The sequence below is a fragment of the Xyrauchen texanus genome, chromosome 48 (assembly GCF_025860055.1).
Source record: "Xyrauchen texanus isolate HMW12.3.18 chromosome 48, RBS_HiC_50CHRs, whole genome shotgun sequence".
Taxonomy (NCBI): Eukaryota; Metazoa; Chordata; class Actinopteri; order Cypriniformes; family Catostomidae; genus Xyrauchen; species Xyrauchen texanus.
Window position 1 is genome coordinate 6,184,663 of NC_068323.1, and position 124,329 is coordinate 6,308,991.

Sequence of the window (124,329 nt, forward strand, 5' to 3'; positions counted from 1 at the left end):
AATATTGACCTTAAGACATGCCAGACTATTGCATACTGTGGCAACTACAAAACAAACACAAAGACAATGTTAAGTTTCATTTAAGGAACCAAATAGCTTTCAGCTGTGTTTGATATAATGGCAAGTGATTTTCTAGTACCAAATTAGCAATTTAGCATGATCACTCATTCAGAATCAGAAGAATCAGCTTTATTGCCATGTATGCTTACACATACACAGTGTACAACAATACAAAAACAACAGCAAGACATAGATAATTAAAAACAAATCACCCCCCAAAAAAGATTAATTCAAATAAATAATTATACATATACGTACATACACTCACCTTCATACATACCCACATACACACACGTAGTGCAAATCTATTACAAATCTGTTATATAAAGAACAAAAATACAGTATGTACAGAGCAATGTAAGTAATGGCAGAAGAGGATATGTTGGATAATATAAATAGACTTAACTGTGTATTGCACATAATTATTGCTCATTGGGGCAGTTTTAACTGTTCATGAGATGAGATGGATCGCCTGAGGGAAAAAACTGTTCCTGTGTCTGATGGTTCTGGTGTTCAGAGCTCTGAAGCGCCGGCCAGAAGGCAACAGTTCAGAGAGGTAGTGGGCAGATTTTTACAGCCCTTTTCCTCACTCTGGAAGTTTATAGTTCTCGGGGGGGGCAGGGAGCATCTAATAATCTGCTCAGAAGTCTGAACTGTCCTCTGTAGTCTCTGATTTCATAGCTGCACCAAACCAGACAGTTGAAATGCAGAGGACAGATTCAGTGTCTGATGAGTAGAACTGTATCAGCAGCGCCTGTGGCAGCTTGAACTTCCTCAGCTGGCAAAGGAAGTACAACCTCTGCTGGGCCTTTTACACAATGCTGTGCGGTCAATGTCAATATTGCTGGATAAGCAAATTGAAGGGGATCTAGAAAGGGTCCAGTGATGATATTCAGGTGGGCCAACACCAGTCTCTCAAATGACTTCATGACCACAGACGTCAGAGCGACGGCCTGTAACCATTAAGTCCTGTGATTTTGGGTTTCATTGGGACAGGAATGATGATTGAGAGTTTGAATCAGCATTGGACTTCACACTGCTCCAGTGATCCATTGAAGATCAGTGTGAATATGGGGGCCAGCTGGTGAGCACTGGATTTTAGGCATGTTGGTGAAACACTGCTTGTCTTTAGTTTTCGGAAGACTTCACACAAACATCAACACCTCCTGCAAACCCCCCTCCTCCCCCTTCCTACAACTCTATCTGCTCTTAAGAGCTGTGAGGTGTGGATGTTTGTGTGAAGTGGAGGTCAGCGCGGGTGTAAGGTGTGAGATTCGGCCTTTCAAATCTACATCGAACACATTCAGGTTGTCAGCCAGTTGTTGATTTCCTATTGTGTTATGAGAGGTAGTCTTGTAGTTGGTACATTGTTTCAGACCACTCCAAACTAGCTTCTTTTAGCCACTCGATTCCCTTATTCAGTGTTTTCCTGGCCTGATTGTACAAGACTTTATCCCCACATCTATAAGCATCCTCTTTTGCATGACGAAGCTGCCTGAGTTTTACTGTAAACCATGGTTTATCATTGTTGTGTGTTAAATACGTCCTAGTAGGAATCCACAAGTTGCTCCCAATGGCAGGCTAGCACCTAGCATGGCAGCTCTGCCGCCATTGGTGTATGAATGTGTGTGAGTGTGTGTGTGAACGGGTGATTGGGACACAGCGTAAAGCGCTTTGGTAACCTCTAAGGTTCAAAAAAGCGCTATATAAGTGCAGACCATTTACCATTTACCATTCTAGGACAAAATGTGAGTCTCTCCAAGCAATTTTACCCACAGACACAGACTTATTTTACTCGTATATCTAAATCTGCCAATAGGGGACGCTGTCGCCAAAGTCAGCGATTTTGGCCTGGCGAAGGTCAGCTCTATGGCAAAAGACAAAATTACCCATCAAGTGGATGGCGCCTGAAGCTTTAAAGAACATATAAAAGCCCATTGGAAATTTGTGAGCTCAAAAATGCTAATTGTCTCCCAGGTTTTTGGACTACTACCTGAATAGCTCTGAATTAGCTCAATAGAAATATTGTCCTTTTGTATTTACACTCACCCCCCTAAACCTCACTCCCATCCGGGTCACGGCACCAATGTGACGCTCTTTTTCTACCCGCTCCGTACGGGACTTGAACCTAGGTCTCCGGTGTGGGAGGCGTGTGCTCTAACAAGGAGGCTAAAGGCTACAGCCTCTAGCGTCAGTCGCTAGAGCACCTCTTGAGGTCAGAGTGAGGTTTAAACACATTGCAAAGCTATCTACCAGCTGGCTCCCGTTACACTTACAACTAACCAAAACTTAATTCAATCAGAGCGGCACTTGCGTTTGTTACCGTACATGCATCGCAAAAGTTGTGAACGAATATCTTTCATGCTAATCGTGAATCATACCAGGAGTTCATATTGTACACCATACCTCAAGATTCGGGGGCTTTTCCGATAGTGGATTTTGCTGATACCGATAACTAAGGCGGTTGAAAAGGCAGATACAAAACAACTTGATTGGCAACTATCAGCATAGACTTTTGCACATAACCGTTAGTTCAAAAAAGCAACTATCGGCACCGATTAATTGGTAAAACCGATATATCGGTCTATAGTTTCACAGGTGTGCAGCCGAGTTCGCTACAACATTCACGCTAACCAAAAAAACTCTTCAAACAGATTCTCAATTTAACGTTCTAGTGTGAACGCCACCTTAATCATGTTCTGTCTAAATATCTAGTTGTTCTGTCTATGTTTTATTAGTTGTGAAAGCTGTATTCCTTGTTTTAGTTTTACAGCAAAAATAAAAGTGCCATCGCTACTATTCTACAAAAACCCAAAATGAAAGAGGGGACAAAATCTGCGGAGACTGAACTATTGAAATGTAAGTGTTTCCCAAAAGAGGTCATCAAGTACTTGATTGAAATGAGATTTGATCTGTCATTGAATATCTGACTTTTTCCACAGCCGGCTGGTTACTGGATCTCACGAAGTTGACTTTGGGAGAGGCCATTGGAGAGGGGGAGTTTGGTGGTACGCTTGCAATTACTCTGAATAGACAACAAACCAAATATGGAGTGCAGTTCTACCAGAGCACCACCAGATGGCAGTGTTTTAAGACACAAGAGCTATTTTCAGAATGGACTACCATTATATTGCTCACTGTGCTATTTTGAAAGAATAGTATGTGTGAAAAGAAGACGACTGTCCAGTTGAATGACATTGATGTGGTTTTGATGTTTCAGCGGTATTTGAGGGCGAGTATGCAGGCCAGAGGGTCGCCGTTAAAAACATTAAATGTGATGTCACTGCCCAAGCCTTCCTCGAAGAGACTTCTGTCATGACGTGAGCAGATGTGTTGTCTCTTAAACAGTGTATCTACAGTGTCTGTCTGTCTGTCTGTGGTGTTATAATCTCTCTTTGTCACTTTTCCAGAAATCTCCATCATAAAAACCTTGTACAGTTATTAGGGGTGATTCTTCACAATGGACTTTACATCATAACAGAACTCATGACAAAGGTACAGCCGCATTGCACTTATTGCACTTATTGCCAAATGTGTTTTGGTCAAATATAATCAATTCAATGAATCAGTGAAACAAATCTGTGTATTTTGTGAACATTTCATGTGTCACAGGGGAATCTGGTGAATTTTCTCCGCACACGTGGACGTTTTGCTGTGAGCTCGACTCAGCTGTTGCGCTTTGCACTGTAAGACTTTTCAGATGGACACAGATATTTTAAATGTATTTGTGCAATGTAAATGTGCATATATTTACCTCTCCATAACTGCAATTATTAATGAAGGAAGACCGATATATCGGTTTAACAGATACATCGGTACCGATAGTTGCTTTTTAGAGATATCGGTTAGCAAAAATCTATCCTGTTACTTAAATATGAAGCACTGTAACGGAGCCAAGTCTCTGTCATTTCAAAATAAGAGCCACTTGTGTATTTTGGGCTTGTTTATTGTTAAAAGTCCCACATCATGCACCAAATCTTACGCATTTGGTTGCACATTAAACTACATCTGGGATTTGAAAAATCTTGGACATTTTTATGTTTGTACCCCCGTAGTAAGAAAAGACTTAGATTTGATATATATATATATATATAATTTCTTTTTCAGTCCTATGAATCGATTGTAAAAACTATCGGCCGATTAATCGGTTTTATCAGTCCTATATATCGAACTTGGATATCGGTATCTGTAAAATCCACTATCGATTGACCTCTAATTACTATAAAATCAATACTAATGGTTTGTGTGATTGTAAAGTGTGTAATGGTTTGTATAGGTAGACCGTTTTGACCCCAATAACACTACATTTATTTATTTTTTAAAGTAAAGGTGATTTCGTTCATGGAGTTTTGTGTTTTCTGTGGCTTATCAGAGATGTTTGTGAAGGTATGGAACACCTGGAATCCAAAAAACTGCTCCACAGAGATCTTGCAGGACGAAATATTCTCGTGTCTGAGGACGCTGTCGCCAAAGTCAGCGATTTTGGCCTGGCGAAGGTCAGCTCTATGGCAAAAGACAACTCAAAATTACCCATCAAGTGGACGGCGCCTGAAGCTTTAAAGAACAAGGTGAGACGGTATCTAGTAATATACAATAACTATCAACAGTTTTACTATTTTAAGCATTTTTGAATATTGGTTAAGCCTTCGAAACAATGAAATAACACTAATGGCAATATGGATGTTATTTAGTGTCAAAATGTGAAAAAAAAGTCACTTGTTTGCATGGAAATGGCTGGAAACTTGTTCACGGATTTTCCTTCAATATCTCAACTCATCCTTTTAACATGTTTATTTCAAATTTTCGTGGTTTTTTTTACATTTTTTTTATTATTTTTTATTATGTAGGCACAATTTATATTTATTTATAAAAACTAATTTCAAGCATTTAAACCTTTGGATCAAAAGGTTTGTATGATCCTGAGAAACTTAAATTCAGTCCAGTATGGCTATTTTATTATTATTATTATTATTATCTGTAAGTATTAAGCCTTCATTTGTTCTCTTATCCATAGAAATTCTCCACTTACTCAGACGTTTGGAGTTATGGAGTTCTTCTGTGGGAAATCTTTTCATATGGCAGACAGCCGTATCCCAAGATGGTGAGTTTCTTTCCTGAAACTGATTACAGTTTAATTAATTACAATTATGACATCACAAGGAGATGTTAGGCAGAATGTTAGGGCAATATATGCAATGATAGTGAATGGTGACTGAGGCAATCAGTCCCTAACATTTACCCTAAAACCTCCTTTTGTGTTCTACGAAAGAAAAAATGAGTTTGGAACAACACAAGGGTAATGAAATGATGACACTTTTCTTTTTGGGGAATTATACCTTTAAATATAAATTATCACCATAATTGATGAGGGAGTTGATACTAATTACATCCATAAATTATATATTTTTGTAAATATGTTTTATTATTTTACATTGTTAAATGTTAATGTATTGTTAAAATTAATTTAAATGTATTTTTACATTCTTAAATAACATGTTGCATATTTTGGTTTGTATTTTTTTATCTATAAAATCATGTTTTTATTTTATTAAAAATAAAATCTTATTTTAAAAGTTTTATTTTTTGAGTGAATGTTCATAAAACATGTTTAGTATTGATATTAATATTTAAGCATGTCTAATGTTGCTTTGTATTGACCAGTTTTAAACCAAAATAAATTATTTAAATGCATTTTTAAATCTATAAAATAAAGTCTATTTTTTTGTGACATTTTCAATGTTAATAAAACACTTTAAAAATTGATATTAATATTTAAACATGTCTAATTATTGCTTTGCATTGGCCCGTTTGGACTGTAGAACTGATAAATATATTTAAAAAATAATTTCAATAATTGAAGTATCGTTTTTCGTGACTTTTTGAATAAAATATATTTTTTATAAAATACGTATCATATTTAATCATTTAATTATTAATATTTAAATAGTTAATTAATGATCATAATAATGATAAATAAATCAAAATAATTATGCAATATTAAAATAATTAATTTGATAATTTTTTTAATTGACATTTGAACATGCCTAATATTGTTTATTTCGGGGTTACTGTTTGTATGATGACATTTTGATTATTAATAAAACAAGTTTGGTGTGTTCAGCATCTATACGTTTATATGTTTTGTCTGTAAGTCTGGGCCCATTTACAAGAACCCCCTTTATTTAATAAAACCCCTTATAATTGTTAGGCTATTGTCACTAAGGGTTTTCTTCGTTTGGACCTGATCTCACAATGAGAATATTTTGATTGTTGTTGATCGTCCTTGTTCATTCTTGCAGTCGGTGAGTGAAGTGAGGGAGCATGTGGATCAGGGTTACCGTATGGAGCCGCCCGATGAATGTCCACCTGACGTCTACATCATCATGAGGTCCTGCTGGAACACAGAACCCAAGAAGAGACCGTCGTTCCACAAACTCCGAGACAGACTTGAGAAAGAGCACGCGAAATGTGACGTGTGATGCACAGCGCTTCGGTGCAAGTTCACCCTTCTCAGACGACAAAAGTTCACATTGAATTTGATGTCTTCATGTGCATAATGTAGTTTTATTTAATTTGAATCACACTGTATATTGATGTAGGCTTATTTACTTTGTTTCTATAATTGATGAAAAAAGATAAAAATCACAAAACCATTTTTCTAAATACTCTTACTTAGAAGACATCTGCATTAGTTTTAAGTATGTTTTCATTGCAAAGAAAACGCTCATGCTGTACATGCTTTAGGTTTTACCACGTTTCAGGGATTTTGAATATACTTATTTATTGTAGCAACTGTAATAAATACACTGGAGGCCAAAAGTTTGGAATAATGGACTGCTTTTGTTGTTTCGGATGGAAATTGGTGCTTTAACTCACTGAAGTGGCATTCAACTGATCACAAAGTATATTCAGGACATTACTGATGTAATACAGCACCATCACTGCACGGTACAACTCGCTTTTTGGGGTTTTCCACTGTGGATTGTACCTGATACTTTTTTTAGTACCACCTCGGTCGAGGTTCCAACCGAGCCGATACTAAATGTGACGTCAAAATCCTGCAGATCACTGATTGGTCAGAGAGAATCGTCACTACCAGCTAGACACGGGACATCAACCCGCTAGTTTTGAAGTTAGCAACAGCGATAACAGTATCATTTGTTCACACGACTTCAGAATTGTGAAAAAAGAAATGACTGTGCGCAAAACCACGCCGTGGTGCAGACGATCCTCTCGTTAGCGATGAGCCTTCAGTCTTCAAAGACAAAGCACAACTGTCTCTAACAAGGACAGAAAGAGATGTGGAAGACCAGATGTGCAACTAAACAAGAGGATAAGTACATCAGAGTCTCTAGTTTGAGAAATAGACACCTCACATGTCCTCCGCTGACAGCTTCATTGAATTCTACCCGCTCAACACCAGTTTCATGTACAACAGTAAAGAGAAGACTCAGGAGGCCTTATGGGAAGAATTGCAAAGAAAAAGCCACTTTTGAAACAGAAAAACAAAAAGAAAAGGTTCGAGTGGGCAAAGAAACACAGACATTGGACAACAGATAATTGGAAAAGAGTGTTACGGATCTGAACCCCATTGAGCTTTTGTGGGATCAGTTAGACTGTAAGGTGTGTGAGAAGTGCCCGACAAGACAGTCACATCTATGGCAAGTGCTACAGGAAGTGTGGGGTGAAAGGTCAAGTGCTACAGGAAGTTTGGGGTGAAAGGTCAAATGCTACAGGAAGTGTGGGGTGAAAGGTCAAATGCTACAGGAAGTGTGGGGTGAAAGGTCAAATGCTACAGGAAGTGTGGGGTGAAAGGTCAAGTGCTACAGGAAGTGTGGGGAGAAAGGTCCAATAGGGGCCAATAGGGGCTGGCTGCAGACTACGGGGCGAGTGGAGCTCCATTCAAAAGTGGAAAAACGTCACCTCCACTGCGCCGGAGCGCATATATACGTCACCTCTACTGCGGCCTTATACTGTCTATGACTGCGACCGAGCGCAGTGGAGGTGACGTATTTCCTGTTTGAGAGTGGAGCTCCAATCGCCCACAGTCTGCAGCCAGACCCTTCTCGAAAGGTCAAGTGCTACAGGAAGTGTGGGGTGAAAGGTCAAGTGCTACAGGAAGTGTGGGGTGAAAGGTCAAGTGCTACAGGAAGTGTGGGGTGAAAGGTCAAGTGCTACAGGAAGTGTGGGGTGAAAGGTCAAGTACTACAGGAAGTGTGGGGTGAAAGGTCAAGTGCTACAGGAAGTGTGGGGTGAAAGGTCAAGTGCTACAGGAAGTGTGGGGTGAAAGGTCACCTGAGTATCTGGACAAACTGACCGCTAGAATAACAAGGATCTGCAAAGCTGTCATCGCTGCACATGGAGGATTTTTTGATGAGAACTCTTTGAAGTAGTTTAAGAACTTTTTCAAATTGTAATAGTAATTATTCATGTTATTAATGTCCTGACTGATACATTGTGATCAGTTGAATGCCACTTAGATGAATAAAAGTACCAATTTCTTTCCATAAGAGTAAAATCCACAGGTGTACATCACCAGGAAATTGATTTTCTACAGGAAGTCTTAACCTTCATATTCTAACTTTCTTAAGAAGAGAAAGAATGGAAAGGGACAGAAAAAGGAAACATTACGTTTATCTGGGATTAGTGCTCGGATCTGCTTGTTTTGTGCCGTAATTGTCCAGCAATATGCCCAGAGACTCAAAGCTTAATACAGAAAATCTTGAACGTCATTGCTGAAATGAGGAAGGAATTAAAATAACCTCTGTGGAGAGGCTTTCGAGAATTACACTGAATTGGTAACATCCTCTGTTCTTCTGATTTAATCTGTTGGGGTTTTATTAGTCAAATGTCCAGGAAGGAATTTACAAAACATCATGACCCGACCATTTTCTAATTTGTGTTGTTGTTGTTATTGTTGTTGGACCAAACACTTCTGAACGTAGTGAGTATTGTTCCATTATGAGCACGGTTCATTACGGGACGATTAAAGAAACGTTTCCAGCCTGATTAGGTAACCGTACACGGGATGGAAAACCGTGCTGTTGGGACGACTTTAGTGACGTAGTGATCACACCTGGTCACTTGCCCCGTCAATCCATCTTAATCCTGATTTTGAAGCACCACTCTGGAAATCGATAACCGTAACTGTGCCAATAAGCCCGAATCGGTACTGAACAGCGAAGAATATATCTGCAGGCCGAGCTCCAAAAAGGGGCGGGAGCTCCAGTCCGCCATCAAAGATATACAGAAGACCCTTACCTAACCCTAAACATGTGGACACAACCTAACCCCAACCCCATTTGGAATTGGTCCAACCCCCTTCTGGTGTAACCCCGCCTCCTTCTGGAGTGACTCCGCCCTCTTGTGGATTATCGCCTTTTTTCATCAGTCGTCACTGTGCATGTCATTCGTTTTATGGCTCAGTAAACCTGGCACTTATCTTTGACCCAAGCGACCGTCCACAGATTGAATCTGGTGGATTTAAGCCTCAAATAGGATGATGCATTATTCTTAAAGAACTAATGAAAACTGGAGAATTCCTGAAATATTCAGTGCTTTGATTTGGCCGAGATAAAGACGTTGGGGTTTATTTGGTAAAGGATATTTCATGATTGTTAACAAGAAAAAAAATCTTTCCTATGCGTAACTTCTTGTTGGTGAGTCAGTTGCACATGGAAAAGTGATGAAATGGTTTTTACTCTGGAAACTAGAGTTAAAGGTTTGGGGAAATTACATAAAAAAGTGACGAAATTGCATCCATATAGTGTAGCATGAATCACAGGTTTGACCTCGTCAGCACCACTCACATTTTCTTCAGTAAATATCTATTTAATTTTATTGTCATAAAACAACCAATTGTTTTAAGTTAAATTGGTCATCTGAATTGTTAGTCTCATTCTGGTAAAACGGCAAAGGTTTCAGTATAAGTGGATTCATTTTGAGGTTTCGGGGTGAGAGTAGCATAATCCAGTGCAGAGCTATAATCGTTCAAAAGAAAACATTATTAAATTGATTTAATTTAATCCTATTAAAACTGCTGCCACATCAGAGACTTTCAACTGATGACTGTAATGTCTCCCTATGATGGCTGACACCGGGATTACTGCAAAATTACACTTAAAGGGGAAGTTCCTCAAAAATGTCTCATTACTCACTTTTATGCAGCTATAATCTTGCAGTCATGGAAATATTTTCCCAGGGATGTATCAGTGGGACCTTCTAGATTCAAGGGGGCGGAGAAGTCCCATTTAAATGACAGGTGAGGCATCTAATCAGCCGATTAAAGGCCGAAGTACGTCAGCGTTTGCAGACGAATATCTCCACTAAACTGTGGTTTGATCTTGAAGAGGGCATCAGGGTAAAGAACTAGGGACATAAAACTCACTCTCTGAAATCTTGTTAAAAATACGTTAATGAACAACATAAAAATCTTTTGTGTAAAGGTGCAGTTCTGAAAACACTAGGTAAAAACTGCCACCACAATGCTATCCTATTGTGAGGGATTTGTTTTAGCACATTGCTATGCGGTTGCTATGGTGTTGCTATGCATTTTAAGCACTTTATTATGAGGTTGCTAGGGCATTGAAAGGGTTTTCTGGATTGTCGCTAAGTGGTTGCTTACAGGCCCAAGCCAAAAGAGCCCAACCTTCCTTCTTAAAATTGGGTTCAATTTTTTAAATCTTAAGTCTGATTGCTTAAAAAAGAAAAAACAATGGCTAAGTGTGAGTAATATGATGCTTATCTTAAAAAGAGGTACTAATTATGAAACCATTCAGACACGTTTTAATGTGCCACATCTAACTAGACATTAAGCAGTTGATTGCTAGTAATTTCACTGGTTTAAGAAGCAAAAGATTAAACAGTTAATTTAATTAGATTAAATTAAACTGGCAAGCTTTTTTAAGTCTCCTCTCCTCAGGGGGCACATTCCACTCATGACCAACATGCACGTTTGCAGAGACAGGAAAGTGACGAGAATCTAGGGTTCATAACACGCTGACATAGATATGAAAAAAATATTTTCAACTCTAGATGGAATAATGTCAGGCTATATAATTAATGAAGAGTTAAAGAGTGTCTATATGGATGTTTGGAGATTGGTTAATAAGGTATGTAGTTGAATAGCACACAGTTGTACATGTTGACAGAGGGGTCTTATGCACTAATCCTCAGATTACTGAAAGGAACAACATCATGCAATGCAGCATAAACGCATGTCAGTCATTCTAAGGATGTCCTTCTGGCTCTGATCCAAAAGCTAGTCAGCTACCTACATAGGTAGCATTTTAAGGCACCATAGGCACCCTGAGAAGGCTTTGAAAGGCCAAATTGAAAAGGGCCATTCAGACAGAATGCTAGACGCATGCAACGAATGCAACAACGCAAGTGTCTTGAGACACGATTTTAAATGGTAAATGTTCTGCACTTATATAGCGCCTTTTTAACCTTAATGGTATTCAAAGCGCTTTACACTGTGACACATTCACCCATTCATACACACATGCATACACCTGCTAGGTGCTAGCTTGCCATTGGGAGCAACTTGGGGTTCAGTGTCTTGCCCAAGGACACTTCAAACCACCAATCCTGCGATTAGTGGCCGAACCGCTCTACCACCTGAGCCACAGCCGCCCCACAAAAGTTGAAGTTCTTTTAACTTGATGCTACATCTTAAAAACGCGGGACTCCCGTGACATTGAAAAAACAGCGTGATGCAGCGCAATGGATAAAGATGTCTCTCTAGTGCATATACATATTTATAAACACTGAGATGGATGCAAAAACACGTGTAAATGGCCCCAAATGCAGCATTGCATGTATCCTATGTGGTGAAGGCAATCTCAGAATTTGGTGCAATGAACTCAAAAAACAATGACAGACAAAGCTAGAGAAACGTATAACATAAATATACTTATTATATACCGAAAATTTTCGAAAAATACATAGTTCAATCTAAATGAAAACAGACTCAACTCTCAATTAATTTCAGTCGAGTTTGGTATGTTTAGTATGTTGCTAAACTAACAAAGAGATATTCTGATGAGCATAATCATCTCTTGCTTCGACAACCCTCTTGGATGAATTTCTTTACACTGAGCTCTTCACAATGCATTCTAAGATTACCTTTACCATGAATGCATGTGATACATACATCGCTGCCCTAAAATTTGTCCAAAACAAGGTATCTTGTCAAGGTGCATTTTGCAACCGCCTTCACATCGGAAGCACACATATGTAAGCAACTCATAAGGTTTTAGAACAGAGCTCTAGTGGTTGAGTTGGGGTCAGGGTTAGGGTGCAACACTTTACTAGTCAAACTGCATGAAATATTGTACAGTATCACATACAACACCTCCACTGTGGCCCGTTTCAACCTCTCCTGTCTTCCCCCGGGAAGCTGACACAGCTCCTCTGAATTAGCTGCTTTGGGTCTAATAGGATCAGAGGGCTTAACATTGTCATCTGATAAACCTAATCCTCTTGATAGCTGTACTGCAGCTTCTGAGCCAATTTGTACTCAATTAGCGTAATGAGGAAACAAGCGAGGAGCTCCCGGAAATGCATCAATATGATCAAATAATTGCACTGTCTCTCACCCAATCCCATGTAGCATCAAACCATGATCTTGATCCCTTCTTAAGCGGAGTTTCCTAAGGTGACTCTATGAAAAGGCAAGCCGACAGGTGTTGCTTTAGGATCCATATTTTACATTGGACATAAAGCAACCCAACAGAGAACTAAAACTATTTATTGTGTAAAATTTAATTTTGATGCTCTTGGCAGTACAAATGCCAAGGACAAACCACATTTGGTTGGCATCTGTCTAATCTGTCTTCTACCAAGTGATAGATGAATTTGCAATGTACCGTAGAGTTTAATTAGACACGTGGCCTTCTCTGACGGAGGGACGGACATCTAGATATATATATTAGATGGGAAGATAAAAGCCTTGGACTTTTATATCCAATAAGACACTACCAATGCTCAGAGTCATCAAAGGCTTTGCACGTGAGAAGCAGCTGTTTAGTCTCTACGGTGAAATGCCAAGCTTTCCAGGTATCTCTGGCCTTCTTTGCCAGCTCAGAGCAGCAAATTATCTTTTCAGGATTGACTTCCTCATGAGACTTGGATATCAGTCTGGCAACACGTATAAACAAACATATGGTTAAAGTCAGTCTTCTTTAGAAGCTTTGCGCTAAGTGGTTTGTGCCAATTGAGTTCACAGAAGCATATGCACTGGCTGTTACATTTGGCAGGACTGCAAAGCTGAGTCTTCGTAGATTTCGATATGATCTCATTGGTGGTGAGATTGTTTAATTTTGATGAGATCGCTGGCCCTCAGACCATTGTTATGTCAGTTCTCCGTCAGTCAGAAGTTTGCCGGCTCCAAATTCAGAAGAAACTGCACAGATTTCCACAGAACCCAAATGCCTCTTGCATGCTTGTTTTAGCTAATTTTATGGTATTAGCTAGTAATTAGAGAGTAGATCTGTCAGATTTCTTTAAAAAACATTTTAACTGACATTCGGATCACTTCAACAACTACAAAATTTTATTGAGTAATGCGTTTCTTTATAAAGCTTTAATGTGAAAACTGGAGGCCAATAACAGTGCTCAATACAGATAGCAAACTTTTAGACATCTTAATTTTAACGGTTCCTCGTAGATCTGCTCAGCTTTAGACTCACTAACACTGACCCAAAACAAATAAAGGAGCTTCTTAAACTTATCTTTAGATTTCATTGAGGTAAGAGGAAATCTTTAGTCTCTTTGGAGGTGTTGCTGTTGTCCGTGACAGTTTCCTGCATGAGCCATCATGGATTTGAACCTTTTCCAATTATGCCAACGCACTTAGATAAGATGCCAAAGGCTTGTGTTTATAAACCAGAGAAGGTTTTTCTGGATCCCCAAAACATTTCTGGACTTAATGACAATGACCAGCATTAACAGGAATGGTCACTTGTGGTCAAATCAACATTTTTACCAATTGTTTGTCTATTAGAACCAATTCTATATCTAAAAAGTCATCTAGGAGACAAGGAGATATCTTCCATATCTTCACTGTGAAAAACAATTTTCTTTTTTACTGTTCTTAGTTATAATCTGATTGGTGGAAAGGAATAAGAGAGTGTTTACATGGATTCATTTGAACATGAACTAATTAATCTTGTTACAGGGTTATTTCTCTTAATAATTGCTGATCAGTCATAAGTTTGCCTGGGTTAACTCTTTAATGGGCTTTAATGAGTCTGCGCTCATACATTAGCTTTAATTACTCAACTAAACCTTCTGCAGGTCATGGTAAAGAGTGTTTACTGTAATGCATGCCGTCTGTGCAGTTTGTGAAGACGCAATCAGTATAAACATTTGAAAGTCAGTGCTATATATTGACTTAAAATGTTTGCTTTTAGAAAATAAGTCCAGTGAGGAACAATAAACATGCATTAGATATTAAGTGTTTTGAATAATTGTAGTCATTGAAACTGTGGAATAACACAAACGGTAGTATGGGAATTACATACTGACCAAAATATGCTTAAAAAATGAAACCACATTAAAGGAATTTCCATTTACGTTGGACACTTGTTGGCTGCTTTTACTTCACTATTTGTGGCAACTCATCCATTTAAAAAACAACAAAACAAGTCATGCAACTTTTTGTTTTGTGAAGAAATAAAAAACATACAAAACACAATGTTTTTATATGTCTACAAAGATAATTTCATGCATTTTAAGCATACGCCTTTAAATCAAAAGGTCTCTACAATCACGAAAAATGTGTGTCTAAAGTTTGACTGCAAATGTATTTACACACGTCATTTTTAGTAATACCTTGCAGGGTGCAACTCTTATAACTTCACTTATTTATGTTCAATAACAGCTTTCCATTAAAAGGTCTCACTTCAATTAAAAAGGCATCAGCGAAAACTTTCTGTTCATACTTTTTATGAGAAAATTCAATTGTTTAAAAGACAAAAGACGAAACTGCTTCATTAGTTGCGCCCTCCTCCTGTGACTGAATTCAAGCTCCATTTAGAACAATTACTTGAGCAGAAACCGTCTGTCAATCATTCTTAAGGGAGAAGAGTCCCAATTAATGAGCTTGTGTAATCCCCTGCTATTATTTCCCTTCTATAGAGGAAAACACACACAGGGCAGCTCTCTATTTAGCAGAATCCACAAGAGAGGACTTTTGCATGTGAATATATGAATGTACGTTTAAACAGGTCTAAAGTGAGCGAGTTTGAGGTTGGTTGGTTGGGTTCTGTTGCATTGCGCAGTAGCATAGGGGGGCGTGCTCATTACCCGAAAGTGACCTGGTGTTGGGAGAAACAGGTGGATGCGGGTCAGTCTGGAGACGGAGAGTGCACAGAGCATCTCGCCTTATAGAGGTATGATTATTGGGGGAAACTGTTAACTTGTAGAACTTTTAATTTAAAAATCAATTAGTATATGTAGAAATTAACATTAAAGAATATTAATAAGTGCTGATAAAGGGATTGTTCATTGTTAGTTTATGTTAACTATTGTCTACACTAATGGTAACAAACACAACCCAATTGTAAAGTGTTTCTGAGATGGGTAGATTGATGGATTTTTGTCATTTGATACTTTAATATTTTAGTAATTTTATTCTGAATCATGTCATGGGCTTTATTGGAGAATGTATTATTTTTTATTTGGCATATGTGAGAGTTGCAACATATTTGACATAAAACATATCAGTTTCATATAACTCTCTGTTTGTCATCCCTAGATATTATTACAAAATGTATATATTTTCTGCGAATGCAGACGTTATATTTTTGTTATTATATGCTGGAGTATCATCGGATTATCTACATTAGTTTTTAAATATTTTAAAACCTATATGAAGAATAGTAGTCCTTTGAATTTGTACATTATTTTGTCTTCTGATGCACCAGGGACTTTTCAACTCCTGCAAACTACAAGAACCGATTTGATTTTGCGTTCACATAGTCAAAGAGTTGTAAGATGGAAGTATACTTCATGCATAGACCAATTCAACATACCGTACATAAATATTTATAGCCCCAAGACCTTGTTAATGAACACTAAAAAACCTTTTTAAAAGAAGAACTTGGCCCCAAATGCACAATTTATTACATTTGTTGATTTTAGTTTCTCTTTCAATGTCTGATCAGGTAAAACTGCTCAGTTTTGGGTTCCTCCATCAGAGCAACTGCTTTTCTTCATTGGACGTTTCAACCCCAACATTCGAATGCATTTGTCACTGGACACTATGAATATGGTGGATGACAGCTGTCTTTCGCCCAGTAACTTCCACGAGATGGTGAAAGTAGGGGGTGCGGCGGTGGGCACCCGTGTCCACAGCATAGATGTCATCTTGGGCTTCAACAAGAACCAGGATGCTTTACTAAACCCTGGAGGTAATGTTGTATCTCATAATGTTGGAGGGGAGAGTCTTGGAGATCCACGGGACCAGGACCCGCAGACACAAACATACGGACACCTGCAAACCCTGAGGGACACCTCAGAACAACCTGCGTTTCACGGTGAGTCCTTTGTGGGTGAAATTTCAACCCCAGTTGTTTCTGACCAATACGTTTAACCGGGACACTAAAACCAAGAGACTGGCATGAACCACAAGTTCAAGTTGTGTTGCCATTGCCCCCATTGATTTTAACGCGCTATTGGCAGCTCACCAGGGAATTAGCGTAAACTGTCACCTTAAGAGACCTGGATGAAAGTTTGACGTGACTTAAATAGTGACGTGCACGGTTACCTAATGTCTTCTGTTACCATGGTTTCCATTGATGGTGAAGATTGTGGATGTATTGACACTCAATGGTTTAAAATCGATCAAATTAATGTGTCTAGTATAGCTCCGATAATTTGCTCTTGGAAGAATTTTATGATAATCTTAGAATTTTATCTTGGCCAATCAGAGCACAGTTTGAGACATTGTTGAGGTCTCTTCTGAAACTCTAGAGGAGATACATGTGAGGTTACTGGAGGGGGAATATATCTGAGGACCAGAAGACTTAATTTGGCCTCTATTGCAAACTCATTGCTGTCTAGGCCAAACGATTGAGATACTGATCTCATTCGTGATTTTTCTTTTTCTATCGGATGTTATTTGACCATGGTAATATGCTAGGTTAAATGAAGTCTAAATAAGAAGAGGCGATCATATTTTCATGTCTTTACAAGGCCTGATCAAACCTGTAAATCATTTGGCAAAGGGGGCTCATCCCTGGTTCTCATCCCCTTGTGGAATTCCGATAATCTTCTCCGATCTCAAACAAGATTGCCCAACTGTGCATGCCGACATAATCATTTTTCCATTCTGCTCCAATGTTTTCATAATCCATCGTGCTTCTTAGTTGAGAGAGTCTCTTGAATGACCCAGAGTTGACATGTCTGTTATTGTGACGAGATCCTTTTGAAATTGATTGTCCTCATTTGATGAGAGTTGCCAACAAGTCTGAGCATTGTTATTGGGCTGTCTTATATCTGACTGGCGGTGTAGTGATCCTTGAACTGGGACTGACCTCCACTATTGTGTGAGTTCAGTCTATTGCTTGTTAATAAAGGTGGCTCTGTTAACCCCGAACGCTTGTTCCTGCCTGATCACTAAACCGTCTCCAAACTGGGCTATTTCTTCTTGATTTATATTCTTATGACCAATGCTGTCAAGTAGTAGTTCACCCAAAAAGAAAATTCTGCCATTTTACTCATCATCATCACATTGTTGCAAATATGCATGGTTTCTTTCTTCTGTAGAGCACATAAGGAGATGTAAAGTAGTATGTTACAAAGACTACAGCAAACTTTGCAGAGTTAGATTGTCATTAGCAGACACTAAAGTCCCAAAGTGCAAACTTAGTGTGCTGACAGTATCCCAAGAACCTTAAACCTGTGGTTAAGTGGTTCGCCAAGGACAAAACACTGATCAAACATATCTGTCAGTGTCCAGTTCATTGATCAATTCTATTAGGGATTGAACCTGCAGCCTTTGAGTAACTTGCCAAGCTATTACTTTAATTTAACGATAACTGCTTACTCAATTCGGCCACATACACCTGTTTGATCCCTTCAATTATGTTGTACAATTCAGAAGCAACACATAATACTCCCTCTTATTGTAAATTACATCTTGTGAGGCAGTGCAGTACACAAACCCACCTGCCCTGATGATCAGCATTTTGTTGGTAATTATTGAATTAGCGTTCCAACTGGCATCGTGTCTCTCCAGTTTACCTGGGTAAAGCTTTTCGTAGAAGTGTTGACCTTATATTGAGGACATGGGGTAGAATCAAACGAAGCCTATAGGTAGATTACAGCCAAGTCTACACTGAAACTATCAGGGGAATTAACATGCTACATCTGTTTCTGCTTGGATTATGGGGTGGGGAACCTTCAGTGAAAGCCATGCCCTACCAACAGTGACGTGCGCTAGTCCAAATGTTACAAGAGCATATGGCCATGAGTATTATAGGATTAGAATCTCAGTTTTGGAAATACAATGTCAATAATCGTGTTGTCACCATGTGTAAATAATAGAGATCATTCTAGAAAGTTCTAGTAAGTCACCACATCATTTTATTGCAATGCAAAATAATTGGTGGGGTGGTGTAGTGGTCAGGGACCATTGCTTGTAGCCAGAAGGTAGCTGGTTCAATTTTAGCAAGGAGCGAACCACGAGACCCTACCAAGTTGCTCCAAATTGATAGCAGCATTCTGTTGTAGCATCACGTGAAAGTCGCGTAAACATATTCCGGGCACCTGTGTGGTGATAAATAACGATTTTATTCAATTCCAAATGGAATTGATATTTCCAGAATTAGGCCATGTCCACACTTACGTTTTAAAGTTTTCTCTTTCCAAGTGTCACTAGTTTCCAAAGTATGTGGCACTACAGAGCATTTTCAAAATTTCTCGGTTTCTGGTGGAGGAAAACGCCATTTTAATGTGTATGAGAGGTGTTAACGCAGTACATTTTCAAACGAAAACGTATTAAAGTTGGCGTGGTCTTAGAGTTGTTCATAAGGTGTGTACCAATGCCGACTCTCAAGTCCAGTCTAAGTTCTGGTTTTGTGTGTGACCTGTGACTTTAGATGCTGATATGTTCTCCAACAAAAGTGACGGGGAGTTGGGCGCCCTGCAGAAGTCAATTGAGAGTGACTGCAAGTCTCCCGTCTCCGATGGTGATCAGCCCAAGAAAAAGCACAGGCGTAACCGTACTACCTTCACCACCTACCAGCTGCATGAGCTGGAGCGAGCCTTCGAGAAGTCCCACTACCCCGATGTCTACAGTAGAGAAGAGCTGGCCATGAAAGTTAACCTCCCTGAAGTTCGAGTACAGGTGTGTTTAGATCTCCTTGGAAGTCTTTCTGTCAAGTGCTTAGAAATATTTTACTTTGTGTTTTGAAGTAAAAGTATCAGCATCAGAGGAGTCAATGCACTGTTGAAAAGATCTGTCACTATTGTATGTTTTGGAAGCTGGTCACCAGAATGTGCTAGTTCAGGGTTCCCCAATTTATTATCACCAAGGGCCAAATTCTGTCATCAACACAAAGCCGAGGGCCACCACTCTCAATTTTATGACAAAGATGCGTTGTTAGAAAAACCGGGCTGCACACGCTCAGTGCTCGCGCACTCTGCTGATGACAAAATTTGCACGGGCCCTGTATGCGGACACTCAGCATTGGACCAAAGTATACTTTGGGTTTTAGCGCAGGCCAAACATTTGTCTCTCACGGGCAGGATATTGCCCCCAGGCCGCCTATTGAGGAACCCTGTGCTAGTTTGTCCTCACCTCAAGTGGCTGCTTAAACTTCTTGACCAGCAAGACTTTAGATGACTAATCTTAACCAACAAGAACCTGGTGCTTCACTGGTTTATCCAGGCCAAACGCGGTCAACCAGCTACACCAGAAAGATCATGCCAGTTTACCAGCTAAGAGGTCTTTTACACAGAATGCATTTTTGTATTTGTATAGACTGAAAATGCAAAGCTTAATTATTTTTCTATGTAAACATGCACTAGAGTAATGCTTTTGGATGTTGTGCCACGTCTCACTGGCGAGCACGAGCGATTGACGGTACAGAATTATAATTTGAAGTCTATGTGTTTGTACAGGTGTGGTTCCAGAATCGCAGAGCCAAATGGAGGCGACAGGAGAAAATGGACATGAGCACCATGAAGCTCCACGACTCCCCTATGCTGTCCTTCAACCGGCCGCCCATGCACCACACTGTGGGCCCCATGAACAACACACTGCCCCTTGACCCTTGGCTGACCTCCCCTCTGTCCAGTGCAACTCCAGTGCACAGCATCCCAGGGTTCATGGGTCCCACACAAGGCCTGCAGATGGGCTACCCCAGTCACAGCTTCCTCAACTCGCCCCAACCCATGACCCAGAGCATGCAGCCCATGGCGCCACCACCATACCAGTGTCCCTCTCCCTTCACTGACAAATACCCACTGGAGGACATAGATCAGCGCAGTTCAAGCATCGCCACTCTCAGGATGAAAGCCAAGGAACACATCCAGTTCATGGACAAAACTTGGCAACCAATGTGCTAAGACAGAGTAGAACTCCAGTTCGTTGACTGAGGGCCTTCAAGTTTCTTGGTGACTTAAAGGCTAACGAAGAACCATTTCGCTTGTCTTGGATGACTTGCTCTCCTGGTCAGGAACATTGTGTGTAGCGTCATGTCCCATTTTATTCCACGATTATTGACATTTTTGCAACCGTATGTTAACACTTCTCCAAGAAAACCAGCATTCCTTGGGCCTGGATGAAGGAAACAAGCATACACATTTAAACGTAGGACCTCTATGCTAGGACTTGTGAAACTTTGTAAGACATTTCACTCAGCAATTTTGTCCTGAGAAGTCTCACACTTTACTTGTTGTGAGGCACACATTGGCACGGTTATAAACAAGTTTGGTTTCAGTTCGTTGTCTTTACAGTTCTTTACAGATCTAGGACTGTCCTATCATGATTAGTCAGTTACAGAGTTTCTGGACGAAGAGTTACTGAAATGTTAATTCAAAGGGCATGCTTTGTATCACATGACCTCTGTCTGCAAATTCACACTTTCCTCTAATGGACTGCTATAGATGTTTTGGGTTGACAGAAGATCTTTCAGGGTGAGATGAGCCATAAATACAATCCATGTTTCGAAAAGTCTTCTTCAAGTATTTCAACAGGCAGCTAAGCAATTAGCAAACTCTCATTTCGATCAAAAAAAGTGCATCTAAGAAAAATGAGACAGGGCAGAAATGATTAGCTTGTGGTGCTTAATCTGTAGGCATAATCATTTCCTGGACATGCAGTACCTCACCCCACCATTACTCCCTCTGGGCCCGTTGACCCAAGTCCGATCTTTTTGTTTGAATTTATTTAGAGGGAAAGACAGTCACCAATGATCATTTAAAAGGGGATTTTGAAGAAGATGTCAAAAGTGGTCAAATGAAATGCATCTTCAGCTATTTTATGCCCCACAATTAACCTGCAAGTGGGACTTGCTAATTATTTTCTTACGGAAACTCACTCAGTTCATGTTGCCAGACATTTTGTAGCAAAAGAATTGTATTTGTGTTTGCCACTAAATGTTTAGGGATTTAGCGGATGATTGAATTATTTCCTTGAAGGATCTATGCTTAGTAATAGTTTTAAAAGCCCCCCCCATACAAACAATTTAGTTACAGGACCAATCAGTCCAAACATTAGTTTACAAACCGAATCCATCATGTTTACATGACTTGCACAGTTTAAATAAATGTAAAAGCCAAAGTTAAATAGCAATATGGCAATAATGAGTAAATTAATACGTGTGTATGTGTGTGCGATGGTATATTTGTCCAAAAATATGTATGTGGTTCCTTTGTAACGTGTCCTAGACGTTTTTACGGAACAACTGATGTCAACAAATGTTCTTTAAATAAAATAATCTAGTTTGATAGAACTTTGGCCTTTTTCGACTCATTTGACCTTGTATGCTAGTCATCAAGTTTGGTACCTGTATGTAAAAATGACTAGTTTTCTACCATAATGACTAGCTACTACCATAACTATATTTTTCAGTAGTGTGGCAGTAGCTCAGTTGCTTTCGAAATAATGTAGCTTTTCCAATATTTATTTCCCCCCGCAAAAAGTAGGGTATAGCGAAACAACATGAAGTGTTTCTACTAGTGCATTGTAATGTATTGACTTACTTTTTCAAAAGGGTAGCTTGAATAGTTTAAGGTTAAAAGTAGTTTCAACAACACTGATAAGACAGTCCATTCCCTGCCCTCCCTTCTCTGTGTTTTTCCTGACCGGTGGCATCGAGCCAGCCCGTTAGTCAGATAAAGTTCCAGTCAATCAGGTCGGCCGGGGAGGGGGTACTGGCCCTAGCGTCCGCGGTTTCTCTAATTGCCTCCTGATGCTGCTGCTCGGGCACATGTTCATGGTGCCTGGTGTTCGGCTGCATTTATCAAGTGTGTGCAATGCTCTCGGACAGATGGGTTACTACAGGGGCCATATGGGTCCCAAAAACACAGATGTGTAGAAATTAGCAAAGGGGTCTGCATATGTACTGTGTTAACCTCGGTGCAGAGCCACTGGACTTTAGTTGCTCTGGTACAGATATTAGATTGTAAACTTTTGTATACTTTTTGGCATACCTTGTAAAAGGCAAGTGTCACTCTTATTATTGCTCATCCTTAGGGTTAGGGACTTCAACAAACCTCTAACCCTATTAAACTTATTAGTATTATATTTAAGTATTAAACTTTTGTAAGAGACCCCTTACGTTTTCTTCAAAAGTTAAATCTCTAAGGGGCCTGGATAGCTCAGCGTGAGTATTGACGCTGACCACCACCCCTGGAGTCGCAACTAGCGTGTGCTGAGTGACTCTAGTCAGGTCTCCTAAGCAACCAAATTGGCCCGGTTGCTAGGGAGGGTAGAGTCACATGGGGTAACCTCCTCGTGGTGGTGATTAGTGGTTCTCGCTCTCAATGGGGCGTGTGGTGAGTTGTGTGTGGATCGTGGAGAGTAGCATGAGCCTCCACATGCTGCGATTCTCCGCGGTGTCATGCACAACGAGTCACGTGATAAGATGCGCGGATTGACGGTCTCAGAAGCGGAGGCAACTGAGACTTATCCTCCACCACCTGGATTGAGGTGAGTAACCACACCAGCATGAGGACCTAGTAAGTAGTGTGAATTGGGCATGCCGAATTGGGGAGAAAAGGGGATTAAAAAAAAAGTACATTATTAAGTAAGTTATTTACAATTTTCCATGCAGTGTTGTTTTTTTCCTTCATGTATATAACAGTATTTTCGTTAAAGATAGGTTTAGTTATATGACTTAAAATTTGGGACTATGGCAGTTTTTTGTTCTTTAAACTTATGTGAGCAGTATTGTGGCTGAACTGTTCCCTGCTCAAGGTAGGAAGTATTAACAGTTGCACAGGTGGGAGCAAAGGGTGGGAAGGCTGCTCATCGAAGTTAATGATGGAGAAAATCCCCCAATTAGAGCTTTATCCAGCTGGCCAGGATGAGTTCAGCGTGAGGATTAGTGCCCGTGCCGAGACCGAACTGCCACTGACCACTGCACATCTTGGCACAGGGGCTGCCGGGTTGAGGGTAGGCATGCGTTTAGCTGGACTGTCACAAAGGAATCATGGGAAAGTAGCAGTTCATCCACTGCGAAAAGCTTTGTTTGTCAAGCTGAGGGAATTGTGCTGGTTTTCCACTCTCATGCTCAGAATGTGGGTCAGTCTGTTGTGCTAGGTTCGATTTTATTATCTCACGTTTGGTTCACACGTTTATTACGCCAGAAATTCAAATTCAGAAATGTTAACTTTAACAAAACATAACTTTCCTGCTCTCTTACAACGAGGAGATATTAGTTGTTGCATGCTAAAAAATGCCTTGTCATCGCACAAATTCCTTCAGCCACACTAATGCATCTGGTAGCAAGATAAATAAACCGAGGGTTAATCCGAGAGCGCAGTTACTAAGGCGATTTCCTCTAAAGCGTACAGCATGGCTTTATCATTTTTAGTGGCAGAATACTGCTGTATATTATCATATTTACCTTATAATCGGTAATAGATTCTGTAAGAGTGTGACTGTTGACATGAGGACATAAATACACAAAGTTTGGGATTAGGAATGTGCAATATATCGGTCTCAATATCGGTATCTGCCGATATAAGAGTTTTTAAATTAGTGGTATCTACTGTATGTAATTTGGCAGGTAGCAAAAGAGTTATCCATCTATTTGATTGTTTATTGCTCAATGTTTCTCTAACTATATTTTAATCACACAAAACCTATCAAGAACATGCCATTGGTGTATTTTAAGCTTTAAAACCATTAAGATTATTTTCATGAAAATGAAGCACCCCACACCCCCACCACCCTCAAAAATGCTCATTACCAAAAAGTGGAGGAAAACAAACATTCTCAAACAGAAGAGATGTATCATTTATCCATCATATCGGTTATATCGGCAATAAAAAGATTGCATTTCGGTATCGGCCAAAATCTTTTTCTAGATGGTTCCATCCCTAGTTCTGATCCCTATGAGTCATGCATTAAATAAACAATATTAAACTATGTGAAAATGATTTTGCTGAGTGATCATAAAGTTAGTCGAGTAAGAATGGGATGGAAATTCTGACGCTCTGAATCACTGAATCCCCCACAGAGTTACTGTATTCATTAAGAACAACTAAGTCTCCAACGACTAATTAATTGCATAATCTATTATTTTGTTCCCTCGACACGGCAGAGGTTGAAGTTAACAGGCTGATTGGGTTGACGCGTTCCTCGAAGAGGATAATACGGGAATGGAGCGGAATTAATTGGGTTTGATTAAGAGAGGTTTTCAATGGGCCACGGCTCTGTTCGCATGACATTATTAGAGGTCACAGAGAAAGGCCGCGAGGTGGGGGGGATTTGTGAGCTGGCGCCAGCGTTCTTCCCTTCAGTTGAAGTGCAAAGAGTTTGTTGTCATCCTTTGTAAACATTGGGAGCTGATGATTAGTAAGACAGCTGGAAATAAATGTAGCCTATATTATCCTACATATTATCCTCTACAGCAGTCATAAACATACTAAAGGAATGTTCCGGGTTCAATACAAGTTAAGCTCAATCATCAGCATTGGCTGCGTTATGCTGATTACCGCAAAAATACATTTCGACTTTTCGACATATCCCGCACTTACAATGGAAGTGAATGGGGCCAATTCGGAAACGTTAAAATACTCAGTTTCAAAAGTATAGACACAATCTTCTGTTTTGGGGTCTGGGTATCTCAGCGAGTATTGACGCTGACTATCACCACTGGAGTCGCGAGTTTGAATCCAGGGCGTGCTGAGAGACTCCAGCCAGGTCTCTTATGCAAACAAATTGGCCCGGTTGCTAGGGAGGGTAGAGTCACATGGGGTAACATCCTCGTGGTCACGATTAGTGGTTCTCGCTCTCAATGGGGCGTGTGGTGAGTTGTGTGTGGATCGTGGAGAGTAGCATGAGTCTCCACATGCTGTGAGTCTCCGAGTGTCATGCACAACAAGTCACGTGATCAGATGCGCGGATAGACGGTCTCAGAAGCGGACGCAACTGAGACTCGTCCTCCGACACCCGGATTGAGGTGAGTAACATCTGTTCAATGAACTGTATCTTTTTTCCTGGCCTAACACTTTTAGGACTTTTAGGTATGTGTCCATACAGAAATAGATTTTCAAAAATAAACCTCACCCTGAAAAATATTCACTGGAGTAAAAAAGTGTGACAACATGCCCCGGCACATTGCCCAAACAGAGCTGTTCACTATCAACTGGCTCCCTGATTTGATGTCTAGATGAAAGACATTTATAGCTCACCGAAACACATCTGGCCGAATCAATCCACGCCTGAGTGTTTGTAATCTAGTTACAGTATAATCTCAGAGGAGGGCTCGTCCTCCGACCCCGACACCACTGAAATCACTCGCATCTAAAAATAAAAATACAATTGTCACCTTTTTTCAGATGTCATCATATATAACAAGATTACAAGCTAATTAATCACAAAAGTGAAGGGACAGTTTGTTTACAGGTTTACCTAGCCGGACAGAACATAATAAAATAAAACAATAGCTTTTATTATGTTTACTTTTGTGCTTGCATTGTGTCTGTTTTATTTGCACAATGTTCTGTCAACCTGTGGTGCAATCTGAGCCGCCTCGTAAGAATTTCGATGTCCAGTGATCCGGAACCTGTAAGTGGCAAATATAACCAACTTGATGTACGTTAAATAATGCCTTCTTAACCCAGATAGCACATCTCTGAGATGTCTGTTTAAGAGCGTTTCATCTGGAAAGCATCACAATCACAAAAGAGTTTCATTATCTTCCCTGAGGTCCACTGATGATGGTATTAAAGTTTTTTTTCCAACAAAACAGTCATAATTTTGTAATATATGATAATTGTCGACTATGTCTCTGCCCATCTTTCTTAAAAGCTCGATTTTTGCCTCAGCCCCTCTTTTAAACTACACTGTAAATGCCCTCTGTTCTGATTGGCTGACAGTGTGCATCCCCTCAAATTCAGCCATTTTTGAAACTCAGTTGGAAGAGAATAAACAAGCACCAAAATATTAGAAATGTACATTTCACGGTTTACACATAAAGCACGTCCAACACATTGCATCCAAATATTTTGCACTATTCATCTCAAGGACAACAGTTAACACACCGGGTCTACATGGGACGCTTTAATCAATGATGCTGTCTACCATGGAAGCGTCCGTCTCGGCGCAAATTTATCTTGCAGAGTTGTAACTTGACACTGCATCTTTTAAACACATGCCGGAGAGATGACAACAATTGAAGATGTCTGTGTAGTACATGTTAGGAGTAGTCACTGTTTACGAGCCAAGTGAGCACCAGTGGGCGGGGCCATGGGTGCGATGATTTTAAAATAGGCATTGATGTGGTTGCTGTAGCGGCCATCTTGAATGAATGAGGGCCCCAAGTGACGTAGGGTTGTCGCTGAAGTAGAGAACGGGCGTTTTGGCAGCTTGGTTTCAATAAATGCTTTTACTGCATTGGGGATTAAGTTTTGTTTGTAAAGTAGAATGACCGCTTATATGTTAAAATATCAAAATATCAATTTCTCATGACATGACCCCTTTAACTTCTGCTAAACATCTTAAATGGATCAGATTTTCAAACAGTCTAAATCATAGAGGTCTCAAAGACATCTGCTGAACGTCAGTCTTAAATCCGTCTAAAGACCTAAACAATACGTCTTCCAGATGTAAACACATATCAAATTGTCACATTGCCCCCCCTGGTGCCCATATGTTAGAACAAATGCTGCAAAGTGCCCTCTTGGATGCCCTTATGGTAGATAGAACATGATAAAGTGCCCTCTACGGTGGCCCAGTGTGCAAGAAAACGTGATGCAGTACCCTAATGGGTGCCCTTCCAATGGAAGAATTGTGATGCAGTGCCCTCTAAGGTGCCCCATGTGTGAGAAAATGTGGTAAAGTGCCCTCCAAGGTGCTCCTGTGTGCAAAAGAACGTGATGAAGTGCCCTCTGGGTGCCATTCCAGTGGAAAAAAACATGTTGAAGTGCCCTCCTGGTGCCTTTACAGTGGATGCCCCTATATGTGAGGAAATGGGATTAAGTGCCCTAGTGGGTGCCCTTCCAGTGGAGATAATGTGATGCAGTGCCATATAGGCTGCCAACATTGTCTAAAACTATTTTAATCTTAACCAGGGTTTGGAACTGTTTCCCAATAAATGCATCACACATTTCTGCACGCTGGTGCCCCACCACATGCACCTGGTGCCCACTTTATTATTATCGCCCCTGCCTCACAGACAGCCTGAGTCCACCTCTGATTGAGAGTATCTCAGAGCAAATGAATCAGTGACACAGTGTTGACAACTGTGTTCGGAATTGCATACTACCACACTACTCATACTGTTTCTGCCATAGAGACACATTTGACAGAAGTTGTAATAGTATGGGTGGTGTGCCATTACCATCTTCAGAATGAAAACACATCACGACTCTGAATAGAGACCGCTAAGACATGTGGCCAACAGGCGGCGTGGTGACGTTACAGCTCTACTAAAGTGGTCAACACAGCGCATGCGCGCGTCCCTCTCGCCGCCGGATGTCATCAGGAGTGTGTTTCCGGTAGCTCCATCTTCGAAACTGAAATAAACAAAAAAACAAACAAACATGTTTTTCATTTTTCTGTTCTTCTAATGCCATTCAAGTGTGCTATAAATTAATTTCAGTGTTTTATTAACGAGTAATCTCGAAATAATGGATGTTTCGACACCGCCAGAAGGTGAGAATCGGCTCGCGTGAGGCTGCTGTGTGTTGCGCAATTTCATTCAATAACAATAAAAACAAAAACAGTAAACACACAGTTAACACCTAAAAGAACATTTTACACACTCTTAACGTTATAATGGCCGTTTCATTTGAATAAAGTGTCCAATGTTGCATCTACATAAGCTATGTGTTGTGCTTAGCATATAGACTATGCTTATAAACAGTATAAACAGACTGATATCTATGTAATAAAGGTGTTTGTCCAAATAAAGTACATTAATTCATTTTAAACTGATATTTGTTAAATGTTCGGGTGCTGATGAAAGATTTGAACTATGTTTATAATTGGTCACTGATTAATTGTGCATGTTTGGGCAAGTTATGTAGTATTTTGAGAGACATTTAAACAGTTTTTGGTAAAAGATAATAAGGAAATAGCTTTGTTTTCTATATTAACTGAGATTCCTCAGACATTATATATTGTAAGTGAAGATTTAGGGTCACTTCTTAGATGTTCAGTGTTGCAGAATGTAATACACAAATTCACTTTTGTTATTTTCTTTGTGCCATCTGTTGTTTTCCATCAGATCATGAGCTGCGTAATGTCATCGATAAGCTCGCACAGTTTGTCGCTCGAAATGGACCCGAGTTTGAGAAGATGACCATGGACAAGCAGAAGGACAACCCCAAGTTCTCGTTCCTCTTCGGAGGGGAATATTTCAGCTATTACAAGTACAAGTTGGCAAATGAAAAGCAACAACGTACGAGAATCAACAAGCAAAACACATGAACCGTAATGAGTACATTCAGTGACAGGTCACCCAAAAAACTCCGCTATCCTTTTAACATTTTCTACTTAGGGCTTTTTTAATATGCGATGGAAATGTGTATGACGACATTTGCAACCATCCAGTTATGCCAAATTGACAGCTACATGCCCAGAAATGTTACTTGTATTATAAGGTATGCTTCTCTTCCTTATAGATTCTTCAAGTCACGATGATGAATATAAAATGGAAGGTATTTATTTTTATCAGACCGATGATCAGAAGCATTTTCAAAGAGTAACCCTGTTATTTTGCCTGGTATTCTTGGAGTTGTTCTGCGTCATCATTGCTTGAAACTTTATTTAAATTTAAAGGGACAGTTCACCCTAAAATGAGAATTCTCTCATAATTTACTCACCCTCATGCCAGCCCAGATGTGATTGACTTTCTTTCTTCTGCAGAACATGAATGAAGATATTTAGGAGAATGTTTCATGTTTCAAGTGAATAGGTGCCAACATTTTGAAGTGCCACAATAATAAATGTACTCCAGATGAATCTGGTGGTTAAATCAATATCTTCAGAAGTGATATGATAGGTGTGGGTGAGTATCGGATCAATAGTTAAGTCTGTTTTTACTATAATTTCTCCTCACTGCTCAGTCAATCTCCACTTTAGTTTTATATTCTTCTTCTGTTTTTGGTGACTCACATTATTCGTTCATATGGTCAAGGAGGAGAATTTAAGATAAAAAAAAATATCTTAAAATGTATCTGTTTCTCACCCACATCTATCATATAGTGCCTGAAGAGATGGATTAAACCGCTGGAGTCGTATGGATTACTTTTATCCTCCCTATATGTGGATTTTGGAGCTTCAAAATTTTGGCACCCATTCACTTGCATTGTGAGGACCAACAGAGCTGAAATATACTTCTAAAAATCTTCATTAGAGTTCTGGAGAAGAAAGAAAGTCATGCACATATGGGATGCCATGAGGGTGAGTAAATCTTGAGAGAATTTAAATTTTTGGGTGAACTAACCCTTTAATTTCGGTCTGAGCGACATTTGCATATGTCTTTTCAGTCATAGAAATGGACATACTTAAGCCTGTGATTGGTTGAAACATTAAAACCCTTTTGCAAAACACTTGGCAGTTTTCTTTTACTGGTGTTCGCTAAAGCCAGCATGAATTGTTCAAGCTTATGATTAGGGAATTCTGCACATTTTTGGTTCATTTTTAGAGATGGACCGATAATCGGTTTGACCGATATTTGTAACCCATATTTGCACTTTTCCACTAAATTGTTTATCGGTTTACTGATAAAGTTGGACGCATAAGACCAAACATTTTAAATATTAATTAGACTAAATGAGGGGCTTTGCCTATTCAAATTCATTATTTGTAGAAAAAGCTTTTATGCATATCGGTTATCGGATACCTATACGCAAAAATAGCCAGTATTATATCGGTCATTAAAAAAGAATATCGGTCAAGCTCTTTTTTTATGCAAATGCAAAGCTGCTGGATTAATCATTATTTTTTAAGTTTTAAAGTATTACAATGCAGGAAACAATTGTTCTTTCCCCTTTGGGTTCTTTGCTTGGTTCCTTTATTTCAAGTTTGTATGTTGTATCCCCTTTTAAAATGTGTTTTTTCCACTTTTGTTCTAGTTTTTCGTTAGACTCTTTGCAAACAAGGAAAAACAGGGAGATCAAGCCAGCATGCATGATTTATGATGAATGCATTTGCTCTAAAAATGTCCATTTAAAAGAGTCCCATGCTCCAGATTTGACAAACACTTGTTCATACCGACAGGCAGACCTTTGTTATTTTACATAGAAGTCATGTTTATTTCATGCTTGTAGTCTTGGCTCATCGTCTACATGTGTTTGTTGTCGTCTCTAGCAGTGCTCTGCGGGTCATCAGCAGCTACAGATGTTCCAGAAGTTCCCCCAGCAATGTCGAATATTCCTCCTCCACCGATCCCTCCTAGCACCCCTTCCATGGAGGAACTGATCCAGCAGAGCCGGTGGAACCTGCAGCAGCAGGAACAACATCTGCTGAGCCGTAGACAGGTACTTTCACCTCATACAGCCAGTAACATCTGTTGCAACATCAAAGGAAGCATTTACACCTGGTATTTTGATGCGTGTACAGATGAGACACATCCCTGTTTACACCTTATTATTTACAGGCCACTTGTGTTTAGATTTCAAAAAGAGGGTGTGGCAGGGCGGAGGGCGGGGCCGGGTCGTGTTCCTACACACCCGGTCCCGTATTAGGCTAATTATGCCTCCGTGAGGTTTAAAGGTCGACTGCAGAGGGCTGTGCGGGAGAGAGAGATCGATTAGCGGACATGTCCGGTCATGTGTGTTTGTGTTGTCTTTTAAGTTTTCCATTAAACTATGATTTATATCGCCAAGCCGGTTCTCGCCTCCTCCTTTCCCATCCTTTAACTGTTTTACATTGGTGCTGAAACCCGGAAGGAGGAGGGATACCGTGAGTAGAGTTCTCGCCACTACCATCCACCCCAACGGAGCAGCCGCTGCCATCTGCCGCCGACCAGCATGGCGAGGGGAGGAGGGGCTCCTAGCCGACCGCCTGGAGCTAGAGAACCGCTGCCAGGGGCGGAGGAGTCGCCTACCGGCCGCTGAAACGCCGGCAGGGTTTAAGACCGCCGACCGTGAGCGGGAGGGGCTCACTGCCGACCGCCTGAGCGAGAGAACCGCTGCCAGGAGCGGGGAGACCCTTCTAGTCCCCGAGAATGCGCCGGGGCTGGAGGACTGCCTCGGATCCGCCCGAGAGGCGCTGCTGTCGTCCGACAAAGGGTGGAGGAGTGGCCGAGGAACAAGCTGCGGCGTATCTGAGAACTGGCGAGTAAGTTTTTTTTTTTTTTTTGCATCTCTCTCTCCTCTCTCTCTCACTGTCGCCTCATGCTGGCCTTTATCCTCTTTTAAATTGTATAGTTTTTTGGGGGTACTACACTGTTACAGGAGTACCCTCCTATTTTAATCATTTCTGTTTCCTCCTTGTCCCTCCCTCGTCCCTCCCTCGCCCAGGTAGATGGGGATGACCTGCCGGCAGTCAGCTGAAGGCGCCCTCCCCAGGGAAAGGGGAGGGGGAAGGGGAGGATGCACGCCAGGCCGGGGCTCCCCAGCCTGAGAGAACGAGGGAGGAATGTGGGGAGGGCGGGCCGGGTCGTGATCCTACACACCCGGTCCCGTATTAGGCTAATTATGCCTCCGTGAGGTTTAAAGGTCGACTGCAGAGGGCTGTGCGGAGAGAGAGATCGCTAGCGGACATGTCCGGCTATGTGTGTTTGTGTTGTCTTTTAAGTTTTCCATTAAACTATGATTTATATCGTCAAGCCGGTTCTCGCCTCCTCCTTTCCCATCCTTTAACTGTTTTACAGAGGGTCTCTGATTTCATGGCTGAAAAATCGTAACTTTTTGCACCCCTGTGCATCTGTCACGTTGTCTCGTTTCATGTGGATCGTCTAAAACGTAATTGTGATGAAGAGGATGGCTAGGCTGTGACTTGCAGCTGCAGTGTGTGCGTTTGTGTTGTTTCTTTTTGTTTACGTTTTCATTAAACCATTATTTTGACGGTTCAGCCGGTTGTCGATTTATTGCCATCAAGGTCTACACATTGTATTTGGGCTTGTTTTTATTTAGGAGCATTTTTCATATACTTTGCATTTGTTTCTTAAAGTTAATACAGAATATGACTAGGCAAAAATATGGATTTTTCAATGCATCGTGGCCTTGATTGGAAGGATCTCAGCATCAATTCTTAAATCTCAAGATCAGTCTTTGACTCTATGGGCAACACTCTACTACAATGAGAGGAAATCAGTCGCATTTGCAACAATTTTGTGCTATGAGACTAAAATGTCTATGATACGCCACTAGTTGGTAATCTGAATAGATTTCAGCAGTGTTTGTCTAGTATTGTGGTGAAGAAATTTTGAGCATTGTGTTGTAATTAAACGTTTTTCTGTCTCGTTCCGTGTGTCCAAAGAAGAGATCCACGCAATCCATTTGTCTCTCTGAATATCCTTTCTGTTCTTTATAGCCAGTTGATCAAAAATAAACATTACATTATAACCACAGACAACATGGATGAGATAAATCCATTCAAGTCAGTTACAGACACTCTTTATAGAACTGCCAGTTTTCTTAAAGAGACAGTACCTGTTTTTTAGCATGTGTTCAACAAATCAATGTAAATACTTGTAAATAGTACAAGTTATGCAGTTAAACAATAACAATGTAACAGAATATATTATGTGCAATATAATATTTATTGATGGAATACATGCATTTAGCCATTTTTAAAGTGAGAGAAGTCTGTTTGCAGCACTGTGAACGAGTTTCTCTCATAGCGACCATCAACGCGTAAAGAAAGTTACAGGTGTTTGTAATGACATGAGGGTGAGTAAATTAGAGAATCTTCTTTTTTGGGTGGACTATCACTTTAATTCTAACACTATTCTGTTAATGAAATATGTTTTGTGGTTTTAGGAGCAGGTGGCAGCTGCGATCTCTCTGGCGATGGAGCAACAGATGCAAAAACTGTTGGTAGAAACACAACTGGACACAAATGAATTTGACAACCTGCTTCAGCCGATCATAGACACCTGCACGAAAGATGCCATCTCGGTACTAGACAAAACATTTAAATGATGTGTTAGATAGGTGTACATTTAGAAATTTAGCAGAAAGGATATTTTCTTTGTAAAGTTGATAAGTTTTTCTGTTGTAGGCCGGAAAGAACTGGATGTTTAATAACGCTAAGACACCACAGCACTGTGAGCTGTTGGCATCTCACCTCAGAAACCGCATCATTGCAGATGACGCACACTTTGAGCTCCGCCTACATCTAATTTATCTAACCAATGACGTCCTGCATCACTGGTGAGACACAATCTGACAGTATGTCTGTCGACCAATTTCAGATGGTGGGAGTATTCAGGAAAGCAGTTCGAAAACAGTCATTTTCTCAATTCTGTTTGCTGCCCCTAGTGGCTAAAAATTGTATTAGAAAAGAGAAAAGGGTTACACAAGGTCTGTTTTAGTTTTATGTGGCAGGGTGTCTCTGGTGTAATTTGTGGTGGTATTTAAAAACCAATCATTCGGTTTTTTTATCCATAGTCAGAGGAAGAATCAGAAAGATCTTTTGGCGGCTCTACAGAAGGTCGTGGTTCCCATTTACTGCACCAGTTTTCTGGCTGTGGAAGAGGACAAACAGCAGAAAATCACACGGGTGTGTTCATCCATCACTGTTGGTTGATATTTGACCAATGTACTTGTGCTCTTTTTTATCAATTATAAGTTAGTGCAATTGTCCTGCTGCTTCAAAACTGTGTACAAACTTTATTTTTTTTTGGCTGATGTGATAAGGATGATGGATATAGAAGAAATGAAAGGGATATGGATGGATGGATGGGTGGGTGGATAAGAAAAGATAGATAGACAGATATATTATTTGAAAAAATCTTAAACAAGAGAATCTGTTAAATGAACATCAATTTGGTTTCATAAGCAAACATATTCACTGAATTTATTCGTACAACTCTCAGTTAAAATGACCGGTGCAATATTTATAGATTTCTGTAAAGCTTCTGATAGTTAATCACACACTTCTTGTAACAAAACTACACAATTCCTATTTATCAGTAAGTAGTATTGCTATAAAATCATAATCATCTAAGAAATTGTACACAATCAGTTAAAACAGGTGAAACAATCTCTCAGAGAATACCTTGTACATTCGGAGTTCCACAAGGCTCAATGCTCGGGCCACTTCAGGCCATGCATTCTGTCTCCTTGAGATGAACGTAGTTTGATGCGAAAAGTGCAAATCAGTACTAGAATAACAGCAAAGGACCTTGTGAAGATGCTGGAGGAAACAGGTAGATGAGTATCTATATCCACAGTAAAACGAGTCCTCTATCGACATAACCTGAAAGGCTGCTCAGCAAGGAAGAAGCCACTGCTCAAAAACCACCATAAAAAAGCCAAACTACAGTTTGCAAGTGCACATGGGGACAAAGATCTTACTTTTTGGAGAAATGTCCTCTGGTCTGATGAAACAAACATTTTAATTTTGGCCATAATGACCATCGTGAAGTTTGGAGGAAAAAGGGTGAGGCTTGCAAGCCGAAGAACACCATCCCAACCGTGAAGCATGGGGGTGGCGGCATCATGTTGTGGGGGTGCTTTGCTGCAGGAGGGACTGGTGCACTTCACAAAATAGATGGCATCATGAGGAATGACACTTATGTGGATATATTGAAGCAACATCTCAAGACATTAGGCAGGAAGTTAAAGCTTGGTCGCAAATGGGTCTTCCAAATGGACAATGACCCCAAGCATACCTCCAAAGTTGTGGCAAAATGGCTTAAGGACAACAAAGTCAAGGTATTGGAGTGGCCATCACAAAGCCCTGATCTCAATCTGATGATTTTGTGGGCAGAACTGAAAAAGCGTGTGCGAGCAAAGAGGCCTACAAACCTGAATCAGTTACACCAGTTCTGTTTGGAGGAATGGGACAAAATTACAGCAACATATTGTGATAAGATTGTGGAAGGATACCCAAAACATTTGACCCAAGTTACACAATTTAAAGGCAATGCTACCAAATACTAACAAAGTGTATGTAAACTTCTGACCCACTGGGAATGTGATGAAAGAAATAAAAGCTGAAATAAATCATTCTATCTACTATTATTCTGAAATTTCACAATATTAAAATAAAGCAAGTGATCCCAACTGAAAAGACAGGGAATGTTTTCTACGATTAAATGTCAGGAATTGTGAAAAACTGAGTTTAAATGTATTTGGATAAAGTGTATGTAAACTTCTGATTTCAGCTGTAGACAGACAGACAGACAGACAGACAGACAGACAGATAGACAGATAGATAGATAGATAGATAGATAGATAGATAGATAGAAAAGAAAGTGTGATAGATCAAAACCACAAAAGAGAGCAATTTACTGGATCTGATAAAAGGCCTTGTGAGGGTTTGTTTACACAGTTGACATTTGGCTGATTTGATGGTATTTCTCGTGTATGTGTTGCTCTACAATACCTTCAACTGTTCTGGTACATTGACATTTTCAGTTACTGCAGTTGTGGGAGAGGAACAGCTACTTCGATGACATCACCATTCAGCAGCTTCAAAGTCCAGCTCTGGGTCTCGGACAGTATCAGGTACATCTGATACAGCAATGTTTTTACCATGTTAATAAATCTCTCAGCCGAACACATAAGTATTTTGCATGTATTGTTGTAACGTCTTTGGTTTTCCACCAGGCGTCGCTAATTACAGAGTATGCTCCAGTAGTGCATCCCGTCCAGATGGCATTCCAGCAGCAGATTCAGGCACTGAAGACGCAGCATGTGGAGTTTGTAGCCAATCTGAAGCAACAGCAGAATGTGACGTCTGTAGCAGCCGTGGCTGCGGTTGGACAGTTAGCTCCTCCAGACACTGAAGTGAAGTCCCAAATGCCCATGACCTCTCAGACGGGTAAACGCCTGTTAGATTCTACACACAAACATGGTCACTTATGAATCATGTTAACAAATTGTCAAAATGTTTAAATGTAAACATACACCCTTAAAGGAATATTCCGGGTTTAACGTAGCGCGTTAAACCCCATAATCACGCAAAATGATGATTTAAACTACCTTTACTCAAATTATACATTACGTTAAAACAGAAGAATTAATGTAAGTGCTTTTCTAAAATCATAAGCTTCAGATTTCTGTCTTTAAACCCTCCAAAAATGGACCCCATTCACTACCTTTGTAAGGGCATCAGTAACAAACTTTAATAATCTAGTTCTTGCGATGTCATTCTTGGCTGTGATGTCATACTTCTTGCCATTTTTGACTTATGATGTCATCAGGAGACTTGAATCATCCAATGGCTGGTCCTCCTGGTGAATATGATAGTGCTCAGAACAAACCACTAGACTCAAGCCCTTCAGCCCCCTCTGAAATTGAGGGACCCACTAAACTGGGTTGGTTCGACCCGCAGCACAACATTCCATGGAACCCACAACAGCCCGTGAGTGGGACAGTGATTTTTGGAAATACTGCAAATCAATAGAGACCCATTATTATATATGAACACATATTGACTGCATTGTTTGTCCGCTTCTAGCCGCCATTTGACCCCACTCAAGCCCCACCACCCCCGTGTCCACCCTGGAACAACCATGAGGGCATGTGGAACGAGCAGAGGGACCCAGGCTGGAGAAGCCCTCGTGACGGTGGCCCCGGAGGCCCCTGGAGCGCCCAGATCGAGCGTCCACCCTCCTGGAGCAGCCAGTTTGATCAACCACCATGGAGCAACCAGCCAGATCAACCCCCGCCATGGGGCCAGAGGGAACCTCCGTTCCACATGCAGCATCCGCCACACTTCCGCGGGCCATTTCCTCCTCATCAACAGCCACCGTTTAACCAGCACCCGCCCCCTCATAATTTCGGCCGCTTCCCGCCGCGATTCATGCAGGACGAGTTTCCGCCCCGACATTACTTTGACCATCCCCCGTATCCTCCACACCAATTTGACTACCCACAAGGAGACTTCCCAGCAGGTGAGGACTTTGAAAAAATTTGTATGAAAAATTTCGTGAAATTCTACAGTTTTCATGAGCAGCCACTGGGTGGCGCCATGATGATTCGAATTGCCTGTTTTCTGTTTCTACTCTTGAAAAGCAACTCTTTACAAAGGTGGATAGCTTTACGAACAGTTTAAACCAAAATTCGTTCCCCTCATGTTTCGTGACTGAGGACTGTTCACATGAAGTCTGACGCAATTAAACGACACAAAAGTTGTAATTGTTTGCAAACAGTTTGTTTTAAACATTGTTTTACCAAAGATGGGTCAGGTGAAATATTTGCTGTTTTCATGTTATATAATATAACGTTACTCTTCTGTCAGAGCTCGGTCCACCTCCTCATCATCACCCCCCCAATCAAAGGATTCCTCCTCCAGGATTGTCTGAACCTCCTCCATGGGGCGTTAACCAGCACCCTGATTTCGGCCCCCCTCCTCATGGGTTTAACGGTCAGGCTCCTCACATGAGACGACAGAACCCGGCTCATGTCAATCAGGATGACCCCAGTCTCGTCCCAAACGTTCCCTATTTCGATCTTCCCGCAGGACTCATGGCACCACTGGTGAAGGTTATTTTTCATTTCGTGTTACAAAAGATCAAAAGGAAGTTGATATATAAATGATTCGGGAAATTAAGTGTAGGATATTATACGAACATTAGCATAACGAACATTATTGACAACTAATGGCTTCCCAGACAAGCATTGTCTTCAGGTTTTTGGCAGTCTTGTCCAAATGTTGACGTTTCGTTTTTGATAACAGCTTGAAGATCATGACTACAAGCCTCTGGACCCCAAAGACATTCGTCTGCCTCCCCCAATGCCGCCTAGTGACCGTCTTCTGGCTGCTGTAAAGGCGTTTTACAGCCCTCCATCTCACGACAGACCCAGAAACAGGTGACACAAACACTATTGCTCTTTTGTTGTAATTTTAGGGGGATTTCTCTCAAATTTCTTCTTTAAGTTCTTTCATTAATTATATTTTTCCTCTTTTTTTCCAGTGAGGGTTGGGAACAGAACGGACTGTACGAGTTCTTCAGAGCCAAAATGAGAGCGAGGCGAAAAAAAGAACAAGACAAACGCAACAGGTGGGGAACATAAAATCGGTTAATAAATTAAACGTTCATGTAAAATGCTCTCTAGATATCATTATTATTAATGGCCACATCTGTTTGTAATCAAACCAGATTATCATCGTTTTCCCATTGTTGTTACATTTATTGTTTTGATTACCATTTTATCCGGCAGCACTCGAGGGAGTCACTCTCACAGTCGGTCGCACAGTCAAGGGCGATCCTCATCACGCTCCAGTTCCAGATCTTCAAAATCCTCCCGCTCCAGGTCCCACTCCAGATCCCGCTCTCGATCCCGCTCTTACTCCAGATCTCGCTCAAGGTAAACGACTTCGAACATCATGAAATAGGAATTTACTCCATCTTAATACACAATGCATGTGTTATTGTGAACATCTGTGCATGTCATTAACGGTGTTAATAAAAATAAATAAAAAAAAGGGGTATGTAATGGAATGACTGTTTACCATCTGACCAATTCCTGACCAATAATGTGAAGACCCATCCTAAATTAAGGCTGTAAAATGGGGTAGCAGCATTTCACGTTGACCGTAACATTTAAACCCAACCAGTAGGGCTGGGCGATAAAACGTTATCGATATATATCACGATAAAGAAACTCCACGATAAGCTTTTGGGGAATTTGCGATATTTACTGCGTGTCGCTAAAACACAAGCAGTTTGCTTTCTCAGGCTGCGTTTCCACTGTTGCGGACAAAATCCGCTAAAAGGCGCTCACAGCGCTAGGAGAGATCTCGCTCCGCACAGCTACCAATCCTACGATCCACCTTGCGATCATGTCGCTCGGCTTTCATAGGAATTAATTGGAAACTCTCTCAGCTACGCTCACAACGCACCAGTGGTAAAGCACGGTCAGACTGGATGAACTTGATAATGCTAGCTGCCTTGCTAACAATTAGGTTACGTCGGACACCGGATTGATTCCATTTGCACCGCAAGACTTCACGACAACGGTTGCGTCCTCTCATCGTCTCTAGTGAAGAGCGCAACAGAACAACATTGATGTGGGCAACAGCTCTGAGCTTTCTGCGCTGTAATCTTGAATATTGTTCTCTAGCACCAAACATGCATCATTTCTGCCCTGTCCCGCTCCGCATGCATCGCCTCTTTTCCCTGCATGTGTGTAGACGAAGCGCCGCACGAGTTAACATGGTTTCAAAGCAACTTTTAGATCAAAACGTTTTTCCCTTCTAAATGTATCTTTATTAATCAGCATGTTACGAGTCTTTAATAATAAACAAATCGATTTCTGTTCTAATTAGATGTCTGGAATGGATAAGGAAAGACTAAAAGTACTAGTTGGTAGACGAGTCTCTCACTTTAATGAAAATGTACAAATGTTTGTTTACATTTAAAAAAAAAAAAAAAAACGTTTTCTAAATTTTCTCTCGGGACACCCCTGAACCCCCATTCAGCATCATTCCACAGTCACAAGGGCTTCTATGCCCCATACTTGAGTATCTGAATCTAAAGAAATATAAAAATTATTTCATTTTAATGTAAAAATATTCCAACAAATACTGGACTGCTGTCACTCTGAACAAACAGATGATCTTTAACATTCATTTAAATTGATAAACTTGGTAAAACTGGTAAAAGATCCCGCAGACCACACTGCTTTGGCCATCTCTGGACCCCCTGTGCAGTTTTGTAGAGACTATTTTGACTGTTTAGAATTAATTTTTTCTTCTTCCCGTAAACTTTGAAATAAAAAAGAAAGTGCAATGTGTAAATGTATATTGTGATAAATATCGAACAATATGAAAAAGATTATCGTGATAACAATTTTGGCCATATCGCCCAGCCCTACCTACCAGTTGGGTCTTAGTATTTTGCTTTCTCCTATAGGACCCACAGTCACTCCCGCTCCAGATCCCGAAGCCGTTCCCGCTCCAGATCACACTCTCCAGAAAAGAAGTGCCAAGCCACAAAATCCCGCAGTCCTACATCACCGTAAGTGTCTTCTGCCGCCTCTCAAGTCCAGTCCAACTTTGAGAAGCATTTAAAAAAAACAATTTAACATGCCCTTGACATAAGAAACTGTCTGTCTGCAGCTCCACATCTGGTTTGGGTTCAGGCCTGGTGACGGTACCTGTTGACCTCAGGTTGGGAGAGGAGAACAAGGGTCATCAGATGCTCATGAAAATGGGTAGGTGATCTGGTATCCTTCTGTAGTTTGTGAATTTTTTCTCTATACTTTTTCAAAAAGAAGCTATAGCATCAAGCACAAATCGGTTTCCTACACTGCTTTCGAACTAATTTTTTTCTGTTTGTGAGCAAATCAGTGTTTTGAATGTATTCCTTTAAAATAAACAAATCATTCTTGTGCAGTTGCATTTGTTTTTGGTGGTAAATGACTCAGTGTTTTATAAAGAATCAGTTACTAGATGAATCATACCGGATTCACTCTTTACATAAAATGTGCTAGTTTGTCGCCACCTACTGGCATAAACTGTAATCTCCAGAAATGGTAATTAAAGGAAAGAAAGATCATTGAAACGAGTGATGAATTAAAATCCCCACCACTAAAACAAGAATGGAGAAGCAAAGTGATACACATCTATATGTGCTACTGCTATTTTTATAACACTCCTTGGCCAATCAGATTTGAGAGCTGGAACTGTTGGTTTGTGCTTTTTATAGGAGCTTTTATCCATATCAGTTCTGACAAGGCAGTGGAAGTCAAGTGTTTAAGGAAAACGGTCTTCTCTGTTATTCCTGTAGGCTGGAGTGGTTCAGGAGGGCTTGGGGCTAAAGAACAGGGCATTCAAGACCCCATCAAAGGAGGAGACATTCGGGATAAGTGGGACCAGTACAAAGGAGTGGGAGTGGCGCTGGATGACCCATATGTTAATTATAGACGAAACAAAAGCTACAATTTTGTCGCAAGAATGAAAGCGCGAGAGAAAGGTATTTGTAGTATTGGGATACATGGATGCCTATAGGGTATTGCCTATATTACGTTTCTAAGGCGAACGTCACAATTAATATTGCTCATGCTGAAAGTAGAAAGAGAATAATAATCATTCATTTTTTAGTGAGCTATTCTTTGATGTTAATAATTCTAATTTCCTGGCATTTCTTTCTCTATTTCGTCCCCAGTTGGCAACGACCCGCAGGAGCCGCCAAGCACAGAATGATTGGCATCAATCAAACAGCTCTATTTTTACTGTAGATGACATTAAGCGGTTTTATTTAAAATTTTTTCATAGTAAAATTATCACAGATCACATTGTAGATCAATGAAAATGTCAGAATAACCACAACAGTTGAGGTGCATTTGACTTGCCCTCAATCTGAGACTCCGTACAAGGAAAATAAAGACATTTTAACAACTGGAACTGTGCTTATGTAATTGTTTCTTGTCTTGTGTAAGGACTGCATCAACGAACAGTTAAAGAAAAATACTATTTTAATTTGGCACGTTATGGCATGAACATTACTTCAGTACGTTTTGGCTGAACGAGGTCTCTGGACAGTTCATTTATAACACTCATAGACCGTTCGTTCAAATTTAATGATAGTCCCTCATTTCCTGTAGAACTTCCTCTAGGGCGTCTTCAATGCTCAGTTTAGGTGGTCTGTGAGCACGGATGAACTAGAGAAAGAGACAAAGAGATCCTGTTAGCAAAGCATGAAAGAAATTGATGAAGAACGAAAGCGTGAATGCACGACTATGAAAATGAATGAGCATACTTCACTGATTATCTGGAAAGAATTCAGGCAAGTATCCATCACATTTTGGCATTTAGTCATTTATCTGTGCAGTAAAATCAGTACTTACCTCTTTAGTGTCATCTAGTGTGGTGTATTTGTAGTCTGCAGGGCCCAATGAGTCCAGCACTGACGTATAATGATGCCTGGTGGACTCGATGAACGCTCTGGTGAGCGCTAACTGCTGCCGTAACATGTCATTGAGTGCAACCACAGCAGGACTGTACGACGTCAAACCTGACCACATGAAAGATAATGAGCCATTTCACTTCTGAGAGAAATCTTGTCCAAAGAGATATTTTTCAGGTGTGTTGTGATGATAGATTTAGCACGTGTTGTTAACATAGCATAATCGATGACGTGCAAGTCGAATAACATTGCATTGTGTGTACTTCATATACTTACTCTCAATGGCTTCAGCACTGACTGTGTGAGTGGCTATTGGTGCGGGATCCACATATGTCATCCCCACTGATGGACCAACAGCGGCCATACCTACGAAATATCAGACATAATTGGGTGGATTTCATGTGTTCATCTAACCCAGGGGTGGGGAACCCTGCTCCTGTAGGGACACTGTCCTGCAGAGTTTAGCTCCAACCCTAATCAAACACACCTGCCCTTAAATTTAGTATAATAAGTAATCAAGACCATGATTAGTTTCCTCAGGTTGGTCTGATTAGGGTTGGAGCTAAACTCTGCAGGACAGTGGCCCTCCAGGAGCACGGTTCCCCACCCTTGATCTAACCAAACGTCTCTCGGAACAAAAAAAGGTCCTAAACTATAGCCTTGCGGGATACCCCCTTCAAAATTGAACTTAGCAGTGCTTCACTAACAAATAACGAAAACCTACCTGAGGACCATGTGTACGTCAGTCCATCTGGTTGTGTTTGTACCGCAGCCTCCTTCACGCAACGGTCAGGACTGCGACTGTGTGTGATTGTTGCATTGGAAAAACTGGATCTTGTAGAAGTATCGGAGTAAGAATCCTTGGATGACCGTGATGTTTCTGATAAACTGTGGTCCACATCCTCTTCCTTGGATTTGTACAAGCTGTACTTGGCCTCACTGACCAATGAGGCATCTTTGTCATCATCTGTGAGATTTTCGGAGATCTCACTGGCGCTTTTTGCTGTCTCGGATGGGATCTCGCTTTCAAAATCACTTTCATAGTCTGCTGATGGCTCCTTTGGTGTGGCTGGTGAATAGACCCGAGCGATGTCTGTAGAGGACTTCCTATTCCTGACTTCCTGTCTGGCTTCTGTTTCTTTCTGTGGGAAAATACCTTAATATTAGCTTAATCAAATAAAAAGAATATACACATCTGCCATTGGTTAAACGCACCTTTTCAGCTGTTTTTAACGGTATAGGAGCAAGATCGCCCAGTGTCATTACGTTAAGTTTGAAATCTGTGGAGAAAATGTAAAGAAACAAGTATTTATTCAGAGAAACTCTTCAAAATTATCTTTTGTAAGCCAATGCGTTTCTTTTTAGGGAATCATTTGCCTAATGAACCAATATTTTGCACAGTATTTGCCAAATTGCATCATTAATTTACATTATTGTCTGCTAGATGGATCCTCAACTCAACCCCATTGTAAAGGTGGGGGAATAAAATTGATACTCTAATGGCAAGAACGAATATTTTTGGTTACATGTTTCACATTTGCAAACTTGATTTAGCTTAGAATATAAGTCTTGAACTTAATGTTTACATTTGAGTTTCATTTGTAAAGAAGGCTCTTTGTACACATACTACACATTGATAAACAAGCTGGAACCAAGGTAAGCTATTCCCTTTTTCAGTTTTCTATTTATACAGTGTAAAGAAGTCAATGGAAAGGAGGTGAGAACCGGCTTGTCAATAAATAATATTTTAATAATAAACTGAAAAAGAAGACTCAAACACACATGACGGACAATCCTCTGCAGTCGGCCTTTACCCCTCTCGGAGGCTTGATTACTCGCCAGTTCTCCGATACGCCGTAGCTTGGCTCTCAGCCACTCCTCCACCCTCTAACGGACGTCAGCCGCACCTCTCAGGGCGGATTGGAGGCAGACCTCCAGCCCCTGGTGGACGGAAAACCCTGCCGCGTTCTTGGGGAACAGAAGGGGTCTCCCCCGCCCCTGGCAGCGGTTCTCTGGTCGGCAGCGGTTCTCCCGCTCCAGGCGGTTGGCAGCCTCAGACCCCACCGCGTTTCACTGGCTGGTAGGGGACTCCTCCGCCCCTGGCAGCGGCCCTGACCACTCCAGGCGGTCGGTTAGGAGCCCCTTCTCCCCTCGTGGTCGGCACCATCGTCCGCTTCCAGGTGGCCGGGCTCCTCCTCCCCCGGCAGATGGCCGCGGCTGCTCCGTTGGGGTGGACGGTAGTGGCGAGAACTCTACTACGGCGTAGCCCTCCTCCTTCCTGGATTTCGGAACCAGTGTAAAGAAGTCAATGGAAAGGAGGAGGCGAGAACCGGCTTGACAATATCAATAATATTTTAATAATAAACTAAAACGTTTATTATCGTGATTCCTGACAGGTAATGTACCATCAGATGCTGAACTCCTCTCGCTCAGAGTGTCATCAGCGTCAGACACGGCAGGAACAGGGAAAAGATCGTCCAGCGACCGGATCTCACTGTGACTCGATTCAGATGATACCGATCGTTCGGTGAATCTGACCCTGTGGGAGTCGGGTCTGCTGGGGGATGGAGGTTTAGGTGAAGTTGGCGGGGATGGAGAGAGTCTGCGAAGTACTTGATGCTGCTGTTTATGTCTTTCAGGAGCTGGTGAAGGTAGAGTAGATTGTTCACTAGTCTTCCTGTATGACTAGAGAGAGACGAAGAGGAGATTTTTTCATGCGACATGATTTCAAGGGATGGTTCCCTCCAAAATGAAAATGCTGTAATTATTTACTCACCCTCTGCCTTGCAGTATTTTGCTGTGAACTCTCTGATAAACTCAAAGAATCTCCTAAAAGTCTCTTCATGTCCTGCTCATCGCTGTCTAGACTTACTCTCCTTCCTTTACGTTCAATCAGACCTGGTATATTGTCCAATGTTGCTCTCTCAGGAAACTTCTGCTCTTGAGGAACGGACACTGTCGTCATCTTCAGGAAACGGCTTCCCGTCATGATCAGATCGCTGTTGGACTGGACAGATACAGGCGTCTCTAGAGGTTCTGAGAAATCTGTTTCGATTCCAGGGGCATCGCCTTTGCTTTTTTGATTCTTAATGCGGTTCTCGATGAGCGCGAGTCTGCTCAAAGCCGTGCTCTGAGAATTGCGTTGAGGTATTAACTTAAATTCGTCATTTTTAGCAGGAGTTTCACTAGGAGTGGACAACAATTTATCTCCTGTGGCGTCTTTCGAGGTCTTCTTCAGAAATCGGCTCCCGCCACCCATGCTGAAACTCTCCAAAGTCGTCTTTGTAGGATCAAGCAGGTTTTGGCTTGTCGAGGGTGAGGAGACATTGCTCAGTTCCAGGAATTGGGTCTGTCTGGCCTGTGGTATGAATTTTCCGGAGTTTCCCTGGATAAACGAGAGCATTCCTTATGAGAACAGCGTTCACGTCTTCAACACACCATACGCATGTGAACTAGACAAGCAAATTCTGTCAAGATAAACATTGCCGTTGAAAGTTTAAAAACGTTTTTAAAAACCTTGTAAGATGGATAGACAGATAGATGTTTGCAATTATTGGCACATCTTCTAATTTTAAATTACTGCATTAACTCACCAATATTTTAGAAAGGGGACATTACATACAACGGTAGCCTAAAATAATGACTAAATAGCTATTTTACGTTATTCACAGCAGCTTTGATTTTTTACGGGCATGACAATGAAAAAAATATATTTACAAGAAATTTCAGAAGACCTAAAACTCGAGACAACACGTGGAAAATCAGATGTGATCTTGGAGCTTTATACCATTCGTGCCATTAAAGAGATGGTAAGTCTACCCCTCTCAGCCTCATTTTAATTCCCAGTGGATTGGTGGTGGTGGTGTAGTGGTCTAAACCACATAACTGGTAAACTGGTAATCAGAAGGTCACTGGTTCGATCCCCACAGCCACCACCATTGTGTCCGTGAGCAAGACACTTAACTCCAGGTTGCTCCGGGGGAATTGTCCCTGTAATAAGTGCTCTGTAAGTCGCTTTGGATAAAAGCTTCTGCCAAATGCATAAATGTCAATGTAAAATTCAAGATGGCGCGCCTTACACGAACCAAGTGGGCTAGTTGACATCAGCAGAACTGTCGTTTTATAGCCGGAGCAAGTCTTTTGCCTGTTTATGAAAGACTGTGAAGGCAACACATGCATTTTCTTTGGAATAACATGCACTAATCTATCGTTCACATTAAGAACGGGAAAGTTTAACATTTGTGCGACCTTCGAGACATTTTGTTTTTTTAGATCATTTTGGCTGTGTTAATGCCAATGGCATACATTCTGCCAAAGGTGTGTACCTTTGGGGGAATTTTGATATTTCAACCTCAGTTCCTATAATACATCTATAAAACACTGTGTACACAAAATAGTCACACTCAGGACATTCAGGCCAAAAATGTCCCTATTGAAACCCATTAAATCTGTGATATTTGAACCCAGTGCCATTAAAGCATAAAATCATGAATTCTATGATATTCTGCTTTCGTTCTGGAGCTCCGCCTACACAATTTACATGTTTAATATGTTCCACCAGATGGCGCCATTTTTATCCTATGGAGCAAATACAAGCTTTTCCCCTATTCTCTGTTGGCTGTATTATAGAGACCTGCAGGACAACTGAATAAATTAAGTAGATAAAATAGTGTGCGTGTGTTGATATGGATGTCAGAGTGTGTTTATTATGTGTGTATTGAGAAATGTGTGTGTAAAAACAACAGTGGCATTATATAAACAAACTGGCATTTAAAGGGTTAAAATCCTGAAAATGAAAGCATATTTGGTAGTTGTGATCAGGGCTGATGTTGGTTAAAAAAATGTACTCACTGAAAGTGGAAAATAATATCATTATGGCAGTTTTTGACTCTGACATCTTTGTCCTCTAAGGACCTCTGAGTAAATGTTTTAAATTGAAGCACAAGGTTTATGTAAAAGCATTATTTCAGGTTGATTTATATAAGAAAACCCCACCACGTCTGTTTTGTCCTTCGAGATCCCAGTGTTTGAAATTCTCTGTCCGGACAGCAGAGCATTTGCCCGGTCCAGAACGGAACTCCTCGGTCCTCCACGAGTCCACATCTGGAAGAGACAGTCAACACAACCTCTTTGTTAAACTAGAGACACAGTCAAATATAGCTGAGACTCTTTGCATTTACAGTATGCGTCAAATAATTAACATTAATGTCGTAGAACGATCTCAATGCTTGCCTTTTCACATGCATAGCAAACTCATACGATATAGCTCACAAACAGCATTATTCACTAGGAACCAAAGAGGCTACACCTTTGTAACAGCATTATACAGAAAGTGTCAACACTCACTTCGCAATGTTTACCTGCTGCAGACGCCACGCGCGAGCTTGCTGTTCACCCTGGCAACGTCGCGAGCGTTATGACGTCAGCGGAAGTAATCGGATAAAGAAAAGCTCGTATTTTAACTCTTGTGCGTCCTTTTAAAATATTTACTCTGAGGTCCTTAGAGGACAAAAATGTCCAAATAATTTCCCACTTTCACTGATTATTTTTAACCAACATCAATCCTGATCATAACTACCAAATATTCATTCAGTTTCAGGATTTTAACCCTTTAAATGCCAGTTGTTTTTATAATCAGAATCAGCTTTATTGCCAAGTATGCTTACACATACAAGGAATTTGTCTTGTGACAGGAGCTTCAAGTGTACAACAATACAAACAATACCAAAAACAGCTGTAAGACATAGGTAATTAAAACAAAAAATAATAAAAAATAAATAATTATACATATACGTACATACACTCACCTTCATACACACCCACATACACACAGTGGTGCAAATCTAATACAATCTGTTATATAAAGAACAAAAATACAGTATATTATGTACAGAGCAATGGCAGAAGTGGATATGTTGGATAATATAAATAGACATAAACTGTGTATTGCACATCATTATTGCTCAATTGTTCATTAGATGGATAGCCTGAGCGAAAAAACTGTTCCTGTGTCTGACAGTTCTGGTGTTCAGAGCTCTGAAGCGCCGGCCAGAAGGCAACAGTTCAAAAAGGTAGTGGGCTGGGTGAGTGGGGTGCAGAGTGATTTTACCAGCCTTTTTCCTCACTCTGGAAGTGTATAGTTCTTGAAGGGGGGGCAGGGGGCAACCAATAATCCTCTCAGCAGACCGAACTGTCCTTTGTAGTCTTCTGATGTCTGATTTCATAGCTGCACCAAACCAGACAGTTATTGAAGTGCAGAGGACAGACTCAATGACTGCTGAGTAGACCTGTATCAAAGTGCCTGTGGCAGGTTGAACTTCCTCAGCTGGCAAAGGAAGTACATCAACTCATGGGCCTTTTTCACAATGGAGTGATGTGTATCTCCCACTTCAGGTCCTGTGAGATGGTAGTGCCCAGGAACCTGAATGACTCCACTGCTGCCACATGGCTGTTTAGAATGGTGAGGGGGGACAATGATGGGGTGTTCCTCCTAAAGTCCACAATCATCTCCACTGTTTTGAGCGTGTTCAGCTACAGGTTGTTTTGACTGCACCAGACAGCCAGCTGTTCAACCTCCCTTCTATATGCAGACTCATCATCATCTCGGATGAGGCCGATGACAGTGGTGTCGTCTGCAAACTTCAGGAGCCTGACAGAGTGGTCCTTGGTGGTGCAGTCATTGGTGTAGAGCGAGAAGAGTAGTGGGGAGAGCACACATCCCTGGGGGCACCAGTGCTGATGGTACAGGTGGTGGAAGTGAATTTTCCCTGCCTCACAAGCTGCTGCCTGTCCGTCAGAAAGCTGGTAATCCACTGACAGATAGACGGGGGAACAGAGAGTTGGTGTAATTTAGTCCGGAGAATAGCTGGGATGATTGTGTTGAAAGCCGAGCTGAAGTCCACAAAAAGGATCCTTACGTATGTCCCTGGTCTGTCCAGATGTTGCAGGATATGATGCAATCCCATGTTGACTGCATCATCCACAGACCTGTTTGCACGATAAGCAAATTGAAGGGGGTCCAGAAAGGGTCCAGTGATGTCCTTCAGGTGGGCCAACACCAGTCTCTCAAATTACTTCATGACCACAGACGTCAGGGCGACAGGTCTGTAGTCATTAAGTCCTGTGATTTTGGGTTTCTTAGGGACGGGGATAATAACTGAGCGTTTGAAGCAGCATGGGACTTCACACTGCTCCAGTGCTCTATTGAAGATCTGAGTGAAGATGGGGGCCAGTTGGTTAGCACAGGAACGAAGGCACGCTGGTGAGATGCCATCTGGGCCTGGAGCCTTCCTTGACCTTTGCTTCTGAAAGACACGGCACACATCGTCCTCACAGATCTTGAGTGCAGGTAGTGTAGCAGGAGGGGGTGGGGGGGGGGGGTTGCAGGAGGTGTTGATGTTTGTGTGTGATGAAGGTCAGAGTGGGTGTGGGGTGTGAAATTGGGCCTTTCGAATCTGCAGTAGAACACATTCAGGTCATCAGCCAGTCGTTGGTCCACCACAGGGTTGGGGATAAGAGTCCTGTAATTAGTAAGTTGTTTTAGGCCACTCCACACTGATGCAGGGTCGTTAGCTGAAAACTTGCTTTCCAGCTTCTCAGAGTAACTTCTATTAGCAACTCTGATTTCCTTATTCAGTGTGTTCCTGGCCTGATTATACAAGACTCTATCCCCACCCCTGTAAGCATCCTCTTTGGCATGATGAAGCTGACTGAGTTTTCCTGTGAACCATGGTTTATCATTGTTGAATGATAAAAATGTCCTAGTAGGGATGCACATGTCCTCACAGAAACTGATGTATGATGTAACAGTATCTGTGAGCTCATCCAGGTCTCTAGCTGCAGCTTCAAAAATGCCACTTGTTTTACACACAAATTTCTCAATACACACATATACTGATGGCCAAAAGTTGGGAATAATGTACAGATTTAGCTGTTTTGGAGGGAATTTGGTACTTTAATTCACCAAAGTGGCATTCATCTGATCACAAAGTATAATCAGGACATTACTGATGTAAAATGCAGCACCATCACTATTTGAAAAAAGTCATTTTTGATCAAATCTTGACAGGCCCCATTTCCAGCAGCCATCACTCCAATGCCTTATCCTTGAGTAATCACGCTAAAGTGATAATTTGGTACTAGAAAATCAGTTGTCATTATATCAAACACAGTTGAAATCTATTTAGTTCGTTAAATGAAGCTTAACATTGTCTTTTTGTTTGTTTTTAGTTGCCACAGTGTGTAATAGACTGGCATGTCTTAAGGTCAATATTAGGCCAAAAATGGCAAAAAAGAAACTGCTTTCTCTAGAAATGGAAAACTGTCTCAAACAAGGACAGAAAGAGATGTGGAAGACCAGATGTGCAACTAAAAAAGAGGATAAGTACATCAGAGTCTCTAGTTTGAGAAATAGACGCCTCACATGTCCTCCGCTGACAGCTTCATTGAATTCTACCTGCTCAACACCAGTTTCATGTACAACAGTAAAGAGAAGACTCAGGAGGCCTTATGGGAAGAACTGCAAAGAAAAAGACACTTTTGAAACAGAAAAACCAAAAGAAAAGGTTCGAGTGGGCAAAGAAACACAGACATTGGACAACAGATAATTGGAAAAGAGTGTTACGGATCTAAACCCCATTGAGCTTTTGTGGGATCAGCTAGACTGTAAGGTGTGTGAGAGGTGACAAACAAGACTCTGACATCCATACCAACACACATACAATTTTAGCCACATCATTTATTCAATTGGCCTGCAGTGCTCTATAAAGCTGCGTTCACACTGCCAGCTACTTTGTCGCTGCATGTTGCCAGTGACTGGTGGTTAGGTCGCTAGTGGTGTGTATGGAGAGTCTAAAGTGTTTCTATACAATTAATATAATTATTAAAATATTAGGATCACGTGAGCTTTACCATCGTCTCTCGTATTGGCTGTCGCTCCCGAAAGTCACTCTTCATTTGAATAAAGTTAAACATTTCTCAACTCTGCTGAACACGCCCACATCCTGTCGCCAATGGTCGCCATCGCTCATTTTGATGGAAGTCGCCAGCTTTCATTTAAAATGAATGAGATAAGGTCGTTTTGTCACTGCGTGTCGCTGGCAGTGTGAATGCAGCTTAATACAGCGAACAGAGAATAGGGGAAAAGCTTGTAATTGCTCCATAGGATAAACATGAGAAAAATGGCGCCATCTGGTGGAAAATATAAAAACAAATTATATTTTGAAGCCAGGGCTCAAGAATAAAAGTTCAGAGACCACTATCTAATATTCACGTAAATTATGCGCCAATAAACTAATTTACAGCAGACATACAACATTTTAATTTCTCAAAAGCTGAATATATTTACATGTATATGATATGTTCTTATTAATATTCACTGATTAACTTAAGTGATATATTAGCAGTCAAATATAATTGGTCATTCCTCTGAACAGCATACTGAGAGCAGTTCAGTGAGTCATAGTGAAACCTGCTGTGGTCTGATTCTTTGACATCTACAGAAATAGTTTGATGAAGGCTTTTCTATTACTGGATGAATGCATTTAGTTTATCTGTTAGTAGTTAGAGGGTGAAGAGTTTCTTATTGTCTTGTGTGACTTTCCCTCTACACAACACATCTTTCCAGTGATATAAAGCAGTGAATCCATCAACAAGAGGGGGAGAGATGTGACAATACAACTGGCTGCCATTTTTTAATCAGTGAGCAGTCTGTGGTTGCCAAGAAATATGGGGGATGAGTGTTTTATCGTCCGACGGGGTGTGGATACAGTGGCACCCGGGATGGAGAGGTGCAGCTGTGATTGGGGTGGTTAGGCTTCTGTCTGTGGAGAACGGCCCCCCTGGACCCCTCTAGCTCCGCCCCTGCTCGAGAGACCATTTCCAGTCAGGAAGTATTAATAAGGGCAAGAAGAAGGGCAGCTACAGAAGTGTGTGCAGTCGATGAAAGACTCGCACTATAATCTCACACTTCTGTGAGTCTGTCAAGAGTGTTTTAAGACATTTCCAATGATAGTTTCAAAGACGGCTCGAAGAGTTGTTGAAGAAAATGTTGCTCTCGTTTGTTTTACACTTGTTGTGCTTGTGGCATCTGATTGGTAAGTTTATGTAAATATATTTGTAATCAGTTTATTGTGTTTTATTGTAAGTTACTGCGGGGATTACATTAGCTGTTACTTACAGATAAAGATGCTCTCAAATCTTTAAAATATTTACCTTCATATCTAGTTTGAATTCATGTTATAGATTATGATCAATTTAGCAAATGTATTTTGGTGTAGATGAGAAGATGAACTGAACATCAACTTAACATTTTATTTGACTACTTCTTGTGAAAGCTCTTAATTTCTCAATTTATGTGGTTAAAAATTAATTTTAGTTTATGCTTTAGTAGACCCGCATAAAATAGACAAACCCTCTTCATGTTTGTTCTGCAGGTGTGTTTGGTGAAATGAAGTCCGTGTCTGTGATGGAGGAAGATTCTGTCACTCTACACACTGAGATGACTGATATTAGTGATTATGATCTGATTGAGTGGATGTTTGTAACTGAAAACACTTCAATAGTTAAAATCGATGTACTGGACGGCAGCATCACTGTATATGATGGTGCTGATGAGAGATTCAGAAACACACTGAAGGTGAATCATCAGACTGGAGATCTCACCATCACACACACCACAATCACACACTCTGGACTTTATCAACTAGAGACTACTGGTGTGAGCAAGAACTTCAATCTTACTGTCTATGGTGAGTTCAATAATATTCAACTGTTTTAGCTTTAAGAAGATCTTAACACTTAAAACTTAAACATGTTTTTTATTGACATCACAATAAGCTCTTTTACAGCAAGATGATTTATCATGTTTTCCAGCTCGTCTGCCTGTTCCTGTGATCATCAGAGACTCTTCTCAATGTTCTTCAAGCTCTAAATGTGTGTTGGTGTGTTCAGTGGTGAATGTGACACATGCGACTCTCTCCTGGTACAAAGGAAACAGTTTATTGTCCTCCATCAGTGTGTCTGATCTCAACAGTCTCTCTCTACCTCTGGAGGTGGAATATCAGGAGAACAACATCTACAGCTGTGTGATCAACAATCCCATCAGAAACCAGACTAAATATCTCAACATTACTGAAGTCTGTCAGACGTGTTCAGGTGTGTCAGCGCTGATATTAGTGTTTATTTATCTGTTGTTGTTTTATACTGAAGTTTACATCATAAAATATGTATAAAGTATAAAACAATTAGTTGAAAATCCCAATTTTGTTTCAGTTCCTCGTCACTCAGACGTGATCCGCTCTTGTGATTCTACTGAAGCTGTGATCCGATTGGTCGTCTCTGCTCTGATGGGCGTGGCTGCTGTTGCTGCTATTGTAGTTTTGGGTTATGACATCAGATCCAGAAGACTTGAACAGAAGAGATCACAGACTTCACATGTTCTCACATCTGGGCACTAGGTGGAGATATACTGAACAGATGGACACACTCATGTGCAGGAACTCATGACAGCAATTTGACATTCACAATAACAATCACCAAAATAACATTTAACTATTAAAATGACTGCAGGTCTAGTCAGTCACTTCTGCTTCTGTTAAAAAAAAAACCTGCCATCAAAAATCTCAAGAGACGTTGTAGAAAACATGAACTCAAAGTGTCCATTAAAGTTCAGATCGTGTGAAATAAGCAGCACCGAACACAGAATAAATGTGAGAGCATTAGTTCTTCTTTGTACGTCATTGCAGCACTTTGTTTAGTTTTAGTTTAATGTAATTACAACAAATGTTCACAGTCTTTCGCTCATTTCTCAGTAGTATTACAACGCCTTTCTGTGTCCCAGATTGTTGCTTTTTTTCATATAAAGAAGGGACGAGTCAGACTAAATGTGTTGCAATCAACGTTATGTCATAAATCCTGTCAATTGAGCTTACACAGAATATTATTTTAACAACATAGAAAATATCTACATTAGTTACCATGAGTGTTATTTTTATTAAAGTAGATCCCCTAATTACTATTGAGAAGAACTCTTTAGAGGTTTATATACTCTTCATATTCTTGATTTCACTTGCATTAAATGGACCTACAGAGCTGAGATATTCTTCTTAAAATGTTCATTTGTGTTCACCAGAAGAAAGAAAGTCAAACACATCTGGGATGGCATGAGGGTGAGTAAATGATGAGAGTATTTTCATTTTGGGGTGAACTGTCCCTTTAACTGTGGTGCTGTGGTGCTTTGAAAACATTGCTGCCCTTCCAGCCTGACAACGCTACATCGGCTCAAGAAGTGTTGTTAGTTTGGGATATGACTATCTGTTAGGGTCCCCTCATAGGGAGAATCATCTGATACCAATAACCACCCTCTGTTATTGTACACTGTGGGGATGGGGGCGTGGTCATGTGTCTGTTTACAGGAGAGAGTGGTGTGGCTCATCAAGCTGTTGGCATCATTTCTAACAGCAGTTTCTCATTACAGTGATGGTGGAGAGAGTCCATAAAAACAGCCAAACACACCAGAGAAGGGAGAGAGAGAACGACACGAGTGTGCAGAGTTGGAGTTTGTTTAATCTATCAAGTATTTTTTTTGTCCTAAGTGGCCAGCCATCGCATTATGGTGAGATGCCTGGAAAAGCATTTCCTGATGGCTCTTCGGTACCAATAACTGGGTTGCAATCACGACGTTCGGGCAGAGCTGTTGACCGTCGATTACTCTCACTTGGTCAAACGAGTGTTTGAGGGCCTCGTAGACTTTGTCAGTTCGAACCAGTCTGGCCATTCTCTGTTGACCTCTCTCATCAACACGACATTTCCATCCACAGAACTGTCGCTCACTGGATGTCTTTTGTTTTTGCCACCATATGGAGTAAATTCTAGAGACTGTTGTGTGTGAAAATCCCAGGAGATCAGCATATTCCCCTTAATAAATCCTTAAAATCAGGCCAATTCGTCCCTAGACTCAGTGGATGGGTGAAGCAGGAATTAACAACAGCCTCTCCTATATGCTTTCTTCCCTTGCATAGTATCTCAATGGTAACAATGGATGAGTGTGAATATTCCCGTGCACACACCACACTTTCACCCGATTATTTGTGCCCAGTGCCCCATCTTATACCAATCATTGGTGGATAGTGGTTTGGGAACAGTCAGAATCCACCAAAGCTTGTTATGTATCCCCCTGAGTACTCACTTGTATTCTTTATGCCCCAGCTTGATTGGGGTGGCCTGTGGAGCGTCTGGTATATGGACAAGAGTGCCCACCTCCATTACTTGACATCTTGGCTCCTCGCAGCTCCAACAGACCGGCCCAGTCTCCGCTACCACACCCGTGGGACTGGGCTCACCAACCTGGTAGGTATAGAGGAGAGAGACAGGTTTAACAGGAGACACAGGAAGGGGGGTGGAAACCCCCCTATCTGGGGAAGAAATTTGGGCATAGGACCATCCTGTTTCCAATGGGCAGGGATGGGATGGAAAGAGGACATGTGGATGTGGGAGTAGGAGAGAGAGAGAGAGAGAGAGAGAGAGAGAGAAGAAAGAGAGAGACCGTTTCACTGCTTCACGGAAACACCGTCATGAAACCTTCGGCCAGCTGGACAGCATCCTCCAGTGATACCGGACGGTGGCACTGGACCCACTTGGCCAAACCACGGGGAAGCTGGGAGATTAACTGTTTCAGTACCACCTGGTCCACAATGTCCTGGGCGCCACAGGGTTCTCCCACAAGCAACCACTTCCAGCAGGAGTCCCGGAGCTGCTGTGAGAAAGCAAACAGGTGACCGTATTTTCCCAGCTTCAGAGAGTGCAAATGCTGACAGCTCTGTTCGGGGCTCTGGCTGACCTGCTGCATGATGGCTTATTTCAGGTCGGCATAGACGAGGAGATTGGCTGCAGGAAGCTTTTGGGCAGCAAGCTCCCTGGAGAGTAGTGGCAACAGTTGGGCCACCCACTCCTCAGCTGTCTTCTCGAAGAGGCGAGGTAGGCTTCGGGATCGTCGACCGGACCGATTTTGACTAGGGTTTACTGGTGGGACAGGCAAGGCAGGCTCTGGGGCCGCGGCAGCAACCCCCTCGTGTCAGATCAGGCTCCGGAATGCCTGTCAGTCCTCCTCTTGGGCTTGGAGCAGAAGTTGGAAATGCAGTTCCTGCTCCAGCCACAGCTCAATGAAGGCTTGGTGCTGGTTCTGCTGGATTCCAGCGAAGGTTTTGACCACTTCGCCCAGCCGTGATGACTCCATGATGATGTATCCTCAATCTTCAGTCAATGTTCGGTGATGAAAAGGAGGAGACAGGGAGCTGTGACATAGTCAAGTAAGGCTCTTTAATTATCTGCCTCTCTGTACAGCTAATGCAGTCTTCTCTTGTTGTCTTTTTGTTTGCTCAGTTCAGTTCAAGCCACTTCAAAAATAAACAAACTTCTCAATAACACTCTGGAAATCAAAACACTCAATAGATAAAACAGATGCCAATGCTGCACACTCTTGGCTTTCTCTCTCCCTTCTCTGGCGTGTTTGGCTGTTTTTACGGAGTCTCTCCGCCATCACTGTAATGAGAAACAGTTGTTAGAAATTATGCCAACCAGCTTGACAAGCCACACCACTCTCTCTCTCCCGCAAACAGCCACACAACCACGCCCCCATCCCCACAGTGTACACTTTAACTCAGTTGATCATGGCTGACTGTAAATAGTGAATTTCTACAATGGCTTCTGGTAACTAAATAGTATTGATTATGAATTATGCTGTATCCACGCCGCTAGGTGTTACTGTGAGTCCAAGATAACACAAAACAAAAAGTTAATGAGTACACCTTTAATGCAAAAATGCTAAATACATTTACATCTGTTCACTTGAAGTCTGGGTTGCTCAGTGAGTAAAGACCCTGACTACCACACCTGGAGTCATGAGTTTGAATCCAGGGCATACTGAGTGACTCCAGCCAGGTCTCCTAAGCAACCACATGGGATAACCTCCTTGTAGTCATGATTAGGGGATGCGTGGTAAGTCGTGCGTGGATCGCGGAGGGTAGCATGAGCCGTGGTTTCATGCACAGGGAGCCATGTGATAAGATGCGTAGACTGACGGCCTCAAAAGCGGAGGCAACTGAACAGCACCATCACTATATAAAAAAAGTCTAGATCAAATCTATACAGGCCCCATTTCTAGCAGGCATCACTCCAACACCTTATCTTTGAGTAATCATGATAAATTGCTAATTTGGTTCTAGAAAAATCTCTTGCCATTTTATCAAACACAGTTGAAATCTATTTGGTTCGTTAAATGAAGCTGAACGTTGTCTTTGTGTTTGTTTTTGAGTTGCCACAGTATGCAATAGACTGGCATGTCTTAAGGTCAATATTAGATAAAAAGTGGCAAAAAAGAAACAGATTTCTCTAGAAACTCGTCAGTCAATCATTGTTTTGAGGAATAAAGGCTAAACAATGGAAAGGTGTAACTTCAGTCTTCAAACACAAAGCACAACTGTCTCTAACAAGGACAGAAAGAGACGTGGAAGACCAGATGTGCAACTAAACAAGAGGATAAGTACATCAGAGTCTCTAGTTTGAGAAATAGACGCCTCACATGTCCTCCGCTGACAGCTTCATTGAATTCTACCCGCTCAACACCAGTTTCATGTACAACAGGAAAGAGAAGACTCAGGCCTGGTTTTCAATGGGGACATTTTTGTCCTGAATGTCCTGAGTGTAACTATTTTGTGTAGGCGGTTGTGGCAGGGCGGAGGGCGGGGCCGGGTCGTGATTCTACACACCCGGTCCATTATCAGGCTAATCAAGCCTCCGAGATGGACAAAGGCCAACTGCGGAGGATTGTGCGAGAGAGAGAGATCGTTTACGGACATGTCCGTCGTGTGTGTTTGTCTTTTATCCGCTCTCCCCATCCTCACTGGAATTAGAGACAGGTGTTAGACATAATTTAGCTCAGGTGTAAGTGCCCTTATCGCTTCCCTCCAGCGAGGGTGGAAGAATCACGACCCGGCCCGCCGATATATTAGCAGACAAATATAATTGGTCATTTCCCTGAACAGCATACTGAGAGCAGTTCAGTGAGTCATAGTGAAACCTGCTGTGGTCTGATTCTTTGACATCTACAGAAATAGTTTGATGAAGGCTTTTCTATTACTGGATGAATGCATTGAGTTTATCTGTTAGTAGTTAGAGGGTGAAGAGTTTCTTATTGTCTTGTGTGACTTTCCCTCTACACAACACATCTTTCCAGTGATATAAAGCAGTGAATCCATCAACAAGAGGGGGAGAGATGTGACAATACAACTGGCTGCCATTTTTTAATCAGTGAGCAGTCTGTGGTGGGCAAAAACACGTCCGACAGGGTGTGGATACAGTGGCACCTGGGACTGAGAGGTGCGGCTGTGATTGGGGTGGTCAGGCTTCTGTCTGTGGAGAACGGCCCCCCTGGACCCCTCTAGCTCCGCCCCTGCTCGAGAGACCATTTCCAGTCAGGAAGTATTAATAAGGGCAAGAAGAAGGGCAGCTACAGAAGTGTGTGCAGTCGATGAAAGACTCACATTATAATCTCACACTTCTGTGAGTCTGTCAAGAGTGTTTTAAGACATTTCCAACGATAGTTTCAAAGACGGCTCGAAGAGTTGTTGAAGAAAATGTTGCTCTCGTTTGTTTTACACTTGTTGTGCTTGTGGCATCTGATTGGTAAGTTTATGTAAATTACTTGTAATCAGTTTATTGTGTTTTATTGTAAGTTACTGTGGGGATTACATTAGCTGTTACTTACAGATAAAGATGCTCTCGAATCTTTAAAATATTTACCTTGATATCTAGTTTGAATTCATGTTATAGATTATGATCAATTTAGCAAATGTATTTTGGTGTAGATGAGATTATTTACTACTTCTTGTGAAAGCTCTTAATTTCTCCATTTATGTGGTTAAAAACTAATTTTAGTTTATGCTTTAGTAGACCCGCATAAAATAGACAAACCCTCTTCATGTTTGTTCTGCAGGTGTGTTTGGTGAAATGAAGTCCGTGTCTGTGATGGAGGAAGATTCTGTCACTCTACACACTGAGATGACTGATATTAGTGATCATGATGTGATTGAGTGGACGTTTGTAACTGAAAGCACTTCATTAGTTAAAATCAAAGTAATGGCCGGCAGCATCACTCTATATGATGGTGCTGATGAGAGATTCAGAAACACACTGAAGGTGAATCATCAGACTGGAGATCTCACCATCACACACACCACAATCACACACTCTGGACTTTATCAACTAAAGACTATCACCGGTGTGAGCAAGAACTTCAATCTTAATGTCTATGGTGAGTTCAATAATATTCAACTGTTTTGGCTTTAAGAAGATCTTAACACTTAAAACTTAAACATGTTTTTTATTGACATCACAATAAGCTCTTTTACAGCAAGATGATTTATCATGTTTTCCAGCTCGTCTGCCGGTTCCTGTGATCATCAGAGACTCTTCTCAATGTTCTTCAAGCTCTAAATGTGTGTTGGTGTGTTCAGTGGTGAATGTGACACATGTGACTCTCTCCTGGTACAAAGGAAACAGTTTATTGTCCTCCATCAGTGTGTCTGATCTCAACAGTCTCTCTCTACCTCTGGAGGTGGAATATCAGGAGAACAACACCTACAGCTGTGTGATCAACAATCCCATCAGAAACCAGACTAAACATCTCAACATTACTGAAGTCTGTCAGATGTGTTCAGGTGTGTCAGCGCTGATATTAGTGATTATTTATCTGTTGTTGTTTTATACTGAAGTTTACATCATAAAATATGTATAAAGTATAAAAACAATTAGTTGAAAATCCCAATTTTGTTTCAGTTCCTCGTCACTCAGACGTGATCCGCTCTTGTGATTCTACTGAAGCTGTGATCCGATTGGTCGTCTCTGCTCTGATGGGCGTGGCTGCTGTTGCTGCTATTGTAGTTTTGGGTTATGACATCAGATCCAGAAGACTTGAACAGAAGAGGTCACAGACTTCACATGTTCTCACATCTGGGCACTAGGTGGAGATATACTGAACAGATGGACACACTCATGTGCAGGAACTCATGACAGCAATTTGACATTCACAATAACAATAACCAAAATAACATTTAACTATTAAAATGACTGCAGGTCTAGTCGGTCACTTCTGCTTCTGTTAAAAAAAAACCTGCCATCAAAAATCTCAAGAGACGTTGTAGAAAACATGAACTCAAAGTGTCCATTAAAGTTCAGATCGTGTGAAATAAGCAGCACCGAACACAGAATAAATGTGAGAGCATTAGTTCTTCTTTGTACTTCATTGCAGCACTTTGTTTAGTTTTAGTTTAATGTAATTACAACAAATGTTCACAGTCTTTCGCTCATTTCTCAGATTGTTGCTTTTTTTCATATAAAGAGGGGACTAGTCCATGAGTCTTATTTTTATTAAAGTGTGCAGCGTTGGTGTCTGTTAAATCGATCAAGTATTTCTTTTTTGTCCCAAGTGGCCAGCCATCGCATTATGGTGAGATGCCTGGAAAAGCATTTCCTGATGGCTCTTCGGTACTAATAACTGGGTTGCGATCACGAAGTTAGGGCAGAGCTGTTGACCGTCGATTACTCTCACTTGGTCAAACGAGTGTTTGAGGGCCTCGTAGACTTTGTCAGTTCGAACCAGTCTGGCCATTCTCTGTTGACCTCTCTCATCAACACGGCATTTCCATCCACAGAACTGCCGCTCACTGGATGTCTTTTGTTTTTGCCACCATACGGAGTAAATTCTAGAGACTGTTGTATGTGAAAATCCCAGGAGATCAGCATATTCCCCTTAATAAATCCTTAAAATCAGGCCAATTCGTCCCTAGACTCAGTGGATGGGTGAAGCAGGAATTAACAACAGCCTCTCCTATATGCTTTCTTCCCTTGCATAGTATCTCAATGGTAACAATGGATGAGTGTGAATATTCCCGTGCACACACCACACTTTCACCCGATTATTTGTGCCCAGTGCCCCATCTTATACCAATCATTGGTGGATAGTGGTTTGGGAACAGTCAGAATCCACCAAAGCTTGTTATGTATCCCCCTGAGTACTCACTTGTATTCTTTACGCCCCAGCTTGATTGGGGTGGCCTGTGGAGCGTCTGGTATATGGACAAGAGTGCCCACCTCCATTACTTGACATCTTGGCTCCTCGCAGCTCCAACAGACCGGCCCAGTCTCCGCTACCACACCCGTGGGACTGGGCTCACCAACCTGGTAGGTATAGAGGAGAGAGACAGGTTTAACAGGAGACACAGGAAGGGGGGTGGAAACCCCCCTATCTGGGGAAGAAATTTGGGCATAGGACCATCCTGTTTCCAATGGGCAGGGATGGGATGGAAAGAGGACATGTGGATGTGGGAGTAGGAGAGAGAGAGAGAGAGAGAGAGAGAGAGAGAGAAGAAAGAGAGAGACCGTTTCACTGCTTCACGGAAACACCGTCATGAAACCTTCGGCCAGCTGGACAGCATCCTCCAGTGATACCGGACGGTGGCACTGGACCCACTTGGCCAAACCACGGGGAAGCTGGGAGATTAACTGTTTCAGTACCACCTGGTCCACAATGTCCTGGGCGCCACAGGGTTCTCCCACAAGCAACCACTTCCAGCAGGAGTCCCGGAGCTGCTGTGAGAACGCAAACAGGTGACCGTATTTTCCCAGCTTCAGAGAGTGGAAATGCTGACAGCTCTGTTCGGGGCTCTGGCTGACCCGCTGCATGATGGCTTATTTCAGGTCGGCATAGACGAGGAGATTGGCTGCAGGAAGCTTTTGGGCAGCAAGCTACATTTCCCTGGAGAGTAGTGGCAACAGTTGGGCCACCCACTCCTCAGCTGTCTTCTCGAAGAGGCGAGGTAGGCTTCGGGATCGTCGACCGGACCGATTTTGACTAGGGTTTACTGGTGGGACAGGCAAGGCAGGCTCTGGGGCCGCGGCAGCAACCCCCTCGTGTCAGATCAGGCTCCGGAATGCCTGTCAGTCCTCCTCTTGGGCTTGGAGCAGAAGTTGGAAATGCAGTTCCTGCTCCAGCCACAGCTCAATGAAGGCTTGGTGCTGGTTCTGCTGGATTCCAGCGAAGGTTTTGACCACTTCGCCCAGCCGTGATGACTCCATGATGATGTATCCTCAATCTTCAGTCAATGTTCGGTGATGAAAAGGAGGAGACAGGGAGCTGTGACATAGTCAAGTAAGGCTCTTTAATTATCTGCCTCTCTGTACAGCTAATGCAGTCTTCTCTTGTTGTCTTTTTGTTTGCTCAGTTCAGTTCAAGCCACTTCAAAAATAAACAAACTTCTCAATAACACTCTGGAAATCAAAACACTCAATAGATAAAACAGATGCCAATGCTGCACACTCTTGGCTTTCTCTCTCCCTTCTCTGGCGTGTTTGGCTGTTTTTACGGAGTCTCTCCGCCATCACTGTAATGAGAAACAGTTGTTAGAAATTATGCCAACCAGCTTGACAAGCCACACCACTCTCTCTCTCCCGCAAACAGCCACACAACCACGCCCCCATCCCCACAGTGTACACTTTAACTCAGTTGATCATGGCTGACTGTAAATAGTGAATTTCTACAATGGCTTCTGGTAACTAAATAGTATTGATTATGAATTATGCTGTATCCACGCGCTAGGTGTTACTGTGAGTCCAAGATAACACAAAACAAAAAGTTAATGAGTACACCTTTAATGCAAAAATGCTAAATACATTTACATCTGTTCACTTGAAGTCTGGGTTGCTCAGTGAGTAAAGACCCTGACTACCACACCTGGAGTCATGAGTTCGAATCCAGGGCATACTGAGTGACTCCAGCCAGGTCTCCTAAGCAACCACATGGGATAACCTCCTTGTAGTCATGATTAGGGGATGCGTGGTAAGTCGTGCGTGGATCGCGGAGGGTAGCATGAGCCGTGGTTTCATGCACAGGGAGCCATGTGATAAGATGCGTAGACTGACGGCCTCAAAAGCGGAGGCAACTGAACAGCACCATCACTATATAAAAAAGTCTAGATCAAATCTATACAGGCCCCATTTCCAGCAGGCATCACTCCAACACCTTATCTTTGAGTAATCATGATAAATTGCTAATTTGGTTCTAGAAAAATCTCTTGCCATTTTATCAAACACAGTTGAAATCTATTTGGTTCGTTAAATGAAGCTGAACGTTGTCTTTGTGTTTGTTTTTGAGTTGCCACAGTATGCAATAGACTGGCATGTCTTAAGGTCAATATTAGATAAAAAGTGGCAAAAAAGAAACAGATTTCTCTAGAAACTCGTCAGTCAATCGTTGTTTTGAGGAATAAAGGCTAAACAATGGAAAGGTGTAACTTCAGTCTTCAAACACAAAGCACAACTGTCTCTAACAAGGACAGAAAGAGACGTGGAAGACCAGATGTGCAACTAAACAAGAGGATAAGTACATCAGAGTCTCTAGTTTGAGAAATAGACGCCTCACATGTCCTCCGCTGACAGCTTCATTGAATTCTACCCGCTCAACACCAGTTTCATGTACAACAGGAAAGAGAAGACTCAGGCCTGGTTTTCAATGGGGACATTTTTGTCCTGAATGTCCTGAGTGTAACTATTTTGTGTAGGCGGTTGTGGCAGGGCGGAGGGCGGGGCCGGGTCGTGATTCTACACACCCAGTCCCTTATCAGGCTAATCAAGCCTCCGAGATGGATAAAGGCCAACTGCGGAGGATTGTGCGAGAGAGAGAGATCGTTTACGGACATGTCCGTCGTGTGTGTTTGTCTTTTATCCGCTCTCCCCATCCTCACTGGAATTAGAGACAGGTGTTAGACATAATTTAGCTCAGGTGTAAGTGCCCTTATCGCTTCCCTCCAGCGAGGGTGGAAGAATCACGACCCGGCCCGCCGATATATTAGCAGACAAATATATTTGGTCATTCCCCTGAACAGCATACTGAGAGCAGTTCAGTGAGTCATAGTGAAACCTGCTGTGGTCTGATTCTTTGACATCTACAGAAATAGTTTGATGAAGGCTTTTCTATTACTGGATGAATGCATTGAGTTTATCTGTTAGTAGTTAGAGGGTGAAGAGTTTCTTATTGTCTTGTGTGACTTTCCCTCTACACAACACATCTTTCCAGCGATATAAAGCAGTGAATCCATCAACAAGAGGGGGAGAGATGTGACAATACAACTGGCTGCCATTTTTTAATCAGTGAGCAGTCTGTGGTGGGCAAAAACACGTCCGACAGGGTGTGGATACAGTGGCACCTGGGACTGAGAGGTGCGGCTGTGATTGGGGTGGTCAGGCTTCTGTCTGTGGAGAATGGCCCCCTGGACCCCTCTAGCTCCGCCCCTGCTCGAGAGACCATTTCCAGTCAGGAAGTATTAATAAGGGCAAGAAGAACATACTATAACTCTGAACATGCGTGTAAACAGCTACAGAAGTGCGTGTCACTGTGAAAGTGTTTGAGACGTGTCGATGAAAGACTCACACTATAATCTCACACTTCTGTGAGTCTGTCAAGAGTGTTTTAAGACATTTCCAACGATAGTTTCAAAGACGGCTCGAAGAGTTGTTGAAGAAAATGTTGCTCTCGTTTGTTTTACACTTGTTGTGCTTGTGGCATCTGATTGGTAAGTTTATGTAAATATATTTGTAATCAGTTTATTGTGTTTTAGTTACTGCAGGGATTACATTAGCTGTTACTTACAGATAAAGATGCTCTCAAATCTTTAAAATATTTACCTTGATATCTAGTTTGAATTCATGTTATATAGATTATGTACAATTTAGCAAATGTATTTTGGTGTAGATGAGAAGATGAACTGAACATCAACTTAACATTTTATTTACTACTTTTGTGAAAGCTCTTAATTTCTCCATTTATGTGGTTAAAAACTAATTTTAGTTTATGCTTTAGTAGACCCGCATAAAATAGACAAACCCTCTTCATGTTTGTTCTGCAGGTGTGTTTGGTGAAATGAAGTCTGTGTCTGTGATGGAGGAAGATTCTGTCACTCTACACACTGAGATGACTGATATTAGTGATCATGATCTGATTGAGTGGACGTTTGTAACTGAAAGCACTTCATTAGTTAAAATCAATGTAATGTTCAGCAGCATCACTGTATATGATGGTGCTGATGAGAGATTCAGAAACACACTGAAGGTGAATCATCAGACTGGAGATCTCACCATCACACACACCACAATCACACACTCTGGACTTTATCAACTAGAGACTACCACCGGTGTGAGCAAGAACTTCACTCTTACTGTCTATGGTGAGTTCAATAATATTCAACTGTTTTGGCTTTAAGAAGATCTTAACACTTAAAACTTAAACATGTTTTTTATTGACATCACAATAAGCTCTTTTACAGCAAGATGATTTATCATGTTTTCCAGCTCATCTTCTGGTTCCTGTGATCATCAGAGACTCTTCTCAATGTTCTTCAAGCTCTAAATGTGTGTTGGTGTGTTCAGTGGTGAATGTGACACAGGCGACTCTCTCCTGGTACAAAGGAAACAGTTTATTGTCCTCCATCAGTGTGTCTGATCTCAACAGTCTCTCTCTACCTCTGGAGGTGGAATATCAGGAGAACAACATCTACAGCTGTGTGATCAACAATCCCATCAGAAACCAGACTAAACATCTCAACATTACTGAAGTCTGTCAGCCGTGTTCAGGTGTGTCAGCGCTGATATTAGTGATTATTTATCTGTTGTTGTTTTATACTGAAGTTTACATCATAAAATATGTATAAAGTATAAAAACAATTAGTTGAAAATCCCAATTTTGTTTCAGTTCCTCGTCACTCAGACGTGATCCGCTCTTGTGATTCTACTGAAGCTGTGATCCGATTGGTCGTCTCTGCTCTGATGGGCGTGGCTGCTGTTGCTGCTATTGTAGTTTTGGGTTATGACATCAGATCCAGAAGACTTGAACAGAAGAGGTCACAGACTTCACATGTTCTCACATCTGGGCACTAGGTGGAGATATACTGAACAGATGGACACACTCATGTGCAGGAACTCATGACAGCAATTTGACATTCACAATAACAATCACCAAAATAACATTTAACTATTAAAATGACTGCAGGTCTAGTCGGTCACTTCTGCTTCTGTTAAAAAAACCTGCCATCAAAAATCTCAAGAGACGTTGTAGAAAACATGAACTCAAAGTGTCCATTAAAGTTCAGATCGTGTGAAATAAGCAGCACCGAACACAGAATAAATGTGAGAGCATTAGTTCTTCTTTGTACTTCATTGCAGCACTTTGTTTAGTTTTAGTTTAATGTAATTACAACAAATGTTCACAGTCTTTCGCTCATTTCTCAGACTGTTGCTTTTTTTCATATAAAGAAGGGACTAGTCCATGAGTCTTATTTTTATTAAAGTGTGAAGCGTTGGTGTCTGTTAAATCGATCAAGTATTTCTTTTTTGTCCTAAGTGGCCAGCCATCGCATTATGGTGAGATGCCTGGAAAAGCATTTCCTGATGGCTCTTCGGTACTAATAACTGGGTTGCGATCACGAAGTTAGGGCAGAGCTGTTGACCGTTGATTACTCTCACTTGGTCAAACGAGTGTTTGAGGGCCTCGTAGACTTTGTCAGTTTGAACCAGTCTGGCCATTCTCTGTTGACCGCTCTCATCAACACGGCATTTCCATCCACAGAACTGTCGCTCACTGGATGTCTTTTGTTTTTGCCACCATACGGAGTAAATTCTAGAGACTGTTGTGTGTGAAAATCCCAGGAGATCAGCATATTCCCCTTAATAAATCCTTAAAATCAGGCCAATTCGTCCCTAGACTCAGTGGATGGGTGAAGCAGGAATTAACAACAGCCTCTCCTATATGCTTTCTTCCCTTGCATAGTATCTCAATGTTAACAATGGATGAGTGTGAATATTCCCGTGCACACACCACACTTTCACCCGATTATTTGTGCCCAGTGCCCCATCTTATACCAATCATTGGTGGATAGTGGTTTGGGAACAGTCAGAATCCACCAAAGCTTGTTATGTATCCCCCTGAGTACTCACTTGTATTCTTTACGCCCCAGCTTGATTGGGGTGGCCTGTGGAGCGTCTGGTATATGGACAAGAGTGTCCACCTCCATTACTTGACATCTTGGCTCCTCGCAGCTCCAACAGACCGGCCCAGTCTCCGCTACCACACCCGTGGGACTGGGCTCACCAACCTGGTAGGTATAGAGGAGAGAGACAGGTTTAACAGGAGACACAGGAAGGGGGGTGGAAACCCCCCTATCCGGGGAAGAAATTTGGGCATAGGACCATCCTGTTTCCAATGGGCAGGGATGGGATGGAAAGAGGACATGTGGATGTGGGAGTAGGAGAGAGAGAGAGAGAAGAAAGAGAGATACCATTTCACTGCTTCACGGAAACACCGTCATGAAACCTTCGGCCAGCTGGACAGCATCCTCCTGTGATCCCGGACGGTGGCACTGGACCCACTTGGCCAAACCACGGGGCAGCTGGGAGATGAACTGTTTCAGTACCACCTGGTCCACAATGTCCTGGGCGCCATGGGGTTCCCCCACCAGCAACCACTTCCAGCGAGCTGCTGCGAGAACGCAAACAGGTGGCCGTATTTTCCCAGCTTCAGAGAGTGGAAATACTGACAGCTCTGTTCGGGGCTCTGGCTGACCCGCTGCATGATGGCTTATTTCAGGTCGGCATAAACGAGGAGATTGGCTGCAGGAAGCTGTTGGGCCGCAAGCTACACTTCCCCGGAGAGTAGTGGCAACAGTTGGCCACCCACTGGTCAGACGGCCATTTCCACTCCTCAGCTGTCTTCTCGAAGAGGCGAGGTAGGCTTCGGGATCGTCGACCGGACCGATTTTGACAAGACACACCACTCTCTCTCTCCCGCAAACAGCCACACAACCACGCCCCCATCCCCACATACACTTTAACTCAATTGATCATGGCTGAGTGTAAATAGTGAATTTCTACAATGGCTTCTGTAACTAAATCGTATTGATTATGAATTATGCTGTATCCACTCCGCTAGGTGTTACTGTGAGTCCAAGATAACACAAACAAAAAAGTTAATGAGTACACCTTTAATGCAAAAATGCTAAATATATTTAAGTTCAATTGAACGAAGTAGCCAAATTAAATATCTTACATCTGTTCACTTGAAGTCTGGGTAGCTCAGTGAGTAAATACGCTGACTACCACACCTGGAGTCATGAGTTCGAATCCAGGGCGTATGGCTCCCTGGACTGAGTCGGGCGGTGGGGGTATGTGGCAGCGGGGGTGTGGTCCGTGTTGGAGAGAGGGAAGAGGGAACACCTGTCTCTAATTCCAGTGAGCACGGGGAGACTGTATAAAAGACAAACACGCACATGACGGACATGTCCGTAAATGATCTCTCTCTCTTGCACAATCCTCTGCAGTTGTCCTTTATCCCTCTCAGAGGCTTGATTAGCCTGATAAGGCACAGGGTGTGTAGAATCACGACCCGGCCCCTCCCGATATATTAGCAGACAAATATAATTGATGTCATTCCCCTGAACAGTTGATGGCCCTGGCACTGCCTCACCAGCCATAGTATTCCACACTACAATCTGCCCCACAACTTAACAGGACCCATCCACACACATTACCCTCAACACATTTTTAAAACCGGGCCAATTGGTTCCCAGAATTAGTGGATGGGTGATGTGGGAATTAACCAATCTAAGTACCAGAGTCCCTCAAGCACGCCTTTGATCAAGTGAAAGTAATTGATGGTCAACAGTTCCAGCCTGTACTCCAGCTCCAGTTGCACTCACATACCCGTACTTTTCTACTATTAAAGAGTGGTTGTATCGAGTGACGCAGGACACTCAAACCAAAGAGACTAGAACTCAGCTGTTAGGACTGAAGAGCTCTTCCAGGCAGCTCACTATAATCCCTTGGCTGGCCACTTAGGTCACGAAAAGTCTTTGAACCGTATAATGGCCCGTTTCTTCTGGCCGGGCATTCACGGGGATGTTCACAAGTGGTGTGCATCGTGCCATAAATGTCAGTTGGTGAATCAACCAGCCACCCCAAAAGTGCCATTGCGCCCGCTGCCATTGATCAAGATCCCCTTCGAGAGTATTGGCATGGATCTCATCGGGTCATAAGAGAAGACTACATGCGGGCATTGCTTTGCATTAGTTCTGGTGAATTTTGCAATGCGATATCCGGAAGCAGTGCCTTTGCGCAACATCTCAGCACATAGTGTTGCGGAGGCACTCTTAAAATTATCTCCCGAGTGTGGATTCCGAAATCCTCACTGATCAAGGCACAACATTCATGTCACGTACACTTCAAAAACTATATTAATTATTAGACATTAAGTCGATTCGCACCAGTGTTTACTACCCGCAAACCAATGGGTTGGTCGAATGATTTAATAAGACCTTAAAAAACATGATTCTCAAGTTCGCACACGAAGATGCTAAAAACTGGGATAAGTGGCTCGAACCCCTGCTGTTTGCATTTACATGTTTCCATTGGTCATGGTGTAAATATTGGGGGTTGTACTTGCTTGCTTTGATTATTCGGGGAGGGGGTATGTCCCTATGCTCTGGTTGCAGCTCATCTTTGAATGACTGATCATCTTTGATGATAAATGGTTGGACACGCCTGTTCCAGTGTAATTTGACTGTCAATCTGTGTATGGAGTCTGGTCTTGAGTCCAACTCCTAGAGATATATTCTTTTTATAATCTACATTGTTTAGGTTTAAGATGTGTATTTACAACTCCAGGAAACTCCAAAGTGTTTGTAAACATGTCTTCTGACTTCAACTCTCTGTTTCTTATTTACATTCACTGTAACATGATGCATTGCATGGAGGGATTCAGTGAAGGAAATAAACAAGAATAAAAGAACAAACTTTACACTGATATGAAATCCACCAAATATTAAGAAGATTCTTATAAATAATCATAAAAGTTTAGGAGAAATAAATCATAGTGTTTTATCTTTAGACCTAACGATTACTAAAATACATGTAGCCAGTGTGACACTTAATGTGAGAAACTGAAACTGACGCCTGTAAGATCACACTATTCACTATTAATACACAAATAGGGGTTCATTTTTAATTACTGTACAGTGTCTCATCACTTCAGATCAGCTCTCTCCACATCAGTACCTACTGTTTTATGATAGAAAACATTGACCAGTGTTCTCAAAAGTGTCTTTTCAGATTTGTGGATTAAAACTGTTGAAGAAAATGTTCCAGGCGTTTGTGATCTGTTTGTGCTTATGGCGTCTGTTTGGTAAGTTACTGCATGAATGAGTATAAATGAGTTTATGGCTTCAATTATTTCTCTTTTTGGTGATTTTTTTTATTTTCAAAAGTAAAGAATGAAAGTATATTATGTTTTGGGATCTACATTGAATTGTTTAAACTTTGAATTTTTTCTCTTTACCTCAAAGTCCTGTTTGTGAAATCTGAAGCTTAAAAAAAACATCAGTATATTTTTTCCACATTTAAAAAGTTTTACTCCTAAAGAAATGAATTGCAGTTTTGAAACATATGTATGAATCATGAGCACTCATGTGAGATGAGGAATCTAGTCTGTAAAGGGTTTAAGGGTGAAGAGGAGGCGAGAACTGGCTTGACGATATAAATAATAGTTTAATGAAGAAATAAATAAAAAGACAACCACACAGAGGTGTCGGACAGCTGTCCATAAATTTCTCTCTTTGTCTCACTGCAGTCTCCAGTCGGCCTTAATCCCTCTCTGAGGCTTGATTAGCCTGATTAGGGGCTGGGTATGTGGAATCACGACCCGACCCCGCCCTCCACCTGGTCACATAGTCGTATCAGTAAGCTTATAAAAGCCGTTCCCCTTCTGTCGCTCACTTGACGTTGTGTTGATTGAAGCGACACTAGGTGTCTTTCTTGATGGCCTCGTTTACCTCTGAGCTTCAGAAAATTCCAATGAGAAATTGGACAGAATTTGCATGCCCCTCCCCCGGACATACGGGTATAAAAGGAGGAGGGCTTATAATGGGGCACCACTATAATGGGGTAAGGGATGGGCAAGGAGGAGGCAGGAACTGGCTGAACAGTCAGCATAAAGGTTTAATAGTATAATTGAACTTAAAACATCATAAACTAACACAGACACATGCAGCACAGCTGCGTGCAACTCTCTCTCGAACTGGTGTCCCTGGCTCCCCTTTATCTCATTCTCCCGCTGATCATCTGATTCATGGCCCGGCCACGCCCTCCTCCTCGTCACTGTCAACAAAGAGATAGTCCCACCCTCAACTCATGCCATTGGTTCAGTAACGTTGTTGGGTCTAAGCTGCCATTTTAGAATCACATGACCAGCTGAATACTACCAAAGTCTTTCTAGCAAGTCAGTCCACTGTTGGCCATCTTTGGAACACACACAGGAGCAGAGGCGGTGCCAGGACTTTTTCACAGGGGTGGCCGGGCAGGGGCCAGCGATTAGTGAGCAGTCTGTGGTGGCCAAGAAATGTGGGGGGATGAGTGTTATATCATCTGACAGGGTGTGGATACAGTGGCACCCGGGACGGAGAGGTGCAGCTGTGAGTGGGGTGGTGAGGCTTCTGTCTGTGGAGAACACCCTCCCCCTGGTTGAAACGACAATAAAAACTACTTGACTTGACTTGACTTGAAAAGCAATGTCCAATATTTCACTCTTCTCCTTTAAGTCTTTTTTAAGCAGTTTGATTTAGGGAAACCATGACTTCCTATGTTAAAGTTGAGATGTTAAGAATGATGTTGGTTTCTGTCAATGAGAACATTTGAAGTGTTATCGGTTAGACAGCTCGGCTCCACTGTGAATATGGTCAGATCCTGTTGGGGGAGGATTCACACAACAACAGATTAACTTCACATTTCTGTTGCATTTGAGCGTTTCAGACATTTCATGTTACTACTTAGAACGTCTGAAAGACTGTTAAAGAAAATGTTCTGCACTTATGTTTTATTCTGCTTCTCCTTGTGGTGTCTGGTTGGTAAGTTATAAATATATTTGTATTGCATCAATTTGTTCAGTTTTGGCACACCAGATTTTAAAACAACATATTTTGGGATATTTACTTTGAAATCTGGTTTGGCTTTCCTTCAACCGAAGGAACGCCACTCCAGCCGCCCGCGTCGCTCCTTCTTCCCACGGGATTGAGGATGACCTGGCTGGCGATGGAGGCGATCTGGGGATGGCCGGGTACGTCACCGTGAACCACCCGCCCCCCGGCACGCTTGTTGACTCCCGTCCGGGTTCGAGGCAACAGCGGCTAGCCTCAAAGCCAGCATGCCTATCCTCTTGAGCCCCCCAAGCCGGATGCGCTCGCCGCTGCATCGGAGAGCGGTCTGGCGTCTGACGCGGATGACTCGGCTGAGCTGCAACCCCCCAGTTCCTTTCTTCCTGGAAGTGCATAATGAGCTGACGCATTCGTCACAGCAGACAGTGGAGGCTTCACCCCCAGTCGGTCCAGCAGATAGACCTGTTTGCCTCCAGAGAAACCTCCCACTGCTTGCTCTGGTATGCCCGAACGGACGCTCCCCTTGGGGCAGCTGGCCCACGGGGCTGCGCAAGTACGCATTTCCCCCAGTGAGCCTTCTTGCAAAGGTGCTGTGCAAGGTCAGGGAGAACGAGGAACAAATCACTCTAGTGACCAACTACTTTTTCGCAAATTGGTGTTCTTCCATTGCTGAAGACCCACAGAGGTGCGCAGTTAGGTCAGTGCTCTCATTCCTGCAGGAGAGGTTGGAGGGGAGGCTGTCCCCCTCCACCTTGAAGGTGTATGTAGCTGCTATCACAGCCCACCACGACACAGTAGATGGCAAGTCTTTTGGTAAGCATGACTTAATTATCAGGTTCCTAAGAGGCGCCTCGGATGTTAAATCCCTCCCGGCCAAGCCTGTTCTCCTCCTGGGATCTCTCAGTGGTCCTCTCGGGCCTTCAGAGACCCCCCTACGAGCCACTAGAATCAGTCGGACTCAGGGCCCTCTCCCTGAAGACGGCCCTCCTGATCGCGCACGCCTCCATCAAGAGGGTCGGGGACATGCAAGTGTTTTCTGTCAGCGACACCTGCCCGGAGTTCGGTCCAGTAGACACTCACGTGATTCTAAGACTGCGACCGGGCTACTTGCCCAAGGTTCCTACAACTCCCTTCAGGGACCAGGTAGTGAACCTGCAAACGCTGCCCGGGGAGGAGGCAGGCCCATCCCCTTTGTTGCTGTGTCTGGTACGTGCTTTGCATACCTACTTGGATTGCACACAGTGCTTTAGACGTTTTGTGTAGCTCTTTGTCTACTTTGGTGGACAGCGGAAAGGGAACACTGTCTCCAAACAGAGGCTTTCCCACTGGGTAGTGGAAGTTATTACATTGGCCTATCGCACCCAGGTAGTGCCCCCCCCCTTTCGGGTCCAAGCACACTCAACAGGAAGTGCTGCGTCCTCGTGGGCACTGGCCAGGGGCACCTCCCTAGCAGACATATGCAGAGCAGCGGGTTGGGCAACACCTAATACCTTTGCGAGATTTTACAATCTCATGGTTGAGTTGGTTTCGTCCCGTGTTTTCTCAGGTCCGAGCCGGTAGAACTCGGTAACACGCTGACAGACTGACCGGGTGGACCGCTTGCACCTAGCGCCTTTTCCCTTCGCTGAGGTAAAACCGTGCGCTCTTATCCCAGGAGATCCTACTAACTCGGCTCCCTGGATGACTCCTCCCTAGCCCTCTGGTCCGCGAATTCAGCAGAGGAATCCGCCGACCAAATCCAATGCAGGTACCCAATCTACCCTGTACTGGAATAGGTGCTCCATAGGTCTCCTACGTGGACTTCCCCCCCTGTGTGTATTTTACACAGTACGGTCCCCTTGCGAGTGGACCACATCTCCTTAGGGCAGTCCCACTGCCACCTGGTCGCCGTGTCTGTAGCAATTCCTCCCTCCCAATGAAGCAGGATCTACCACCGTGCCACTTTTCACATGTGACCTAAAACCCCAGGTGATGTATTTCACCACTGTTTACCTCACCCTCTCTGGGCAGGTGTGGTCTCCGCAGGGTCTTTTCCCCCTGATAGAATGGGATCTGGGAAAGATCGCCTTCCCGATGCGTATGATAGCGTTAAGATGGCCCCAGCCGCTTTAACTCTTTGCGGAGAAACATGCCTGCTCCCATGCTTGGCACGTCACCTTGTTCCCCCCTGCCGGGACGTAAAATACCTGCCCGCTCCTGTCTCAGCAGTACATGTACATGGCTCAGCGCATGGCATGATTTAAATTGGACCCCTAGTGTCGCTTCGACACAATGTCGAAGTGAGCGACAGATGGGGAACGAAACCCAGTCAAACTACTTTCTCTCACACACACACACACACACACACACACACACACACACACACACACACACACACACACACACACACACACACACACATCCACACACACACACACACTATAAATTAACAGAGTTAGGGGAAGTTAATTTTTTCTGATTGTATCAAATTTGACCCTTTCTTTAAGTCCAGCTCTTTCCACATCAGTGATCCTGCTTTATCTTGATGAAACACTGATCAGTTTTCAAGATCTTGACTTTTCATATTTGTGCTAAAACTAACTAAAGAAAATGTTTCAGCCGTTTCTGTTCTGTTTGTGGCATTTGGTTGGTAAGTTATAAATGTGTTTTGCGCCTTGCGCCCCATCTACCGACGTGTCATCCCCATCTTCCTCGACCTGGGAGGAGACAGGAGGGTAAAAAAACCAACAAAAACAAAATAGACACCGGCTTGGCAATATAATAATAGTTTAATAATAAACTGAACCAAAACACACAAACATAAACACAGCTGCCTGTAATTCTCTCTCTTGAACTGTCATCACCGGCCGCCTTTATCCCATCAGGCTGATTGGGGACCGGGCATGCGTTGTTCCACCCTACCCTCCTTCACTCTACACTTTACAATTTTCACTTTGATCTGTACAGCATGTGATAAAAAACAGCACAGAGATGCAGAAGCCTTGATCTGTGAAAACTGATTTCTGTATTTCCTCCAGGTGTGTTTGGTGAAATCAAGTCCGTGTCAGTGATGGAGGGAGAATCTGTTACTCTACACAATGAGATGACTGAAATACAGATAAATGATCACATACTGTGGAGGTTTAGACCTGAAGAGATTCTCTTAGCTTCAATGCGTAAAATGGATAGAAACATCTTTAAATACCATGCTGTTTGTGTTGTTGGTTATAATGTTGATGATGTGAGATTCAAATACAGAAAGCAGGTGAATGAAAAGACTGGATCTCTCACCATCACAAACATCACGACTGAACACTCTGGACTTTATCAACTAGATATCAGATCGAAAGTGGGAAAAATCTCACACAGTTTCAATGTTACTGTCTATGGTGAGTAGATAATTATGTGCTGTCAGTTTCATACTCATGAATATTTAATGAATATATAAAACAATTAAACTACTTGGATGTTTAAGATAACACAAAGATTCGTTGGTGCTCTTTCCACCTTATTTTTTTAATTTTTCACTGATAATTTTGAAGACATCAGCTTATCTGACAGTGAAATTCTGTTAATCAGAATCTATAATAAATCCTGAAAGAGGAATGGATTACAGGACTGTGAGTATCAGCACTGATCTCTGTGTGCTGATGGGTCTGAATTCGGAGTATGTTCTGCATTTCATGAATACTTCTTCCTGTAATAAAGTATGTTCTTTAAGTATGCAGATGATTAGTATGAATACACTCCAGACAAACTTCATTTGGGAATGTGGGCATTGTTTCAAGACCCAAATCCGTGATGTAACGACAACAACTGCTAAAATAATTGATTCTGATTGTTTTGTTAATCAAGCACAAGGGACAACGATCTTTATATATACAGTGAATCACTCACAGAGCCGTCTTATGAACGTGACGATATTTCTTTGTATGAATGCTGATGATTCAGACATGCTTCTCCATCGGCGTACTATAAAGTAGAGAAGTGCATATTCAGACGCAGGGTTTGATTATAAAGACACTCGCTGACTGACATCATAATAACTGTCACTCAACTCAAATAAAACATGCTTCATTTTTATCTTCATTACTGTAAATCCCTCTTCATGAGTTCATGTCTTGTCCTTTATTCTCTCATGTTTTCCAGCTCGTCTGCCCGTTCCTGTGATCACCAGTAACTCTTCTCAATGTTCTTCAAGCTGTAAATGTGTGTTGGTGTGTTCAGTGGTGAATGTGACACATGTGACTCTCTCCTGGTACAAAGGAAACAGTTTATTGTCCTCCATCAGTGTGTCTGATCTCAACAGCAGTCTCTCTCTACCTCTGGAGGTGGAATATCAGGAGAACAACATCTACAGCTGTGTGATCAACAATCCCATCAGAAACCAGACTAAACATCTCAACATTACTGAAGTCTGTCAGATGTGTTCAGGTGTGTCAGCGCTGATATTAGTGTTTATTTATCTGGGCATGAAATAAAACCCGGTAAAACAACTATGTTGAAAGTGTATGAAAAGTGTGTTAAAAATCACAATTCTGTTCCTGTTTCAATTTGTTTTCTACTCCAGATTGTGTCTTCTGTTGCAATACTGTTGAAGCTGTGATCCGATTGGTCATCTCTGCTCTGGTGGGCGTGGCTACGGTTGTTATTCTTGTGTACGAATCATTATGAATCGCTTCCTCTAATGGATGAACATGAAGAAACGTTCTGTTTCTCTCAACTCTCTAATTGCAATTGTCAATGTCAGCTTTCAGTTGCCAATATGCAAAGCTTAATTGTTCATTTTACCCTCAGAAAGAGATGTTTCAAACGCATCTAAATTGCTGTCATATACTGTATCTTAACATTAATATTAATAGTAGGTTAATAAAATATGTGCAATTACTGATTCAAAACAGTCTACGCTTGTTATTGCTGCTGCAACATTTTGCTTGGAAATGCTCCGATACACTTTCAAGTCAACTGAATGAACGCTTGGAAGCCAGCGATGTTTTAGTGCAGTGTGTGCAATATTCAGACATCCTCTAAGCACAGATGGCAACTATTCAATGAATATCGAACTTAAAACTATTACACTGCTAAAAATGATTATGCATTCAATATGCATTGATATTTCATTTAAATGTGATTTGTTTGGACTGTTTACTGTGATTTGGGGTCACTGAACTCTCAAAGGACAATAAGCAAACCACTGTTACCATTCTTCCACACCAAATTTAGGGGGGCCACTGGAGGGTCAAAGCTTACTGACAAAGGGGCACTGGCCCCAATCGCTCCTGTTGTTTTAGCGCAGCAGTTGATTGACAGAAGAGGGGTGGTGCTTCACTTTAGAACGGATTTGCGCTTACACCTCTAATGTTTACTTGGGCTCTTTGGTAAACAATTAAACAACAACAAAAATATTACGTTGAACATGCATTGACCCCTATAGCGATAGGGCAAGTTGTCACGATGAGTCTCCACCCCCTGTGCCTTAAGATCCATCCCCTTCCCCCTGTTCCCTTCACTCCCGCCAGTTCCGGCTCCTTGGAGGCCTTCCAGCCCAGGCCCCGCCCCCGATCCAGAGGACCCTTCCCCTTGTTTTTCTCTCCCACCCCCCCTTCTCTCTCCGCTATCCCCCCCAGGTTGTCGAGACCGCTCCCACGAGTGCAGAAGAAAGACCTGGGCTGGTTTGCTGGAGCTGCGGGGAAACTGGACACAGACAGGAGCGGTGTCCATTAATGGAGGTGGGACACTGGTCCAGATCCCCGACGCTCCACAGGCTGCCCCGATTGGGCTGGGGCGTTTCATATACCAGTAACAGAAAGGGGGATAGACATCAAACTTTGGTGGATACAGGTTTTTCTCAAACCTCGATCCACCAACGCTTGGTGCAAGGCAGGGCATTGGATAAAAATAAACTGGTTAGGATGAGGTGTTTGCATGGCGACATTCACAAGTATCCAGTTGTTACCATTGAGATACGATTCAGGGGAAAAAGGCATAGAGTCGAGGCTGCGGTTAATTCCCACATCACCAATCCACTAATTCTGGGAACCAATTGGCCCGGTTTTAAAAATCTGTTGAGGGTAATGTGTGTGGATGGGTCCTGTTTAGTTGTGGGGAAGGTTGTAGTGTGCAATACTATGGCTGGTGAGGCAGTGCTAGTGCCGTCAACGTCGGCTCCGCATCAGGATGATGCAGATGGGGGGATTCCTGTTCTCAGGGGCTTCCCTGAGGGGGATTTCCCTCTGGAGCAGTCACGTGATGAGTCCCTCAAGCACACCTTTGATCAAGTGAAAGTAATTGATGGTCAACAGTTCCAGCCCTGTACTCCAGTTCCAGTTGCACTCACATACCCGTACTTTTCTACTATTAAAGAGCGGTTGTATCGAGTGACGCAGGACACTCAAACCAAAGAGACTAGAACTCAGCTGTTAGTACTGAAGAGCTCTTCCAGGCGGCTCACTATAATTCAATGGCTGGCCACTTAGGTCACGAAAAGTCTTTGAACCGTATAATGGCCGTTTCTTCTGGCCGGGCATTCACGGGGATGTTCACAAGTGGTGTGCATAGTGCCATAAATGTCAGTTGGTGAATCAACCAGCCACCCCAAAAGTGCCATTGCGCCCGCTGCCATTGATCAAGATCCCCTTCGAGAGAATTGGCATGGATCTCATCGGGTCATAAGAGAAGACTACATGCGGGCATTGCTTTGCATTAGTTCTGGTGAATTTTGCAATGTGATATCCGGAAGCAGTGCCTTTGCGCAACATCTCAGCACATAGTGTTGCAGAGGCACTCTTCAAAATTATCTTTCCTTGATCAGTGAGGATTCAGAAATCCTCACTGATCAAGGCACAACATTCATGTCACGTACACTTCACAAACGATATTAATTATTAGACATTAAGTTGATTCGCACCAGTGTTTACCACCCGCAAACCAATGGGTTGGTCGAACGATTTAATAACACCTTAAAAAACATGATTCGCAAGTTCGTACACGAAGATGCTAAAAACTGGGATAAGTGGCTCAAACTCCTGCAGTTTGCATTTACACGTTTCCATTGGTCATGGTGTAAATATTGGGGGTTATTGGGGGGAGGGTAATGTGTGTCTTCCCTATGCTCTGGTTGCAGCTCATCTTTCAATGACTGATCATCTTTGATGATAAAAAGGTTGGACATGCCTGTTCTAAAGTAATCTTTAGACCTAACCATTACTAAAATGCATGTAGCCTGTGTGACACTTAATGTGAGAAAATGAAACTGACGCCTGTAAGATCACACCATTCACTATTAATACACAAATAGGAGAAGTAAATTTTGTATTACTGTACAGTGTCGCATCACTTCAGATCAGCTCTCTCCACATCAGTACCTACTGTTTTATGATAGAAAACATTGACCAGCGTTCTCAAAAGTGTCTTTTCAGATTTGTGGATTGAAACTGTTGAAGAAAATGTTCCAGGCATTTGTGATCTGTTTGTGCTTATGGTGTCTGATTGGTAAGTTACTGCATAAATGAGTATAAATTAGTTTATTATCAATTATTTCTCTTTTTGGTGATTTTTTTTATTTTCAAAAGTAAAGAATGAAAGTATATTATGTTTTGGGATCTACATTGAATTGTTTAAACTTTAAATTTTTTCTCTTTACCTCAAAGTCCTGTTTGTGAAATCTGAAGTTTAAAAAAAACATCAGTATATTGTTTCCACATTTAAAAAGTTTTACTCCTAAAGAAATGAATTGCAGTTTTGAAACATATGTATGAATCATGAGCACTCATGTGAGATGAGGAATCTAGTCTGTAAAGGGTTTAAGGGTGAAGGAGGAGGCGAGAACTGGCTTGACGAAATAAATAATAGTTTAATGAAGAAATAAATAAAAAGACAACCACACAGAGGTGTCGGACAGCTGTCCATAAATTTCTCTCTTTGTCTCACTGCAGTCTCCAGTCAGCCTTTATCCCTCTCTGAGGCTTGATTAGCCTGATTAGGGGCTGGGTATGTGGAATCACGACCCGGCCCCGCCCTCCACCCTTTCACATAGTCGTATAAGTAAGTCGCTTTGGATAAAAGCGTCTGCCAAATGAATAAATGTAAATGTAAATGTATAAGTAAGCTTATAAAAGCAGTTCCCCTTCTGTCGCTCACTTGACGTTGTGTCGATTGAAGCGACACTAGGGGTCTTTCTTGATGGCTTCGTTTACCTCTGAACTTGAGAAAAGGCCATTGAGAAATTGGCGGAAAGAATTTGCATGGCCCTCCCCCGGACATACGGGTTTAAAAGGAGTAGGGCTTGCATCTGTTCATTCAGATTTTTTCTTCAGAGCCGAGCGGTTGTGCAATCAGCAAGATGAGAATACTACTGCTCCATTCACCTCTACAGAGCGTATTGCTGTTGGATTTATGGTGCATATCAGTGGCTTTCTCTCTTCTTTGCACACTAGTGCATCCTTTGCCCCTGGGCACTTCAACAGAGCTCTTTAAAGAGTATATTTTCTCTCCCTGAATAGAGTGTAATTGCTAAAAGAGTATACACAGTTGGCGTTGAATGTCCTTTTCAGGAAGGGTCTTTTTAAAGATGCCCTACAGTCTCTGTGTAGTTCCTGGATGCGGTAGATATCTCTCCGCTTCTGACACTCATAAGCGCTGCCTTGCATGTCTGGGCTGCGATTACACTGAGGCAGCATTTATGAATGGTTCATGTTCACATTGCGAGAACCTAACCATGACAACGTTGTGGTTGCGGCTTTCTATCCTCCGAGGGAAAGCCACTTCACGCTGCGCCTTCTTCCTACGGGATTGAGGCTGGCGCGGCTGGCAATGAAGGTGATTTTGGGAATGCAGCAGGCTTGGTTTTGCCGGGTAAATCCCCATGAACCACCTGCCCCCCAGCACACTCGTTTGCTTCCGTCTGGGTCCGATGTAAGCCGGCTCTGATGTCTCCCTCGGATCCCGTGAGCTGGATGATGATATCGCTGCTGCATCGGAGAACGTCACAGCGGGGTCTGATGCAGATGACTCGACTGGGCTGCCACCTCTGGGTCTGCTTGCCCAGGCTGAGGCTGACACGGAGATGTCCGCTATGCTTGCCCAGGCCACCATGAGTGCTAGGCTCCTTCCCTCCTTCCCCTCCCCTCACCCCTAGATGATTGGTTCCTCAATCAGTGTGTCGCTCACAGCGTCCACCCTCACCCCCAGTTCCGTGCTTCCCGGAGGTGCATGATGAGTTGACGAAACCATAGAGGGCACCTTTTACTGCCCACGGGTACATGGAGGTCCCCTAGGTGCATGGAAAACGTTGCTCCCCTCCAAGGCCTGTAGGAAAACGTCATCACTGACCGCCAAAGCCTACAGAGCCACCAGACAAGCCACCTCCGCCCTGCACGCCATGGCTCTCCCGCAAGTTCACCAGGCCAAGGTGCTTAAAGACCTGCACTTGGGTAGTCCTGATCCTGATGTGCTGCAGGATCTGCGCTCGATGACCGACTTTGCCCCCGGTCCACGACAATCACAGTGTAGGCACTCGGAGAGGCGACGCCCACAATCGTGGTCCAGGAACGACATCTGTGGCTGAACCTGGTCGAAATGCGGGACCCTGACAAAGCCCGCTTTCTCAACGCCTCTGTCTCCCACTTTGGTTTATTCTGCAATGCCGTTGAAGACTTTGCCCAGCAATCGCTCCATGCCTTGTCGACGTGCCAACACACGCACCCCGTCTGCTCACCAAGTGCATCCACCTGCGTGTGCAAACACAAGCAGCTCTGCCCCAACCCGGGCCCAGCTCTTAACCCCAGCATAGAGCTCTCCGCAGGAAGCTGACACCCCATCCCAAGAACCACTGATGGGACCCAGAAGGCTCCCAAGCGTTCCTGAGACAATTAAACCAAGGAGCGAGATGGTCGCTACGGAGTTGGTATCTGGACCACTCCATCTCCACTCCATCTTACCGCACCCCACCCGGGCTGCGGTACCCACATTGCCAGATAAAAGAGCAGTTTCCACACTCCTTCAGTCACCTAACCGGTGCCCCCACACGGCATTCTCATACCTGGAATCCGGTCCGGCAGATGTCTACATTATCCTAAGACCTCGACCGGACTATGTGCCCAAGGTTCCTATGACTCCCCCAGAGGTAGTGAACCTGCAAACGAAGCTGCCCCAGGAGGAGGCAGACCCAGCCTTTTTGTTGCTGTGTCCGGTGTGTACTTTTCCCACCCATTTTGGACCGCACACGGAGCTCTAGATGATTCAGAGCAGCTCTTTCTTTGCTGTGGCAGACAGCGGAAAGGGACACTGTCTCCAACAGAGGTTTGTCCACTGAGTTGCCTATTAGACCCAGGCCGTGTCTGGCCCTTGCGGGTTCCAGCACACTCTACGAGCAGTGTGACATTCTCGTGGGCACTGGCCAACGGCACCTCTCTAGCAGACATCGGCAGAGCGGGGGGCTGGGCAGCACCCAAGACCCTTGCGAGATCCATAACCTCCAGCCTGGGCAGGATGTGGTCTCCGCGGGGTCTTTTCCCCCTGAAAAAATAGGAGCTGGAAAAGAACACCCTCCCTGATTGCATATTATAGCATTAAGATGGCCCCAGCCACTTTTACACTCTTTGCGAGAAACATAGAGAGAGAAAAGGCAGCGACTGTTGCGGCCTACTCCCATGCTTGGCACGTGCCTTGTCCCCCCTCAACGGGTGTGGGAACCTAAAAGATTTTATGACTAAATATCTATGGAGAATTGGGGAAGGGCGTGTTATATCGTCCGACAGGGTGTGGATACAGTGGCATCCGGGACGGAGAGGTGCAGCTATGAGTGGGGTGGCCAGGCTTCTGTAAGTGGGGGCATCATATTAACATTTTTATTTTAGTACTTTTTGTGAAAGCTTTTCATAACTACATTTATGTGGTTAGAAACTAATATTAGTTTATGCTTTAGTAGACCCGCATAAAATAGACAAACCCTCTTCATGTTTGTTCTGCAGGTGTGTTTGGTGAAATGAAGTCCGTGTCTGTGATGGAGGAAGATTCTGTCACTCTACACACTGAGATGACTGATATTAGTGATCATGATTTTATTGAGTGGACGTTTGTAGCTGAAAACACTTTATTAGTTAAAATTAATGTACTGGCCAGCAGCATCACTGTATATGATGGTGCTGATGAGAGATTCAGAAACACACTGAAGGTGAATCATCAGACTGGAGATCTCACCATCACACACACAACGATCACACACTCTGGACTTTATCAACTAAAGACTATCACCAGTGTGAGCAAGAACTTCAATCTTACTGTCTATGGTGAGTTCAATAAAATTCATCTGTTTTGGCTTTAAGAAGATCTTAACACTTAAACACTTAAACATGCTCTTTTACAGCGAGATGATTTATCATGTTTTCCAGCTCGTCTGCCGGTTCCTGTGATCATCAGAGACTCTTCTCAATGTTCTTCAAGCTGTAAATGTGTGTTGGTGTGTTCAGTGGTGAATGTGACACATGTGACTCTCTCCTGGTACAAAGGAAACAGTTTATTGTCCTCCATCAGTGTGTCTGATCTCAACAGTCTCTCTCTACCTCTGGAGGTGGAATATCAGGAGAACAACACCTACAGCTGTGTGATCAACAATCCCATCAGAAACCAGACTAAACATCTCAACATCACTGAAGTCTGTCAGATGTGTTCAGGTGTGTCAGCGCTGATATTTGTGTTTATTTATCTGTTGTTGTTTTAAACTGAAGTTTACATCATAAAATATGTATAAAGTATAAAAACAATTAGTTGAAAATCTCAATTTTGTTTCAGTTCCTCGTCACTCAGACGTGATCCGCTCTTGTGATTCTGCTGAAGCTGCAATGCGATTGGTCGTCTCTGCTCTGATGGGCGTGGCTGCTGTCGCTGCTATTGTAGTTTTGGGTTATGACATCAGATCCAGAAGACTTCACAGACTTCACCAGCAGATGTGATGGTGTTTGGTGTCCCTGGTCAAAAATGACCGGCCAATTAAAAATTGCTTATAAATCTCTCATTATGGTATTTTATCACCAAATATTGGATTAGATCTTTTTGTCTTTCAATTAGCACAGATTTTGCATTTATTTTTGGCACTTATTGACTTGAGCTTATGCAGCTTCGTTTTTGACTTAAAAAGCATTATTTGTGGATAATTTTGGCAATATTAAATAAAATATGAAAAGATGATGTACTATTTATCACACTAGCGTGCTTTAATATATAACCAGGAAGTTTGTTTTGAAATGCTTTAATTTTAAATGAAACTTACATTATATGTCCTGTTATTTGTGTCTATTTCTACTCTTTAATATTATTCTGTGTCTCACTGTGATGTTCTGTATGCACCTGTTTCTCCTATCAGCTATCACCCAAAAAATTCCTTGTGTACACGAGAACACAAGCAATAAAGTTCATTCTGATTCAGATTTGTACAAAATGGCACAAAGTCACACTTGTCCAAATAAACACCATCAGTCCACTGCCTCTTTCTTTTAATTCATTGTTGAGTCATGGCCAAGCAGTCGGCCCAAATGCAGCCAAAATGTATGTTTTGTACCTCAAACATAAAGCTCTGAACCCTCAACCAAAATTCTTGGCATGTCCATGGAGAGGATCCAAGAGGAAATCCGCCACAAGAGTGGCTGATGTCGAGAAACGGATCAATTATCTGGAGTCATCGGAGAGGCAATTAGCTGCTACTTGCCACCTCCTTGAAAGCTGCCACCCTCCCCATCTCCGCACACCACTCCGAAAATAATCGTGCTCCGTCTGACTTCCAACCGTTAAAATGATTTGTCAATCAATCATGGTACTGGTCAGAACCCAATTTATTATATGTTTATCCCCCAAGTTTATGACCGCCCCATCATCCAAAGTCTGGGGCAAAGTAAAATTTGAGTACCCAAAACGTCACACATACAACTCTGAAACTCCAACCAAAATTCTTGGCTCTTAACACCCCCCCAAAGACATGGGTTGTGTCTCCATCTTCTGATTGGCATTGCCAGCAGGTGGGTGTGTCTTTAAGACCAAGCCTATACAATCTAGAGGGGGTACAGTAGAAATTAGGTAAAATCTTGAATTGCATAAGGCGCACCTTTGCACCTCTAAATGCAGACTTGATATTTTTTAGAATCCTTGCCCACTCTTCCTCCTCCAATACCAAGTTTAAATCTCTCTCCCTAATCTCTTGAAAGCAGTTGAAGCTCCGCCCCCCAGACTCTAAATTAGCAGGGAGTAATACACTGATGCCTCATGACCTTTTCCAAAAGCAGTAATCACCACTTCCAGAGTATCTGCCACTTTAGGTGTATGCCACTCCCAAAAACAATACAGAGCAGGTGGCGCAGCTGTAAACACCTATAGAACTCAGATCTGGGAATCCCAAAATGTTGAACCATAGGTTCAGAAGATCTCAGCAGTCCACTCTTATATAGGACACCGAGTGTATTAACCCCCCTCACAATCCACTATGACCAACAGAAAGGGGACTTATTGATATGTCATTTAGGGTTCAGCCATATGCTTGAGGCAACATTTAAATAAATGTCTGAATTAAACACACTTTTGCTTGTGATTCGAAGACTGACTGGGTTGTATTTGGCTGTATTTTGTTTTTTTAATTCACTGGAAGATTGCTCAGACAAATGGAGTTCGTGTCTGACAGCTGTGCATAAGGCAGCGCTGACAGACTGTAACATGATCAGTGGCGGTTCTACACGGGGGCCTAGGGAGGCCCGTGCCTCTGTAGACATGTCCCTGGCCACCCCTGTGGCGCCCCCCGTGCTGACCAAATAAAAAAATATGAATTTATTATGATTTTACAAGCGAGTGCCAAAAGCGGAACTAATTTGACGCAACGTTCTACACGGGTAAATTAGAGTGGCGCACCCAAACACTGTCTGCGGTGCTGCTCGGTGAATGAGAGCTCAGCAACTACTCTTGGAGAGAGGAGCTATACGATTTCTCCTGTTGGAAGAGTTGAAGGTAAGCAAAACGATTTAATCTCGTAAGTGATGTAAGTGTCTCGTAAGTGTAATGCATGCCCCTACGTTTTTTCCTTCTTCTAATAGTTATCATGAAACGAGGAAGGGACATATCGTCCTTTTTTGCCCCAGTAAACAAAAAAGTAAGAGAAACAAATCAAGGCATTGAGAGAGTTGAGGAGCAGGAAGAGGGAGTGCCAGAGGAGTCAGTGGAGGTTGGAGAGAGGGCATGTGATGAAAGTAAGGGCTCTGACACAGAGAGGGAAGTTCTAGAGGGTGAGGATGAAGAAAACATACAGGGACAGAGAGAGGAACAGCCAGAGGGACAGAAAGTTGATCCATGTGGATCAAGTACTGCACCATCAGGTTTGTGATGAAGAAGTTTCTTACTATTTGCAAAGCAGTGCAATTATAATTTCATCCTACATGTGTCCTTAAAATGGTGCTTTCTGCTGTAACTTATTTTTTGTGTCAATATGTCTCTGTTTCTTTTATTAAGTAAATACTTGGCCTACTCTTTGAAATACATGCAGATATACAGGTGAAACTCGAACAATTAGAATATCATGCAAATGTTCATGTATGTCAGTAATTCAAATTAAAAGGTGAAACTAATATATTTAGTATATATAACTATATACATATGCATGATTATACTTTTCAGAGGGCCGACATTTCTGTATTAAAAATCCTTTTTTTTTTATTGATTTCATGTAATATTCTAATTTTCTGAGATTTTGAATTTGGGGTTTTCATAAGCTGTAAGCCATAATCATCAAAATTATAACTTTTGCAGGATATTCTAATTTTTCGAGTTTCACCTGTACATGCATATGTAAATAAATGTTGTAGTTTACTGTACATCTTTCTACAGATATCAGCAAGTCCAAGAATGATGTACCAGTACAGCCCAACTTGAATACATTCCCAACCACTTTGATGGGGTACAGAAGACGAAGACAGAACGTGATAAAGATATGTTTCGCACATAATTTTTCTATCCTGTAATTGACAGCATGCTCAATGAGTTGAACAGACGTTTCTCCAATACCAACTGTGAGCTCATGAGAAGCATACAGTCTCTCAGCCCCCAGAGTGATGCCTTTTTAACCCTTGTGCATCCTTGTGGACATTTTTGGCTTTTTCAGTTTTGTTTTTTTGATAACTTTGTCTGTGTTAATGCTAACTGCATAAAATTTTCCACAGGTGTGAATTTTTATTGGAATTTTAATATTTCACCCTATTTTCTTTAAAAAAATATATTTTTTGCACTAGTTACACAAAATACTCCCTCTTAGCGTCGTTTTGGACAAAAATGCCCCATTGAAACCCATTAAAACTGCGATTTTTAATCCCAGTGCCAGTTAACTATAAAATTATGCAATCTTGTTTAACATTCTTTCATTATGTTGGCAAGGCTTCAAAATTGACATTTTAAATATTTTTTACCAGATCGTGCCATTTTTTCAGGTTTGGCATATCATCGCTTTTGTTGTTGTTTTCTGCTGTTTTTGGATTATGCATATTATAGAGCCAATTAGATACATTATGAATATATAATTGTGTGAGTGTGTTGGTATGGATTTCAGAGTGTGGTTTGTATGTGTCTGAGGCTCTAATAATAAAAATAAAAAAAATTCTGTTTAGCATTTATTCAATTGAAAATAATTATAATTATTATATTTTTTATAAAAAACAACAGTGGCATTATGTAAACAAACCGGCGTTTAAAGTGTTAAAATTCTAAAAATGAATGAATGTTCGGTCATTATGATTAGAGCTGATGCTGGTTAAAAAAATTATGTCTTATAACTATTAGTTTTTGGACATGGCCATTTTTGTCCATAATGAACCTATGTGTAACTTCTTTTAATTGATGCACAAGGGTTAAAGGAGAGCAATGTTTTTCATTTGGCCGTTTGTATAATGCAGACATTGATGATTTAGGGCATGAGCTCCATCAATTTAAGAGAGTTTTCGACAGAAAAATACAGAGTGGTGAAGTTAAAAAGCCATGCAGTACAGTTGAGCTGGTTTGTTTTATTGAGCCATACAGGGAAGTTTTCTTTGAGCTCTTTAGACTTTACAAGATTGCTGTAACCCTTCCTGTAAGCTCAGCCTCTTGCGAACGCAGTTTCTCCACACTGAAATTGATAAAAACCTTCCTGCGGTCCACCACTACTGATGAGAGACTCAGTGATCTTGGTGTCCTGAGCATAGAGTCCAGAAGGGCAAAGGCTCTGGATCTTGATGTATTTGTGGACCGTTTTTCCAGACAGCACAACCGCCGTATCCTGTTGCTGTAGTGTAGTGTAGTGTATCTATTTATTAAAATTCAATTGATCCAGCATTGTTGTGCCAATTCAAATACTAAAGTGTGGACTCAACTGTCCACAGTAGTGCGGCTTCCATGAATAGGAAATGGCACATTGTTGTACCCTGGAGTTTTGATCACATTGAATTGACACCCTGTATTTGTACCCTGTACTGTATTTTTCATTTTTATGTCCCTTTTGCACCTCCGCTCACTCTTGTACAAAATAAATGTTTATATGATTTTAAAGTAAAATAAAGTTTATAATCTTAAAATATCATTTGTTGCCATTTTTATGTGCCCCTCTGGTTAAACACTGGCCCCTCCTTGGCCCCCCTAGTAAAATTAGTATAGAACCGCCACTGAACATGATCATCATAAAACGTTGAAAAAGGGGCATGAAAGAGGGGCATTTGTTCCTCAATGCAACAGTTAATGAGGTACATGACGCCTGTGTGACACTTAATGTGAGAAGTCAAACTGCTTTCTCACACACACACACGCACTTACCACACACACACACACACACACACACACACACACACACACACACACACACACACACACACACACACACAGTTGTGTTTCCATGTTTTATGGGGACTTTCCATAGACATAATGGTTTTTATACTGTACAAACTTTATATTCTATCCCCTAAACCTACCCCTACCCCTAAACCTAACTCTACCCCTAAACCTAACCCTCACAGAAAACTTTCTGCATTTTTACATTTTCAAAAAACATAATTTAGTATGATTTATAAGCTGTTTTCCTCATGGGGACCGACAAAATGTCCCCACAAGGTCAAACATTTCGGGTTTTACTATCCTTATGGGGACATTTGGTCCCCACAAAGTGATAAATACACGCGCACACACACACACACTCACACACACACTGACAGGCACGCACTTACACACACACACACACACTCACACACACACTAACACGCACGCACTTACACACACACACACACACACACACACACACGGGAAGTTTCGGTCCAGCTCTTTCCACATCAGTGCTTCTGCTTTTTCTTGACAAAACACGTTTCATATTTGTGCTGAAACTAACTAAAGAAAATGTTTCCGCCGTTTCTGTTCTGTTTGTGTTTGTGGCGTCTGGTTGGTAAGTTAAATGTGTTTTATTGCTTCAGTGACACTTTTAGTCATTTATTTGAATAGGATTAGCGTATCTACTGAGTTTTACTGTTGTATCAGCGTGTGATTAAAAACAGCACAGAGATGCAGAAGCCTTGATCTGTGAAAACTGATTTCTGTATTTCCTCCAGGTGTGTTTGGTGAAATCAAGTCCGTGTCAGTGATGGAGGGTGAATCTGTTACTCTACACACTGAGATGACTATAGTACAGGGATTTTATGTGATACTGTGGAGATTTGGTCCTGAACAGACTATCATAGCTTCAATTCATAAAAGGGATCAAATCTTCTTTCCATATTGGTCTGATCGTGATGATGAAGTGAGATTCAAAGGCAGACTGCAGGTGAATGAAAAGACTGGATCTCTCACCATCACAAACATCACGACTGAACACTCTGGACTTTATCAACTAGAGATCAGATCGGAAGTGGGAAAAATTTCACACAGTTTCAATGTTACTGTCTATGGTGAGTAGATAATTATGTGCTGCCAGTTTCATACTCATGATTATTTAATGAATATATAAAACAATTAAACCATGATCTGGTTTAATTATGCAGATTTTTTTAATTATGAAGTATGCAGATGATGAATACACTCCAGACAAACTTCATTTGGGAACGTGGGCATTGCTTCAAGACCCAAATCCGTGATGTAACGACAACGACTGCTAAAATAATTGATTCTGATTGTTTTGTTAATCAAGCACAAGGGACAACGATCTTTATATATACAGTGAATCACTCACAGAGCCGGCTGATGAACGTGACGATATTTCTTACTGTTGTATGAATGCTGATGATTCAGACATACTTCTCCATCGGCGTACTATAAAGTAGAGAAGTGCATATTCAGACGCAGGGTCTCTCGCTGACTGACATCATAATAACTGTCACTCAACTCAGTCACAAATAAAACATGCTTCATTTTTATCTTCATTACTGTAAATCCCTCTTCATTAGTTCATGTCTTGTCCTTTATTCTCTGATGTTTTCCAGCTCGTCTGCCGGTTCCTGTGATCACCAGTAACTCTTCTCAAGGTTCTTCAAGCTCTAAATGTGTGTTGGTGTGTTCAGTGGTGAATGTGACACCGGCGACTCTCTCCTGGTACAAAGGAAACAGTTTATTGTCCTCCATCAGTGTGTCTGATCTCAACAGTCTCTCTCTACCTCTGGAGGTGGAATATCAGGAGAACAACATCTACAGCTGTGTGATCAACAATCCCATCAGAAACCAGACTAAACATCTCGACATTACTGAAGTCTGTCAGACGTGTTCAGGTGTGTCAGCGCTGATATTAGTGTTTATTTATCTGTTGTTGTTTTATACTGAAGTTTACATCATAAAATATGTATAAAGTATAAAAACAATTAGTTGAAAATCCCAATTTTGTTTCAGTTCCTCGTCACTCAGACGTGATCCGCTCTTGTGATTCTACTGAAGCTGTGATCCGATTGGTCGTCTCTGCTCTGATGGGCGTGGCTGCTGTTGCTGCTATTGTAGTTTTGGGTTATGACATCAGATCCAGAAGACTTGAACAGAAGAGATCACAGACTTCACATGTTCTCACATCTGGGCACTAGGTGGAGATATACTGAACAGATGGACACACTCATGTGCAGGAACTCATGACAGCAATTTGACATTCACAATAACAACATTTAGTTACCATGAGTGTTATTTTTATTAAAGTAGATCCCCTCATTACTATTGAGAAGAACTCTTTAGAGGTTTATATTCTCTTCATATTCTTGATGATTGTTAAAATGATGTGATACTGTGATATATTCAGTTGCCCCTTCATTGAACCAAGCCATAAATTACCTTCAGTTAGCCTTCCAACAGCTTCAAGTCTCATTACATGGCCTCAAGTTAGTGATAAATACTAAAAAAACCAAATCTATGACGTTCTCAAGGGCTCGTTCCCAATCCCCAGATAATATAACTATTAACACACTAAATGGAGACTTAATTGAATATGTTTCAACATATAAGTATTTAGGTTTTTGGCTTGACAACAAACTTTCTTTCAAAATTCATGTTGAAAAGCTTGTAAAAAAGCTGAAACTAAGGCTGGGATTTTACTTTAGGAATAAGGCTTGTTTTAATATGTTAGCTAAAAAAACCAAAAAACTTTTGCAAGTCACTTTTTTAAGTGTTTGGGACTATGGTGATGTTGTCTACATGCATGCTGCCTCTAGTACTCTTCACCTTTTAGATTCTGTGTATCATAGTGCTCTACGCTTTTTAACTAACTCTGGTTCCCGTACTCATCATTGTACGCTGTATGAACTGATAGGCTGGCCGTCACTAAGTCTACGTAGACAACTACATTTGCATATTTTTCTATACAAGGCCATGTTGGGCAAATTGCCGGCATATTTATGTAATCTCCTCAAGAAGAATTCCCCCAGTTTTCATCTCCGCTCCACCAGGTGGCTCTCTTACCAGGTTCCAAGGGTTTTACTGAGCTGGGGTAAAAAGCCTTCTCTTACTTTGCTGGTCTTGGAATAATTTGCAAAATTCGCTACATCTAAATGATCTAGTCCCATTAAATGAATTTAAGGCTATGTTAAAATGCCATATAACTCAAAAATGTAACTGCCATATGTGACCTGCTCCTTTCTTTTATGTGTGATGCTTGTTTGTTTGTATTTGCTATTTGTATTTGTATGCTGTATTTGTATTTAAATTGTAACTGGTGTGCCGTCTTGGCCAGGTCTCCCTCGGAAAAGAGATTTTAGTCTCAAGGGACTTCCTGGTTAAATAAAGGTTAAATAAAAAAAATAAATGTGTAGAAATTCACACCTCTTGGATCAATAAAATAAATTCATGTGTGTTGGAATAATACAGGATGATGCCAGTAAATTAATTCATTTGTATTTTGGTCACATTTCACTTGCATTAAATGGACCTTCTTCTTACAATGTTCATTTGTGTTCACCAGAAGAAAGAAAGTCAAACACATCTGGGATGGCATGATGGTGAGTAAATGATGAGGGTATTTTCATTTTGGGGTGAACTGTCCCTTTAACTGTGACTGTAGTGCTTTGAAAACATTGCTGCCCATCCAGCCTGACAACGCTACATCGGCTCAAGCAGTGTTGTTAGTTTGGGATATGACTTTTACCAAGGGTTGGTGGATCAAGGTTTGGGAACAGCCAGAATCCACCAAAGCTTGTTATGTATCCCACTGGGTACTCACCAGTGTCCGTTACACCCCAGCTCGTTCGGGGGTGGCATGTGGAGCGTTGGGAATATGGACCAGAGTGACCGCCTCCATTACTGGACATCGGTCCTGGAAATGTCCTGGCTCCCTACAGCTCCAGCAGACCGGCCCAGGCCCCGCTACCACACCTGTGGGACTGCGCTCGCCAATCTGGTAGGGATAGAGGAGAGAGACAGCATTAGCAGGAGACACAGGTGGGGGAAAAGAATTCTAGGCATAGGACCACCCTGTTTCCTAAGAGCAGGGATGGGATGGAAAGAGGATGGGTGGGGGTGGTGTTTAGGAGAAAGAGAGATAAAGAAGAGAGAGAGAGACTCCGGTTCACTGCTTCCTGGAAATGCCGTAATGGAACCTTAGGCCAGTTGGACTACTTCCACTCGGCCATACCATGGGGCAGCTGGTCCTCTTGAAGAGGACGAGGTAGGCTTCGGGATCGCCGGTCAGCCCCATTTTGACTAGGGTTGCCGATTGGATGGTCAATGTGGGCTCTGGGGCTGTGGCAGCAACCCCCTCTTGTCTGATCACACTCCGGAATGCCTTTCGGTCCTCCACTTGGGATTGGCCGCAGCTCATCGAGGGCTTGGTGCTGGTTCTGCTGGATGCCGGCAAGTGTTTTGACTACTTCGTCCAGCAGTGAGGTCTCCATGACGATGTGTCCTCGATAACACAGTCAATGTTCAGGGATGAAAAGGTGGACAAGTATTTGCCACCATCCTGATTTCTTCTGTCTTTGTGTATTTTTCATACTAAATTGTTTTAGATCTTCAAACGAGATGTAACACAAAGGCAACCTGAGTCAACACAAAACACACTTTTCAAACATTTACATTTTTTATTGAAGCAAAAAAGTAATCCAACACCTATATCACCCATGGGAAAAACGAATAATATTAAACTTAATAGCTTAAAGTTTGCTTATTGTCCTTAAAAGGACAACTGGCTCTAACAAGGACAGAAAGAGATGTGGAAGGCCAGATGTACAACTAAACAAGATGATAAGTACATCAGAGTCTCTAGCAAAGAAACAGACATTGGACAACAGATAATTGGAAAAGAGTGTTACGGATCTTAACCCCATTGAGCTTTTGTGGGATCAGTTAGACTGTAAGGTGTGTGAGAAGTGCCCGACAAGACAGTCACATCTATGGCAAGTGCTACAGGAAGTGTGGGGTGAAAGGTCACCAGAGTATCTGGACAAACTGACCACTAGAATAACAAGGATCTGCAAAGCTGTCATTGTTGCAATGGTGGATTTTTTGATGAGAACTCTTTGAAGTAGTTTAAGAAGTTCTGAACAATTCTTTCAAATTGTAATAGTAATATTTTCACATTATTAATGTCCTGACTATACATTGTTGATCAGTTGAATGCCACTTTGGTGAATAAAAGTACCAATTTCTTTCCATAAGAGCAAAATGTGTACATTATTCCAAACTTTTGGCCGCCAGTGTATATTTATGCACTCAAAACAATCGATTTCTTCCATAAAACTCTTCTGTAAGTAATGGAGATCCCCCTAGTGGAGATACATAGACAAATCTTTGCGAATTTCTCCGGTACCCTGCAGATCTAATGTATAATAATAATAATAATTATTATTATTATTAAATAAAACTGATCACATCTTAATTTCATTTCACACCTCATATGCTAAATCATATTTATTTAAACTGTTCAAGCTACTATGACGAAAAGAATCTCACTAAACTTGTTTTTAGTTCTACACATATTTCCTGGAACCATTTCCGTGTAAACCACATGGTCTGTCGAGGCCCCGCCCTCAGCGCTGACTCCTAACTCGTGGTCCCCTCTGATTGGCTGAGCGCACGTCCAATGAGGCTCAGCCATCTGTGCAGGAACACGAGCCATATTTCACTGACCGTCACGAGCCGCATTCATTATTATAAGAGGATCCTTCATATAATAAAGATCCACAAAAAGAGTAAAGATGCGGATTGCTGTGGCGGTGTGCGTTATTTCTGTAGTAGCTTTTGCTGTGGACGCCGCCGTGTACTTTAAAGAGCAATTTCTGGATGGAGGTAAATTACGTTTCTTTGATCATCCGTGACATCACTTACAGTGTTACATTGTAACTATTTAAACCGAGATCAGAGAGTTTGTAACGATGATTTAATCATTTAGTTAACAATTGTGTATGTCTGTAACTCTCCTTTTTTTTGTTTAGGACGTTTGGCACGTTTACAACTATGCATTTTTTGTCATTAAAACCGTTTTACAAAGTTATGCTTCCTTTTACTGTGTAGTGTTGTATTTTATTTTATATATTTACATCTTATATGTCATGCCAAGTATGCATATGCTCAAGATTTGTGCAAAAGTTTTCTTCATAATAGTAGTTGGTGGTCTTACACTTGCATTATGGCAAATGAGATGTCAAGGAAGTCCCAGAGTTTTGCTTTCAGTTCTGTATTTAGGCTGTAAAACTATTGTTTTCATTCATCAGCAACTTAATTAGTTTAATTTAAAGCATGTTGTATTTAGGATAGATTACCCTGAACCATTTGTGCCCTTGCCCATTTAAATCTTAACTAACATTCATTTAATTTTGTCTCTACAGATGGTTGGAAAAGTCGATGGGTTGAGTCCAAACACAAATCTGACTACGGCACGTGGAAACTGACCTCAGGGAAATTCTTCGGTGATGCTGAGCTTGATAAAGGTGAGAGGTCACGCCCTCTTTCAATATATACTCTCCTTGAAACTTGGTTGTTTATGCAAATGACTTAACAGAAGAAAAAATGCAAAGTGATTCAAGACACTTTATGCTTTATGAAGTAAGATAATGTGATATGACTCAAAACATTGGCTTTTTTCCCCACTTTAGGCCTGCAAACAAGTCAGGATGCCCGGTTTTATGCCCTGTCCAGCCGCTTCGATTCGTTCAGTAATGAGGGTAAAACTCTAGTGGTCCAGTTCACGGTGAAACACGAACAGAAAATAGACTGCGGCGGTGGGTACGTGAAGATCTTCCCCGCTGACTTGGATCAGACCGAAATGCATGGCGAATCACAATACTACGTCATGTTCGGTAAGTCTTGTTGACACAACGGCACTAAGTTTGTTTGGTTAGGCTATATATGGGGCTTTAAAGGTGCACCAATTATTTGTTTTCAGGTTTTACACTTGTAGAAGTAATAATCAAAAAAATGGACTAGTGTTAAAATGTTCACGCCAATAAAAGATTCCAACCACGTGCATTGTTATTCAGTTACGTAATTAAGCACAAGCTTGAGACACTTAACTCAAACTCTGGCCGCCGCCTTCCATATTGTGGCATTTTCGAGTGGAAAAAAAATGGTGGCAAAACTTGATCCTTTTGGAATTGATTGGATTGTAAATTAAGACATTTTGATGTAAGATTACGAAGACAAACATGCACCGATGAGTTGTTTATAATAAGAAAAAGAACGTGTGTTTGGAAAGTAAATTGGGTCCATTTTAACTTATGTTGACTAATGTCATTTTCGCCTTCCCGACTCTATCGTAGGTCCCGACATATGTGGCTACAGCACCAAGAAAGTTCACGTTATCTTCAATTACAAAGGCCAAAACCACCTAATCAAGAAAGACATCAAATGCAAAGTAGGTTTTCCATTCAATGCAAATCACGCTACTGTTGACTTGTTGCATAAAAAGCAATCTAGTAAAATGCCTCAAGATTACATCGTAGCCGTTAACATTTATTTGCTCTGCTTTCATTCATCAGGATGACGAGCTCACACACCTGTACACACTGATCCTGCGGCCCGATCAGACGTACGAAGTCAAAATCGACAACGAGAAAGTGGAGTCGGGCTCCCTGGAGGAAGACTGGGACTTCCTGCCACCTAAAAAGATCAAGGATCCTGAAGCCAAGAAGCCAGACGACTGGGATGATCGCGCTAAAATCGACGACCCTGAAGACACAAAAGCAGAGGCAAGCATTACGATTTCAATGATGTGATCAAGTGTAGCGACGTCGCAACACTTTAACGTCTCAATACGCCTTCTGTCTGAAAACCAAAGTATTCTAAGGGTTTGTGTGTTGCTACTTCACAAGACATTACTTTGAAAGGCTAGGGTGCTTGAATCCTAGCCTTAAGGTCCTAAATGTAGTCTACGCATGTACATGAATGCAAACGCTTCTAGCTCAATTCCAAACACTCGTTGCATTTTTAAATGTTGCAGAACAGAATTAATTTATTCATTTATTAATGCAAGAATGCATACAGTGGTTCTATGCATTTGCAATGCTTTAGTCAAACATTCATGACTGTGTTTGCATACTTGCATATAGAGTATGTTTCTAGGCTTTCACGCCAACGTAAATTTATTATGCTTTAAGGTTTGATAAAAGTATTTAGTGCGTCTTGTAACCAGCATAAAATCGTTAAAAGTGACCATTAACAATAACCACTTGATTGTAATTTAAATGTGAATAGCATTGCAGTTATAAATGCAGCTTAAATTCGTATAAGTCTTTGTGGAGTGAAAGAAACACAACTTTGTGTTAATTTTATTACCTCGATCCTCAGGACTGGGATAAACCCGAAAATATTCCCGACCCTGATGCTAAGAAACCAGATGACTGGGATGAAGACATGGATGGCGAATGGGAACCTGCAATGATTCCAAACCCAGAGTACAAGGTACAAAACAAGCGACCACATCTAGGGGCATTGGTGGCTCAATGTCTGAAGATCTAACAGACATTTTAAGGTTCATCATTCAGGGGGCCTGGGTAGCTCAGCGGGTATTGAGTCGTGCATTCAAATCCAGGGTGTGCTGAGTGACTCCAGCCGGGTCTCCTAAGCAACCAAATTGGCCCGATTGCTAGAGAGAGTAGAGTCACATGGGGTAACCTCCTCATGGTCATGATTAGTGGTTCTCGCTCTCAATGGGGCGTGTGGTGAGTTGTGTGTGGATCATGGAGAGTAGCATGAGCCTCCACATGCTGTGAGTCTCCGCGGTGTCATGCACAACGAGTCACATGTTCAGATGCACAGATTGACTGTCTCTGAAGCAGAGGCAACTGAGACTCGTCCTCCACCACCTGGATTGAGGCGAGTAACCGCGCCACCATGAGGACTTACTAAGTAATGGAAATTGGGCATTCCAAATTGGGAGAAATGGGGATAAATATAAATAAATAAACAAACAGGTTCATCATTCATACGAACTTTGCCTGTTATTGGTCTGCTTAAGTTATCTTGGATAGAAGTGTCCAGTTTCCTGAAATGGTTAATAGCCTGAATAATTCCAATTCCCATGTGTTCGCAGGGCGAGTGGAAACCAAAACAAATTGACAATCCAAACTACAAAGGAACGTGGGTTCATCCCGAGATTGACAACCCTGAATACACATCAGACAACTCCATTTATAAATTTGACAGCATTGGCATTCTGGGACTGGATCTGTGGCAGGTATGTTAAACTACAACAAAAAGTTTTAAGAATTTAAGCATAAACCATTTAGATTAAACCATTTTGAAGATCATGAGGAACATATAAATTAGGCCAAATGGGTTCTGACTGATAGTTTCGGTTTTACAGTATATATTAAACTTTTATTTTATTACTTTTCATGGACTATACTAACACGGCTGTCTCCTTGCAGGTCAAATCTGGTACTATTTTCGATAACTTCCTGATCTCTGATGACGTTCAGGAGGCAGAGAATTTTGGTACTGAAACTTGGGGAGCAACAAAGGTAAACGGCATATCTTTGCTACTGAATAATTGACCATTCTCCGAAAATTCCGGGTTCAATACAAGTGAAGGTCAATCAACAACATTTGTGGCATAATGTCGATTAACACAAAAATGATTTTGATTTATTTAAAAACATTTTAGGGGCCAGAAAAGAAAATGAAGGACCAACAGGAAGAGGAGGAAAGGAAAAAGACGGATGAGGAGGAAAAGAGCAAGAAGGATGATAATGAGGAAGAGGACGAGGAAGAGGAAGACGAGCCAGAGGAGGATGAGGAGGAGCACACAGATGAGCCCTCTGAAGAGGAGGAAGAGGAGGGAGAGGAAGATATACCCACTAAAGACGAGTTGTGAAGAGAACAATTGAGCTGATATCTCCGTGCAGATTTGTTGTTTCTCGTTTCTTTATGTGGTGTTAATTTTGGCCCCACCCCCTTTCCAGTCACATGTCACATCATAGAGTGTCGCCCTTTTGAGATTCGTGTTTTTTTTTTTTTTTGCTGCTACAAGCTCCTCAACACATTCTGAATGTGACCTGAAAAACTTTAGACTAATAAATGTTTGGGTTATCTGTTTCATCTCAAGTCGCTCTAGGGGGGAATTTCTGATGTATCATTTGTTGGATTTGCACTTTTTTAAATAAATGATTTATTTTTAAAAAGTTGTCTGGCTCATTTTCCATCTGAGGATATGGATATTTAATTATCATCTTGTTTTTTTTTTTGTTTTTTTAAACCCCTAAATATAAGCTGTCATCAAAATTAAATGGCAAAATGACATGTTACTGTCAAATTGGAGTGGTTAAACAACAGATCATGCAGTGTATAACCAATTTGAAATGTAAATATCACTCGTATTGAATGGTAGCGGTATTGTATTTGGAATAACCCCATTTTAAAGTGCTTGCTAGTTTACAAAAAAAATAATATATATAATTATGAAGCTTTGATTAAACCTGATATCAAAGTTAGTCACCTACTGAGAAAAACGTCAAAATTCCTGATAGCACACATCGCCCAGACATCTAATGTGTGTGTTTACATCTGGAAGACATATTTTTTTTAGGTTGTTTGCTCACCTGCAATACGTCTATGACGTTTCCTCTCGGATGTCAATAAGATGTTCAGCAGATGTCTTTGAGATGTTTATGATTAAGAATGTTTGTGAATCTGATCTTTGTAAGATGTTCAGCAGATGTCTCAGACGTTTATGATTTATAATGTTTGTAAATCTGATCTTTGTAAGATGTTCAGCAGATGTCTTTGAGACGTTTATGATTTATAATGTTTGTAAATCTGATCTTTGTAAGATGTTCAGCAGATGTCTTTGAGACGTTTATGATTTAGAATGTTTGTGAATCTGATCTTTGTAAGATGTTCAGCAGATGTCTTTGAGACGTTTATGATTAATAATGTTTGTAAATCTGATCTTTGTAAGATGTTCAGCAGATATTTATTAGATTGTGATGCTTTCCAGATGAAAAGATCTAAAACAGACATCTCAGAGATGTACGTGTGCTATCTGGGAAACATTCTAAATCATAAATGTCTGAGACATCTGCTGAACATCTTACAAAGATCAGATTTACAAACATTCTAAATCATAAACGTCTCAAAGACATCTGCTGAACATCTTACAAAGATCAGATTTACAAACATTCTAAATCATAAACGTCTCAAAGACATCTGCTGAACATCTTACAAAGATCAGATTTACAAACATTCTAAATCATGAACGTCTCAAAGACATCCGCTGAACATCTTACAAAGATCAGATTTACAAACATTATAAATCATAAACATCTCAAAGATATCTGCTGAACATCTTACAAAGATCAGATTTACAAACATTCTAAATCATAAACGTCTCAAAGACATCCGCTGAACATCTTACAAAGATCAGATTTACAAACATTCTAAATCATAAACGTCTCAAAAACATCTGCTGAACATCTTACAAAGATCAGATTTACAAACATTCTAAATCATAAACGTCTGAGACATCTGCTGAACATCTTACAAAGATCAGATTTACAAACATTCTTAATCATAAACGTCTGAGACATCTGCTGAACATCTTACAAAGATCAGATTTACAAACATTCTTAATCATAAACGTCTGAGACATCTGCTGAACATCTTACAAAGATCAGATTTACAAACATTCTAAATCATAAACGTCTCAAAGACATCTGCTGAACATCTTACAAAGATCAGATTTACAAACATTCTAAATCATAAACGTCTCAAAGACATCTGCTGAACATCTTACAAAGATCAGATTTACAAACATTCTTAATCATAAACGTCTGAGACATCTGCTGAACATCTTACAAAGATCAGATTTACAAACATTCAAAATCATAAACGTCTCAAAGACATCTGCTGAACATCTTGAGATTTACAACCCTGAAAGCACACGTACATCACCCAGACATCTATTTGATGTGTGTGTTGACATCTGGAAGATGTATTTTTAGGTTGTTTGCTCATCTGCAAGACGTTTCCTCTCAGATGTCAATAAGATGTTCAGCAGATGTCTTTGAGACGTTTATGATTAAGAATGTTTGTAAATCTGATCTTTGTAAGATGTTCAGCAGATGTCTTTGAGACGTTTACGATTAAGAATGTTTGTAAATCTGATCTTTGTAAGATGTTCAGCAGATGTCTTTGAGATGTTTATGATTTAGAATGTTTGTAAATCTGATCTTTGTAAGATGTTCAGCAGATGTCTTTGAGACGTTTATGATTAAGAATGTTTGTAAATCTGATCTTTGTAAGATGTTCAGCAGATGTCTTTGAGACGTTTACGATTAAGAATGTTTGTAAATCTGATCTTTGTAAGATGTTCAGCAGATGTCTTTGAGACGTTTATGATTTAGAATGTTTGTAAATCTGATCTTTGTAAGATGTTCAGCAGATGTCTTTGAGACGTTTATGATTAAGAATGTTTGTAAATCTGATCTTTGTAAGATGTTCGGCAGATGTCTTTGAGACGTTTATGATTTAGAATGTTTGTAAATCTGATCTTTGTAAGATGTTCAGCAGATGTCTTTGAGATGTTTATGATTTAGAATGTTTGTAAATCAGATCTTTGTAAGATGTTCAGCAGATGTCTTTGAGATGTTTATGATTTAGAATGTTTGTGAATCTGATCTTTGTAAGATGTTCAGCAGATGTCTTTGAGACGTTTATGATTTATAATGTTTGTAAATCTGATCTTTGTAAGATGTTCAGCAGATGGTAATTAGATTGCGAAGGACCAACAGGAAGAGGAGGAAAGGAAAAAGACAGATGAGGAAGAAAAGAGCAAGAAGGATGATAATGAGGAAGAGGAAGCTTTCCAGATAAAAAGATCTAAAACAGAGATCTCAGATATGTATGTATGTGTGCTATCTGGGATGCTTAAAACTAAAGCAACTTAGTTTAGTTTTGAAAATGTTGAAAAGTGTGCTATCTTTTTTTAAATGTTTTTATTTTTTAATAAATGCCACTTCGGTTGATATTTTATTATCTAATGAGACGACATTCACTGTGACCTCAGTGCACACAATTCTTTCTACTTCTAATTCAACTACTGTATGTCCACATGTCCATGTCCATGTCTCAGTGTGTCTTGTCCCATTCAGCAAGTAGATGGCGTCTTCCCATATGAACTCCAGCACCATCTCTCCTGAAGATCGCTGAGTCACATCTCCATATACTCTCACAGAGAACACTTTCCAGGCTGTATTTCAAGGGCTCTCACGCTCGAACACAATGCTGACGATCACGCTGAAGACCCTCCAGCAGCAGACGTTTAAAGTGCAGATAGATGAGGAGTTAACGGTGAGTGTGTGCCCGTGTAAACACGCCGGTGTGCGGGCATGACGCTCTGGGAAACGCCGCGGCCTCCCCCTGTGGAATGCGGACGGTTATTGTGACGTTCCATTAGGATTGTAGAATGTTACATGTTTGTACCAGGGTGACGTCACAGCGCTGCAGATTCTATCGGCGATTAATTCGAAAGTAGCGACTGATGTTGTTCACTTAACGCGGTTTTTTGAGTCTTGTGTTTGTTGTACTCTAAGAATGACTGTTCATTACTGATATGTAGTATTTGTAACATGTCAAAAATAAAGTATGATTATTTGGACTTAATCTATAGTCATGCATGTGTGTTTATATGGTAGTCAATGCGATTAGTGCGATTAATAGTCCTTTAAATGGCCAGTGTCTGTAAACATGGGTTACTTTTCCATGACTAGTGCTTTCAGACTGTTTAGGTGCAGAAATCATCTGAGCACAATTAAGTTTTTGAATTAATCAGCTAATGAACATTATGATTTTAGATTGTTATTTTTTGTAATTATTGAATTGAAATGTAAATGTTTTTTCACCAGAGGGAAAATTGTCCAGGGCGAGCAGTGTACTCATGCCTCTGTCCCACACATGGGGGGGTCTAAGGGTGGGCTAAGGGGGGAATTTCCCCACTAGTAATTTGTCTTTAGCTTGCAATAATAACTGGGAATTATACATTCAACATACACATTATACAAAGGCAGCAATGTATTTAATCAACAGACTTTTACTGGAAAATGATGGCATGAAGTGCAAAACATATTTTTTTATGAATTTATCATTTATTTATAATACTCAACCTGTTGTAATTGATGCTTCCATTACCGTTACAATTTTGTAATACTGCATATGTGCTGTATACATGCATATCATGTTCTTGTATTTTGTATTTGCAGGTTAAGGCTCTTAAAGAGAAGATCGAGGAGGTGAAGGGAAAAGATGCTTTCCCAGCTGTCGGTCAAAAACTTATCTATGCAGGTTTGTGTGGTGCGCTATATTTGTCGCAGTTCTTTAATATGCGAGTAGCCGTGAATATGTTTGTTTGGGGGCTAAATATAAATAGAAGCTTCTGGGTGCTTGGTCGGCCATTTAGAAAATCTCTTGTTATAATACTTTCTTAATTTTTGAAATTTTACAATTTTCCTCCATAAAATATAGGCAAAATCTTGAATGATGATATACCTCTAAAAGAATACAAAATAGATGAGAAGAACTTTGTTGTGGTGATGGCTACAAAGGTAAGGTGGTTTTATTTCTCACTTCTTTGTCATTTCCATCCATGTCAGGCCATTGCATTTGAACTACATTTTCAGCTTTATGTGCATGTTCAAATCTACAGTTTTTTTAAATAAAAGTTCAAATGTGCAATTTCTATAGTTCTCTGTGCAGTTTTATTACTCTTTCTACAGCCTAAAACTGCTGACCCCATACCAGCCCCTGCCCCCCCATCAGCAGCTCCAGCTCTAGTTAGTGATGCCCTCCCCGATACCCCTGTCCATACACCCTCAGCTCCCGCAGAGCCACCGTCAGCCTCCGCAGTGCCTATATCTACCCCTGTTTCCACCCCTGTGGAGCCAGCAGCATCAGTCGAGCCACCCTCGGCACCTGTTACAGCGCCCCCTGCAGTCTCGGAAATTGGAGCAGAGTCCATTAGTGTGACTCCAGTGCCAGATTCAGAGGAGGGGGACCAGGCAGCCCAGCAGGAGCTACCCAGCGTCCATTTCGATACTTGGTACAGCCACACCCAATCAGGAAAATCAGATTTTTATATATATATATATTAATGACTGAAATGCTCAAAACACTGTTATCCGTTTTCCTGAATTTGTGTTCTGTATTTTTGTAGCATTGTGGATGAATTGGGTCTTTTAGAAGAAGCCGCATCAATATTAGGTATGTTTGGGAGTTTTTCCATTCAAACCAGGTAGAGGAGTGAAGAACTGTACATGACATTACATTTTATTTATTGCCTTACATCCATTAGTTACAGGTCAAGCGTATGAGAATTTAGTGACGGAAATCATGTTGATGGGTTACGAGCGAGAACAGGTGATCGCCGCCCTGCGAGCAAGCTACAACAATCCGGACAGGGCAGTGGAATATCTGCTTATGGTGAGTGTTTCTAATGATTCCTTCCTAAATAAAATTGCAATCAAGATTTTAAAAGGAATAAAACACAATTATCATTATTTAATGTTCTAATTATCATTGTTTCATGTAAAATACCAGCATAATTCTTTGTCAGATTTTAAATGAGCTGGCATTGTCTTTTCCTCAAGGGTATTCCCGCGGAATCTGAGCAGCCTCCTCAGGAAGTGGTGCGGCCTGCCCCCGTTTCGAACCCCAGCCCCCCTGCACGACAGCGACCACAAGCGCCACCTGCTTCTGCAGCCGGTGAGACTCCATTTGTTCATTCTCGGTTAAAATAGACTGTTTCGCACTGAAAAACCACATGGTTTTATAAATGCAGCTGGCACAGTCTTGCCGATCTAATGTCATTTGGGTAACGCAGTTCATGGCAAGGTCTTGACCACTTTTTCTCCTGGTCATCCAGTGGTCCTCTTACTGGTATAGTCCGAGTTTGGGAATATTGGCTATTCTGTATATAAGGCCTACAAGTAAGTGTTAAAGGACTAGTTCAACCAAAAATGAAAGTTCTGTGGTTATTTGCTCACCCTCATGTCTCATGTTCTACTGTATGACTTCCTTCTGTGAAACACAAAACAGATCAGGCATTTTTGGGTGAACTACCCCTTTAAGTTAAGGTTTCATATCAATGTCAACCAATTTGGCCTCATCGCCTTTACAAAAAAGAACTATGGACATATTATATTACAGTGAGTGTATAAGAAGGAAATACCATGGTTCTTGTGAAGGTAGTGAATGATTTCCATATTAATATAATATGGTACTCACATGTTACTTCAATGGTAGATGTCCATAAACAAGGTATAATGTCCATGGTACGTGTAAAACAAAAAAACAAGGTATCACTATGGTACATGTCCACAAAAAAAAGGTATTATCTTGGTACCGTTTTTTGCTGGTATTACCATTTTAAGCCATTAAATTTACTATTAGCATAAAGAATTTGGTGCTTAAATATCCATCCATCTTCAACCGCTTATCCAAAGTCGGGTCGCGGGGGCAGCTGCTCCAGCAGGGGGCCCCAAACTTCCCTATCCCGAGCCACATTAACCAGCTCTGACTGGGAGACCCCGAGGCGTTCCCAGGCCAGTGTGGAGATGTAATCTCGCCACCTAGTCCTGGGTCTTTCCCGAGACCTCCTCCCAACTGGACGTGCCTGAAACACCTCCCTAGGGAGGCGGCCAGGGGGCATCCTTACCAGATGCCCAAACCACCTCAACTGACTCCTTTCGACGCAAAGGAGCAGCGGCTCTACTCCGAGCTCCTCACGGATGACTGAGCTCCTCACCCTATCTCTAAGGGAGAAGCCCGCCACCATTCTGAGGAAGCCCATTTCGGCCGCTTGTACTCGCGACCTAGTTCTTTCGGTCATGACCCAGCCTTCATGACCATAGGTGAGGGTAGGAACGAAAATTGACCGGTAGATCAAGAGCTTTGCCTTCCGGCTCAGCTCTCTTTTCGTGACAACGGTGCGATAGAGCGAGTGCAATACCGCCCCCGCTGCCCCGATTCTCCGGCCAACCTCCCGCTCCATTGTCCACTCACTCATGAACAAGACCCAGAGGTACTTGAACTCCTTCACTTGGGGCAATACCTCCTTCAATACCTCCTGGTGCTTAAAGATGAAGTATGTAATTTATGTGACCCTAGCGGCACCAAACGGAATCGTAAAAATAAACTTTGTTTTCAAAACAGCTTTTTGAAAAGACCTTTTTCACACTTCGGGTTTTGGAATATGGAAATATACGATTGCAGGGTGGATATTTGTCAAAATACGACAGAGTCAGCTACATTCAATGCGTTCATCGACGAGCATGCGTGGACACTCCACCAATGGAGTTTTGCTGTCATCTTGTGACCATTTTTTGATACTGCATCCAAACAAAGTGTAACAGACAGCTCATTTCAAAACGTATCAACTCAAAATGTACTATAATATAATATACAACTATATTAGCCATATGGCTTTGATTTTATGCCTTTTTTAGGGTGACTCTAAAGGATATATTTTATAAAAGGAAACAAAAATTGAGTGCAGTGTATTTTTATTGAAATAATCTTTTAACTGCTATAACTTTTTAACTGCTTTCAGTTCCACAATAAACTCCCAAATATCTTCTTTAAAAAGAGTCCAAGTTTAGGTCTGTACTCCCAAGCATTCATGAATTATAACCATTTAAATGTAAGTATTTCATTTTTTTTGGCCTATGCTCAAAAAGGGGAGTGACAATTAATTAGCAGGTTAACTGTTTCACAAAACAGCTTAAATCGAGAATATGTAAAACAAATTCTTGATGTTGTTCTGCTGGTGTCTCGGACCAGACTCCTGTATGTCTCTTTCTATACTGTGAGCAGGTGCAGAATCTGGAGCAGCGCAGGCATCAGGAAACCCTCTGGAGTTTCTCAGGACCCAGCCGCAGTTCCAGCAAATGCGACAGATCATCCAGCAGAACCCGGCGCTCCTGCCCGCACTGCTGCAGCAACTGGGCAGAGACAACCCTCAACTGCTGCAGGTGGGTGGAGCTTAATGGCAACATAAAACGGCAACCCATTTTACTTCTGTAATGTCACATATTTCCAATTGAATATGTTCAACAAGAAAGAAAATGTAGGTTGGTACTTAACTTTATTCGTAAGGAATTGATTGGTTGGTGAAAAGTGGGCATTATATACCAGGTAGTTTAAGATTAAGATTCAGCTTTATTGTCATTGTGCAGAGTAAAGGTACAGAGCCAATGAAATGCAGTTGTTTTCGTCAGCCATGAAACAGCGCCCCTGTAGGGGGTGGGGTCAAGGGCCTTGCTCAAGGGCCCAACAGTTGTATCTTGGCAGTTCTGGGGCTTGAACCCCTGACCTTTTGATCAGTAACCCAGAGCCTTATCCGCTGAGCCACCACTGCCACTAAAATTTGTCTTCCTTTGCAATAACGTGTACTGACAATTTGTGCACAAGTAGACCAAGATCATTTCTTAGAAGCACAGTAAATAGGGTTTATTTTGATTTCAAAGTCCGCTTAAACATATCTTGAACAGGACCTGTTCCGTTCAGACATGTATTGCGTGGATAAATGTGAATTTGTGCTTCTTCGCAGCAAATTACGCGACACCAAGAACGGTTTGTGCAGATGTTAAACGAGCCACGTGGAGGCGAGGCTGGCGACGGAGCTGCGGAGGTCCAAGCCACACCACAGACGAACTACATCCAGGTCACGCCACAGGAGAAGGAAGCAATTGAGAGGGTATGCTAACATGGCTAACATTTGCATCAGACTTTTGCTTGAAGACTCCATTGAATCAAAAGGAAATTAGCTTTGAAAATCAAACTTTTGTAGTGCTTGACTTGTTTACTTTGAGGTCATTTATATTCTAAGTGTACTAAACTTTGACAAAATAATTGTCAGTGCTTGTCTTCCAGTAAAACGGTCCAGAAATATTGATGACTCAAGGGCGTACACAATTATTTGTCCAATCAAATGCTCTCTTGAGTGAGAATGTCCCTCCCTTTAACACTGTCATTGGTCAATACTTCAACATAGGATAGAAAACGGCATCATTTCATGGAGTCTTTAACATTATGGTAACTTTGTTGTAACTGTGTTGGGTCGTCTCATGTCTGCCTTTAAATCATTTTGTTTTCCAGTTAAAAGCCCTGGGATTTCCTGAGGGACTCGTCATCCAAGCGTATTTTGCCTGCGAGAAAAACGAAAACCTTGCTGCGAACTTCCTACTTCAGCAGAACTTTGACGATGAGTGAATGTTAACGTGGGACTCGATGATGCTTGGAGGCAACGGAGAGGATGCAAGCATGTTGCGTGTTTGTGCGTGAATGTGTGTTAAAAAATGTTGAAAGTTGACTGGTCTTCCATGGTGATTATCATGGAGTTAAAAACGAAGCCATGATGTGAAGTTTAAATCGGAGCACAGCTTCTTTTTTCTTTTTTTGATGATAGATATAGATGATCCTTGAAAATGAGGTGTCTGTTGTCTGTCTGGTTTCTGCTGCTATCACTGCTGTGTGCATTGAGCGAGTTTTCATTTATCACCGATAAAACCCTGACAAAAACTAAACTCAAGGTTATCTATCATTTCTCACCCTTTACTCGGAATCATAATTTTTTTTCAAAAGAAATGTGACAGTTCACGATTATGAGAAAGCACCGCAGATTTTGGCAGAATTCAAACGCCGTTATCACAGATTCTTTTATTAAATATTTTTGGCCAATCTGATAACACTGACAGCTACTAATACGAGTGTAGTACTCTCAACTCAATTAAAAACATTTCACTACATTCAATATGTCATCTTAGGTCATGTCTAATTTTCACAACCTATGTTTTCTGAGTTTTTAATTAACCCTGATAGCACACGTACATCATCCAGATGATTTGATGTGTACGTTTACATCTGGAAGACGTATATTTGAGGTTGTTTGCTCATCTGCAATACGTCTATAAGACATTTACTCTCAGATACCAATAAGATGTTCAGCAGATGTCTTTGAGATGTTTATGATTTAGAAAAAGACAGATCTTTTTAAGATGTTCAGCAGATGTCTTTGAGACGTTTATGATTTAGAAAAAGAAAGATCTTTTTAAGATGTTCAGCAGATGTCTTTGAGATGTTTATGATTTAGAAAAAGACAGATCTTTTTAAGATGTTCAGCAGATGTCTTTGAGATGTTTATGATTTAGAAAAAGACAGATCTTTTTAAGATGTTCAGCAGATGTCTTTGAGACGTTTATGATTTAGAAAAAGATCTTTTTAAGATGTTCAGCAGATGTCTTTGAGACGTTTATGATTTAGAATGTTTGTAAATCTGATCTTTTTAAGATGTTCAGCAGATGTCTTTGAGACGTTTATGATTTAGAAAAATATCTTTTTAAGATGTTCAGCAGATGTCTTTGAGACGTTTATGATTTAGAAAAAGATCTTTTTAAGATGTTCAGCAGATGTCTTTGAGACGTTTATGATTTAGAATGTTTGTAAATCTGATCTTTTTAAGATGTTCTGCAGATGTCTTTGAGACGTTTATGATTTAGAAAAATATATTTTTAAGATGTTCAGCAGATGTCTTTGAGACGTTTATGATTTAGAAAAAGAAAGATCTTTTTAAGATGTTCAGCAGATGTCTTTGAGACGTTTATGATTTAGAAAACGAAAGATCTTTTTAAGATGTTCAGCAGATGTCTTTGAGACGTTTATGATTTAGAATGTTTGTAAATCTGATCTTTGTAAGATGTTCAGCAGAAGTTAATCAGATTGTGATGCTTTCCAGATGAAAAGATCTAAAACAGACATCTCGGAGATGTTAGTGTGCTATCTGGGAAGTGGGAACTGGAAACTGTTTGGAAAGATGTATTTTCAATGTTTTGCTAACTTAACAATTAACACAACAGGTACAAATCCCATCGAACAGACTGGATGTCTATCATTCATCAGCTTTATTTTGTTAGTGTCTAATGAAAAATGGTCCATATGCCATGCATTTTCCATTTTCTTTCCATTTGGAGCCATTTCGGTTGAAAAATTATTTTGCAGTGTATACTGCTGAACTAGCAGATTTTGCTTTGTAAGCCACCTGCCATTCTCAAATTAATAATGTTAGAAATGAACCAAATGTTTTGCACTGCATGGGTATGTTGGTAATCTTAAACAAACCCACTTAAAAAAAAGGAAAATTAAAAGCTTGTAGATTACATCAACCTATGGAAACTTTAGACTTAGATTTTGGTAATGTTAGTTTTGTAACAATCCAGTTGACTACTTAGTCATTGAAAATGTTCTTTTAAATCTATTTTTAAGTTCTCACATAGACAACATAGTGAGTGAAAACCAGTTCAGTATACAGTAGTATCTGACCCGGATAGCACACATACATCACCCAGACATCTATTTGATGTGTGTTTACATCTGGAAGACGTATTGTTTAGGTTGTTTGCTCATCTGCAATACGTCTATTAGATGTTTACTCTCGGATGTCAATAAGACGTTCAGCAGAGACATTTACTAATTTGAACATTTGTAAATCTGATCTTTTTAAGATGTTTAGCAGATGTTTATTGTGTGTATAGATGTTAATGTGATGCTCTCCAGATGAAAAGATCTTAAACAGACATCTCGGAGATATACATGTGCTATCAGGGGAATGAATAGTGATTTTGAATGGAGCCCGAAATGCTGCAGCAATCGTAGGTGTTTTATTTAGTGAGGCAACACAATGTGATTTAGTGTGTCAGTATGTCTATAAAACCTCATTATATATGCATTCACTTATGTGATTTAAATATTTAACATATTCAAGTGAAGGAGAAGAATAGTGTTGTCTTGGTTAACACTTAAGGCAGTGCCAAACTTCAAACAAAATGAGAATCAGGAGATGGACAAAATGAATGGTTTAGCTAGTTGCAAACATCACATTGGAAGGTAATTTCTTGAAGGTAATACAAAGTGTTCTGGCTACAGGCAAGACACAACGTCCTGTTTACACTACCAGATGCAGTTAAAATTTTGCTTTTCAATTCAGTGATTTGTATATTTTTTGCATCTGTGTAGAATTTGATGTGTGAAGAAATAAATTCAAAATAGGAGGTTTTGATCTTAAATGCATCAGCAGAAAAGAGCTGATTGGTTTATGAATGTATTGTTTCAGTGGTGTGTGAAATAAATTGCTTTTACAAAGCTTCATTGAAGTCTCCACCTGGAAGCTCCTTCAGCAATTGCTTGTTTCCCAAAGTACATCAGAAATACTGTTGTCGGATCCATAATTGTACTGTCAGGATTGTTCTAAAACACAGTAAACCCTTACAAAAGGTACAGTATATGTATTGGAAGATTGCAGATTTAAAGACTACTATAGTACAATATGTAAGGGGGGAAAACATGGTAATACCAGTTCAGGACACTGAAAAGTTAAGCACATGGGTGCAGTAATAGTGTCATTGCACTGTAAATATCTCATACTCAACCCAGATAGCACACATACATCTCTGAGATGTCTGTTTTAGATCTTTGTGGAAAGCAACAAATTATAAATAACATCTTAAAAAGATCACATTTACAAACATTCTTAATCATAACATTTACATTTATGCATTTGGCAGACGCTTTTATCCAAAGCGACTTACAGTGCACTTATTACAGGGACAATCCCCCCCGGAGCAACCTGGAGTTAAGTGTCTTGCTCAAGTACACAATGGTGGTGGCGGCTGTCAGGATCGAACCAGCAACCTTCTGATTACCAGTTATGTGCTTAGACCACTGCACCACCACCACTCCTCATAAATGTCTCAAAGACATCTGCTAAACGTCTTATTGACATCCGAAAGGAAACGTCCAATAGAAGTATTGAAGATGAGCTAACAACCTAAATAATACATCTATACGTCTTCCAGATGTAAACACACACGCGTCGAATAGACGTCTAGGTGATGTACGTGTGCTATCAGGTTAGTATAGTGGTAAGAAGCGGGCGAGACCGGGCTACAATTACCCCACGGGAAGGTGACACTTGTTTTTGGCAAGACATTTCGCTGCCATTGTAAATGTGACAATCCTTTGACAATAAAGATATCAGACGACAGTAACAAAACCATGTCCTGCAATATTATGTCATCCCAACATTGTAAGGATGTTTGAATGATTTATCTATATTTTAGAGACAACTGTTACTATAAAATTGACTAATCTTACAATAGGGTAACCAGAGCACAATAAAAGGACTAATGTTGTTTTGATCAATTATCTGATTAATAATGGCCACTCCATACATTGGGTGATTAACAAGATCCTAACAGCATCTATCTATCTATCTATCTATCTATCTATGTATGCAAATTAATAACCAGTTTCCATCATAGTATTTCTCATCTTGAGTCTACATGTGGGTTACTTATAGATGTTTAGTTGTCCAACATCTTCCCCTTCTGGTTTGTTGACAGTACTGCATGTATTACACATAACTAGTACTGTATAGTAAGTGCAGAAAGACACAACTTTCACTACTATTTAACTATTACTTAAGCTTTGCAGTATAAGATGAACTTAACCAACCAACAACTTAACCGTCACAGAAAGATATCACCCTGATATTTAGAAAAGTCAGAGTGCTTTTGATCATAAACCGGCTCTCTCCAGCACATAACCCTAGATATATTTAGCCCTTGTTTTTCATTGCAAACTGACACCATTCCCATGGAGAGTAGGTGATAGGCTCGGCAAGGATATAAATGTCACATGAAGCACTTCAACAGAGAACTTAGTAGTGGGAGGATGGGTGCACAGTCATGGCTTGTGCAAAGCAAGATGTAGGTAACTATGACCCAAGCCCAGGAACTGAGATTAAAGCACTTGTTGAGGAGAAGATAGTACAAGATGTTGTAAGTGAAGATGATGTAGTTCCTGATGTAGTGCTACAGGTAAAAGGAGAGTCGTTCTTTGTGAATCGCCAACGCTTGGCCAAGCATAGTCCTTATTTCCGAGCCTTGTTCTTTGGCAGTGGTCGGGAGAGCACCAAGAAGCTCATTGAGATAAAGGGTGTTGGACTGCAGCCGTTTCACACCCTAATGGAGTTTACGAAGAACTTCAAGCTGTCCCTGGACACCAAGAATGTCCTTGATATTCTGGAAGCTGCAGACTTCCTACAGTTAGACAGAGCTCGGCTACTCTGTTGTAAGTTTCTCGAAAGGCAACTGCATCTTAGCAATTGCCTGGGCATGATGGCCTACGCTTGGCAACTTGGCTGTCTGGAACTGTACGCCGCGGCACGGGATGTCGTCTTGACCCATCTACCCGCCATAGCCTCTGACCAGGACTTCATGTTCCTTTCGAAGGAGAGCATCGCTGACCTCCTTGCAAGCGACAACTTGAGCATTCCACGTGAAGATCTGGCCCTCGATGTGGCCCTTCGCTGGGCAACATTTGACCCAAGTCGGGAAGAAGACTTCATGGAACTGGTCGGTCTGGTTAGGCCTGAGTGCTTAAGTCTTCCTTACATTACTGATCTTCTAACCAAGATAAACAGTTCAGACCCACGTGCTAAGCTCATTTGTAGACTCAATGCTAGCTTGCCAAGCAGCTGGACCATGGGCAGGTCCGTTCCAAGAACTCGGTCAAGGGAAACTTTCTTTGTTCTCGGTGGGCCACATGAGCAAGATACGCAGTTGCTGTATCAGTTTCACCCCTGTAGTGGAAGGTGGCAGTCCCATCCACCCCTGCAGAAGAAATGTCTCACGCAGTACTCGATGGCTGCAGTAGGTAAGAATATCTAATGCATGCCCCTTCCAAAATGAACCTTTTATATTATCTGTGTACCTTAAGGCTAGGGTATACTATATGTTCTTGCACAGTCAAGCGCTCAGCCTTATACTTCTTTGACCATGAGTCTGTACGTATGCGTTTGATACATGCACACTACGAATACTTTGTAGCACTCTTTGGGCAGCTGTGGCTCAGTTGGTAGAGCGGGTTGGCCACTAATCGCAGGTTTGGTGGTTCAAATCCCGGCCCACACGACTCCACATGCCGAAGTGTCCTTGGGCAAGACACCACAGCCGCCCCAAGTTGCTCCCAATGGCAGGCTAGCACCTTACATAGCAGCTCTGCTGCCTTTGGTGGATGAATGTGTGTGAATGGGTGATTGAGACGCAGTGTAAAGCACTTTGAATACCGTTAAGGCTTAAAAAGGCGCTATATAAGTGCAGACTATTTACCATTTATAATAGTCAATGGCAGGCACATTTGCAGATTAAGCACACAGTAAATCGAGAGTTTACTTTTTCCTTTAAGGCTAGGTTTTTCTGTGTGCCGTTACATCTCATGCACAGTCAAGCGCTTAGACTTTCAATGTCAACTCATTTGACCGTGACCCCCTACAACTTACACTTGCATGGTTGTTTGGACCTTAGCTATGGGAGATGCCATATTTAATTTGAAGTAAATGAAAACAGGGCTGTGTGGGATAGAAGCACAGCCAGTTCAATGGGTTGTATTGTGGTATACCTTGGTGTCGTTCATTCAGAAAATCTTTTCTCCAGTGGACAAAAAAGTGGGAAACATGTGATGCTATCCCACACAGACTTGTTTTAATTTTCGTAAAATGAAATATACCTTCCACCCCATAAAAGGTCAATTGACCCACACAATCTATCCCCAATATCCTATATTTTTCTCTAAGGTGACAACATAGTAGTGACTGGAGGTTACTTCCGGCACGTGTTGTGGTATAATGTGGACTGGGTGAGCATTTATCAATACAGTAACCAGCGGTGGGTGGACGGCCCAGCGATGCAGAAGTCCAGGCACAGCCACTGCTCAGCAGCACTGGAGCTCCAGTTGTTTGTGTTTGGTGGTAGTATGGATGAAGGACCTGTGGCAGATGTGGAAAGGCTGGTCTTGGGAGTAGAGGAATGGGACAGTGTCAGTCCCATGGTTCGGGCTGTTGAAAGGGCGGCCATAGTCACTTTGGGAACCTGTATCTACATCGCCTGTGGTTTGGATGAAAATGGGGACGTTTACAACGGGATTCAAAGATACAGGCCAGAGGTTGATCAATGGGACGTGGTATCCTATTCTCCATTCCCACGGTGAGTAAATACAGAACAGTGGTTGTCATTCGAAATTTTCTTGTTGAATATCCTGTTTCACATGGAAATGCATCACATTACTGAAGTAAAATGTGTCGTGCACCTCTTATTTTTCAGTTATGATCTTCTTGCAACAACGCTCAATGGCGCCCTCTATCTGCTGGGAGGTCAGACTCTCCGTTTAGACATTGATACTGATGAGTGGACCGTTCTTCAAGAGGAAAATTTGGACAATAAATTCTTCACAGGCTGTGCCACAGTGAACGGACAGATTTACATACTGAGCGAGAGGAAGATAAATAAAACGTACCCTAACATGATTCTACTGGACCCTTACATTGACACGTGCTTACAAATCGATGGTTCAATACCCTGTCCAGTCCCTATAAGAGGGTGTGTCACCATGCCAGTGCATCCTTTCTGAAACCATAACGAGAACACTTACAAGGTCAATCAATATTTATTTGTGCTTTGTATTAATATTTAATTACGTCTCTTCGCCTTAAGCTCAATCGATTGCATTTGTAGCGTAATGTTGATTCCCACAAAATACATTTTCACACAGAAGCACTGCCTCACTGCAACCCAGATTGTTACCCTTGTATTTAGTAAAGAAAAGTATTTAAAATATTTGTTTTACTTTTTATTAAACATTATGCCCTAAAACTGTAGATTGAGCTTATCTCGTATTGAACCAGGAATGTTTCTTTAAATTAATAGTTTAAAAAAATTACTTCTGTCATCATTTACTCACCCTCATGATTTCTTTTACTTTTTTCTGTGTAAAAACACACACACTCACTCACACACACACACACTCACACTCACACTCACTCACACACACACACTCACACATACACACTCACACTCACACTCACTCACACACACACACACACTCACACTCACACACACACACACACTCACACTCACTCACACACGCACACTCACACACGCACCCTCACACACACACACTCACACACACACACACACACACACACACACACACCCTCACACTCACACATGCACCCTCACACTCACACACTCACTCACACACACTCACACACACACACTCACACTCACACATACACACTCACACTCACTCACACACACACTCACACTCACTCACACACACACTCACACTCACACACACACTCACACATACACACTCACACTCACTCACACACACACTCACACTCACTCACACACGCACACTCACACACTCACACTCACACACGCACCCTCACACACACACACTCACACACGCACCCTCACACTCACACACACACACACACACGCACCCTCACACTCACACACTCACACATGCACCCTCACACTCACTCACACTCACACACGCACCCTCACACTCACACACACACACTCACACATACACCCTCACACTCACACACACACACACACACGCACCCTCACACTCACACACTCACACATGCACCCTCACACTCACACACTCACTCACACACACTCACACTCACACACACACACTCACACTCACTCACTCACACACACACTCACACATACACCCTCACACACACACACTCACACACGCACCCTCACACTCACACACTCACACACGCACACTCTCACACACACTCACACACGCACACTCTCACACACACACACGCACAATCACACACGCACAATCACACACACACACACACACACACACACACACACACACACACACACACACACACGTTGGTCTACCTATCATTATGAGGACTTTCCATAGACGTAATGACTTTTATACTGTACAAACTATAGATTCTATCCTCTAAACCTAACACAACCCCTAAACCTAACCCTCACAGTAAACATTCTGCATTTTTACATTTTCAATAAAACAGTATGATTAGTATGATTTTTAAGCGATTTGAATTATGGGGACACTAGAAATGTCCTCATAAATCACATTTATAGCATAATACCCTTGTAATTACTAATTTGTAACTTACAAAATTGTCCTCGTAAATCACAAAAACACGCACACACACACACACACACACACTCACTCACACACACACTCTCTCACTCACTCACACACACTCACTCATACACACTCACTCACTCACTCACTCACTCACTCACACACACACACACTCACACACACACTCACTCACACACACACAAACAAACAACCGCCATTCGCCACTAAGTGGCGGTGACGTCACCACGACGCTTGTGCCAGGCTATGTGCACGTTAAGGCCACGTGAAGTGTCGAACGCCCGCTGGCAGGAGGTCACGGGACAGATCCAACCGGTGACATGGGTCGAATGACTGAGATGACTGGTTGATGCACCACCTGTGCCCCCTACTGTGCCAACTTGCTGTGCTTTAGCCACCCTGCGCTCTGCTCGTTGTTGTGAGCGTCGCTCCTCTGCCCTCCGTTGTTGTTGGAGGGCGACTGCCTCCAACTGGCCAGCAGCATCCTTCACAAGCCTCCTCCAAAGAGGCCGATCATGACACTGCTGGTACCAGTCGTCGGCAAGTCCACTCAGCTCCAGATCCTCCTGTACCACATCACTCCATCTCTTCTCCAGCCCGTGCCGCGCCCGCTTAGCCCCCTCTATCCGGCCAAACAATAACTGTTTAGGCATGCGGTGGCCGGGCATGCGGGCTACATGACCCAGCCAACGCAACCTTGCCTGCCGGAGGAGCTCACCGATGGGACTTTGTCCACATCTTTCAAAGACTTGTGAGCTCCTCACACAATCCAGCCTGGTTAAACCCAGGATGGATCTTAGGCAGGCCAGCCTAAATGTTTCTAGCCGGCGATGATGTTCCATTAGGGGGGTCCACGTTTCGCAAGCATAGAGAAGGGAGGGAACGACCGTGGCTGAGAATACTTGAAGCTTTGTGCGGAGCGACAAACCGGGTAGCTTCCACACAGCATTACGCAGCCGATGAAAAGATAATGCCGCTCGACTGATTCGGAGTGAGACCTCTGCTGTCAAACCGGAGCTGGTCATAAGCACACTTCCAGCGGGTCTGGGACTCCGAAAGCACGAAGAACAACCCAGAGCCCAGGCCTACTGATGGTATCATAGGCCTTGACCAGGTCAATAAAGCAGAGATGTAGGTCTTGCTGGAATTCCCTACACCTCTGCTGTAGCAGACGGACAGAGAAAATGGCATCTGTGCAAGACCGCCCCTTCCTGAAACTACACTGGGGCTCCGCAAGTCTCTCCTCAGCGTGCCTGGCAAGGCGATGTTGAATAATACTTGCCAGGACCTTTCCTGGCACACTGAGGAGTGAGATGCCCCTATAGTTATTACAATCTGAGCGGTCCCCCTTTTTAAAGAGAGGGACCACCAGGGCATCCTTCCAATCCTGCGGAACCCGCCCAGTGGTCCAGACTGTTGTTATGATGTCATGTAGGGCAGTCTGTGCACAAACACCACCCTCCCTCAGCATTTCACTGGGGAGATCATCTCTGCCCGGTGCCTTTCCTGGCCTCAGGCTCTGGATCGCCTTCAGTACTTCCTCTAAAGATGGTACCTCAGCCAGCCACCCACAAGGAGTGACTTCTTCCTTCAATATTTGTGGCACCACGAGCCCCAGCAGGGTCATCCCCACTTTGTCCCACAATTTTTTCGAGGCTCAGGGACTTCCCCCCAGGACCTCACAGAAATGCTCAGCAAATCTGTAAACCTGTTTCTGGGGGTCGGAGATTGGATCACCATTCTTTCCCCTAATGATGGTAATAGGTGTGGCGCTGCAAGTAACTTTTTTGATAGAATTAAAGAGCGATTTGTGATCGTGGGCCACTGAGGCAGACTCCATCTGCTCAGCAACCCGCGACCACCAACCATCCTTGCAGCGCCTAATGGCTCTCCTAACCTCCGAGCGAAGGCTGCGGTAATCCTCCTCATTCTCTGACGTGGGATGCTATAGACGATGAGAGTGGGCCTGTCGCTTTTTCTCAGCCAGCCTGAACACCTCCTCTGTCAGCCAGGGTTTCTGAGGAGGTCTGGACCGTGTGCCCAAAACTGCCATTGCAGTTACATGAGCCACAGCCCTAAACCTCGCCCATTTCCCCTCGACATCCAGAGGGGTGGGGGACGATGCCAACTCCAGCTGCAAGCGATGCTGAAATTCTCGCTTGCAACTTTCATCAGCTAGCCTAGACCAGGCCACTATGGGTTTGAAAGGGGCCCTGGGTTTACACCCACCACCGGAGTGGAAGAATGGCAGGCGCATCTTACAGATGACAAGTCGATGGTCAGTGGGCAGATCAGCTCCACGGTAGGTCCTGGTGTTAAGGACATGGGCCCGCATCCGCTGTTCCGTCACTATGTAGTCCAGCAGATGTTCTTGCTTGGACCCAGCATGCATCCATGATGTTGTGTGGATGCGCCGATGACGGAACAGTGTGTTGGTAATTACAAGCCCATGGGCTGCACAAAAATCTAGCAGCCTCCTGCCGTTGTTATTGAGCTGATCAGGCCCATGTCTTCCAATCACTCCTGACCAGGTGCTAGCATCATGACCAACTCGGGCATTGAAATCACCCAACATGATGATTCTATCCCGAGGGGCCACTTTAGCCAACACCTGTGACAGGAGGTCATAGAAGGCATCTGACTCATCGGTCTTTCCCGCATCCCTCCACGGATGTTCATCTTCGGTGGGGGCATAAATAACCACGACCACCACTCCTCGCCTCTGGTTGATGGGAAGGCGAACCCAAAGTAACCTGGGGCTCACAGCTTCCCACACCTCGCCGCCACGCTCCCACGCTGCCTTCATTCTCTTGTTCAGAAGAAGAGCCACTCCCTGTTGTTTGGCAGTCGCCTGCCCCGAGTAGAGGACAGTCCACCCCTCATAGTGGCAAGAGCCAGAGCCGGTCCACCGGACCTCCTGAACACCACAGAGATCCAGGCGGTACCGGTCCAGCTCCCGACAGAGGAGTGGCAGCCTCTCCTCCGCTGTGAGTGTTCGAACATTCCACGTGGCCATCCGTAGTGGCTTTTTGTTGTTTCTGGAGGAGCCCCGAGGGTGAGGATTCAGTCTCCTGGCTCTGCCTGATGGAGTTTGGCCAGGAGACGTCATAGACGCCTGTCCCCCCAGGGCCTCCGGCACTAGCTTAATTATATCTCGTGGTTTAGTGGTAATGAGATTGAGGGTAGAGGGGTTACCAGCCCCTCGCACCCGTCCAGAGCCCCCATTTGGCCGCTGTAAAGCACCATGACAGAAAGGGGAAGGAACAGTCTTTATTGGCCCTCCCCTCATGGCGCTACCTACAACGTTGCCCGTCCGGCACCACATGGAGGTAGGGGGTTGTTTAGCCAGACACTCACACACACACTCACACTCACTCACATTCACACACACACACACACACTCACACACGCACACTCACACACGCACACTCTCACACACACTCACACACGCACACTCTCACACACACACGCACAATCACACACGCACACTCACACATGCACACACCACACTCACACTCACACACTCACAATCACACACGCACACACGCACCCTCACACTCACACACACACACTCACACACACACACACACACTCACTCACACACACACACTCACACTCACACTCACACACGCACCCTCACACTCACACACACACACGCACACTCACACACACACACTCACACACACACACACACACTCACACACACACACGCACCCTCACACTCACACACACACACGCACACTCACACACACACACTCACACACACACACACACACTCACTCACACACACACACTCACACTCACACACGCACACTCACACACACACACACACACTCACACTCACACACGCACCCTCACACTCACACACACACACGCACACTCACACACACACACTCACACACACACACACACACTCACTCACACACACACACTCACACTCACACACGCACCCTCACACTCACACACACACACGCACCCTCACACTCACACACACACACGCACACTCACACACGCACCCTCACACTCACACACACACACTCACACACGCACCCTCACACTCACACACACTCACACACGCACACTCACACACACACACACACACACACGCACACTCACAATCACACACGCACACTCACACAGGCAGACACGCACCCTCACACACTCACACACACACACACACACACTCACACACTCACATACACACTCACACATACACACATACACACACACTCACATACATACTCACACACACACACACACACACACACACACTCACATACACAAAACAGGAACAATGAGGCTAGTATGCTTTACACTTTTATTGGTTTTTAAGTGGTCACAGCAAGAAAAAGGCAGAATTTGATCAAGAAATTTGTGCAACGTGAGCAATAAAGAATGTTCTTATAACACATTAACAACATATCCCTCTTCTTTCATTGTTACAAGTGAATATACTGAACCTGTCTAATGCTGCATATGAAATAACACAGAAACACTGGAACATATTCATGTGCAGGACAAACTCTGTGCAAATGATCCATTTAGACTAGCGGAAATAACTTTCCAGCCCAATCTTTAGCTCTTAAAATCGAGGCACATGCTTCAAACTCTCTCAGTAAGACGGCACACCACAAATACAAAGAGAGCCATTAAAATTCAAAAACAAACTCCAGAAGTTTCTTGCAGTCTCACAAAGACGAGAGGACTCTCCACCACTAGAAGTCACTGCAAGTCTTTTCTAACAGTCAACAGCGAAGCTCCCATTTACAAAAAGAAGAGTATGAGTAATGAAATCTCTGCCCCGCTGTTTTTGCTTATGGGGATTTTCCTCCCCTGACTTCTCGTGAGGTGTCTTTTGGAGTTTTAACTCAACAGCTTCTTTTATGGGCTGTTTGGCCTCGTGCTGCTGGAACACAATATGGAAAATGAGAATGTGAGCTGGAAGTGTTTTAATAGGCACACCATCCTGGTAGCACATATCCTAAAGCAGCCCACATTATTATACGATTGGTAAGATCTGACTAAGGCTTTCATATTGCCGAGCTTTGATTGCAAATAAGTCTGCACGACTTTACATTTGTTAAACGTTCCGTCAATACATGCATTATTGTATTCGTCCAGGTCAACCAGACAATGATTGAACATGAAGCTTGCTTTAACTCGACACAGTGCCGCGGTTTGGGCAACTCTAACACGAGTCATGCCTTTAAACACAGCACTGAAAACAGAGCAAGAGGTGTCGGGACAGTCACAGACGTCTATGTAGCGCATGTTTACATGGGCCAACACATTAAAAAAAGCACAATATCAATCGCAGCATCGATATTCCCGGTGGTTTATGTCATCAAGCAACCAGAAAGCACTCCCGTTGTCACACTTCACAATGGATGCCATATGAAATATGGAGTGGAGTGGTGGTGGTGTTGTGGTCTAAGCACATAACTGGTAATCTGGTAATCAGAAGGACGCTGGTTCGAGCCCCACAGCCACCACCATTGTGTCCTTGATTAAGACACTTAACTCCAGGTTGCTCTGGGGGGATTGTCCCTGTAATAAGTGCACTGTAAGTCGCTTTGGATAAAAGCGTCTGCCAAATGCATAAATGTAAATGTAAATATAGTAACCTGAGGTATTTTCATTGAATTATGGGATGTCACGCATTAGTCGATTCTCAAAAATCCTTATGTATTTTACAACAATAAACAGATCACATACCACAGCTGTCATCTGGCACCAGAAGAGATTTCATCCTTACTGATAGTGGCACCTGGTGGCCGAGGATGGTACTGCATGCTAATTGTTAGCTAGCAAGCAACAAAAAAAAAAAATATTAATAAAAACGTTTTTTTGGATTATTTTTTTTTTTTTTTTTGATTTTTGATTTTATTTTATAATTTAAAAACAAAATATTTTTTTTTGGAGAGAAAATATTTTTTTTTAAATGTATTTATTTATTTTTCTTTTTTTTTTTTTGGAGAGAAACAAATTGAGAGAATTTTTTCTTTCTTTTTGAGAAAATATTTTTTTTATATAATATAGGCTCAGAAAGGCACCTATACAATTATAATTTTGTTTTTCAAAAATATTTTTTTATTTAATTTTTTATTTTTTTCCCCTTTTCTCCCCAATTTGGAACGGCCAATACCCAATGCGGTCCTCATGGTGGCGTAGTGACTTCAATCTGGGTGGTGGAGGACGAATCTCAGTTGCCTCCGCGTCTGAGTACGTCAATCCGCGCATCTTATCACGTGGCTTGTTGAGCGTGTTACCATGGAGACCTAGTGCGTGTGGAGGCATCACGCTATTCTCCGCGACATCCACGCACAGCTCACCACACACCCACCGAGAGCGAGAACCACATTATAGCGACCACAAGGAGGTTACCCCATGTGACTCTACCCTCCCAAGCAACCGGGCCAATTTGGTTGCTTAGGAGACCAGGCTGGAGTCACTCAGCACGCCCTGGATTCAAACTCGCGACTCCAGGGTTTGTAGTTAGCGTCTATACTCGCTCAGCTACTCTGGCCCCCTTTTAGTGAATATTTTTTTCACAATGCAGTTCAGGACTTCCGTAATAAACTCTCGATAAATGTATAGATAAAAATAGTTACATTACAATTAATAAGAAATTGATTGTTTTACCTGGATCTGTGTTTGTGCCACGGGCTGCTAAGCTTAGTTAG

General features: G+C 42.0%; 11 protein-coding genes across 20 annotated transcripts in view; 10 read left to right on the top strand and 1 right to left on the bottom strand.

The window, feature by feature from the left end:
* Positions 1-6,866, top strand: part of LOC127639726 (megakaryocyte-associated tyrosine-protein kinase-like) — a 10,801-nt gene extending 3,935 nt beyond the window's left edge. The window contains exons 6-13 of the mRNA XM_052121904.1: positions 2,826-2,919; positions 3,003-3,068; positions 3,281-3,380; positions 3,471-3,555; positions 3,673-3,746; positions 4,433-4,628; positions 5,075-5,161; positions 6,360-6,866. Coding sequence (XP_051977864.1) covers positions 2,826-2,919; positions 3,003-3,068; positions 3,281-3,380; positions 3,471-3,555; positions 3,673-3,746; positions 4,433-4,628; positions 5,075-5,161; positions 6,360-6,539 — 882 coding nt within the window. The 3' untranslated portion in view covers positions 6,540-6,866. The remainder of the gene's footprint in view (positions 1-2,825; positions 2,920-3,002; positions 3,069-3,280; positions 3,381-3,470; positions 3,556-3,672; positions 3,747-4,432; positions 4,629-5,074; positions 5,162-6,359) is intronic.
* Positions 6,867-15,227: 8,361 nt separating this feature from the next.
* Positions 15,228-21,964, top strand: LOC127639955 (retinal homeobox protein Rx1-like). Its single transcript, XM_052122306.1, has 4 exons — positions 15,228-15,455; positions 16,230-16,601; positions 19,167-19,414; positions 20,191-21,964. Exons 1-4 carry the CDS (start codon positions 15,404-15,406, stop codon positions 20,635-20,637), a joined length of 1,119 nt encoding a protein of 372 aa, XP_051978266.1. The 5' UTR covers positions 15,228-15,403; the 3' UTR covers positions 20,638-21,964.
* Positions 21,965-28,209: 6,245 nt separating this feature from the next.
* Positions 28,210-42,369, top strand: LOC127639788 (calcium homeostasis endoplasmic reticulum protein-like). Of its 9 annotated transcripts, XM_052122010.1 has the most exons (20): positions 29,010-29,202; positions 29,371-29,406; positions 29,615-29,756; positions 29,954-30,151; positions 31,061-31,230; positions 33,679-33,816; positions 33,920-34,071; positions 34,309-34,420; positions 36,283-36,372; positions 36,475-36,688; positions 37,071-37,231; positions 37,328-37,763; positions 38,111-38,355; positions 38,549-38,682; positions 38,787-38,873; positions 39,034-39,180; positions 40,728-40,832; positions 40,934-41,028; positions 41,604-41,789; positions 41,982-42,369. In XM_052122010.1, the coding sequence occupies exons 4-20, from the start codon at positions 30,136-30,138 to the stop codon at positions 42,017-42,019; spliced, it is 2,526 nt and encodes an 841-aa protein (XP_051977970.1). In that variant the 5' UTR covers positions 29,010-29,202; positions 29,371-29,406; positions 29,615-29,756; positions 29,954-30,135; the 3' UTR covers positions 42,020-42,369. The 9 variants fall into 9 exon arrangements, with proteins under 9 accessions (XP_051977964.1, XP_051977967.1, XP_051977966.1 ...); XM_052122004.1 differs by lacking the exons at positions 29,615-29,756; positions 29,954-30,151 and adding an exon at positions 28,210-28,399 and having other exon boundaries at positions 28,974-29,147; XM_052122007.1 differs by lacking the exons at positions 29,615-29,756; positions 29,954-30,151 and adding an exon at positions 28,210-28,399 and having other exon boundaries at positions 28,974-29,147; positions 38,111-38,349.
* On the bottom strand, positions 42,331-48,143 carry c48h19orf44 (chromosome 48 C19orf44 homolog). Of its 2 annotated transcripts, none has more exons than XM_052122014.1 (9): positions 48,069-48,143; positions 47,718-47,825; positions 45,499-46,107; positions 45,128-45,407; positions 43,938-44,002; positions 43,447-43,864; positions 42,999-43,088; positions 42,664-42,830; positions 42,331-42,477 (listed from the first exon to the last, which is right to left on the bottom strand). In XM_052122014.1, exons 2-9 carry the CDS (start codon positions 47,823-47,825, stop codon positions 42,394-42,396), a joined length of 1,821 nt encoding a protein of 606 aa, XP_051977974.1. In that variant the 5' UTR covers positions 48,069-48,143; the 3' UTR covers positions 42,331-42,393. The 2 variants fall into 2 exon arrangements, with proteins under 2 accessions (XP_051977974.1, XP_051977975.1); XM_052122015.1 differs by having other exon boundaries at positions 48,083-48,121.
* A 4,559-nt stretch (positions 48,144-52,702) lies between these two features.
* On the top strand, positions 52,703-92,981 carry LOC127639928 (uncharacterized). Its single transcript, XM_052122268.1, has 5 exons — positions 52,703-52,816; positions 59,713-60,030; positions 60,155-60,436; positions 60,570-60,739; positions 91,765-92,981. The coding sequence occupies exons 1-4, from the start codon at positions 52,768-52,770 to the stop codon at positions 60,737-60,739; spliced, it is 819 nt and encodes a 272-aa protein (XP_051978228.1). The 5' UTR covers positions 52,703-52,767; the 3' UTR covers positions 91,765-92,981.
* Positions 70,953-79,279, top strand: LOC127639475 (uncharacterized). Its single transcript, XM_052121526.1, has 5 exons — positions 70,953-70,998; positions 75,760-76,110; positions 76,871-77,155; positions 77,292-77,385; positions 79,192-79,279. Exons 1-5 carry the CDS (start codon positions 70,953-70,955, stop codon positions 79,277-79,279), a joined length of 864 nt encoding a protein of 287 aa, XP_051977486.1.
* On the top strand, positions 83,700-84,672 carry LOC127639477 (SLAM family member 5-like). The gene is made up of 3 exons (XM_052121527.1): positions 83,700-84,009; positions 84,112-84,393; positions 84,527-84,672. The coding sequence occupies exons 1-3, from the start codon at positions 83,706-83,708 to the stop codon at positions 84,670-84,672; spliced, it is 732 nt and encodes a 243-aa protein (XP_051977487.1). The 5' UTR covers positions 83,700-83,705.
* Positions 90,028-91,772, top strand: LOC127639927 (SLAM family member 9-like). The gene is made up of 4 exons (XM_052122267.1): positions 90,028-90,149; positions 90,313-90,648; positions 91,180-91,461; positions 91,580-91,772. The coding sequence occupies exons 1-4, from the start codon at positions 90,104-90,106 to the stop codon at positions 91,762-91,764; spliced, it is 849 nt and encodes a 282-aa protein (XP_051978227.1). The 5' UTR covers positions 90,028-90,103; the 3' UTR covers positions 91,765-91,772.
* Positions 92,982-95,257: 2,276 nt separating the features above from the next.
* LOC127639926 (calreticulin-like) lies at positions 95,258-99,744 on the top strand. Its single transcript, XM_052122266.1, has 9 exons — positions 95,258-95,449; positions 95,989-96,090; positions 96,256-96,459; positions 96,919-97,013; positions 97,138-97,347; positions 97,946-98,059; positions 98,691-98,834; positions 99,028-99,120; positions 99,264-99,744. Exons 1-9 carry the CDS (start codon positions 95,359-95,361, stop codon positions 99,471-99,473), a joined length of 1,263 nt encoding a protein of 420 aa, XP_051978226.1. The 5' UTR covers positions 95,258-95,358; the 3' UTR covers positions 99,474-99,744.
* A 3,002-nt stretch (positions 99,745-102,746) lies between these two features.
* LOC127639986 (UV excision repair protein RAD23 homolog A-like) lies at positions 102,747-112,792 on the top strand. Its single transcript, XM_052122350.1, has 10 exons — positions 102,747-102,946; positions 103,855-103,936; positions 104,117-104,196; positions 104,368-104,690; positions 104,805-104,851; positions 104,943-105,070; positions 105,238-105,352; positions 107,462-107,619; positions 108,198-108,344; positions 108,746-112,792. Exons 1-10 carry the CDS (start codon positions 102,878-102,880, stop codon positions 108,857-108,859), a joined length of 1,263 nt encoding a protein of 420 aa, XP_051978310.1. The 5' UTR covers positions 102,747-102,877; the 3' UTR covers positions 108,860-112,792.
* A 580-nt stretch (positions 112,793-113,372) lies between these two features.
* Positions 113,373-116,849, top strand: LOC127639992 (kelch-like protein 23). The gene is made up of 3 exons (XM_052122356.1): positions 113,373-114,358; positions 115,278-115,686; positions 115,804-116,849. Exons 1-3 carry the CDS (start codon positions 113,389-113,391, stop codon positions 116,108-116,110), a joined length of 1,686 nt encoding a protein of 561 aa, XP_051978316.1. The 5' UTR covers positions 113,373-113,388; the 3' UTR covers positions 116,111-116,849.
* Positions 116,850-124,329: the final 7,480 nt, after the last annotated feature.

Bases quoted from the DNA above. Each gene is read 5' to 3' on its own strand.
- LOC127639955 (XM_052122306.1), top strand. From the start codon at position 15,404: ATGCGGGTCAGTCTGGAGACGGAGAGTGCACAGAGCATCTCGCCTTAT. The intron at 15,456-16,229 runs GTATGATTATTG...ATGTCTGATCAG, and splicing joins GAGCATCTCGCCTTATAGAG to GTAAAACTGCTCAGTTTTGG. The intron at 19,415-20,190 runs GTGTGTTTAGAT...GTGTTTGTACAG, and splicing joins TCCCTGAAGTTCGAGTACAG to GTGTGGTTCCAGAATCGCAG.
- LOC127639788 (XM_052122004.1), top strand. From the start codon at position 28,375: ATGGATGTTTCGACACCGCCAGAAG. The intron at 34,421-36,282 runs GTGTGTTCATCC...TGACATTTTCAG, and splicing joins AACAGCAGAAAATCACACGG to TTACTGCAGTTGTGGGAGAG. The intron at 36,373-36,474 runs GTACATCTGATA...GTTTTCCACCAG, and splicing joins TGGGTCTCGGACAGTATCAG to GCGTCGCTAATTACAGAGTA.
- c48h19orf44 (XM_052122014.1), bottom strand. From the start codon at position 47,825: ATGTGGACTCGTGGAGGACCGAGGAGTTCCGTTCTGGACCGGGCAAAT. The intron at 44,003-45,127 runs GTACATTACCTG...TTTTCTCCACAG, and splicing joins GAGGAGTTCAGCATCTGATG to ATTTCAAACTTAACGTAATG. The intron at 43,865-43,937 runs GTGCGTTTAACC...ATTTTCCCACAG, and splicing joins CGTTAAAAACAGCTGAAAAG to AAAGAAACAGAAGCCAGACA.
- LOC127639928 (XM_052122268.1), top strand. From the start codon at position 52,768: ATGTTGCTCTCGTTTGTTTTACACTTGTTGTGCTTGTGGCATCTGATT. The intron at 52,817-59,712 runs GTAAGTTTATGT...TTTGTTCTGCAG, and splicing joins GTGCTTGTGGCATCTGATTG to GTGTGTTTGGTGAAATGAAG. The intron at 60,437-60,569 runs GTGTGTCAGCGC...CTCGTCACTCAG, and splicing joins AGTCTGTCAGATGTGTTCAG to ACGTGATCCGCTCTTGTGAT.
- LOC127639475 (XM_052121526.1), top strand. From the start codon at position 70,953: ATGTTCCAGGCGTTTGTGATCTGTTTGTGCTTATGGCGTCTGTTTG. The intron at 76,111-76,870 runs GTGAGTAGATAA...CATGTTTTCCAG, and splicing joins TTTCAATGTTACTGTCTATG to CTCGTCTGCCCGTTCCTGTG. The intron at 77,156-77,291 runs GTGTGTCAGCGC...TTTCTACTCCAG, and splicing joins AGTCTGTCAGATGTGTTCAG to ATTGTGTCTTCTGTTGCAAT.
- LOC127639477 (XM_052121527.1), top strand. From the start codon at position 83,706: ATGAAGTCCGTGTCTGTGATGGAGGAAGATTCTGTCACTCTACACACT. The intron at 84,010-84,111 runs GTGAGTTCAATA...CATGTTTTCCAG, and splicing joins CTTCAATCTTACTGTCTATG to CTCGTCTGCCGGTTCCTGTG. The intron at 84,394-84,526 runs GTGTGTCAGCGC...CTCGTCACTCAG, and splicing joins AGTCTGTCAGATGTGTTCAG to ACGTGATCCGCTCTTGTGAT.
- LOC127639927 (XM_052122267.1), top strand. From the start codon at position 90,104: ATGTTTCCGCCGTTTCTGTTCTGTTTGTGTTTGTGGCGTCTGGTTG. The intron at 90,649-91,179 runs GTGAGTAGATAA...GATGTTTTCCAG, and splicing joins TTTCAATGTTACTGTCTATG to CTCGTCTGCCGGTTCCTGTG. The intron at 91,462-91,579 runs GTGTGTCAGCGC...ATTTTGTTTCAG, and splicing joins AGTCTGTCAGACGTGTTCAG to TTCCTCGTCACTCAGACGTG.
- LOC127639926 (XM_052122266.1), top strand. From the start codon at position 95,359: ATGCGGATTGCTGTGGCGGTGTGCGTTATTTCTGTAGTAGCTTTTGCT. The intron at 97,014-97,137 runs GTAGGTTTTCCA...TTCATTCATCAG, and splicing joins AGAAAGACATCAAATGCAAA to GATGACGAGCTCACACACCT. The intron at 98,835-99,027 runs GTATGTTAAACT...GTCTCCTTGCAG, and splicing joins TGGGACTGGATCTGTGGCAG to GTCAAATCTGGTACTATTTT.
- LOC127639986 (XM_052122350.1), top strand. From the start codon at position 102,878: ATGCTGACGATCACGCTGAAGACCCTCCAGCAGCAGACGTTTAAAGTG. The intron at 102,947-103,854 runs GTGAGTGTGTGC...TTGTATTTGCAG, and splicing joins AGATAGATGAGGAGTTAACG to GTTAAGGCTCTTAAAGAGAA. The intron at 104,852-104,942 runs GTATGTTTGGGA...TACATCCATTAG, and splicing joins AGAAGCCGCATCAATATTAG to TTACAGGTCAAGCGTATGAG.
- LOC127639992 (XM_052122356.1), top strand. From the start codon at position 113,389: ATGGCTTGTGCAAAGCAAGATGTAGGTAACTATGACCCAAGCCCAGGA. The intron at 114,359-115,277 runs GTAAGAATATCT...TTTTTCTCTAAG, and splicing joins GTACTCGATGGCTGCAGTAG to GTGACAACATAGTAGTGACT. The intron at 115,687-115,803 runs GTGAGTAAATAC...CTTATTTTTCAG, and splicing joins TCCTATTCTCCATTCCCACG to TTATGATCTTCTTGCAACAA.